The 141207-nt window shown below is 33.0% G+C and overlaps 15 protein-coding genes, 1 long non-coding RNA gene, 1 other non-coding gene and 1 pseudogene across 31 annotated transcripts in view; 12 read left to right on the top strand and 6 right to left on the bottom strand.

Annotated features, from left to right (window-relative positions):
* Positions 1 to 13490: 13490 nt before the first annotated feature.
* LOC129900536 (probable indole-3-pyruvate monooxygenase YUCCA5) lies at positions 13491 to 15764 on the top strand. The gene is made up of 3 exons (XM_055975527.1): positions 13491 to 14237; positions 14500 to 14871; positions 15188 to 15764. Exons 1-3 carry the CDS (start codon positions 13584 to 13586, stop codon positions 15410 to 15412), a joined length of 1251 nt encoding a protein of 416 aa, XP_055831502.1. The 5' UTR covers positions 13491 to 13583; the 3' UTR covers positions 15413 to 15764.
* Positions 15765 to 17034: 1270 nt separating this feature from the next.
* Positions 17035 to 17108, bottom strand: TRNAV-AAC (transfer RNA valine (anticodon AAC)). The gene has a single exon. It is a non-coding gene; the product is annotated as a tRNA-Val (tRNA).
* A 9741-nt stretch (positions 17109 to 26849) lies between these two features.
* LOC129898847 (monothiol glutaredoxin-S10) lies at positions 26850 to 31851 on the top strand. The gene is made up of 5 exons (XM_055973549.1): positions 26850 to 27265; positions 27418 to 27491; positions 30470 to 30544; positions 31120 to 31146; positions 31571 to 31851. The coding sequence occupies exons 1-5, from the start codon at positions 26976 to 26978 to the stop codon at positions 31645 to 31647; spliced, it is 543 nt and encodes a 180-aa protein (XP_055829524.1). The 5' UTR covers positions 26850 to 26975; the 3' UTR covers positions 31648 to 31851.
* A 2019-nt stretch (positions 31852 to 33870) lies between these two features.
* Positions 33871 to 35334, bottom strand: LOC129898848 (photosystem I reaction center subunit IV A, chloroplastic). The gene is made up of 3 exons (XM_055973550.1): positions 34975 to 35334; positions 34179 to 34244; positions 33871 to 34085 (listed from the first exon to the last, which is right to left on the bottom strand). Exons 1-3 carry the CDS (start codon positions 35236 to 35238, stop codon positions 33984 to 33986), a joined length of 432 nt encoding a protein of 143 aa, XP_055829525.1. The 5' UTR covers positions 35239 to 35334; the 3' UTR covers positions 33871 to 33983.
* A 1298-nt stretch (positions 35335 to 36632) lies between these two features.
* On the top strand, positions 36633 to 42909 carry LOC129899717 (uncharacterized). Its single transcript, XM_055974750.1, has 8 exons — positions 36633 to 36928; positions 39072 to 39182; positions 39318 to 39449; positions 39587 to 39709; positions 39809 to 39916; positions 40657 to 40759; positions 40833 to 40890; positions 40971 to 42909. Exons 1-8 carry the CDS (start codon positions 36823 to 36825, stop codon positions 42141 to 42143), a joined length of 1914 nt encoding a protein of 637 aa, XP_055830725.1. The 5' UTR covers positions 36633 to 36822; the 3' UTR covers positions 42144 to 42909.
* Positions 42910 to 50614: 7705 nt separating this feature from the next.
* Positions 50615 to 56200, top strand: LOC129898914 (uncharacterized). Of its 5 annotated transcripts, XM_055973628.1 has the most exons (7): positions 50615 to 50961; positions 51950 to 52090; positions 52563 to 52633; positions 52739 to 54050; positions 54252 to 54574; positions 54947 to 55100; positions 55218 to 56200. In XM_055973628.1, the coding sequence occupies exons 2-7, from the start codon at positions 51958 to 51960 to the stop codon at positions 55937 to 55939; spliced, it is 2715 nt and encodes a 904-aa protein (XP_055829603.1). In that variant the 5' UTR covers positions 50615 to 50961; positions 51950 to 51957; the 3' UTR covers positions 55940 to 56200. The 5 variants fall into 5 exon arrangements, with proteins under 5 accessions (XP_055829603.1, XP_055829602.1, XP_055829601.1 ...); XM_055973627.1 differs by having other exon boundaries at positions 52739 to 54541; positions 54950 to 55100; XM_055973626.1 differs by having other exon boundaries at positions 52739 to 54541.
* A 5745-nt stretch (positions 56201 to 61945) lies between these two features.
* LOC129899409 (GDSL esterase/lipase At4g28780-like) lies at positions 61946 to 64558 on the top strand. Its single transcript, XM_055974368.1, has 5 exons — positions 61946 to 62278; positions 62606 to 62733; positions 62814 to 63056; positions 63183 to 63435; positions 64160 to 64558. Exons 1-5 carry the CDS (start codon positions 62032 to 62034, stop codon positions 64387 to 64389), a joined length of 1101 nt encoding a protein of 366 aa, XP_055830343.1. The 5' UTR covers positions 61946 to 62031; the 3' UTR covers positions 64390 to 64558.
* Positions 64559 to 65436: 878 nt separating this feature from the next.
* Positions 65437 to 75401, top strand: LOC129900824 (uncharacterized). Of its 2 annotated transcripts, XM_055975893.1 has the most exons (17): positions 65437 to 65788; positions 65879 to 65984; positions 67497 to 67565; positions 67736 to 67900; positions 67999 to 68072; positions 68521 to 68623; positions 69025 to 69067; positions 69421 to 69483; positions 70061 to 70290; positions 71091 to 71211; positions 71294 to 71394; positions 71570 to 71683; positions 71755 to 71925; positions 72513 to 72656; positions 72732 to 72877; positions 74318 to 74407; positions 74555 to 74668. In XM_055975893.1, the coding sequence occupies exons 1-16, from the start codon at positions 65719 to 65721 to the stop codon at positions 74356 to 74358; spliced, it is 1761 nt and encodes a 586-aa protein (XP_055831868.1). In that variant the 5' UTR covers positions 65437 to 65718; the 3' UTR covers positions 74359 to 74407; positions 74555 to 74668. The 2 variants fall into 2 exon arrangements, with proteins under 2 accessions (XP_055831868.1, XP_055831867.1); XM_055975892.1 differs by lacking the exon at positions 74318 to 74407 and having other exon boundaries at positions 65438 to 65788; positions 74555 to 75401.
* Positions 75402 to 75876: 475 nt separating this feature from the next.
* LOC129900825 (uncharacterized) lies at positions 75877 to 80189 on the top strand. 5 transcript variants are annotated; one of them, XM_055975894.1, is made up of 6 exons: positions 75877 to 76004; positions 76072 to 76164; positions 77007 to 77176; positions 78748 to 78846; positions 78948 to 79099; positions 79635 to 80189. In XM_055975894.1, exons 3-6 carry the CDS (start codon positions 77009 to 77011, stop codon positions 80020 to 80022), a joined length of 807 nt encoding a protein of 268 aa, XP_055831869.1. In that variant the 5' UTR covers positions 75877 to 76004; positions 76072 to 76164; positions 77007 to 77008; the 3' UTR covers positions 80023 to 80189. The 5 variants fall into 5 exon arrangements, with proteins under 5 accessions (XP_055831869.1, XP_055831873.1, XP_055831872.1 ...); XM_055975898.1 differs by having other exon boundaries at positions 76991 to 77176; XM_055975897.1 differs by having other exon boundaries at positions 75897 to 76004; positions 76093 to 76164.
* A 1046-nt stretch (positions 80190 to 81235) lies between these two features.
* LOC129899647 (26S proteasome regulatory subunit 4 homolog A-like) lies at positions 81236 to 85243 on the top strand. Its single transcript, XM_055974659.1, has 6 exons — positions 81236 to 81799; positions 82977 to 83222; positions 83667 to 83836; positions 83906 to 84122; positions 84207 to 84347; positions 85036 to 85243. The coding sequence occupies exons 1-6, from the start codon at positions 81323 to 81325 to the stop codon at positions 85117 to 85119; spliced, it is 1335 nt and encodes a 444-aa protein (XP_055830634.1). The 5' UTR covers positions 81236 to 81322; the 3' UTR covers positions 85120 to 85243.
* A 1692-nt stretch (positions 85244 to 86935) lies between these two features.
* On the top strand, positions 86936 to 89636 carry LOC129900219 (uncharacterized). Its single transcript, XM_055975144.1, has 4 exons — positions 86936 to 87110; positions 88305 to 88363; positions 88565 to 88714; positions 89430 to 89636. Exons 1-4 carry the CDS (start codon positions 86936 to 86938, stop codon positions 89634 to 89636), a joined length of 591 nt encoding a protein of 196 aa, XP_055831119.1.
* An 8915-nt stretch (positions 89637 to 98551) lies between these two features.
* LOC129900609 (B3 domain-containing transcription factor ABI3-like) lies at positions 98552 to 102005 on the bottom strand. Its single transcript, XM_055975620.1, has 7 exons — positions 101923 to 102005; positions 100354 to 101791; positions 99591 to 99683; positions 99395 to 99495; positions 99215 to 99261; positions 99036 to 99112; positions 98552 to 98935 (listed from the first exon to the last, which is right to left on the bottom strand). Exons 2-7 carry the CDS (start codon positions 101761 to 101763, stop codon positions 98804 to 98806), a joined length of 1860 nt encoding a protein of 619 aa, XP_055831595.1. The 5' UTR covers positions 101764 to 101791; positions 101923 to 102005; the 3' UTR covers positions 98552 to 98803.
* A 3923-nt stretch (positions 102006 to 105928) lies between these two features.
* LOC129901085 (B3 domain-containing transcription factor ABI3-like) lies at positions 105929 to 110254 on the top strand (annotated as a pseudogene).
* A 1608-nt stretch (positions 110255 to 111862) lies between these two features.
* On the bottom strand, positions 111863 to 118332 carry LOC129901086 (probable pectate lyase 8). Of its 2 annotated transcripts, none has more exons than XM_055976203.1 (8): positions 118065 to 118332; positions 117529 to 117582; positions 117283 to 117357; positions 114078 to 114245; positions 113498 to 113969; positions 113288 to 113391; positions 112472 to 112610; positions 111863 to 112326 (listed from the first exon to the last, which is right to left on the bottom strand). In XM_055976203.1, exons 1-8 carry the CDS (start codon positions 118151 to 118153, stop codon positions 112126 to 112128), a joined length of 1302 nt encoding a protein of 433 aa, XP_055832178.1. In that variant the 5' UTR covers positions 118154 to 118332; the 3' UTR covers positions 111863 to 112125. The 2 variants fall into 2 exon arrangements, with proteins under 2 accessions (XP_055832178.1, XP_055832177.1); XM_055976202.1 differs by having other exon boundaries at positions 114078 to 114248; positions 118065 to 118330.
* A 4768-nt stretch (positions 118333 to 123100) lies between these two features.
* Positions 123101 to 129539, bottom strand: LOC129901324 (uncharacterized). Of its 5 annotated transcripts, none has more exons than XM_055976470.1 (5): positions 129322 to 129539; positions 128450 to 128607; positions 127501 to 127567; positions 125541 to 125642; positions 123101 to 123255 (listed from the first exon to the last, which is right to left on the bottom strand). In XM_055976470.1, the coding sequence occupies exons 1-4, from the start codon at positions 129451 to 129453 to the stop codon at positions 125544 to 125546; spliced, it is 456 nt and encodes a 151-aa protein (XP_055832445.1). In that variant the 5' UTR covers positions 129454 to 129539; the 3' UTR covers positions 123101 to 123255; positions 125541 to 125543. The 5 variants fall into 5 exon arrangements, with proteins under 5 accessions (XP_055832445.1, XP_055832447.1, XP_055832444.1 ...); XM_055976472.1 differs by lacking the exon at positions 123101 to 123255 and adding an exon at positions 123677 to 124328; XM_055976469.1 differs by lacking the exon at positions 123101 to 123255 and adding an exon at positions 124343 to 125128.
* Positions 129540 to 131823: 2284 nt separating this feature from the next.
* LOC129900451 (uncharacterized) lies at positions 131824 to 136508 on the top strand. The gene is made up of 5 exons (XM_055975423.1): positions 131824 to 132114; positions 132215 to 132290; positions 132727 to 133178; positions 134314 to 134563; positions 136329 to 136508. The coding sequence occupies exons 1-5, from the start codon at positions 132109 to 132111 to the stop codon at positions 136358 to 136360; spliced, it is 816 nt and encodes a 271-aa protein (XP_055831398.1). The 5' UTR covers positions 131824 to 132108; the 3' UTR covers positions 136361 to 136508.
* Positions 136509 to 138201: 1693 nt separating this feature from the next.
* LOC129901507 (F-box/kelch-repeat protein At3g24760) lies at positions 138202 to 140044 on the top strand. Its single transcript, XM_055976707.1, has one exon. It carries the CDS (start codon positions 138324 to 138326, stop codon positions 139494 to 139496), a length of 1173 nt encoding a protein of 390 aa, XP_055832682.1. The 5' UTR covers positions 138202 to 138323; the 3' UTR covers positions 139497 to 140044.
* A 169-nt stretch (positions 140045 to 140213) lies between these two features.
* Positions 140214 to 141207, bottom strand: part of LOC129900766 (uncharacterized) — a 3362-nt gene continuing 2368 nt past the window's right edge. The window contains exon 3 of the long non-coding RNA XR_008769688.1: positions 140214 to 140475. This is a non-coding gene — a long non-coding RNA (uncharacterized LOC129900766). The remainder of the gene's footprint in view (positions 140476 to 141207) is intronic.

Raw genomic sequence — 141207 nt, 5'->3', positions numbered from 1 at the left:
ATTTACCAAATAACTGTGTTCTTCAAAAATGCCATCATTATCATTTCTCAGTACACGAAAATACATTGATATATCACCCCCAAAAAACAGAACTTAGCTATAAAATTTATTGCTGAATAATCCATAATTAACATAATTATTGGATAATTCATCAATAATTTATCGTTAATTAAAATTAGCAGTGATTTTTTTTCTTTTTAGAGATAGAAGTAGTCCTCAATTGCTTATTCCTATTTTTTAGTGATATTAAATAATATTATTATTATTTTCAGAAGAAAAAAAATCCACCAAGTATTTTTCAAAAAACGAAAATCTGCCTAAATATTTTGATTAATTATTGATAATCCGCCTAAAAATATCTGATTAATTGTTGTTATTGAGATACTTGTTTATCGAATTCACAAGTCATATTCTCAAAAATCCAAACACATGCAAGTAAATATTCCATCATATAAATTTAATAAAATCATTGATGAAGGATTTAGTGAGTCACACTAGATCATGCCAAATTAAACGTTTCAATAAATGTGGATTCTCTGAATCTTTCAAACTTATAATATGCGCATCTAGATTTTCGTCATATTTGCTTTTAAAAAAAAATAGATTTAAAGTTTTTCATTCAATTATTATTTTATTATTATAATCTGATTAAATTTGAATTTACTTTTAAAAAAATTCAAGAGTAAAGTACTCCTAACAAAATCATCTATGTACTCAATTAAATTCGAAATTAAAATCTTCAATTAAAAATGAAAACATACTTTATCACCTCCATCACAACTTTATTAAAAAAATTTGTTTATCATCAATGGGATTTTTATTAAATTTTTCCTTATTCTTCAAAAGGTTCTCAATTATCATGGTGCCATGTGATCCACCTTTTCCCTTAGTGAAGTGAATCTTAATATTCCTTCATCACTCCCTCTGCTGACTATTCCATTTTCCATTACCCAATTTTAATTGACCAAATAACAAAAGGTATAAAGAATATGTCTATTATATTTACCTATTCGATATTTCTATAGTTGGAATTCTTCAAACAATATTTCATATTAGAATATATACACAAAAAAAATTGTTATTCATCTTGATATTAAGTTTGAGTCATGAATATATATATATATATATATATATATATATATATATAACAAAAAATATGGATTTTTGTGACGACTTGCCACAAAATTGCTCCATCAGCTCAAAACCCCATCCAACATGACTTTAGAGAAGAAAATCAAGTGACAAATGCATTAGTTAAGGACTGTTGTTTATTTTTTTTTGTATAATGAATAAAATAAAATTATTTTCAATTATGAAAAGATTACATTTATTTTTGGACGGATTAGAAAAAGGGAAAATTACACAGATTGACAAACATTACTATTATATTATGTGATAAGGGTATAGTTTCAATTAATTACGTGAATTGGCTACAGTTTAATGTAATTTGCTATTATACAAATTTGGGTTTATATCCAAATCTGGAAGCGAATATACAAATCTATAAAGCAAATCTAGAAGCGTATATATACATTCTTTTTGAAAGTCAAATTTGTATAATGCAGCGAGATATGTATAAACGAAAAAATCCAATTGGTATAATGTAGCGAAATATACAAACGGAATTTGGCATAGCAACTGAAACTATAACTATAAAATGTAATTAAACAGACTGTAACTAAGGAGCCTAATTATGGTTCAAATTTTTGCTATTTTTGAAAGTTTTCCTTAAAAAAATATGTTTCTCAACAATTAGAAGAAAGTAATCTTATACTAAGACGGAAGTATTTAAGACGATAATTAAATCATCTTAAAAGAAATATAGGACATTCTAATCATAGAATAAGGTACTATAAAAGAAGAATTTAGACAATTCCTTTAGGATGAAATGGATGCCCCTTGAATTTGTTAGAAGAATACGATTAAAATATAGCTGGCTTTATTACGAGTGAAAATATAAAAGAGAGTTAAGAAGTATAGAAAAAACTCGAATATATTTAATATCGGTAGAAAAAGAAATAAATAAAGCAACAATCTATACATCGTTACTTGAACAACAAAAAACTGATTTATGTTGGGAATTATTTAATATTGAACAAGATATAAAATATTGTAACGAGAGAATAGAGGATAATAAGAGACGCTGTAAAATAACAGTTTCGTTAGGATAAATAAATAAAAATAAATTCTTTAAAACATTTAGAATATTTAGATTTAAGAAATTACCCTGAAAAGAAATATAAAACATTAAAATAAAATACAATTATAAAGTGTAATTTCAGTAAAGGAGAACATATATTAAACTTAGAAGACAGTCAATATAATACTTTAATAGATTTAGTAATAAATTTTAGTGATAAGGTCCAAGAACAAGATAAAAATATAATAAAATTTTTAGAAGTGATAGAAGTCACCTTAAATAAGCAGGAAAAGAAATACTAGATAAATTAGAACAAAATTTTGATTTTCTAAAATCACAAGAACTAGAAATAGATAGAAAACTTCAATATTTAAATACAAAATTCAATTTAAAAAAAATTCCTACAAAAATTGAAATAGAAAAAAATAATTAAGATATTAACAGAAAAACCTAAAGAGTTAGAAATTAGAACTACTCAATTAGTGACAAAAAGAACAGGATAAGTAGAAGCAATAACTACTGATATAAGTGGATTAAAGAGAATAATTCAAGGATTAGAAGAAATTTCACTTTCATGAGTGACGAAGATGTAAATTACAAAAAAATATTAGATTATACAACTAAATTTCACACTGAGCCAGAAGGATTTTCAAAACATAATCCGTCAAGTCAAACAGATAAAGTCATATTAAAATAAAATAATATAATAATAACATTACTGGTAGAATTAAATATAAAAATAGGCAGATTAATTAAAGAAAAGCAAACTGAAAAGCAAGTACCAAAAAATATTGAAATACACGAGTTAATTACTCAACTAAAAAGAGTTGAAATAACTCCGCAAATACGTAGATGATATTTTAGTATTTAGTAAAGACATGTAAGAACACTTAGGATATTTACAAATTGTTTTTAGACTATTTGTAAAATATGAAATAATAATTAGTACAAGGAAAATGAAATTACGCAAAACACATATTAACTTCTTAGGAATGACCTTAGGTGATGAAAAAATAAAATTACAACCACATATAGCTAAAAATGTATTAGACATGCTTGATAGACTAGACAATACAAAAGAATTACAAAAATCTTAGGATTAGTTAATTATGCTAGAAACTATATCCAAGATTTAGGAAAAATAGCAAGACCATGTACTCTAAAATAGGAAGTAAAGGTCAGAAACATTTTAATATTGAAGACAAAAAATTGGTACAACAAATTAAGAAAGAGGTTAAGAATATTCCAGACTTAAAAATATCATTAGAATCTGTTCATTTTGTTGTAGAAACAAATGAAAGTTTTTTGGGATGGGGAGCCGTCTTAAAAGTCAGACCAAACAAATATAGTAATTGTTATGTCGGAAAAAGACAGTTTAAAATTAATTTCAACTTTATAGAGAAAAAATTAATTTTAGAAAAGAGGAGTCGACACTTAATTTTTTAAAGAAATTAAGAAAACTTAATTTAAAAGACCCTAACAGGTTTAAGTCTTAAAAATTCAGAGAAAAAGGTACGAGGTTCTTATTTTTACTTTAAGAAGGTGTTAAGCATTCAAAGTGGCCGCTAACGCGCTGTTATCCGACGATTTAAAAATTATTTGACTAACTTTTACAAATATTAATTTAAAAAGAAACGAAGACTTTAATTATTTTTTTAAAAAAAGATCAAACTTAAACATTGAAAATAATATACATGTATAAAAAAAAATTAAAAAAAGAAGAAGTAAAGTTACCAAATGCCTAAGTAAAGGTAGAAAATCATCTAAAGAATAAATTAACATGAATTGGTTTATCTTTAGGGGAATCTAATCAAGTTAAAACAAATTAAAATTAATATCTAAGCAAGCATAAATAACATAAGTGAATAAATTATTACAACCCGAATTAATATAAATAAACAATAAATAACACATGAAAATATTGTCCGACACTTAGTTCTTGTACGCCTGGATTAAGCTGTTGGGTCATCCACATTTTTGGGTCTTAAGCACAATTTCACTGTATATCGCAGTTGTATATATATTGTATATCAGTGTATACAGCCACCAATTTTCTTGTATATCAGATATACATGAACTGTATATTAGTCTATTTGTGCTACAACACCAAAATAAAATTTGTTTGGCTAGAAAAAAAGAGGATTTTGATGGTTTGGTGGTTGATTTTAATGGAGAAATGTGAAGGAGGGGGATAAAAATAGTGAAGAAGAGTTAAAATTAGTGTTATTTATAGTGAGGGTGAGGGAGAGAGTAGAGAAGAAGAATAAATATTATGAGAATTTTTTTTAGGAAGAATTATAGATGAGAGAGAGAGTTTGAAAATAGTTGTATAGGTGTAGAAAATTGTAGTGTATAGGTGTTGGATTTTTGTTGTAGTTGTTGATGGGTGTGGTTTTTTAGGAAGAATAAGAGAGGAGAGAGAGAGAGAGAATTTGAAAATGATTATATAGGTGTAGAAAATTATAGTGTATAGGTGTTGAACTTTTGTGGTAGTTGTTGATGGGTGTGTTTTTTTAGGAAGAATAAGAGAGGAGAGAGAGAGAGAGAGAGTTTAAAAATGATTATATATGTGTAGAAAATTGTGTGTGATTAGTGGGGTAGGTAAAATTGTGGAACATTTTGTGTGATTAGTGAAGTAGGTAAAATTGTGAAAAAAATTGTGTGATTAGTGAAGTAGGTAAAATTGTGGAAAAATTTGTGTGATTAGTGGAGTAGGTAAAATTGTGAAAAAATTTGTGTGATTAGTCGGGTAGGTAAAATTGTGTGATTAGTGGGGTAGGTATAATTATGTGGATAATTTGTGTGATTAGTGGGGTAGGTATAATTGTGGAAAAAATTGTGGAATTAGTGGGATAGGTATAATTGTGGGAAAAATTTAATATTAATCTGTATTTTAATGTATTCCTAGACTGTGCTAAAAATACTAAAATAAATATAAACAAATATAACAAATGACATGTAAAAATGCAAATTAACGAACTATGATACAAAATAGCTATAACTAAAAAAAAATTAAAAAATTGATAAAATCCTCATCTAAGGATAATTATCGCTAAAATTGATTTAAAATTATAAAAATGCACTTTTGAACTATTTAACAAAATAAAAATTAAAAGTATTAATTTTACAAAAGTCAGACCAAAATTGGGTGTCAACAGTAATAAGAATGAAAAAGAAATACGTGTCTATCATAGCAGAAAATATAAAGAAAAAGGAAATATGAGTAGTATAGAGGCACAAATATTGGCCATTATATATGGATTAAATTATTTTAAATTATATATCTTAAATAAAATAGAAATAGTGGTAAGAAAAGATTGTGAGGCCAAATTTCATCAAAAAAATAAATGATAAAGCAAGAGCAAAAAATGGTGGCTTAATTTTATGGAAACAATATCTATATATAATAATATTGTATTTGAATATGTAAAAGGTAAAGAAAATAATTTAGCAAATCAATTAAGTACGTTAAAAATAAAAAGTAAAACTAACTAGTCTCTATTTCAGCATGAGACCTACATGCATGAGACTACCCAGTCCAACACCAGTAGACAAAGGCAAAGGAATAGCCTCTGCACTACACTCATATGCTCAGACATTATTAGGTAATATAAATTTTAGACCCCAGACATTAATAGATATGATGGAACATATTATTTTGATAAACATAATCTAATTTTTTGTCCACAATATAATTAAATTTTTATAGTACTTCCAGAATGTAGTGTAGATAGATCCCAAAAATGTTTAGTAAACAATATATGGATGACATATAACAAAAAAGACACTAAATATTTTATGGCAGCATGCAATGCATTATGTCAATATTTCACAGATAAAAATAGAGATAATAAGTTTAAATATTACGTAGTTATATATGGAAGAACTAATGGTGTTTTTCAGACATGAATTGAAGTAGTATACTTCATAAATGGTGTCAAAAAACTCCTTTTAAAAGGTTTTAATGATTTTAATGAGACTCTAGATTACGCAAGAGTGCTATGTCCAAATTACTATATCTCTCATGCACCCAGACAAGACCCCTCAATATAACACCCAAAAAAACACAAATAAAATAATTTTCTTTGACCATTGTTCTTCAATGACCAAAGCTTTCAAGAGACTTTAATGCTAAAAATGAAACCCTACTCCAAGAAAAACACCAACCTAATGGAGCAGGTGAAAATACTCAAAGGTAAGGTCACCCCTCAAAAGGTTAATGTTAGTACACAAACAACAGAATCGAGTTTTCTATCTCAAGAAAAAATGGATGAGAATGATGTACACTCCCCTATGAATGCAAAGAAATTCACTGTATCGAATGTTGATACAATTTTATAATTGACATTAGTAAATATAATGAGTTTTCGGCGCTGAATTATTCTGGAAATATTGTCTTGCAATGATGAGTATGATTTGCAAAATAATGAAATTAGGGTGTAGTAAGGAGAGAGAGATTAATTAATAATATAATTATGCCATAGAGATTAAGAAGAATAAATCATCGGGTTTAGTTACTTCAATACATCATTGATGTAAAAGATATTTAGATAATCAACTTATTCATTTATGAAGTAATTACAAATAATTTTTTTATGATATATAATTGACAAGCATTAATTAATAAATACTAGTTACATATAAAAATATAGTATATCGTGTATAGAATGGGATGAAGATCAATAGAATTGATTGGAGAAAATCCTATCAACCTAAATCAATATTTCCTAACGTAAAAAGTTGCTAGTTTAGAAAAAAATCGATTCGAAAGGATTAATAAAAAAAATTAGGAGCCCGTTTGGTTTGGCTTTAAGTTGATCAAAATCAACTTAAAGTCCCTTTTTAGCTTTTGGACGTGTTTGTCTAATGCTGACTTTAAGCCATAAAGTTCTTAAAGTCAGTCAGAAATGAAAAGTTAGGATTTCTAACTTTTTTTTCCAAAGTGCTTAAAGTCATTTTCTTTGACCATGGAAATTACTTTTATATCCTTTATATTTTAACTAAATTCTTAAACTACCTTTTTTTATTCTTTTAACCCTAAAATTCACATCATAAGCACTTTTATCCAAACACTCAACTGCTTATTTATAAAAATAACTTTCAGCACTTCAAAGTTCTAAAAGCACTTTATACATAAAAGTTATTTTTTTTAAGCCTATCCAAGGGCTCTAGTTGTGATGTTCGTTCTTTTTCAAAAAATGGAGTGTGATGACCTTGAAAGTTAAATTCTCAAATAATTTGTGTGCACTAGATGTTTTTTTAAACTTCTCCCTAAAATGTATCACTGGTGACAACAAAAATACATTAGTTGTTAATTATATCTTTCTAAAAGTATAATTAAACACACAGAGAATCCAGGTGTGCAAATTAAAGTGCCATTAATTAATTAATCTAAATAAGTACTTTAGCTGCATTCTTATCTACATACCGAGGTGTAGCTTTTACGTGGAACCTTCAAATACAAGAGGATATAATATGATTAATATATCTACTTAGGGAGGGTCCAAAATTCAAAATCACTGCCTTTTATTTTAAATTATTTAATTATAAAAGTACAATACTTTAATTAGTACTATGATCAAGTGGCATATTGCAAAACTCTACCATTCTTAGCTATAGGAATATGTTAGTACTTAATTTATTCAACTTTCTGCCGAAAATGATCACTTTGGCAATATATATTTATTTTTCGAAATAGTCTTCACTTTATTTGAAAATTAGTGTTTAGTCATGAAAATTTTAAAAAGAATTATAATAAACTTTCATGGTAAGATTTTTCATCTTTAATTAGAGATTTAGAGGTCTCGTATTTGGTTCCTAAATCATCTTTATTAAAGAACGCTTTATTCAGTATTGTAAGAATTTTTTTTTGTGCGAAACTCAATTTTAACTGAGCTCAATACAAATATCAGTCAGGAAAAAAAATTTAAAGTTACAGGAATTATATTGTATTATATTATACTAGTAGAAAAATCACTAATACGGCCCTTGGTACTTTGCCAGTGATATGCTAATCTTGAGTTTTGCTATCTTTCTCCAACTTTAAGCATGATTTAAAATTACTAATTATAGATTTAATCAAAAGCAAACTTTTGCATTATATAATAATATCTAGTCCTTTTTCATTGTTAATTTTTTAATTTGATAATTACCCCATACCACTAAAAATCAACTAAACGTTTTCCCCCCATTTATTAGCAAAATCAAAAGTAATATTCCAAAAAAGTAGTAAACTGGCCTCCAGATCATCAGCTCACAGGCTGGCCAAAGCTGGTGGGGAAATTCTGAATTATTAATATATGTCATATCACTATAATTTCATCTCTACATCTTCTTTTCAATCTTTTATAATTCCTAAATATATATATTGGTCTTTGTTTTTATTACTTACTACTGACAGTCGAACAATAGTTGTTCATTAACTTACACATATTTTAAGAAACGATAAATAATAAAAGTAATATTTCTATATTATTTTTTGAATATATTAAATTTAATGCTTTAGAAAACATATTAGATATTGAATAGTATTCAATAGTAAGGGTAAAATGGATATAAATGGTTAAATAATTCATTAATTTTTTAAACTGAATAAATATTGTTGGATATATATCTATTTTTAATATAGTAAACAAATAAAGACGGATGAATGGAGTATCATTTTGGCTTTTGGGGATTTGGGCACTGGCCACGGCTGAGTTGGAAGAATGATAATGCTACTGCTCATTCCAAAGCCATTTTATTTTTCCTTTCTGCAACATGGAGTATTATATACTTACGGTATAAAATTTATGATATAATGTTTTCAACCTAAGTTTTACATACATTACTTTTTAAAAAAATAAATTGACACAACAATCTCAAATGACATGCATCTCTTGATTCTGCGAGTCTTAATTTGTCCTTGTTTAAAATAATGTAAAATTAGGATGTCAAATGAGCGGATTGTATTGAATTTAGATTGATCAAATTAGGGTGTCATGTGGTTGATCGGAAATTATTAGTTAATTTCTCACTTTATGCAAAATACAAGCTACTTATCGTCCGTCGTCTGAATTGAGATGAGTTAATAAATAAATAAGTTAATTAAAACCGACTCAAACTTAAAAAAATTGAACGAATCATATTTCATGTGCTAATTTTATCATTTCCGCCCAAAACTATTAAGTAACATAACTAACAAATTAAAAGCATGCAAGTAAGAGACTCAACGTACGTATGGTTTAATAAACTTCCATTATATAGCTAGCTAGGTACTAGTTCTAATTAATATTAGTAATCATGCTTCTTAGCTGAGAGCATTATTGTAGGGTTTTGACAGTAATTATTTCATTTAAATACATTGCATATGCTGAACATGATTAATAGAGCTAATTTCTTGAGATGAACAAAAAAAAATCCGTTTGTTGAGAGTGATTTGTTTGATTAAAAAAAATCTGGAATATCGAGCCATATAATTTTGATTCTCTCTAGACTCTTATTCTTGGGATAAACTTAATTAATTACAAAGAATGGCAACGTCTTTTCATGTTTGGTCTAGATCTAGGGTGACGAAGTAGATTTTGATTTTTGGTTTTCTACCTGTGTGTACGATATTTAGATTGGGATCCAATTAAATTTAAACTCATGTATATACATTGTAGAGTCCATTTTTTTTTGGGGGGGTGGAGGGAAGGGAGGGTTTATTTTCATTTCTAGAAACTCGAAACTCAAGAATTCAAATTAAAAATAAAATAATATTTAATTATTTCATCATAACTCATGTCGATGATGTAGTAGATTTGATGATAATACCTATATACATTCCAACTTGTTTGATATTTTTGGGAATCAAAAATCTTTTATCATGATTGGATGATTTGGTTATGGGGTAATAACAAGCAGAATATGCATAAAATCCGTATTATTTTAATTGTTTCGATTGTTGTATTATGTGTCATTACTACTGTATTTATTTTGTTTTATGTTCAACATAACTTCTTCACTAGTTCACTAATATATTTTCTTTTCATTGATATGTTTTCACTTAAGTTGAGGGTGTATTCAAAAAAAACTCTATTGCACAAGGTAAGGGATACGATTGACGACTACGTACACATCACCCTCTTCAGACTCCGCTTATAAAATTATAGTAAATGTGTTGTTGTTGTTGTGTTTGGTTAGCATTTCGCTACCTGTAAAAAATATTTATGCAATTTATATTGTATTTCTGATATTATTGATATTGAATCCAATAATACAGTATTATGAGTTCTATTTTATAACTTATATGGATATTTATGGAAATACAACACTTACTTTAACTTTGATTTCACGTAGAATATTAGTAGTTCAATTGATTGATTATCTGAATTTTCACTTTAATGATGAAAATTTAATTTCCACCTTATAAATTATAATCCCCTCCCCCATTTTTTCTTCCCCTGCTCCCCCCACCCCCCAGAAAAAGAAAAACCTTGATTTCATATTTCTACTTTTAATTTATTAAAAAATTCACGTAAAATTTTATTAACTTTTATAATATACTTTTTTTTCTTTTTAACACAAAATACATATACTCAGCAACAGAGCTGTAATATAATCAATAATTATTAATCCTTATATTTCAATAATTTCTATATTATAATATCCCTGCATATTTTTATTTGGGAATTATTTTGGGACGAAGCTATAATATTAGGTATAGTTCGAACGAATCTAATAATTATTGTTTAGATCATGTATTTATATAAGCAAATCAAACAAATAAATATGCATAAATATGTTGATTGTGAACATAATAACTAAAACAATCTATGATTCAATGGCGAATTTTCACAAATACAACACATTTAGAATTGACTCATCCTTGGCCAACTAGAAAAAGACATCTTCCTTACTCATTAACTTCACGCAATCTATAAACTTTTAATTTTGACTTCGCCTAAAAAATTACTCGACTTAAAATAAAAGAGGGGATCAATATATGGCACCAGCGTGGCATGTAGCAACCAAGTGTTTTTCAGCTGGCAAGGTATGGGCTCGGGTCCAAATAGTTACAATCCCAGATGGGCCTATGGAGTCTACTTCTGTTGGGACCAGAGGGTCCATTAGAGATAGATATTTGGGTGAAGATGATAAAATCAAGAGATTCAACACCCTATCCACGTGGGCATTAAATTAGTTTATTCTAGTCAGCATTTTAATTGCCACGTAAGCTTTTAAAGATTTTTCTGTGATCTTCAGTAGGGACAGTTCAATCATTTATTCTCTTAAATTTGTAGTTGGAAGAAGCATGTTTAGTTATTTTCAGTACGACAAAAATTATGCAATTCTCCTTAATAGGAAGCAAGGAAGCTAGCTGTTTAAATTTGTACTATACATTAACCATCATTGAAATTAATTTGTACTCTCACATAATTAATTACTACTATCATGAAGTTTTTTCACCTAATTACAATCACATGACACATTGTACTCCTTCATTTTCATATTACTTGATCCATATTGACCTGACGTACACTCTTTTAATTAGTAGTGTATTTTAGTAAACTAAACTTGCTTTGGTTAACTCTAAGCTTAACTATTACTATTTCATGTAGTTATTAAATACTCCCTCTGTTTCAATTTATTTGTCATATTTTGATTTGACACATAATTTTTTTTTAAAAAAACTTTTGAATCTTTGGATATTAAATAAAGATGTGTCAAAAGTATCAAAAATGTTCTTTAATCATGTAGTCTTAATCATGTCATGTCATGTGGAAAATTGAAATTAAAAAATTGCCAAAAAAGGAAAGTGACATTATTTTTTCAAACAGACTAAAAAGAAAGGTAGAACAAATAAATTAAAACAAAGAGATTAATTTAATGATGGTTAGTGAGAAAAAAAAAATAGAAAGTTCTCTTGATCAATTTGTTGAAAAAAATAAGTAAAATAAAATATTATTTATTTTTGATATAAGAATCAATTAAAATAAAACGGAGGGAGTAACTAATAATAGTATATGTAATTAAAAAGAATGTGGAAAAAGTTAAGCTCTCCTATATGAATATTTTACATGCATTATATTTTATTTCTGGTTGTCAGAAATGATAAAGATAGAATTTTTTCAAAATTCAATATCTGTTATATATACATACAAAATAGCTGATTTATATATTGAGAATAATTTTTAGTACGACAAAAGGTCAAAAGCTATGCATTTCCCCTTGATAGGAAGTAAGGGAGCTGCTTCTTACTGTCTGTACTACACTAACCATCATTAGTTTTGTACACTCCACCTAATTACAACTACTATCAGTAACTTTCTGTCACCGAATTACCATCATATAAAACAATAATGTAACTACTTACGGGGTGTAATTAAATTAAGAAAGTGGAAAAAATTAAGCTCACTTATTTGAACATTTTGTATGCATTCGATTCTATCCCATTAGAATTTTCAAGAACACGATATCTACTTTACAAACATACAATTAACTTTTACCACATATATATAAAATATTTACAAACATACAATTAACTTTATCTTATATATGAAAAATAAATTTTTTCGATGAAGAAAATTCGAATAAGTCCTGTACTGTAGCTCTGCCAGCAGGGACGGAGCCACCTGACATCTGAATCCACTTTGACGGAAAATTATATTATTTATATATAATAAAAATAATTCTTATTCATGTGTCTATTTCTTCAAATTTTGAACCCCTAAATCAAAATCATGGTTCTGTCCCATGGTTGTGGCATTAATTTGGGATGAAGAACTTGTATTTCCTAATATAATAGAATAAAGGGTATCTACCGATCCCGCTCTAATCTCGCCCATGCACATAGAAGAAAAAGTTATCTTAGTATCGGTCTTTCACTCCGACCGTGTCTAATTTTTTGTTTCCTTTCAGAATTACTTGGCGTGTCTCAACAATCATATGAATTCTTTAACAATATCATAAGTTGGGAAAAAATCGATGGAAGATCTTTTGTTCGATCTAACTTGCATTGGACAATTAAAAAATGTGTAGTTAACAAAAAACTTTATATATCAAGGGAGTACTATTCTATGTAGACTTAAATAAAAACCAAACTAACTCTCAAAGCTAGCTAAACAGCAGGAAGAAAAGAATAAAAAAAAAGGAGGTCATAAACAAAAGGAATAAAAACTAGAAGGTAAAACACAGTATAAAAAATGGAATTAATATTTTAGTAACATTAATTAAGTAAAATATGAAATAAAACAATAGCTTATGATTTGAGCATTATCTTTCCATCTTATGCCACATGCTCCTTTCATATGCCACATAACAAAATAAACATTTAAAATCTTCTATATAAGGCCCTTCTATACCACCTCTCTCTTCAACAAACAAATTCCATCAAGTCTTCTGTTCTCTCTTTACAACAAAGTTTTCCGATTCGTTTTAAACAAATAAGAAAATCATTATTTTTCACTAGAAAAAACTAAAAATGTTTACCTTCTCATTAGAACAAGATTCCGTTTCTCGTAGATGTGTTTGGGTAAATGGCCCTGTAATTGTTGGTGCAGGTCCATCAGGACTAGCTGTAGGAGCTTGCTTGAGAGAACAAGGAGTTCCATTTGTCGTTATAGAAAGATCCGACTGTATTGCATCTTTATGGCAAAAACGAACTTACGATCGTTTAAAACTCCATCTCCCCAAAAAATTCTGCCAATTACCCAAATTCCCATTCCCAAATCACTACCCTGAGTACCCAACAAAGAGACAATTCATAGAATACCTGGAACTATATGCCAAACACTTTGACATAAACCCGCAATTCAACGAGTGTGTTCAATCAGCTAAGTACGACGAAACTTGCAGAGTGTGGAGGGTGAAAACTAGTTCACCCAACGGCTTTGAAGTTGAGTACATTTGCCAGTGGCTTGTTGTAGCCACGGGCGAAAATGCTGAGAAACTTGTGCCTGATATTGAAGGATTGAAAGATTTTGGAGGCGAAGTGATTCATGCTTGTGATTATAAGTCAGGGGAAAAATATCAGGGGAAGAATGTTGTTGTTATTGGATGTGGGAATTCTGGCATGGAAGTCTCTCTTGATCTTTCAAATCATGGTGCTCAACCATCAATTGTGTGTCGTAGCTCGGTAAGCTCTATAGACTATAGACATGAATTCAGAATTTAAATTTAATGATTAGGATTTCGATTTAACATTTTTAGAAATTTTTAATGATTTTTTTTACATATATATTGGGACTTTACTTAAGACGTAGTAGGGTCCACCAGAGCCTACTGTGTCTACCTTGGACTTTATTACATGTGTGTGAAAAGATAACGCATTTTAAAAAGCAGAAACTTTAAATCTTGAATTTTACTAATGTAGTTTTGCTCTGTTTTTATTTCTTCAGGTTCATGTTTTACCAAGAGAAATTTTTGGAAAATCAACATTTGAGCTAGCCATGTTTATGATGAAATGGTTGCCTCTTTGGCTAGTTGACAATATTCTACTTATTCTTGCATGGTTTATATTGGGAAACATTGAGAACTATGGACTAAAAAGACCATCAATTGGACCATTGGAACTCAAGAACAAACATGGGAAAACACCAGTTTTAGATATTGGTGCCTTGGAAAAAATTAGATCTGGAAAAGTTAAAGTTGTCTCAGGAATCAAGAAGTTTTCATGTGGCACAGTTGAACTTGTCAATGGCGAAAGACTAGAAATTGATTCCGTTGTTCTTGCTACTGGTTACTGCAGCAATGTTCCTTACTGGCTACAGGTGAGACAATGTCACAATCCTTCTAGAACTTTTTTAATAAACTTGACAGTTTTGGAAGTTTCTAATGATTTTCAAACGAGTTTAAGTTATATATACTAACAAAATAAAAGAAGTTTTACTTTGTTGGTCCAAAAACATAAACTCTTTAGCTATATTATTAGAACTTTCCAAAAATGTTGTTGCACACATTTTTTAGTAATCTGAATTAACCGACATGCACCTGTGGATATTTTTTTTTACGAGTCTTAGCAACATAGGTCGGACTATTCAAATGTTCTTGAAAAGTGTCCTAATGTTATTTTGTTGTGTTATACAGGAAAGTGAATTTTTCTCCAAGAATGGCTTTCCAAAAGCACAATTCCCAAATAATTGGAAAGGAAACTCTGGACTATATGCAATTGGATTTACGAGGAAAGGGCTAGCTGGTGCTTCTGCTGATGCTATAAATATTGCACAAGATATTGGCAAAGTTTACAAAGAAGATCTCAAACAAAAAAAGCAAAAAGTTTCCACACATAGAAGATGCATCTCGACCTTTTAATCCAACTGAAACATATAAAAAGTGGGAAAAAAAATTAACACAAAATTCCCTTCATTTTTTATAACAGGGGGATTAAAGAAGAGAGATGTATAAAATAATTGTGTAAAATATGCTATGTATACAAAAGGAAAACAGCAGAAGATAGTTTATACAGAGAGATCAGCCCTCTCCAAGAAAATAAAATTAAAAAAGCTCAAGTTTTGCTACAGTTTGGGCTTTTTACCAGGGGATGAAGAGGCGTTTCTCTTTTTTCTTCCATAAATTTGTTTTTGTTTGTATTGACTTTTCATTATACAAATTTGTACAATTATTATTGATTATTTATTACAATGACAAAGATTGTTCTAAGTTTCCTGTTGATCTTTCATGAAAAATTAAGTACTGATGTTGACTACAAAAAGTGATAAAATTAATAGATTTATCAAAGCAAAACAATTGTTAAGCTATAATACGTCTGACTTAATATTTTTGACTTAAAAACACTTAAAAGTTATTTAGAATTTTGCCTAACACTCCAAACAGCTTAAAAGCAATTTGTAAATTGTAAGTCCATCTAAACAGGAGACATTAGCACAATCAGAGATTCTACCAGAAGATTTTTTTTTCTTAAAAATGCATAAAACATTGCTCTTGACATTTTTTTATTTTTATTTTACCCTTCTCTTGGAGCTTCACCCTTTTGCTCTTTTATGACTCGAACTCACAAATTTTGAGATGGAATTGGATATAGAGGGTGTTTATCCTTTGTGCAGCCTCTTTTGTCCACACTGACATTTGCACATTATAATTTTCAGAGAAAAAAAATCCTTTTCTAGAAATACTGGTTTCCTAGTTAAAGAAAATGAAAATTTTGAATGAGAAAATGACTCTTCAATTTACATTATTTGTGTACGTTAAAAAGACACTGATAGAACTGCAGAGTGCAGAAGGAATATTGTGCTATTTCATATTCAATACAGTCATATGAGAGTTCTGATAGCAATCAGCCATCATTTCAACACCCTAGCAATACACATTATTGGTTAATAAAAGGAAAAAAAAAGAAGATGATGACACTTGATCTGATCATGAATGCAAAATAATTATGTACGTAAATGGGTCCCTAGCTTTATTCTTATTTTCATCATGATAACATGTATTAAAAACACCAAAATATATTGTGAGAATGATTGAAATCACTTGACTAGACTCGGATTCAAGACTTGAAAATTGAGAATATTTTAGTAAATATTTACGATCTTTCAATAATAGCCAATACTGTATGTTGTCCTCTTTAATAATCTTGGTAATAATAATAAGTGTGATAGAAATATTTCATACTATCTCACTCATTATCATTATTGTTATTCCTTTCCATTTGATTCTTGAATAGAAAGATCATACAATTTGCTTTTATTTCTCATGATTATGATCTGATTATATTAAAGTTTGACCCTCAACTCTAATCATAATATGCATAAAAAATGACATCAACTCCTTGTTGTCTAGCTAGCACATGGACCCTTATGAAAATTCAACACCGTTTACTTGAACCGAAGATCGATCCGAAATAACTCTCATTTCCTCCGATATAACTAACAGCGTCGGAATAGTCTAGGAGAAAAAACAGATAAAAAACAATGTGGCGTCGCCCGGACTCGAACCGGAGACCTTCAGTGTGTTAGACTGACGTGATAACCAACTACACCACGACACCAAGTTGTTGGAATTTCTATGTTTTAACTTAATTAACCATTATTATAGGAAAAAACTTGCTTTTACTGAATCCATGAATGTAAAGCATGTGTCTTACATATAAAATTTTATCGACTAATCATGGTTAAATGATTATATTATATTTTATTGCTTTAATATATATCTTGGTCGTGTTCTCGTGATATCGAGATTCAACTTTTTTCGTCTTATGAACGAGGCTTATTCATTACTATCTCACTTGTCAATAAGATTATATCTAGTATTCAAAATTTACTAGCGCTGAAGTTACTAGAGATGATGATGATCGATCTTTGGTTGTGCCAACATTTGTAGAAAATCAAATCACATAGTTGGTATATGAATGAAGTATAAATGTCTTTCTCAAAATTGAAATGAACTTATTAGATATAGGAGATCGACCACTTTAGCTTGTCCCTTCCAAAGGACTGATCTCTGGAAGGTCCCTTTGAAAATGCTTCTCATCCACAGAAGAAACTAGCCTATGTAAGAATGTCAACAACACCAGAAATGTTGTTATCATTTATCAATGAAGAGTGGTCCAATTTTTTACACCTAGAGCTAGAAGTTTCTATAACATTTTACTACTTTTAGTTAGAAATTCGTTCGTAATATATGGCTTAATTTCAGTTATTTTGACTTTATTTCAATTATATATATGATTGAAGTTCAAGCAAAAATGCCTATAGTATAAACTTTAGTCACAACAAAAACTATTAAAATTCAATTATTTTTGCTTGAACTTCTAACATAAATACATGAAGTTCATTCATTTTTATTCCAAATTCAAATTCACGTACATATGATTGAAGTTCAAGCAAAAATTGTCTGAAGTATAAACTTTAGTCACAACAAAACTATTGAAATTCAATTATTTTTGCTTGAACTTCTAACAGAAATGCATGAACTTTAATGATATGTAACTTTAGACGTTTGGTTTCAATACAAGTTATAATGAAATTGATTATGATGAAATAAGTTATATTGGGATTAGTTATGATATGATAAATTATGTTGAGATTAGTTATGATGGATAAGTTATACTGAGATTATTTTTATTGTGTGTTTGTTTTGTTGTATTCAAAATAATGTGCATTGTATATATTTTAAGAATAGACTGTTTGTTTACAAAAATACCATTTACTTTATTTAGTTTTTTATATTTTCTTATCAAGTTTTAATTATTCATTCTAAAGCTAAAATTTCCATCTTATTTAATTTAAATATTTTTATTTATGCATTTCCATGACTGTGCCATGTGTTTCTAAAATTAAACTTTCATCTTATTTAACTTAAAAATAAAACTTTCATCTTGTTTAGCTTTAAAAAAATTCATCTTATTTAACTTAAAAATAAAACTTTCATCTTATTTAACTTAAAAATAAAACTTTCATCTTATTTAGCTTAAAAATAAAACTTTCATCTTATTTAGCTTAAAAATAAAAAATTTATTTTAAGTTTATTAAAGTAAAAAAAAATATTATTAAAATTATGTACATTTTAATTGATATATAAAATATAATTTTTAAGTTAGTAATAAACTATTTAATTAAAAATATGTAATTTAGTAGTGGAGTGAACATTTTAAGAGAAAAACAAATATAAATAAACATAAGAATTGGAAAAATAAAACATAATATATTCATAAATAGAAATTGTATTTATAAAATATAATTTTTTAATAGAAAAATATATTATCATAAAACAACGATTAATTAAAGTTATGAATGTTATTATAAGTTGTTAAAAATTGTGTTAATGTACATGAATGTAAAAGTGGTGTATAAAAGAGAGTTTACGAAGGTATTCTTGTGATTTTACTTCTTTATCCCAGGACCACCTCAGGGAGGGATAACTTATTCCAATACTAATTGTTAATTCTGAAATAAGTTATCCCATCCTTTACAACCAAACAAAAGAATAAAGACCACTAAAAAATTATCCCAAAATTAACTCCCCCTATCCATCACACGACCCCTTATAATCTTATTCAACAACAGTTGGATTGCTTGAGGCCCATACAGTTGTGGTGTAACCCACTCAATTCTGATATTTGGGCCGAAAAGCGAGCTCATTAAGTTTAGAAAAGATAATGGACAAATATGGCTGAAGTTCAAGACATATATCACTCAAGTTATTTCATTTTTGGTTAAACTTCTATCACATATATCTAATGTTCAGCTATTTCATATAAAAATATTTGAACTTTAGTTATACGTAACTTCAAACATATTCATTTGAAACTATGCTAGGCAACGCTAATTCCAACCACTAGAATACATAATAAAGTGTTTTAATCAAATATTTTTAGTTTAAAACTTAGAATTTGTTTTGTTTGTGTTATCAAATGTCACTATGAATTAAACATAATAATTGTAAAATTATTATAAAATAAACTAACTTAGCAAAATAAGAAGAAGAGAGTAAGAAAAAGAGAGAAAGACTATGAGAGAAAATTTCAGTGCGTGTGTATGCTTCTTTATTGTCAAAAAAACTAGCAATTTATAGCCAGAAGGAAGAGAAAACTAGTGGGCAACTTGCCCACTTTCAATGGGCCCACGTAAAGAAAAAGGATCATCAACTATTATAAAGTGGACAACCACTTGATTGATAACACCCCCCTTGGATGTCCACGTGAAATGTGTCTCATTAAAATTTTTACAAGAAACAATACACATAGTTATTCTGAACACCGATTGATGTTATACCTTGTTAAAAACTTACTATGAAAAAACCAGTGGAAAAAAAGCCTAGTGAAGAAAAAAGAGTACAAACATCTGGTAATACGTCTTGAGTGTTGCCTCATTAAAAACCTTACCGGAAAAATCCAGTGGGACAAAACCTTGGTTAAGGGAAAAAGAGTGCAGCGCGTATTTTACTCTCCTTGATGAAAACTTCATTTGATATCTCGAAGACGTCGCATTCCTATTTTGTATCTCATTTTTTCAAAGGTTGAAGTCGGCAATGCATTGGTAAACATATTTGCTAAATTGTCACTTGAACGAACTTGTTGGACATCTATTTCACCTTTCTTTTGAAGATCATGAGTAAAAAAGAATTTTGGTGAAAGATGTTTTGTTCTGTCTCATTTGATGTATCCTCCATTCAGTTGAGCAATACATGCAGCATTGTCTTCATACAATATTGTTGGAACGTCTCTTTTCAAAGAAAGGTCATATGTTTCTTGATTGTGTTGAGTTATTGATCTTAATCAAACACATTCTCAACTTGATTCATGAATGACTATTATCTCTGCATGATTTGAGTAAGTGGCAACTATAGTTTGCTTTGTTAAACGTTATCGTTGTACCACCACATGTAAATAAATAGCATGTCTGCGATCAACCTTTGTGGGGACAAGACAAATATCCCGCATTTGCATAATCAATCAATTGTAACGTAAATTTATTTGACTAAAACAATCTCATATCAACGGTCCCTCAAAGGTATCTGAATATATGCTTAATTTTATTCCAATGTCTTCGTGTTGGAGAAGAACTAAATCTTGATAACAAGCTTACGGAGAAAGCTATATCTGGTCTAAAATTATTGAAAAAATACATTAATGCACCAATTGCACTAAGATATGATATTTCAAGACCAATAAGTTCTTCATCATTTTCATGAGGTCGAAACGGATTTGTATTAATATCAAGAGATCTCACAATCATTGGGGTACTCAATGGATGTGCTTTATCCATATATAAAACCTCTTTAAAATATTTCCAGTATATGTTGATTGTTGTACAAATATCTCATTTGTAAAATGTTCAATTTGTAGACCAAGACAAAATTTTGTCTTTCCTAGGTCTTTCATTTCAAATTCTTTTTTCAGACATTTTACTTCCTTTGAAAGTTTTTCGGAGTTTCAATAATATTCAAATCATCAACATATATTGCTATTATAACAAATTCATATTTAGACCTTTTCACAAAAATACAAGGGAAAATTAGATCATTTTTATATTTTTCTTTTAGCAAATATTCGCTAAAATGATTGTACCACATGCGCCCTGATTGTTTCAACCCGTATAAGGATTTCTGAAGCTTTATTGAATAAGTTTCTCGAGAATCCTTGTATGCTTTGGGCACTTTGAACCCTTTGGAATTTTTTATAAAAATGTCGTGATCCAATGAGCCATATAATTAGGCAGTGACCATGTCCATTAGGTGCATTTCAAGCTTTTCATGAACTGCTAAATTCATTAGATACCTGAAGATAATTGCATCTACCACAGGAGAATATGTTTCCATATAGTCAATGTCAAGCCTTTGCGAAAAATCTTGGGCTACAAGTCGTGCTGTATATCTTACAACTCCACCTTTTTCATTTCGTTTACGCACAAAAATTCATTTGTACCCTACTGGCTTGATACCTTTAGGTATTTGGATTATTGATCCAAAAACTTCACGTTTTTCAAGTGAAGCTAACTCTGCTTGAATTGCATCATTCTATTTTGGCCAATTATTTCTCTATCTACATTCATCGACAAATTTTGGTTCAAGATCCTTATCTTGTTGCATTATTTCAATGACAATATTATAAACAAAACTTTTATCGATCACAATATCATTTCAGTTTCACCATTTTTCTGTTGAGAAATAACTTATTGAGATTTATTCATTCTTATTATTTTCATGTACTTGAACCTCCTCGGTGGTATCATCATTTGTTGTGTCACTGGGCTCTTCTTGAGCAATTGTCCCCAAATTATGATTAACTTGATCATTTATTGCTTTTCTTTTTTGAGAATTTTTATCTTTGGAACCAATTGGACTTTCACGTTTTAAGCATGGCCTAGACTCATTTGCCTGAACAAATTGTTCTACCGGGACATCAACTCGAACTTGAGCATTAGTAGCTGGGATAAGCGATTTAGTAACCCGTGGAAGGTTAGTAAATGCATTCCGTAGTTGATTTGCAATATTCTGCAAATAAAACATCTTTTGAACTTCTTGCTTACATTAATTTGTTCGAAGATCTAAATGAGATAGTGATAATAAATTCCAATCTATCTCATTTTTTAATTATTTATGTTCTCCCCCTAATGTTGGGTATACTAATTCATCAAAATGACAATCAACAAGTCTTGCCGTAAATAATCTCTAGTCATAGGTTCCAAATATTTTATAATAGAGGGAGATTCATACCCAACATATATTCCCAATCTTCTTTGGGGACCCATCTTTGTGTAGTGCGGTGGAGCAATTAGGACATATACTGTACACCCAAATATTCTAATATAGGATATATTTGGCTCCCTTCCAAAAGCCAATTGTAATAGAAAAAATTCATAAAAAAATGTTGGCCTTATGCGCACAAGTACTGCTGCATGCAAAATAGCGTGCCTCCATACCGAAAGAGGAAGTTTTGTCCTCATTAGCAATGGTCTAGCTATCAATTAAAGGCGTTTAATCAATGATTCTGCTAGACCATTTTGAGTATATGAACATGAGCGATCGGATGCTCAAGTTTTAATTCAACCAACATGCAATAATCATTAAAGGATTGAGATGTAAATTCACTAGCATAATCAAGATGAATTCTCTTTGTTGCATAATTTGGAAATTATGCTTTTAATCTTATAATTTGGGCTAATAATCTTGAAAATCCATTTTGTGAGTTGATAATAAGCACACACGTGATCATCTTGTAGATACATCTATCAAAACTATATAATATTTAAATGGTCCACATAAAGGGTGAATTGACTCACATATATCACCCTATATACGTTTCAGAAATGCAGGGATTCAATCCCAACCTTAGCTGGTGACGGTTTAATAATCAGTTTTCCTTGAAAACAAGCAACACAATAGAATTTCTTAGATTGAAGAATTTTCTGATTCTTTAAAGTGTGTCCATGTGAATTCTCAATAATTCTACGCATCATATTATAATCGGGATGGCCCAACCGGTCATGTCAAATGATAAAATCATTAGAATCAGTAAATCTTTTGTTTACTATGGCATGTGATTCAACAGAACCAATATTTATATGGTACAATTCAGAAGAAAGTGCAGGTATTTTTTCGTGCACAATTTTCTTCTCCGTATTTATTATAGTAATATAAAGGTATTCAACATTTCTTTCATTCGCAGTCTCAATATGATAGCCATTTTGGCGAGTAACCTTGAAACTTAACAAGTTTCTTTGAGACTTACCATAATACAATGCATTATCAATTATCAATATCGTTCCTACAGGTAGTAATAATAAGGCTTCTCTTCTAGAGCCTTCAATCAATTTTGTACTACCGGATATTATATTGACATAGGCCTTTTTCATAATCAAATGATAGAAATATTTATTTTATTTTAATATCATATGAGTTGTGGCACTATCCAAAAGACACGTATCTCCACTACTCATCTTGGATCCAATTAAAGACTGAAAATTTTATTTATCTTCATAAAATAAAAATACATTATAAGATATAAAATAAGTAACAATATTGCTAGAAAAACATAAGTCTTTTTTTTTCTTTTCTTTTAAATAGATAAACGTAAAAATATGATAATCAAAAGTACATAAAAAATGACAACATATTGTAAATCATATAATGAAATTAAGTATCAATTATAATCTTTAAAGAAGTCTTCAACCTCCAAATGAGTAATATTATTGAGGTCATTAAAATCGTCATCCTTCAAAGTCAGATTTATTTCAATATTATCATTATGCGAAGATCTTGCCTCAATATTATTTTCAAACGTCAAGTGCGACCCTATCCGAGAATTAGAAGAAGAGGCACCACCTCTATTTGCCTTTCTTTTGAAGGAATTTTGATAAAACCTTACAAAATACTCAGGCATCCGACATTCATTTTTTCAGTGGTCTTTCATGCCACAATGATGACAGTTACTTCTTGAAGGGCCACTTTGAGAACTTATATTGTTCTCCCTTTTATGTTGACAACCACCACGACGATTATTATATCATCTTCTATCATTGCCACGTCCACGCACATTATTGTGGCCTTGATTTTTATTTTGTCTTCTTTCAGACTGTCCATGTGTTTCTACCATATTTGCTTTCGATAACAAAGCAGTTTCAGTGGAACGGGCTTTATGATTTTTCATTAAAAGAGCATTGTGTTGCTCAGCAATCAAAAGGCATGAGATCAATTTAGAGTATTTTTAAAAATCTTTTTCACGGTATTACTGCTATAATATCACATTAGAGGCATGTAAAGTAGTAAGTATTTTTTTCAACATGTCCTCATCATTTATAGTTTCCCAACATAATTTTAATTGAGAAGTTATTTTAAATACAACAGAATTATACTCAATTACAGTTTTAAAATGTTGAAACCGTAAGTACATCCACTCATAATAAGCCCTTGACAATACCGGCCCTGAGGTGGTCATACCTCTCTTTTAAATCTTTTCACAATTCAAGTGGATCTTTCACTGTCAAGTATTCAATCTTCAAGCTTTCATCTAGATGATGACGAAGGATCTTTCGCTTTATCCTGACTTAATACTTTATTTCTTTCGATTATAGCATCACCAAGACCCTTAGCGGTAAGGTGAATTTTAGTATCAAGTACCCATGACAAATAATTTTTGCCAGAAATATCAAGTGCCACAAGCTCCAATTTTGACATAATAAAAATTAATTTAAAAACAACAAAGACAACTAAAATTAAATTTCTTCAGTAGATATACCCGATATAGAAGTTAATTTTCTGAAAAAAATTTAGAGCTTCGTCCTGATAACGTATTATAAAATAAATTAATTTAGCAAAATAAGAAGGAGAGAGTAAGAAAAAGAGAGAAAGACTATGAAAGAAAATTTCAGTGCGTATGTTTGCTTCTTTATTGCTAAAAAAACTGGCAATTTATAGTCAGAAGAAAGGGAAAATTAGTGGGCAACTTGCCCACTTTCAATGGGCTCACGTAAAGAAAAAAGATCATCCACTATTGTAAAGTGGACAACCACTTGATTGATAACAACAACAACAACAACAACAATCCAGTGAAATTCCACGTGGGGATTGAGGAGGGTAAAATGTACGCAAACTTGACTCAAGGTAGGATGACTGTTTCTCAAAGACCCTCGGCTCAATAAAAGCGTAAAAGCATAAAAGAGATTAGATAAGGCATATATGAGAAAACAAATAACGAGAATGACAGGGATAAAATAGAGTAATCAAAGTATAGAAAGTAATTGATAATAACAGAAATCAGAGCACAAGAAATTATAGTGCGCTAATGCGTCTACTAATAAGGAGGAATAACGAGACTATGTACTAGCCTTCTACCCTAATATGAGTCCTTCACACCCTCCTATCTAGGGTTATGTCCTCGGTAAGTTGTAATCGCGTCATGTCCTGTCTAATCACCTCTCCCCAATATTTCTTTGGCCTACCCCTACCTTTCCTGAAACCATCCATGGCCAACCTCTCATACCTCTGCACTGGAGCATCTGTGTCTCTCCTCTTCACATGCCCAAACCATCTCAGTCGCATTTTTTGCATCTTGTCTTCCACCGAGGCCACTCCTACCTTGTCCCGAATAGCCTCGTTTCTAATCCTGTCGCTCCTAGTATGCTCACACATCCATCTCAACATTCTCATCTCGACAACTTTCATCTTTTAAACGTGAGAGACCTTAACCGACTAACACTCCACTCATATAACATAGCCGGTCTAACCACCACTTTGTAGAACTTGCCTTTAAGTTGTGGTGGCACCTTCTTGTCACATAGCACACTGAAAGCGAGCCTCCATTTTATACACCCTGCCCCAATACGGTGTGTGACATCATCGTCAATCTCTCCGCTGCCTTGCATGATAGACCCAAGGTACTTGAAACTATTTTTCTTTTGGATGGCCTGGTCACCAACCTAACTTCTGCGTCAACCTCCTGAGGTGTCTCACTGAATTTGCACTCTAATTACTCTGTCTTAGTTCTACTCAGCTTAAACCCTTTAGACTCCAAGGTATGTCTCCAATCCTCCAGCTTAGCGTTAACTCCACTACGAGTCTCATCGATCAGGACTATGTCGTCCGCGAAAAGCATACACCATGGCACCTCACCTTGAATTTGTCGCGTCAATCCATCCATCACCAAGGCAAATAAAAACGGACTGAGAGATGATCCTTGATGCAACCCCATCCCGATAGGGAAGTGCTCTGAGTCCCATCCTACTGTCCTTACCCTGATTTTGGCACCCTCATACATGTCCTTGATCACTTTAATGTACGCCATATGTACACCTTTAGCCTCTAGACATCTCCATGGTATCTCTCGTGAGACTTTATCCTAAGTCTTTTCCAGGTCGATGAATACCATATGCAAGTCACTCTTCCTCTCCCTATACTGCTCCATCAGTCTCCTCATAAGATGGACTTGATTGATAACAAAAATCTCATATTTGTCCCAATTGAGAATGAATTATATAATTAAACGAGATCAACATATTTTATGTAGTTATCTTATTTACGTAACATATACTTGAGAGCAACAATTTATTTTCAAAATTTGAACTGAAAGAGGGTAATAAAATAAAAATTTGAACTGAAAGAGGGTAATAAAATAAAAATTTGAACTGAAAGAGGGTAATAAAATAGTTTATCATATGTTCGGATATTCAATTAGAACAAATCGTAATTAAAGTGTTTAAATGAATTTTATGTATAAAACCTTTTTATTAAAAAACAAAAAAACAAAAACACGTAATCCAGTAAAAAGTTTACCATCAGATTGGATCCATAGCTTATAGAGATTAAATTAAATCTTTTGCTCAATTTAGCAGAAAAGGCAATTAAAAAGTGAAGTCATGTGAATTTACCAACTATAGAAGGAAGAAAAAATCCAACAAAGGAACTGAACTGAACAAAAATGGCTGCCAATTCGAATTTCACAAAAAACTTCAGCACTTTCTCTATCCCTCATTCCTTTCACCCTGGAACTGGAACTCAAATTATGGTGCATTTACAGCGCATTCCCAATTCCAATTGCAGTGTTCCAAGTATCAGATTTGGGTCCAGAATCGAAAACAATGGACCTCGGAAAATGGGTCGGGTCCAGATTCGAGCGATGTCGGGTTCATTCGGGTCCCGATTGGAGGAAAGTGTGAAGAAGACTATTACGGAAAACCCAGTTGTTGTCTACTCCAAAAGTTGGTGTTCGTAAGTTGTAGAATTAGTATCTCGCGTAATATTTTAGTTAAAAATGGAATTCCGTGCCTAATTGTCCACTTTCTGTGATGAATATTGAATTGGGGTTGTTTAATTTTTTGGATTTTGAAGTGGGTTTTTTTATTTTTTATTTTGTTGTTAAGGTATTCAACTGAGGTGAAAGTTTTGTTCAAGAGACTTGGTGTAGATCCTCTTGTTATTGAATTGGACGAAATGGGTAAGTTTCTCCAAAGTCAAGAACTTTTACTTTATTTTGGTACATCTTCTTTTCGAGCCTCATGCTTTCATGAATTGGGGAAAAAATATTTACTTTGTGTTGGAATCATATTTTTGCTTAATGTGAATGGAGAATGTGATCGTTATAATTTTTTATGTAGGAAAATTTAGGATGAATGTTGTGAATATGAAGTTAAGGCTTATATGCAGATATTACTTTGAATCTAAGGTGATTAATGAGTTAAATACACACAAATGAAAATCCGTATAGATAGTCCACTAGCATGGTTTATTTTGGTTATATCTAATACAGCTGAGTACTTGAGTTCAAGTTCCTGATGAATAAGTGAATCAGTTGATATTAGGTAGGTAGATTGCTATTCTTCTGCAAAACTCATGTTGTTAAACAAGCGGAATGTTTGTGATGCAAAATTATGGATTCTGGTTGCTTGTCTCCACCACATCTACCTAATTCCTCAAATGTGGGACAAGAAATTCCATTACGCGACAAGGTTTTGGCCAAAATGCTTGTTGGTCGAGTTAGTGGTATTTCTGGGCATTTGAAACAATTATTTGAGATCTTGAGTTAGATGACAACTCTTTTTATGGAATTAGATGCTTAGTGTATTAAGGCTAGCTCATATTGTTGTTTTGACTTCATGTACGAAAAATGTTGGTGGATAATGGTCTGTATGTAGATGGGAGCTGTGCTTGGATTCACATTTTCTAAATTATTTGCTGTTTAACTATTCCTGAACCTTAGGACATCTGCCAAGACTGGTGCCTACTTTGGAGAGAGAAGTACAAGGGACTATTTTTTTTGATGAAGTAAGTAGGATATCATGAAGGTAACTTTACCAGCTTCACAAAAAAAAAAAGAGAGTAGGATATCACAAAGGCATCAAGCTGATGCAAAGAAATTACAAAAGGAAGAGTTTATCAGCTCAATTACAGTTGGAGTTCTATAAAACAAGAGGGCTGATCAAGTCCAAAAGTAAGTCAGTGTTATTTAAAGGGGAAAGTTTAGCCCACAAAAAAGATTAACCAAATATCTAACCTTCGGGGAGCAGCTTGAAGTTGCTAACCCATCCAACATATATGGTTTCTTTCAGTCCAAAATTCCAAATGCACCAGAAAATGCTTGCAGATACCATTTTCCAGTTTTTGCTGATGTTTTGTCACCTTCTTTGAGTTCCAGCTCACATAGGCATCTCTGACAGTGAAGCCATAGTCCAAAAATACTGAGTCAAACCCAAAACACTGAGGAACATGTTCCAGAAATCTATAACCTTTGGACAGTGAAAGAATAGGTGATTGATGGATTCTGAGTCAGCTTAGCATATATCACAACTGTTTGCTAGCTGAAAATTGCTTCTGAGTAGATAGTCTGGCTGAGGCAAGCACCCTTTATGACCAACCGTGTGAAGCAACTCATGTTAGTTGGTAATTTTTTCTACCATACTAGCTTCCAAGGCCATAGATCGATCATCATACTGTTGGAGCTCATCGATGCATAACCATCCTTGAGTGTGTATGTTCCATCCGTAGAGCTGACCCATTTTAATTTCTCTCTCAACTGGGTTTTGATGGTGCATTTCCTCAGCACTTCCAGCATGTGTGTGAGTTCATCAACTTCCCAGTCCTGCAGATTCATCCTAAGTCAGGTTCCATTAGTTGTTCTCTATATTTTGAGCAATGAAGTTCTGGACTTCCTGCTAGGAGGAGGATATTTGGAAAAGCCTCCTTCAGTGTTGTGTCCTCTATCCATTTATCTGTCCAAAGTTTTGTGTTAACCCCATCTCCCATCTGGAAATATGTGTTGCTGGAATAATCATCCCATAGCCTGTTTATGTTCTTCCATAGCCCTGTACCATGAGGTGCTCTGACAGGTTTGGTGCACCAGTGGTTAGGCCTCCCATATTTTGCTGTAATGATTTCTTTCTGTAAGACAGCATTCTCTTGACTGTACCTCCAGCAGTCCAGTGCCATTTCATCAGCATGCTCTTGTTATGTAGTGATAGTTCCTTGATTTCATGTCCACCTAGTTCTTTGGAAAGTATGACTTCAGACCATTTCACCAAGTGGATCTTGTTGTTAAGATTGCTGCTTTCCCATAAGAATTTACATCTTATAGTGTCTAGCTGCTGGGGCCTTTGTTGAGAGGGGTAAAACGGACTTCACCTTGGAAGTTGAATCTTAATCACAGTATATAGGAAAAAATTGGTATCTTGTGCTTAGAAGTTAGAACCTCACGAATATATCAATCATATTTTTTTGTGGAGTCCGTCTAGTTGGCTGGATGATGATCAATTATGAAAGCTTGAAGTTCATCAGCTTTCCTTCAGTTTTGATTGTGATGTGTGCAACTTCTTTAGAAAACCAAATGCATGTAAGCACCTTCCCATCTTGCATGGAGTAGTTTCATCCACATCAGTAGGCTACAACTCTGTTTGGGAATTTGAAAAAGTTCAGTTGGAAGTGGTTGTACGTAACTTACATGAATGTCTGTCTTTTAATGCATGGCTCCTTTTACCATGTCTTAAAATATCAGCAGATGGTGACCCTAAATTCTAGTGTTATTGATGGTACAAAATTACAATCCACGGCTGAGGGTAGCAACATGCAACCTTGTGTTGCAAGTAGAACTGTCATCAAACAAAGAGGAAATGTTCCGAAATTGTGTTGTTTCTCATAATATTAATCAACCATAAGTGCATGTCGGCCTTTGTATATTCTTCTACTACCTACAGACTTCTCCCAAAAAAAGGGAAATAAATGTAAAAGGAAACCTAATAGACTTGGGCAAAGTGCGTGCACAGTTCCCAAGAAGTCTTATTAGTTCATTTTGATTATCTGCATTCTAATTTTTTTTCCATTAACAAAGATTATCTAAGTTGCAACTATGGCATTTCATGCTCTAGTTATAAACAAATGTATACTTTTTACCAATTAGTTGATGTTATCACTAACTTGTTTCAGGTCCCCAAGGGCCACAACTGCAGAAAGTGCTGGAAAGGCTTACTGGACAGCATACGGTCCCCAATGTATTCATTGGTAAGAAATCTGGTATTGTAGAGTTGTTGATCTCTACAAATGTTTGGAATATGACAACAAATTGTTGGATCTTATCTATTTTTATGGGAGCGTCCTGAATTTATATAATTCTATACAAAATAAGCAGATAAGTTTCTTTTGATGACCGGGAAATCCATATAGAGCCATCCTTCATAAAAAAATCCATCTAGAGCCAATCCTTTGGGTCAATTGCAATTTTTGAAACTCGGGGATGATCTTGCCCCTCTACGTAATAATGAACAAAAAATTATTTATATGTGAAACTTTCAGAAGTAATAGACGTCTTTGTGAAGAGCACCATAAGTATTTGTAGATATTTCATCTTTTAGAGACAATATGTTTGAACCCCTACATACAGCATAAAAAACTAAATATAAAACAACTGCTTGACCTATCAAAAAAGAAAAAGAAGAAGCTGTTTGCATAGTTTGACAGTAAGTATACTGCCTCTGAATGAAGAGAGTTGCCTGTTTTCAAATTTTGTTGGCATTTGCTGCTGATATTTATTTTTGTGAAGGACTTCTAATAAATGACTCTTTTTTTATTATGACCAGGAGCCAAACACATTGGTGGTTGTACAGGTATATTCTCTGATTGGTTTTATGCTTTCACCATAGATTTGCAGAGACAGTATTGCTATTCTGCGTTTATTCCTTGAAAATAATTATTTGATTTGCTTCCCAACCTTATAACCTATTTGTACGACATTGTGGTCCTTGTTTAAGAACAATAGTTATTGAGTACCTTCCCCAGACTGTTTTAGCCACAGGCTCTTGTGGATTACTTTAAAAATGAGTGGTTGGCATTTTATGTCCTTCCAACAAAAATTGTGAATTAATGAAAATAAGTCATTATAGTAGATGGAAGCTACTTTTTCGGTGCACGTTTGTAGACATTCCTTGCAATCTGTGCATTACTAGTGTTGAAAGATTGAATAGCATATCATAATTATTGGAATATGAAAAACTTGTCGAATGAGTTGGATTTTTTTTTGTTTTGGTGCAGATACTATTAAGCTGTATCGGAAAGGAGAACTTGAATCTTTGCTATCGGAAGCTAAAGCTGGAAAAATAGAGAGCTAGGCCCTCTTGAGCTACCATGCCAAAACGATGTATCACATGCTCTCCTTGTACGCATTATTCTTCCAGACCTCTTTGACATATTCATTATGTTGTTCCCTTACAAATATATCTTGCTTCTGATTGTAAACTCATTGTTGAAGCAGGAATCTATGTTGATATAACTTCATTCATGAGTTTTTAACTGAACCTTCTTCCTTCCTCAAAGACTGGTTTTGTACTTTGCAATTTTGACCAGCACTTGCACTTCTCATATTTATGAGAAACTATATCAATTGAAAACTAAACAAGAATTTGGTGTTTGTGTCGAATAAACTTATCCGAAACTTCAAATATTCAGCTTGCTTAATATTGCCGGCTTTCATTTTCTTATGGGTAGTCAAACCCCCACCCACCCACCCACCCAGCTTTTCCATGAGACAAATCTTGTAAAGATCCATCATGCGTACTGAAGTTGATTGATTGAATTTTGTTCACAGTAAAATTACTTATTAGACATTGGACCTGAGCAGAGATGTGTACAAATGTATCATGCATGCTGAAGTTGATTGATTGAATTTGTTTGCGGTGAACTGACTTATTAAACATTGGACCAGACCCAAGATGCATATAAATTCTGTCATTGGCCTTTTCCAGTAAGAGGGATCATATCAATTCAATAATTACAGTTTGAATAAAAGAGAAGATTGCAAAAGCTACTAAACTTATTAAGAAGACTCAATCCGAAGCTGGCATGGTTTTACTTTTGTGTTGCATAAGACATTCCTTGGGACATCCTGAAGATTCTAGCCTTCTTTTGTCGACTACTTGATCTTGGGACTGGGAGGACTGACTTCTTTGTTTGCTGCTGGTGGAATTGCTGTACCACTGATGCTATTTTCCTTATGTTCCTTGCTGCAATCACAATGAAGATACGGAAACTGAAGCATATCCAGAGAGGTGTGGATGGCTTTTTGTTTCATTCCAAACGAACAACGTTAGTTTTTGTTGTGTCCCGAATGGAATCAAGCTGCTACCAGAACAGGTTCAAGTTGAACTTATCTTGGTTCGCCTGAAAAGATCAGGTGTAGATTACCATGCACGTACCTGTACAGAGGTTGAATGTCCTTCTGTTTTAAAGCTCGCTAAGAAAACAGTGCTTTAAATGTGAATTACAGACCCCATCCCTCTCAAGAAGAGTACCAAAAAAAAGAAGATTCTTTCAGCAAAGGGATTTGAAGGAATCAAATACCTTCTATCTTCAAGTTTGTAGTGTCCGTAAAACAAAATTGGAAGAGTTTAAGCACTTATTTTTGGGTATGGACCCCGTAAACAAGGAAGTCCACGAGCCTCAACGCTATGAGTATGGTCATTCCTCTTCGTCAGGGTGTATTGCTTTGTCGATAGGTGTATCTATTGTGAATGTTATTCCTTGTCGTATTCACCTAACCTTGTGTATCTATGCCTGATTTGTCGTTGTTTCAATTAATCTCCCTCCTTTCTCGTGCAACAACCCTATGTTGCAAGCAGGTATGGTGTATCTGTTTTTAATTAGTCAGCCTTAGCGATTACCTCTAGCTGGAGGTCGAGCCTTGCAAGCATTCATTTCTCCTTTCTGTAATGAATTGATAGTCAAGATCGACAATGTGACTGTTTTGAATTCAGTTAGAACTTTCTCTTCTGGAGTCTAGCAGTCCGATCATGATAGCTCGTTCTCGAGCCTTGATCCCTTGTTATAGTGATGTTCAATAACAAATAAATCTGCTAAGCAAGGATTTATATAGTTTCTGGTATTTCCTGCTTCAAGTTTGAAAAAGAGCAAGATAATGGATAGAAGCACTCTAATGTGAATGTGGTCAGCAATAGCTTCAAATTGACTAGCTATTCATTTGTGGACAATTCAGGGTATGCTGTCTATATTATATACTCTCTTGGGGTGTAGCATTTTCTTGGACCCTGCCTAAACGTGGGATGCTTCATTCACCGAGCTGCCCTCTTTTATATCTTCATGGAAGAGTTTGAATATTGAGTTAGTTTGAAGCCATAATGTCAACTCGAATTCTACCCTCCCCAAATTTCACTTAGAGGATTTCACTGAGTATGTTGTTGTTAATTTTTGTTTCGATCATTCATAGCTCTTTTCATTATGAAATGTTCGATTATCTTAGCAATGTGGATCACTTACAAATTTTGGATTCGTCACCTCATGATATTAGAAAGAATAGAGTTTGAGCAATGCCACAAAACTATAATAAGACACTCATTCACATTCAAAGCCAGTATATAACTAGAGAATAAACATGAAAACCAAAAGGGCCTTGCATTCTACAAATAATATAACTAATTCCAATTTGACTGTTTCACACTTCTTCAATTTCATCCAATGCATAGTTGTTGGTCGAAATATTAGCATAATTCACTTTGTTAAATCGTACCACAACTGGATAACGAGTTTTTGGATCCTGAAACATTAACAACAAAATGGAAATCATTAAAAGTTAAACATCATTAATAAATTCTAATTAGACATACATTATGTATAATTATTTTTTTACCTGATCAACAGCTACAACTGAACCAGTGCCCTTGTACCAGTAAGATTCCTTCCTAAGAACTCTCACCTGTCAAATATTATATCAGTGATATATTTAAATGTTTTTCATGAAAAATATATTTTTCTTCGTATCAAACATGATTTCAAACGAGTCAATCGATGCAAAATATAATGATATTCACCCCATATGACGTCTATAGAATAACAATTTACGTTTTGAAAGTTATATGACTATTGACTACTCTATGTAATAGAATCTCTTTCTATCTGATGTCGCTCCATTTAAATTCATCTCAAATTAATGTTATTTTTTTTTAAAAAAATAACAGTAAAAAATCTCTATATTTTTCCTTCTATATAACTATTAAGTATTAACATGACTAAAAGACTTGTAGGATAAGATCTAAAATAAACGCACTAACATGACAAACAATTTCTCTCTATTTATAATTCAATACAAAATTCAATAGGATCTCTTTAGCTATATAATGATGTGTATTTATCTGCATAATAAGGTATATATTGAGCAATTATATTAAACGCAGTTAAAGTCCCAAAACTAATATTTATATTCACTATATGACTTATTTTCCTTTTTAATTAGTCTAAAAAAATGACACATTCTATATTTAATAATGATTTAACTTTAAAATGTCAATTTCATCCTTAATGAAATAATTTATTGACACATAAATATCTATAATTTCTTTTAAAACACAAATTTCAAAAGTTTTTCTTTCTTTAGTAAATTAAAAAAAACAAACAAATAACTCAACTGTCTAAATAAATGGACTTACCTTGGATCCCCTCTTGGGTCCAATTGGAGGTGGCTTAGCAGCTTTGGTTTCAACAGCTGGTTCAGCAGTAGCGGCGGATGCGGATGCGGCTGGTGGGGCATCCTCTTCCGCGGTCGCCATTACGACGAGTCTAGGGGTGGTGGTGGTGATCTTGTTAGAAGAAAAAAACAACATATTGCTACGAGAAGTTGTGATGTTGGAGGCAACATTAGGAGTTGCCACCAAAAAACTTGATGCAGCAGAAGCCATGTTAATACTTGCCATATGCTTTAATTTTCTTTACTTTTTTTCTAAGAATTTTGGGGGTGTTTGATGATTTGATGAAGAAAAAGGCAAAAATACAACAGAGTAGAAAACAGAGTTAAGGGGGGATATCTTTTTCATGGACGACGAGTGAAGTTGTGGCGTGCAGCTTTGCTCCAACCATTAGGAAGATGCCACGTAGTTACCATATCTCCTTCTTTTGGATAGTGTCATCACTTCTCTTTTGTCTTTTAGTATTACTTTTTGTTCTCCATATATTTTTGTACTTTTTTGGGGGGAATATTTTACAAGTTAATGTCCTAATAATTTTGGGTGATTCTTAATGATAATAATGTATTTAATGTAGTTCAATAAGTAGAGTTTAAAGAAGATGAAATATACATGAATTTTATGGATAGAAAAGGCATTTTCGTTAAATTTTGACTCAAGAAAAAGGTTTTAGAAAACATGTGTTGAGAAAAAAAAAAGTAAACAAGTTAAAGATGAAAATATAAATATTGGTAGAAATCAATATAAAAGAAATAACACTAACAAATAAGATAATGGTAGAAATAATATTAATAGTACTGGTGGGAATGAGTAAGAGCAGGTAAAATGTTCTAAACTAGAACCATGCCCTAACAGAAAGAAAATGTCGACTTCTACTAATTTTCTATTCCAATTCTCGATCTTCATACTTTCGTATTTAAATGTTTTGGGTAATTGTCAATTGGTCTATTAATGTTAAAAACTAATTTCCAAATTTACTAATGCATTATCATTAATGGAAATATTCTCCTATAATTTATAGTAGGTTAGCAAAATACCCATATAAGTTTGTTTTGACCTACAAGCAATAAATTAGGGAAGGTCGTTTGCATAAAGTATTCAACCAGTGTGTGACCTTTGTGGAAAAAATTAATGTCGTTAAAAGAATATCTTCAAATCTACAAGTTTTTCATATTATTATATATTATGCATACTTCGAAAAATTGAACAAGACATTAACTTTTAGGGTTTATAACACATTTGATCCATCGGTTATTGATTTTCTTTTTTTAATCTTAGCACAGGTAATTTATAATTAAACACATTTAACCGTCAATTAATTGAAATATGCACTTTAATCCATTTACTAGTGAGTATTAATGTGTTATGATAAGTAATTATTTTCCGTTTCACTGCTTAATTATTCATATGTTATGAATATATTACACGGATCTAAATCAAATTTAGCCAATAATTAAGGAACCAAAAAGTGGCACTGTCTCTAACTTTTAAACTATGTATTGAAACACATATTCAAAATCAATAATTCATTATTGATAAATTCATAACTGTTTTCAGTTCAATTTATCGATTTCAATTCAATTTTAAACCGTGATTCCACTTTCTTTTCATTTTGGAAAGCAATAATTGGGCCTGAATAAATATGCTCAAAGTCCAATCCACAAGCACAACCGCGCAAATTGAAACGCTTTGGCGCCAAAATTCTTTCTCGTCGTCTTCATAAATCAAAGGAGTTCAAATTCGAAAAGCTTCGTTCGATCACTGCACTCAGGTTACCCGAAATTCTACTTTCAGAAGGTCATTCACCACAACGTAATGAGACGAAGATTCAAATCCGCTGTTAATCAACCACCACAAGCCCTAAATTCTTTTGCTGAAGGCGTCACTCAACATCAACGCCTCAATGAGGATGCCCGATTTGGTACAGACAATTACTTTGGAACGTAATCTCTTTCATTTACGGCTGATCGATCTGCCAGTTTTTATTTTGAATCTCATAGATTATGTTTCTCGTTTTGGTTCTTCTAGACTTCTACAATATTTTCAGCTACAGGTTTATAATATGTTGATCCAAATTATAAATATTGGCATGATTGATTGAAAAATCGTATGCGTATGGTTTCCTAATGCAGTAGAAATTTGGGCGAATGAACCTGTTGCCTTAAATCAACACAATATATATAATTTAGAACTTCTCCAAACTATATTTATACTAAATTCCGAAGTAATTGCCACAAAAAAAAAACTGTGACAAGTCTTCTGGTGTTCTGTATTCACCGACTTGAAATTACTTTCAAACTTAATTTTTCATTTCTGGCTGATCGATCTGCCAGTTTTTTTTTGAATCTCATAGACTATGTTTTTCGTTTTGGTTCATCAACCATTTATTTTCCAGCTATCGGTTTGTAATATGTTGATCCACGTTATACATATTGGCGTGATTGATTGTGAAACGGTATGCTTATGGTCTGCTATTGCAGCAGAAATTTGGGCTAATGAACCTGTTGCCTTAAATCGAACACGATAAATATAATTTAGAACTTCTCCAAACTATATATTTATACTAAATCGGAGCTTAACTTTTTCATTTCTGGCCAATCTGTCTGCCAGTTTTTTGAATCTCATAGACTATGTTTTTCGTTTTAGTTCTTCTTACGATTTGTTTCCCAGCTATCAGTTCATAATATGGCGATCCACCTTATAAATATTGGCGTGATTGATTGTGAAATGGTATGCGTATGTTCTGGTACTGCAGAAATGTGGGTGAATGAACCTGTTGCCTTTGAATCGAACAATATAAATATAATTTAGAACTTCTCCAAACTATATATATATATATATATATATATATTCTACGTAGGAACTTTTTGTCGCAAAAAATAGTGAGAAGTCTTCTGGTGTTCTGCATTGAATTGCAATAGTAATGACTTACAAGAGGCGGGTTATTTTGGATTTAGTTACTTCTTGGGTATTTCCAATCATAAAATAGCTTATACATATTGAACAAATGACTTTGGATGAGTCATACTGAAAATTTTCAATATCACCTGTTTAACTCAAGGCTACTTCAGACGATCATAGTCCAACCACGTATGAAGGTCTTAGATTCTACCTTTTCCTTATTTGTGCTGTATTTTGCTTGCATTTTCATAATTGATAGGCTTCTTATCAGCTGCAAAATGTTAAGCGGAACCTATCGACATGCTAAGAATGTAAATGATTTGAGATCCTTGGCTCATTTCAGCACCATTATCCCCTTTTCAGGATTGTGTGTCTTTATTTTGGATGAATTGGTCATAGTTGTTGCTCAACAATGGCATGATATGTATATGTCAGATTGTATGTATAGCTTCACTATTTGTTGGATTTTATTTGTTTCATTTTTTCTGTCATTTGCTTGAGTATGATATCTTATTAAATGCAACAATAATAACAACTATGCCTCAATTTCAAGCAAGTTGGAGTCCGTGTAGCTCCATTTAAGCTTTCGTATCTTACTCTTTATAGCAGTAAAAATGAGTCTTGAAGCTCATTTCATTCACAAGCATTCTAAGAACAAGTAGTTTATGCCAAACCAGATGAATAGTGAATAAAATTGATTTGTAGGTGATTAAAATAAAATTTCTCTGATTAACCTCAAATGATTAGAGTCTGATGTGAGCAAAGGACGTGTTATAAAACCTTTTCCATATTCATGAAGTCTCTTGTTTGCCATTTTTTACGTTGATGTGTTTCGTGTCGATGGCATTTTACTAGCAGTAAAGATGGTATGAACCTGAATCATTTGAGATCCTGGCAAGTATCTGTACTCAGCAACCACATGAATTTTGCTTTTGTACTAAATGGAGAGAGCTAGATCTGCCACGGATATATCATTAATTCATATCTTTATATAAGATATTGTATGGCTTTGTCCGTTTCTTGCATCTTGATTTGATTTGTTTGGCCTTTTTTCCTATGTCTCATTTATTATCGTGTTAACAATTTTGTGCTTCATATTTGACCTGTATCCATCCTTTGTCCCCCCTGCTATAGATAACATTTGTATTCTTTTTTACTGTTAGATGTGATCAAGGCGAAAAAGGTCACATCCCCAGATAGCGAAGCAGATCCTCTTCCAAATGCTGGAAGAGTTGCATTATCCAAAAAATATCGGACAGCTCACAACCCCAATTGTACGATTGGTATTTCCTTGAGTACTCCCTTTTTTTATTACCTATGTCCTAATCAGTTTATTATTACAGAAGATGTTAACTACTTCATCTATATACCTCTAAATTCTATAAGAAATAATAGTATTGTTAGTACAGCTGATACGCCCAAAACTTCAGAGTATGCTTTCTTCAAGAAGTTGAAAAAGAACATTGGCCATAGCAATTCAGATCTTCTCCATAGAGGGAGTAATCTATCAAAGATCACTCCACCTAGTAATTGTATCTCAGGTGGGTTGCATTTTGATTTCTAACTAGTAAACTTTCTGGTGGTTCAGCAAAAGCGTTAAGCAAATTTCAACTTGCTTTATTTTATTTAGAAACCACCTTTTATTTGAAGGATTTAACTAATTATGCCTAATATGCAGACATAACGAGCACATACAACGTGCTGAAGTGCCCAAATAAGGACGTTAAAATCCCAATTCAAGTAGAAAAGGACCATCACACCAATGAATGTCAGTCCTTTTTACCTGTTGATGGTGTTATTGGTAGGAAGCATATTATACCGTGTACAAGCAATGTAAGCATCTTGACTCTGTTTGGTCAATTATTAATTTTGATGATCTTCGTGGTACACCAAAATGCAGGCATATCCAAGGAGGCAAAACTTAAGTCGTTTTCACTCCCAACTGCAGGGACTCCTGTATATTCAAATTTGCGGCTGTCATCCCTTGCAGGTCCATCAAATAATTCAGGTTATATTCAATTCTCTCTGAAACAATGATTCTTCCTTTAAGATACTGAATGCATAATTGGGCTATCATTCCTCACCTCTTCCTTTCCATGGATATATATTGCCTTGTGAGATGGATATGGGAAGAACTAGAATGTCTGCTTCATTAGTGAGCATTTATATTTATCCAAGAAAAGAAGGAAAACAAAGCACTAGGGAACTATGTTGCTCCTCTCCAAAAATGATGTCGCACACGTGTCGGATCCTCCAAAAATACTACTTTTGGAGGATCCAACACACACCTTGTGACATTTTTTAAGAGTCCTGGCAACATAGCTAGGGAATGATATTACTGGATCCTTCACACTAAGACAGAAGCTTGCTGTTATTCTTTCTCAACGTAATCTTTAAGTTGTTTGAGCTATATTAAGGTCAATCTCCCACGTGTTTCCTTATTTTAGCACTCTTATGGCCATAGTTTTTGTCACACTAGCAATATCTCCAGAGGAGGCTTTTTAACCATGATGAAACAAGAATGAGAACCTTGTTTGTTTGAATATGTGCTCCATTGTGTAAGATGGGGAATCATATCTGTATCTTGTTTTGTCTGTGTTCTGTTGTTATGTTAGCTGACTGGTTTTATTAAACTCAGTCAACTGGTTATGGTGCTTGCTTTTTAGCAGTCACAGGGCATATGATTAGATTTAGATGTAAACACAAACATTTGTTCAGTGACATTTACGTCTTCCTTATCATTCATAGGGAGCCAGTACTCTGGTAATGGGATTTTTGCAGCAAAGAGGCAGAAACTTTGTCAGCGGACAAATAAACTGTTTCTTGATGTTGAAAAACTCAATTCTGAAAGGTCATCTAGATTAACGTTTTCAGTTGCTTTTGTATATTGATAAGTTCCATCTTAAGTTGACTTAGGTTTCCAGGTTTGATTTGGTTTCTGCACTTCTCAGGCGGCTGTTTCCTGGAAGGAAGGAGGATGAAGTATGATCTCTTAGCTTTTTCAGCAACTATATAAGTTAAGTTCTTTTCTTTTTCTTGACTTCTGTTACTTGAAATTTCAGGATTTCTGGGATTCACAGGTCAGAAAAAGGGAAATTGCAAGTACAAGCTCACTTGCATATGCTAAGACAGATCATGCAAAGACACAACCTCTTTTAAGGCACATAGAAGATGTTACAGCACCAGAATATAGGACGAGTCAGAGTGATTGCTGTCCCAGTAATTTCTTTGGTAGGCCAAAAGAGAGAGTTCCCCCAGAGTTGCACTATGAATATGCAGATAAAAGTCAAATTGCAAGTAACAAAATAACTATAAGTTTGTGGGATCAGAGTGATTCATTGCCTTCATTATGCTTTGATTGTCATGGTCTTGCTGATCAATTGCTACCTGATAGACTTTATACTGCAAATATGCCTGTAAGTAGAGGAGCGCAAGACTTATTCTTAGATTGGGATTTCAATGAGGAGAAAAATGATCCTGTATTAGCCATCACTACAATCAGAGGGAATAAATTGTGTTCACCAATAGCCACCTCACGGCACATTGATTACCAGCAGAGTACAGAAAAGAAGCTTGATGCGCTGGCATTGTGTTCATCATCTTTATTCACAAACTCTGGATATTCTGATGTGCTGCCATATTTTTGTTCAACAAGCTGTCAGCAGAAACTCTTTCCAACTGACGTCTGCTCCAAGGATTTTGGAACGATTCTTGAACATGAGGAATATGCAGTTGCAAGAGTGGACCGGATTGATCTACCCTTGCTATGTAACTCAGAGGAGCAAGATCTTCTGGGAGATCGTAATCCTGAGAATCCATTTGAAAGCGGCAATTCTATCGTCCCGTATCTAAGTCATCATGAGAAGAATCATTGTGATTCTGATGGCCTCTTGCCAATGGCCTTGGATACTTTTGGCTGGAAGTTCTTGTCAGCAACCAGTTCCCCGTTGCAGATAGGTTTATCTACTTATCATGCTTTAAGACTGCCTCATATAGAATATTCAATTGGTCCAACACAAGAGGAGATCAAAAACAGCTTGTATGGTGTAAACCCAAGAGAAATTGCTCCTCAATCAGTTGATCATGCTCTCAACTCTGACATCTGGTTCTCTTGCAACTCTGAAGTATTTTGTGACAAAGCAAGTGGCAGATCACTATTACTTGATAATGCAAGCTGGATTACATCTGTTGAAGAAATTTCCCCTGATCATTCTGATGAATGGACATGGAGCTGAAGATTCTCATATATTTCAGCGCGTCCTGTAATCATATTAAATAATCATATGACGGAATAGCAGGATTGCCCCCTATCCCACTAAAGGTATGTTCTTTCTCCATGATTATTCTTCGTGTGGACCTGTTGGACTTTTGTTGTGCTTGAGATTCAGGACCATGTAAATACATATAGTTCAAAACCAAATATACTTTCTTCTTTTTTCCAACAGAATGGAATTCCACCTTGGAAAACATTGTTAATTTCGGGATGTTTCTTGCACTAGCACGACATTAGTCTACTCTGTGCAAGTTACCATTTTCTGGAAACATTCAGTGCCAGATACACAGTGCTTAACGGTAACAAATGACTTGCCTGGCTTGGAACGTAATTCCCCAAATTAAGGTCTGTTGCTGGGCCTGTGGTAGTAAATTGTTTTTTTGAGGTTGCAAATAGGAAAACTTAGTAGTTCTGGTATTTTGCTTCCTATGTTTCATTCACTAAGTAAACAAATGTAGGTATCATCTATACATTCAGCCCCAGGATTTCGGTCTAGAGATAAAAATGCAATGCATGATGTGTATCAAGAAGCACATCACGGGTTTCAAACCCGCCACAGACAAAAGCTGGTATTTTAGTGGAGATGGATAGAGGGGCAGGTCCATTATCCATCAAGTCTTTTATCCTGCAATACTAGACCTCGGGGATTTCTCCATTACTTAAAAAAGGTATCTAATATATATATATAGTATTTACGATGGCACTTTCTGAACAACATTGCTCCAAGACCCCACAGTTTTCTTTTACCATAGAATGTGACACTGCATACCCTGTTTAACTAGGAAAAGGCAAGGACAGCGAAAGCTACAAGTAATTATATCCAAATTTAGAGAGTTGGCAATTTTTCATAACAGTACATCTTGTTTGTATGAGGAAACTGTTAGGAGCCTTCGAATTAGGTTCTATACCATTTCATACAATTAGTTGTACTCTTTCAGTTCTCAAAACCATTTTTGTCTTTGCTTGAACTCTTATTCCTGATACCCGTAGTGGGATACTTGTATCTAGCAATAGAATAGTCAAGTATTTTGAATTCTCATGCCAGGGTGTTGAAAGTTATGAATAGTATTATCCAATTTGGAGGTTTCTAATGATAAACGTATATAGGGAGATGATTAGAAGCCTTCCAATTTTGTTTGGGTTTCCCACCCAGCATCAGGTACCTGCTTTGTAGCCTAACATATCCGGATTTGTGCCATAAAGTTCCATTTTGAGGGTAGGGTGCTCCCTATCAAACACGACTTCATGCCCCGAGTTTGAACTCGAGACCTCTCGTTAAACCTTCCAATTTGATTATACAACACTTCATGAATTAGTGCAACCTTTCAGTTTTCAGAACACCTTTTGTCTTTGCTTGAAATTCTTGTTGCCGACTCCTTATGGGGTACTAGCTTGTATATAGCAAAAGAATAGTTAAGTGTGTGATATTATCTTCTAGTGTGCTTTCTGTGTGACCTAGTGGTCAGTAAAGTGTGTTGGGAACTCTAAGGTCTTCTCTTTGGCCGGACGGCTTGTTGCAACCTTTGCATTTCCTGCTTAGATCCCAAGTCTCCAAGTGGGCCCTCTTGGCCACCCACAACCTTGGCTTTCTAGAGAATTCCGCTCTTGTGTCATAGGATAGCCAACTCTATTATCAAAGAAATAAGGAAAGGGGCGACAATTTGTCACTAGATATCCGGAGGTGTGGAAAGAGCAGCTGTGAGATAAGTTCAAATTTTAACGAGGCAAAAATACTAGGTAATTTCTTTCCATTTGTGATTTTTGTCGATCGAAACCTTGGTGAATAGAGTGACTCGGTACCTATGCTGGTGGGAGGTAACAAATATTTCATAGAATTAATCGATATGCATACAAACTGACTTGAGCATCATGATTATAAAAAATGGTTAGAAGCCTTCCAATTTGATTATACACCTTTCAGTTCTCAAAATCCTTTGTCTTTGCTCCAAATTCTTGTTCCTGACTCCTAGTGGGGGGTTACTAATATAGAGCAATAGAGTAGTCAAGTGTGTGAATATTGTCTTGCAGTGTGCTTTTTGTTCATTTTCCTTCTCAAAAGCTGGAGATCTATAGTGAAATGTCAATTACTACAAGGAATATAGAATAAGCATAGAAAAAAAAAGATGTGTAGAGACAAAAAAGATGTGTAAGAACATCTGTCGAATCTTACAGTGGTCCCCTTTTACCATATCTGTCAATCTCATTTGTCGAACTTATCAGCTCTTATTAATTTTGGTTCGTGGCATCTAAAGAATCTTTCTCAAAATGTCTCTTATCACTGTTCCTAAACATTTCTTTAGTCAGTATTAATCCTAATCCTATTGGCTCGTTTAAAGCATACCTTTTTACGTACTATTCTTAACAATTTTTATTCAGTTTCTAGCAGTGCATCAAAAGGTGTTTTTAGCTTTGCCATTTTTTGAGCTTAAAATAATGCTTTTTAAAAAATTTAGGCATGTCCTTTGTGTGTATTTCATCCTTCGAGAAAGAAAGCCATGCTGAACTTCAATGTAAGTATTCTTTTAATTACATGACTTTCTTTCACTGGAGGTTAGTAAAAAGCAACTCATGAGAACTGTTAAAAATAGCACATTGAAATCTTTTCAGGGAGATCATTTTCTCCATATAAGTTCATCAATCATCTATCATACTATCGTGTTTCAACTAAAGTTGCAATTTTTGAACAAGGTGCAATCAAATTGGCTTTGGTCAATTACTTTTGCAATTCAAATAAGATTCAGCCCATTGCTTTTTTTCTTAAAAAAAGTTTCCTCTACGTCAGCTTGCCTTTTGTCTCGTGGCTTCACTGTGTTAGGGGTTTGTGAAGGAAAGATGCTACTGTGGAATTGATCTCACGTATATTAATGAAAGCCCATTTCGGGTTGATTCGATTCCCCCGCTTGCTCAGAAAATGAGTTGCGTAGCGGTTACCTTGTGTGGAAGACTCTCACTAATTCTTGATTTTTTAAATTTAATTTAGCACGTCCTTTTATCAGGTGATCAATTACTTTCATAATCGTATGATACTCCCGTGAGTGTTTTATTTGGTCATTATACTCACCTCTAATATTCTTCCCACTTGGATATATATAGCATCAAGATCCTTGTGCCCGTTGGCTCCTTTTGCTGTTTGATTATCTATGTTAATTAGTTCTTCAATAAGAAGGTGTACTAACTCTTGCCAATCTTGACCAAAAGGCTATAAAATGGACCAAAAAGCTCATTCTTTTTGGGAAAATTTCATATATGACAAACCTTTTAAGTATAATTACTCCATATGAGTATAATTTCTCTAATTACTTATAATGACAAACATATGTTTGCCATTAGATAAACGTTGTAGCGAATTATACAAATGTTATACCCAATAATTATTTATATACTGAAATATACAAACACTGCAAATTATACAAATGTTGTACACGAATTGTATAGCAAAATATACAAACGTTATACAAAAATTGCGAATTGTATAGCGAATTATACAAACGATATTGTATAGCAAATTATACAAATGTAGTATACGAATTGTATAACGAAATATACAAATGAATTATAGTAAATCTCAACAAAATATGCCCATGAATGGTAATAAAATGAAATTATACAAATGAATTATAGCAAATCTCGTGTAATTTTTCCTTATTTTTTAATAGGAAATCAGGAAGGTGACATTTGCTGCATCAGCTAATAGCATTCTATTTAGGAGTATCTAACGCCATTTGTTGTATGCAGATTAATAGGAAATACTACTAATTGTTAATTTTCATTTGGAAAAAGTCACGGCAAATCCGTGAGAAAGGGACAGTTTCTTTATTAGATAGACGTACATCTTCTATGGCCTTAATTTTCCACAAAATATGAGAAAATTTTAATATAGAATTAGAAGACTAATGCTGAAAATATAGGCAAACTATTACTTAATAGCTTGTACAACTTAGCTAGAAAAGGCATTAATGCAATCGTTTTCTCTTGCACGTGTGTTCAATAGTAGGCACTCAACTACCTAAGGTAAAATAAAGTCATAATATGACTATATATATAGGAGTCGCACCTTTTAATAAAAAAATTAACTTTATCATTATATACATAAATTAATTTGCACAACCGAATTATGAGTAAACACTGCCCTTAGAAGATAAAAAACAGTTGATTTGAATCAATTAGTCGAACAAACAAAAACTATAATTTGCATCAAGCTAGTGTAGATAAATTTTCTCGACCTAAAAATATTTATAGGTTTAAATCACTTAAAGAGGAATAGCTATATCTAATCGGAATTGATTGGTAACTTAGTTAAATGATAAGTATTAATATGTTATAATTTATTAAGGGGTAAATTATATTAACGGAATAAAATTATTTATATTGCCAATTTATAAAACTTGAATGGAAAAAAAATAAAAAATTAAATAATATATTATTATATCTCATTGGCAACACTCCACACCTTATCATAGACAAAACATGCGCGATGGTGGTACGAATTAAAAAAAAATGAAAGGCAAAAGTCAGCTAAGTGGAGCTAAGAAATCAATCTTCATTATTATAGTATATGATAACGCACTAATTATACTTCAATAGGATTTATATTATATGATTATATCCGTACCGGGTTGAACATATAACTGATAGCCTAAACAAGGAGCCAATTTAGCTCATTAGGCATATATTTGTAGTATTATACTTCAATAGGATTTATAATTAGTGCGTTATGATTTGGCATGTTGGATAAACATAAATAGTTATAGGATAAAGATTAGTATTGTCTTATTTTGTATTTAACTATTAATTCTGATATAAATTATATTAGTATTACTAATTAATAGGACTAATTATTCCTATCAAAGGGTGGAATATAATGATAGTATCGAAATTAGTTATTTCGAGATAACACAATGAAAATGACAAAAATATTTATAAGTCTGCCTCTCGAATCTCTTTTTCTATTAAATTGAGTTGAATGTACTTTCATAAACAAACAACTTTTTTAAAAAATAATTATGCAATACATGTTATTTTTAATATAACAAATCAAACAATTAATAAAAATAATATCAAAATAATTAATCCAACATAACTTATCTTAATATTATCAATTTCAACATAAAAAACTTTCATATAACTAACATCCATCCAGTATAACTTATCTTTAAACCAAACAACTCCAAAAAAGTTTAAGACATTCCATGTGTGATAGTCAAAGCAATAATTATGTGTAGACTCAGACATTATTTTACATGGATTAATGGTGCAATGGCCAATGGGTGAATTTTTTTCTTTTTACATTATTGATAATCCAGTCAAGTCATACGTGTACCTTAAATTTTCGTCATGATCAAACGTCAAGATATGAACTTTTAGAGTTACTTGATGAGTTAATGATAACAAAAGTTGAGAGATATTTATATTTAAATTTAAAAGTACATAAACAAACAAAAATAATTCCTAATTTTCTCGTTTAATTAGTGTTACTTATCGACTCATTGAATAATAATATTGGGATATAATAAATTATAATAATATATTTTTTTAATACTACACAATAGCCTATCGAAGCTTATAACCAAAGATAATTCTAAATTTTATTTTATATAAATTTTAGCTAGTTTGAATGCCATGTAATGTTCTTTTAATTATTTGTTATGTCTTTTTTATTCATGCATATCAATTTTTCCCCCTTATTCTTCATATGTGATAATTAAATCGATAATATTTCAAAAATAATTTATTATCTTTACGAGGTAAAAGTAAGATTTGCATACACTCATTCTCCTCAAATTCATATTAGAGAGTTTTACTGAATGTATTTTTGTTGTTATTATATATATTCTTGTTAGAAATCAATATATAATTAATATGTATAATATACACAAACAATAATTATAAATTATTATGATTAGACGAATGAAATTTTTATAACCGACAGACTAAAAATATTAAGATATGTTATTATGGAGAGTGACTTGGTAATATCTTGGTAAGGAAGTGTCAATGGTTGGAGAAGGGACCCTTTTGTTATATGTGGTCATAAGTCCCTCTTTGATATTTATAGCCAATTATATGGTCTTGATTTATCTGGACCAACAAGTAAAGCTACCATCATTTGGAAATTAGCCTAAAATCCACTTTATTTGGTTGATTTTTTTTTGGGAAAAAAGTGTCTTTTTCTCTTTAATTGGTAGAATAATAATGCTTGAAAAAAGCTGTCATGAATTGTTAATATTAGATTTTGCAATCGAGTTGTCAAAGTCAAAGGACGAATGAGCCAAAAGCTTCATTATGGAGCTAATCATAAGAAAACTACTTTATTATATGCATTCCAGTATTTTATAGGGCTAGTATTCGGTTCGATATTTTTAAAATTCGAATTCGATAATTCGGTAATCAGTAATTCAAAATATATATATCAAATATCAAACTTTCAAACTTCGATTCGATAAATCGGTAATCGGTAAATCAAACTTCGGTTCGATACGGTATTCGGTAATACCATATTTTTTTAATGGTTAATGTACAATAAAAATTTATCCGCATTTAATATTTACATTAACCTAAAGAATACATATCTTAACTTACATTTTTATTACTACACCATAATTAAGTAATATATGCATTTTAATTTAGCGAATATTGAAACCAAAATTGCTCTAAAGCCATATTTTACGGAGGAGAAATGATACATCGTAAACAAAGAGAAAATAATTTATGAATAAATACAAAATAAAAAAATATTACCATGTAATAAAAATAATGAAAAAGAGTGAAAACAAAAATCTCTAATATATAACACATAATTTTTATACATATGTTTTTCTTTGTATTATCCAAAAACTCTACATCACTGCACTAATTATTAATTAGTTCCTTCAAAGATATGAAAGAATTGGAATCTTTCGTTTTCAATGTAACTATCAAATAGTTTATGTAGATAACTGACGTGGTGAATCATGCAAAGTGAAATTAGAATTCTTAACCAATTGCATAAATTTGAAATTAGAATTCTTAATTTTTGCATGTACATGAATTTAACTTTTAGCAGTTATCCATAATGTACTTGTTTGAAAATGTGCATATAATATGCTGTAAACGTGGAAAAGTTGAAATGAAAATGGTAAAAAAAAAATGAAAAAATGGGATAGTTTCCTCTTACTAAACTCTTATCTTTTTGGTAATTTTTTTTCTTTTTTTTTTCTAAATTTTTTGTATTAATAAAAAAAAGGTTGATATTCAGTATTTCCCTTCCCCGGATCCTGCGCATAGCGGGAGCTTTAGTGCACCGGGCTGCCCTTTATTCAGTATTTCCTGAATACCGAAATTAAAATATCAAATTTTATATTTCAGTATCGAATACTGAACCAAATTATCGAATACCGAAATAGCCGATTCGGTTCAATAATTCAATTTTTGATATTTTATTTCCAGCCCTGATATATTTTACTATTTTATAATTGTACTACAACTATTGATCCCTCACCTTTGCATCGGAGATCTTTTTGTTCTTTTGTGTTAAAGATTCTCTTTGATTGCGAGCCGGATAAGATATATATTATTTATATATTAATTTTCATATAATTTATATAATATTTGATAAATAGATAAGAAATTAAGTTATTTATGTATAAAATTAATAAAATATAAAATTGATAATTTAGAACCCCGCATAACTCATATATGTATAAATTATAAAAAAATATATATATTATTTTATAAAGAATAGAAAATAAAATAACTAATAGTTTAATACATGTATAACTAATACATAAATAACTAATACCTGCATAAAATAATAATACATAGATTCATTCATATATAATTTATGTATACTAATTTAATATATGCATAATTTATAGTCGCTCACCCAATAAATTATTAGCCTGTAAATATTTTTTGGCTGTGCAACTTCTCCCAGAAAAAAAAAACAGTATACAAAGAAGAAAAAAAAATAAATCTTCAATAATTTTATGAGTTTTCATTTTTAGAAAGTTTTAATTGTCATATTAGTAGTATAAAATTAGACTTTAATTTAAAGCTTCTAAAATGAGAAAATAAATGTGGAAGTTATCTCATAATCATGCATACTCCTAATTATTTCAATGCATTTAATTGATGGATTCACTTGCCTGAAATCTAAATGTTGATGTTAGTAGCAAATTGGTCATAACATTAAATTCATAAAATGATCAACTTGATAATGCAATTAAGTTTAAATTAGAAATTCAACAACCCTTCGACGGTGCACCTGTTAATACTTGCTATGATTAGAAGCATTATGGCTGGCTCTATACAAGCCGCGTTTTATGTGGGGCAATTTTGATGAAATAATTAAGAAGTGGGGTCGAAATACAATTATCCCAAACCATAAGGATCTTTTCTTGTCAGGTCAATTTATTGTATTTACTAAAGAGGTATACCTTTTTTCATTTTGTGTTCTTATTAATCCACAAACTTTTCACTTCACTTCCTCTCTCTCTACTCCTTCTATCAACGTGATCGGTGTGAACACATGAAGGCTCTCCGGCGAGTTTCCCACCGGAATGTTAATTTTCAGTTTCCGACGACTTCTTTCTGTGAAATGACCGGTAGCTTACACACCAGACGTTTATCTATGTCCACATTTTGAGATTTTCTAAGTTATTTTTCACTTACTGTGTGAACCTTGCGGCGGTGGCATTGTCAAGTGGTCCTGCATTTTGTTGATTGAAGTTTTTTAGCAGAAGTGGCAGTGTTTTAATTTCAGTTGCCATTTTTATACTCTCTTCCGATCTTGCTTTTCTAAGGTAATTCGAATCAGATCTCTTTGTTTTTTCTCTTTCTCGTAATTTTGTTTCTCTTTATATTTTTCTTCCGTATTTTAGCTTTTCAAGGTTTTGTTGTTTATACCTGCCATTTTCTGTCCGTATCTTTTCTTTAGGGTTCACTGCTTGTAATTACTCTGATTGATTTGTTAGTTATTTTCGTCAAAAAAAAAATCCTTTTTTTACTGAATTTGTTCTGGTTTTTGCTTGACTGGTTGATCTGAAGTTTCATATGGATTTTTGTGTATTTTCTAGCTGTATAATCTAGGTATAAACAGTGTAATGTATGCAACAAATTGTTGAATAGGCTAATCTTTTGTGTCATTGGTTTATCTTGGTCAATTCATTGAATTCCATCTATTAAAAGGAAAAATTATATATTTCATAATCGATAGAAATACAGCAATAAGGCCATTGCAGTATCATAAAGGAGTAGTTCCCCACCCGGGAGCTATTTTTCCATATTCCTATTTAATGGTTTTAATTATTCTACCTCCTCAGTTTGCTATGAAGCTGTTGTTTGAGAAAATGCATCTTTTGTAGCTTCACATATCGGGATCCTTGGCATGAATATCTGAAATATGAAGATCTATGTCTCCTTTTAGAGGTTGCAGAATGAGGAGGCGAATTGTCTGATATTGATTTTCTCTATGATTTTACAGTTATAGTTTGTAGATAACATCTTTATTAAATCTTATTACTTATCTCTTTTGGGTTTTCTGCATGACACCTGTAAGCTTGTTCTTTAATTTGATTCTCTCCTAATTTGTTCTGAGTACCTGTTACGCATGGGTTCAATGTTGTATGGTTGTATTATGTTTGCCGACTTGAACACCTGCTTATTTATTTGGCATATGGAAAATTAAAAGTATTTCGGATTTGATTCTCTACTCTTTGGATATTAATGTTTCATGAGACAAGGATTGATGCAGCACACTGTGGATTTACATGGTTAATTTGTGTCTCTCAGGTGGTGAGATGAATGGGTTTCAGAATGGCAAAAATTGCAATCTTGATAAACCTTTTCCAGGATGCTTGGGACGAATGGTGAACCTTTTCGATTTAAATTCTGGGGTGGCAGGAAACAAGCTTCTTACAGATAAACCACATGGTGATAATGAACTTCTTTGCTTCTTTTTTTCTTCTAGTGTTTGTTTCATCTTTGAATTTTGAATATTTTATGGAGAACCACATAAACAAAACACTCTGGGTTAATGAAAGTTTTGTAGGTAAAAAACATCCCCATTGTCCTTTGTCTTCTTTTTTCTTTTTGTGATAAGGAGTGGCTGTTACAACATTTTTGTGGAGTTGATTCTTCAAACTTGGGAACGATGCATAAATAGTATTGTTTGCTGAAGACTAGTCGCCTACCAAGTTCAAAAAAGATATTTTGGATGTATGGGTTAGCTGTGTATGAAATATGGAGCTTTGTTCATTTTGCATAAACCAAAGAGCTACTTCAAGAACCGTTGGATCTAGTTTGGATTCATATGGATGATGTTTGAGTATTTGGTTCTATTGTTTTTTGACTCCTCTAACCGTGAAATTGAATCTTTGTGTTGACTTGGTCCATCTTACTGCAGGCTCTCTTTCGAGGAGCCAATCGGATGTTGTCAGGATGTTTCCTTCTGGGGATCAAATAGAGCAAAAAATGGTATATCTTTAGACTATCTCTAGATGATATTAATAAAGGAAGCAAGATGAGCTGGTTTTTGCAGAATTTGGCTTCAATACTAATACTCAGATATGGTGCGTGCAGATTGTTTCAGATTTGAAGAGAAACAGTTCAAACGGGAAATCAAATGGAACACCAATGAAGATGCTTATAGCCCAAGAAATGTCCAAGGAAATAGACTCTAGTCAGAATCCACCTAGTGTTGTTGCCAAGTTGATGGGCCTTGATGCTTTTCCAACTCGGAGATCTGTTTCAGCTACACAGAGTCATTTTGGTGGTCATTCTCGATGTCATACTGATTCCTCTTTCAGTTATTGCAAGCATGAAAACGGATCCTTGATGGAAGAAATGCATCAGGAATTTCATCAGTGTCCAGAACAGAATGAATATAAAGATGTATATGAAGTTTGGCAACAACCCACGAAGATAAACTGTGTGAGAAGCAAATCTCCCCAAAAGGCAAGACACGACGAAACGAGTATTGACAAGAAGGTAGCTTTTGTTCGTCAGAAGTTCATTGAAGCTAAATGCTTATCTATAGATGGAAATCTTCGCCAGTCTAAGGAATTCCAAGAAGCATTGGACGTTTTAAGTTCCAACACAGATCTATTTCTCAAGTTTCTGCAAGAACCCAATCCAATGTTTTCGCAGCAGTTACAAAAGTTGAAATCCGTACCTCCTCCTCCTGAGACAAAACGAATAACTGTTCTTAGACCAGCAAAGATGGTGGATAATAGTAGATTTGGTGAATCAGGAAACAAAAATGAAAAAGAGATAAAGAGAGCCACCCAGGTGGATCAGGGAAACAGGGTAGATGAAGTCCATTGTACGACTTCCCCTCCTGCACCAGGGTGGAATATTGATGAAAATCTCGCTCAGCCGACAAGGATAGTGGTGTTGAAACCAAGCCTTAGCAAGACGCACAACTGCAGGGCTGCAAGTTCTCCACCTTCATCATCACCAAGAGTATCAGAAGCTGAAATGAAGTATGTAAACATAGAGGATAATGAAGCTCAGGATTCAGGAGAAGTGGCCATATCACAGAAGATGCGTGAAAACCTTGGTGGACACAGAAGGGATGAAACCTTGTTTTCTTCTATGTCTTCCAATGGCTACATTGGTGATGAAAGTTCATTTAACAAGTCTGAAAATGAGTATGTTGCAGGAAATCTCAGTGATTCAGAAGTCATATCACCAGTTTCTAGGCACTCCTGGGATTACATTAATGGATTTGTTGAGCCTTATTCCTGCTCCTCCTTGAGCCGTGCATTTTATTCCCCGGAATCTTCAGTTTCTAGAGAAGCCAAGAAGCGACTCTCGGAGAGATGGGCAATGGTGGCATCTAATGGAAGTTTTCCAGAACAAAGACATCTGCGAAGAAGGTCCAGTACATTAGGTGAGATGCTTGCTCTTTCTGACACAAAGAATGCTGGGGGAATGGAGCATGAGATTAGCAAAGAAGAGCCCGGAACTTCAAATTTCAACTTGATGTGTAATTCCAGTTGTGATGAAGGCATTGATGAGTCACCAAGGAACCTCTTGAGGTCTAAATCTGTTCCTGTATCTTCGACTGAATTCGGTACGCTGTTGAATGCAGATGTTCAAGGTCCTGAGACAGGAAAACCCAACCTTCCTGAAGAGTCAACAAAGCCAAGAAGCACAAAATTGTCACTGAAAAATCTGCTGTTCTCAAGGAACAAAAAACCAAGCAAAGACGGCGGAAGCCATCTGCAATCCAACAATGAAGTGCAGTCTGGCGTTAAGTCTTCACATTGTCCTGCAAAAGTTGATCCGGGGCGTGAGTTCTCATCAGCCGATCTTCACAAATCACCAGGCAAACTAGTTTCCCAGAATTTGTTTGGGGAGCAAGGCATAATTTCTCCTGAGGTATACTTACCTCTTTCAAGAAACTCTTTCCAGGTGATTCCTTAGTGTGTTTTTATGGGACAAATTAGGAGAAATCAGATTGGTTCCATTTTCTTGTTCATTTAATTTGATGGTTACCGAAACAAAAATCAGTTCATTTCCACTTTTTGGTTCTTCTGTTTGATGGTTAATCATCTGTGTTCTCCGGAAAGAAGGCAATAGGAGTTCTCTTAACTTTTTATTCATCTCCTTGTAATCACTTGCATGCATACCTTCTTCTTTTTCTCTTTTGTGATTTCTGTTAAAGAGGTGGTGTAAATATAAGGGACTATCTATCGCACCAACTGTAATAGGATTTATGTATGACTATTTCACAAATTGACTGCTTACAAAGAAATTCAAAGCTCATTTATGTTGTACTTTTAGCAGGTTGGCCTATTTATATCAAAACCTCTGCCGTTGGAAAACCAGTGTGAGAGCCTGGACAAACCAAGTCCAATATCTGTTTTGGATACAACATTTGAAGAGGATGATCATCCAGCATGTATATCCTCTGGCAGGACGAAGCCAGATTTTCATGGTAAATCATGTAACTAGTAACACCTAAATCTCTATTTTTCACTATTGTTTTTGATATATTTGTTATCTGTGTAACTTCTAGTTTGACCTTTTCTTTTGTTTGGATCAAATTTAACAGGTGGTGAGTTGTCTCTTGACCATATAAGGTGCAATCTGATTGACAAATCACCTCCAATCGGATCAATTGCTCGTACTCTGTCATGGAACGATTCCTGCGTAGATACGGCCAGTTCAGTTCCTTTAAGACCATCCTTATCCACTTGGCGGACAGAGGAAGAAGAAAAATGGTTCTCTTTTGTTCAAACATTATTAACGGTGGCTGGCCTTGATGAAGTGCAATCTGATGCATTCTTATTGATGTGGCATTCACCTGAAAGCCCTTTGGATCCATCTCTAAGAGAAAAATATGTTGATCTGTACGAGAAGAATACACTACACGAGGCCAGGCGAAGACAAAGGAGATCAACCCGAAAACTTGTGTTTGATTGTGTAAATGCAGCACTGATGGAAATAGCAGGATATGGGCCAGACACTTGCCAAAGAGCCATACCTCATAGTGGGGTCAGTAATAATCTCCCAGAAGGAGCTAAATTGATATTGGTGGACCAGGTGTGGACCCGAATGAAGGAATGGTTTTCTAGTGAGGTGAAATGTCTCTCTGGTGATGATGAGGACGGAAACAGCCTGGTGGTGGATGGAATGGTGTGGAAGGAGGTTGTGGGGAAGGGTTGGCTTCAATATTTGAGATTAGAGTTAGACAATGTAGGAACGGAAATTGAAAGGGAGTTGCTGGCAGAGCTTGTGCATGAATCCGTCATTGAATTGACAGGTAGAGTGTAATAAGGCTTTTTTTCCACTTAATTTTTGTATCCCCTTTGGTATTCTTGTCTCAAATTATATTATCTCCTGAATTATTGTGTTTGCCGACAATGCTGCAAACATTGTTTATATTGCAAATCTGTAATGTTTTACATCTGGAATTCTTTTGCATTGTATGCTTAGGCTCTGGTCTAGTTGTCATTTGTACAGTCCAACTATGTAAGCTGAGTGCCGACACAAATGCAGTTTCTAACACTTGACAATTCACCTTAGCTTTTGTTATGGATTAGTCTCCCTTTTTTGCTTTACAGCCATCGACAATATAAACTCCACAACCACAAGTCACGATGCATTTTAGAAACAAGGAGTTGTTTGGATGGTAAACACTAAACACTCTTCACTTAAGATTGTGAGTTCGAGTCATCAAGAAGGTAAAAAGATGGGAGCTCTTGGGGGGAGGGGTACAAAAAAACAAAAACAAAAAAAAGATGCATTTTCAGAGTGTGGCTTAATAGTCAATGATAGGAATGAAAACTTAGAAATATCAGAGTTCAAATCTCATCAAAGACTAAATAGTCGAGGTGTCAGGTGTGTCTAAGCCCCCGTAAGATATGTTCTCTTCTTCTCCTCTCCCCCACCCCTATAACAGTACACCTAGTGTAAACTTACCCCTACTTTGAGAGTTAAGAGAAGTTGTTTTCAATAGATGATGCGAAGAAGCCATGGGGAAAAGAGCTTACGAGAGTACATGCTACTACTATTGGTATGAAAGGAGAAACTAGGCAACACACTACCGTCTACAAATCTTCTACCTAATCCCCTCCCCTAATTTTGAGTAGCCAATGTGATCACAAGCACGTGTGATCATCCCCAACTATGTGACTTATTTAAGATCTCATTTGTCCTGTCTATCCAAAAGATGAAATTAGAGGAGGAGAAATCTCGTGACTAGTAGTAGGGCAACTCTTTGAATATCCCATGCATCTATTTATTCTTCTTCGAGCTCCCTAACCTACTGAAATTTGAGAGAAAGCCAAATTTTTTTTACAATGACGACAAGATAATATCTACACATTGATTTTCATGGCATGTACAGCTAATAAAATAAAAATGTCACTGTGCAAGCAAAGCCAAAAGATTCAAATGCCGACTGTACGCGGGGAAAAAAGTTATCAGTAGTAAATAAAGATTGATGATTTGAAATTTATAAGTTCTGAATAAATATATATTAAATGAATTTTATCATACAAATACAGGGTTAAGATCAAAGATTTTGGGTTTTGTCGCACCTTCTACCCTATGTCTTCTCTTCCTGTACGACGTCCGCGTCAAATTGCATATAATTTTTTATCACTTAACTATGGTAAAATGATACTTACATATTACTTACTTTGTGAAATTAAAGTTTACTTCACTAGTTGATTTGACGTAAATACAAGGTACAAGTAAAAATATTTCTCAATATACTAGGGATCCTAAAGGTAAAGAAAAGCCCCCCGCTGAAAGTGCTGCAACAACAGGTTAATTTGTCCTTGAAACAGTCATATTCATCAGAATTTAATTGACCCATGTATATTTATGACGAGGAAAAAGACTTATTCAGACTCGATGTATGCGCAAAATCATATTAATGTTGAACGATAAATTGAAATAAGAAAATGCATTACTTAGGTAATATAATCTTATGAAAGAAAAAAAAATATTTGTCATGCATTTATCGATTTGATGAATGCACCAAGTTTGCAGGGAGGAGCTAGAGAGGTGGAACCGAACCCCCTTTTCTTGGAAAATCACACTGTATATATAAGGTCAGTTTTTATTTATTTTTTATATATATAGTAGATAATAAACTCGTTTGATTAACTGAATTTGGTGTAAACCTCGAATGACAAACATTTTTTAATCCCTTACAAAATATGGAGAAACCTAATTTATTTATTACTAAGTTGAAACCAAAAACAAGGCAAAGGGCAAAAACTTGATTGTTGGACCACCCACTTCTTTTGCTAAGACAAGAGTAGGACCAGAAGGGCATTAATTGCACATGTTTTTATGGGTATATTGTTCAATGGCTTGTTCAATCATATACCTAATTACTGACCCTGTTGGTACAATACAGCACAAAGTTTGCCACACTACCTAATTCAATTAAATTATCAAGATCCAAATATGTATGTACAAAACATTTAACCTCTTAAATAGGTGCAACAAATGCTATAGCACAAGCATATCTTGGATCATAGAAACTACACGATCTCTCATAAAAAAATTATGAAACATACAAAAAAAAAGGAAAAATTATGTGAATTGACAAACATTATTAATGTATTATTTAATATAGCTATAATTTCACATAATTATGAATCGCGATTACAGTATAATGAAATTTGCTATTATACAAATCTGGGGGCTCATATACAAACGTGAAAGCAAATTAAGGGGCTCATATACAAATCTTTCAAGCAAATTTGTATTTTCTTTTGTATTTGTACATTTTGGGGTTTAAAGATTTGTATTTGTATACAAAACGAATTTAGGGGCTCATATACAAATCTCTAAAGCAAATTTGTATTTATATATACAATCTCTTTAAAAGCCCAAATTTGTATAATGCGGCGAGATATACAAACGAAAAAAATCTAATTTGTATAATGCAATGAGATATACAAACAAAAATTGACATAGCAACTGGAACTATAGCTATGAAACATAGTTAAACAAACTATAGCTAAAGAGTCTATTTATATTTCAAGTCTTTGTTATTTTTGAAAGTTTTGCTAAAAAGAAATTACACTATAGATACAATTTCATTAGTTATAGTAGTATATTGTCTTTTTTTAATAATAGAGTTATTTGTCGTTATAAGCCAACTTAAAGATTGTGGAAAAGAAATGCTTTGTACATAGAATATACATGTTCTAATGAAGGATAACATATACTAAGTGGATTAGTTTAAGAGAAATTTTCGTATACAGTTATAGTTTAGCCTCTAATTATGAAACATAGCTATAATTTTCGTATTTATGAAATGTAGTAATTTGTGTATTTATAAAACATAGCAATAATTTGGATATTATGGAACGTAGCAATAATTTGTATCCATGCACAAGCAAAATACATTGTGTCGGTGCAGATAACAATAGTGAAATACATTGTATTCGTGCATGATAAGTGTATTTGTGTATATAAAATATCTCTATAGTGGAATACAGTGTATTCGTGTGCGTCAATTGTGAAATACATTGTATATGTGCGTATAATAAGTGTATTCGTATGTATAGAGCGTAACAATAGTCAAATACATGATATCGGTGAGTTTAATAAGTGTATTTGCACGTATATAATATCTCTGCCTAACTGTATTTGCACGTATCTATTATAAAACTCCCAAATTATCACTATATTATGTATTTTGTAAAGCAACTGTTATTTTAGATAAATTCAGAGCATTAGTTTGTTGTGTCACGTAGTTTTCCCTAAATTTAAGTGCGTACAAATTGAATGGAACACTAATTAAGAAGTAAAAGAGAAGAATATACAATTAAAAGAAGGGAAATTTAGATAGATATACTATATTAAGAAAATATTTATCATTTATAACAATAACATTTTTTTTCAATGGACATTTATAAAAATATTTATAATATAATTTTAATACATATTAGCGAAATAATTTATAAAGCACATATAATACAAATTTATACACTTATAATAAATTGTGTCAATTTCTTACCAAACATGTATAATATATTTTAAAACACTTATAATACATTTATATTATATGCATAATTCAATTTAAATACATATCATATTTATCATAGTATTGCTATGTATTGCTATAGATGATAATAAATAAAAAGTATTGCTAAATCAGTAAATATTAATTAAAAAGTCTTCATCCAAGTAATTTTTCTTTAAAATAAAATATGGGCCTCTACCTGTTATGAAACCAGCCCAGCCCAACAGGGTGTTTTGGTGTGAAGAAAAGGTGGGCCTAATTTGTGCCGTCGAATGATATAATTTGGGTCTGCTGATTGTTGGACCTTGTCCTAGTGGTAACTATTGGTCCATTATTAGCCCAAAGATGTTTTTCTTTCTTTTTCAACCAAAATTAATGAAAGATATTTTTGTGCACAGAGTTGTAAAGGGAAATCAAAACATCTTTGCATTAATTATGGCGTTGTGACACAAAAAAGTTATAGAAAAATCAATAGAGATACTAAAAATAATGAGATGCACATGATATGATTGTGATATTTTATCCCCTTAATTATAATTGTGATGTTTTATCCCCTTACTTGTAATATTATTGTATGAGTAAGAGAATATATAATCGCAATATCTTATTCCATTTTACATTGCCGTTGTCTGAGAAAAACGATATAATTGTGCGTTTTACTCCCTTAAAACTATTATTATTGCCTTGGTTGCGTATGAAAATTCAGAACAATATTATAAGGGAATAAATAAATAACTATATAAGATGTTACAATACTATAGTCGGTACCTTAGTGATTACAAATTTAAATACTTGTGTATTCAAACAAGAATTTGTAAAGTACTGAGTGTTTTTTTTTGTTTTTCACCGGGTGTCCGGAGCCGTGAAGCTACAACTAAATTCGGATCATGCATTGCAGGGCCTAGAGGTAACACTTCAAATAGGATTTTTTCCATATTCAGAGCTCGAATTTAAAACCTTTGATTAAGAGTGAAGCAGTCCCACCACTCCATCACACTTGGTAAGTAATGAGTGTTGTGTTCGAGGAGGACAAAAAATAATCAAAGAGTGGAGTGGGGGAGGGGGGATTGGATTAAATGGCCGCAAAAGCAAACGATCAATAAATGAATTTAAAATGCAGATCAACTAACCTTTTACTTTGTGGGACTTCAGTACTTGCAGTCGCAGGCAATGCTTGTACATTTGCCAAACACCTATCTTTGGCGTGGCTAAGAGTCCGTTTGAATTGACTTATTACTTATTTTTTGATTATTTTTTATTATTTTGATTTAAAAATAAGTAGTTAAAAAGTTTTAAATAAGTCAATCCAAACAAGTTTTAAGTTCATATTTCATGTTTATGACATGTATTATTTGTTTTGATCTGATTTACTTCATAGATATGTCTTTTTATCGAGCATAAAAGTGCACATATCATGTAAATATTCGTCAAATTGTGTTCAAAGATGTAAATCAGAAAACTAGAAGAAACAAAATAATATTTCGAGCTCACGATTTTTTGTGTGTCGTTAAAGTATTTAACTTTATCATTATTGCCAAGGTATGGGTTAATCTATTCTGGAGCAGAATAAAAAACGTTTCTATAATAAAGGTAATACAAATAACAGAATCTTGTCGAACTCAATTTGACGGAGAAAGTCACACACTAGATACTTGCGTTTACTTTTGAACAAATGATGCACAAATGCAATGAAAGTGTTTCAATTTTTTGATGTATCGATGTATAAAATCTGAGGCAAGATTGCTGAATTTATAGATATTTAAAGAGTGAGATGAAGAACTGAAATCCAATAGGTATCTTTTTAGTACAATCCATAGGTTCAAAATCTAGATGCTGACTTTTTTAACCCCTTTTATATATATATATATATATATATATAAATTCATAATCCTATCAAATACTTTAAGGGTCGAGAAGGAATATCAAAATCTAATTCACTCGCGTCCTTTTGCATCTATGGCTGAATGGTAAAGCGCCCAACTCATAATTGACGAATTCGTAGGTTCAATTCCTACTGAATGCACACCAATGAAAGCAATGAACTCGCTCTAAATTCGCCTCCGTAAGTAACCAATGGATGAATGGCTTAACTTGAAGCACGTATAATGAACAGCAAACTAATTGTTACAAAAATCTAGTTCTGTTGCTAAGTTGGCCCCTATTTTTACTCACTTTTGATGCTTTTTGAAAGCCGCCTATTTAATACATTCCAACTAACCAAGAACAGTAATCCATAGTCGTCCTCCCCTTTTTTTTTCCTATATAAATAAATGTCTCATTACTTTATACAAAAGCAACAACAATAAAAAAAGAGTAGTTCGTTAGTACCCTTTCTAGCCAGCTAAGCTACTATAATATTACTACTAGTTTAAAGATGGCTAGTCCATTTTTGGCTGCTACCACAATTTTCCTAGTAGTGTTATTTATTGGAACATTTGTAAGTTGTATTGAGGGTGCTCCTCGTGCTTTCTTTGTGTTTGGTGACTCTCTTGTTGACAATGGCAACAATAATTATCTACTAACTTCAGCAAGGGCTGATTCTCCACCTTATGGAATTGATTATCCAACTCATCGTCCAACTGGCCGTTTTTCTAATGGCTTTAATATACCTGATCTTATAAGTAAGATTACTAACCCTTTTTTCCATCCATCCATCTCTCTTTTTGAATATGAGAGACGGAGATGGAGCTAGTTCATTATTGAATTCATCTCTAACGCCTCAATTAACTAGTGATATTGTCCGCTCTAGATTTATACCTGTCCAACTTTAAAATGCGACACTAATTTGTAGAGCATGCTTATTTATATACCCAACATACTGTCCCAAAAAGTGTGTAAATCTCCAAACGTCATTTTTGACTTTGGAAAAAAAAAGTATTTATTTCTATTTTCACGATGAAACATAGTCAAACGTCTAATATCCTATTACTAAAAATGTGTATGGACAGGCCAAGAGCTTGGTGCTGAGGCAACATTGCCTTATTTGGACCCTGAGCTTACTGGAGATAAATTGCTCGTTGGAGCAAATTTTGCTTCTGCTGGAATTGGAATTCTTAACGATACTGGAATTCAGTTTGTAAGTCCAATTATTATTTAGTTTATTGTTGATATATATTTTGCTTTTGTTTAATTAATTTTATTTATTTTTGGTTGTAGGCAAACATAATAAGAATATCGAGGCAACTACAATTCTTCGAACAGTACCAGGCTCGAGTGAATGCTCTTATAGGAGAAGAACAAACAGAGCGGCTAGTTAATGGAGCACTTGTTCTTATTACTTTGGGAGGCAATGACTATGTTAACAACTATTTTTTCTTACCAGTTACTCCAAGACGACTTCAATACAATCTTCAAGATTTCTCTGCTTATCTCATCTCTGAGTATCGAAAGATCTTAATGGTAATTGATGAACATACTCGCTCTTTTTCATTTTATACGTACCGTCTAACTTGTTAGTATAATTTTTTTCTCTAAACTTGTAATTGTTAAGTAACAAGAAGAAAACATCACATTGTTTGCATGCAGAGGCTATATGAATTGGGAGCTAGAAGAGTTTTAGTGACAGGATCAGGTCCATTAGGTTGTGTCCCATCTAGTCTGGCTTCAAGCAGTGTCAATGGGGAATGTGCTGAGGAGCCTCAACGAGCCTCAGCAATTTTCAACCCTCTACTTGTCCAAATGATTCAAGGACTCAATCAACAACTTGGCTCTGATATCTTTGTTGCTGCAAATGCTGTAGCAATGCAGAATAACTTCATCAAAAATCCACAAGCTTTTGGTATCACTTTTTAAAAAAAATTTGTTTTTCTAGTATCTTATAGTAATAGTCTTATAGGTATTGCTTCTCACCTGATTCGATATTTGATTTGCAGTTCAATTAATTTGAATTTTCTCCGAAAAATCCTGGTTTGTGGGGTAAAATAATGTCTACTAAAAAACTCATTTTTCTAGGATGTGAACACGAAATTTCTAATTTAAAAATGAAGGAATAGTACGTACTTATCACCCCTCCATAGTTTTTGACGGTAGTATAGTTTGTAAATGTTATAACAAACATAATAATATGATACCATCAAAAAATAAATTAAACAAAGTACTATAACATATTAAATTCCATTATATATATATAGACACATAACTGTGTGACATAACTTTACATCATCAACATATTTTAATATGCTTTAGTAGATTTATAGTTTTATGTTTCAAGTTACTAGTCTCACGTGTTATAGACGATTACCTAAAAGTTATAATTTTGGTGACCTAATAGTTTAATTATTTTTTATGATTATTAGAATGAAGATATTATTGAACTATCATGTTATAGACAATTACCTAAAATTATTTTCATATGACCTAATAGTTTAAAATTTTCTTATATTATTCGTTAATAGTAAGTTACGAAGATAGGTTAAATTACACAATAATATAGAGTATATCGTTTAATAATATTGATATATAGGAATTAATTATTATTTTTTTAACCTTCAAATAATGAACAGGTTTTGTGACATCAAAGATAGCATGTTGTGGACAAGGGCCATATAATGGAGTTGGTGTTTGCACAGCTGCTTCAAATATATGTCCCAACAGAGATATATATGCATTCTGGGATCCTTTTCATCCTACTGAACGTGCCAATAAAATAATTGTTCAAACAATTTTTACTGGTTCTGACAAGTACATGACACCAATGAATTTGAGCACCATTATGGCTATTGACTCTCTCTAGATCCAATTATTATATATATACTATGTATCTTCTTGAAATTTTATGTTTTAAAGTTGCTACCTAAGTCAATGCAACTTTATTATATATATTTATTAATGTAATTTTGATATATATGATGAGTGAAAATGAAAATGAAATGTTGTTTTTCTATAATATATATAATTATTTAGTTGTTAAGGTATATAATAAATTAAATTTCTTCTCTTATGTATCATTCTTTTGTTCACAAACTTGAAAAACTCATTTGAAAGAAGCAATTTATTATCTGAGCCATTTTATATTTTATTAAAAATAAGAAAAATATCTCACATATTCGAAGAAGTAAATAAAAAGCAAAAATATAACATCAATAATATTAACATATTTAAAAATATCTCACTAACTGAAATTTAAAGAAGATAAAATATATCCGACCTCACTCCTACATCAATATACTTTGGAGTGGACCAATGCATAAATTATTGACAATTTTTTTTTTAATCACTTTTACATATCTCTGTGGGACACCTACATGATTTGTTTTTTTCCAATTGCCCCAACATACTTTTTATCTATGTTTGTTTGTGGTATGATCAAAGTTGCATTTTAATTTAATATATATTTTTTGAAAATCTCGATATGTCATTCTTTACTCTCAACAACTAGTTTTTAGGGTTAGATTCTTTTTGGGTTGCATCACATACTAAATAATTTTTATTTTTCTACATTGCCTAGATTTTAATCTTTCTTTATAAAATTGATCGAGCTCAAGTTTTAATAAAATCGACTGAGCTCATATTTTTCCATTAAAATTGAAAAAACTAAAAAATCATCGAGCTTAGTTATTTAAATATTATGCATTATATAAATATATATATATTTTTTTTAGAATAAATCGACTGACCTCAGACAACTAAAAAATTAAATTCAATCCGTTTTATTCTTCAAAAAGTTTCCCTCGAATACATTTCTCACTCTTTGATATACATTCCTTTCTCTATGTATGTATCTGGATTCTGTTCATGTATCTAAATGTTGAATGATATATTCAAAATTCATTATGCGATTTTTGTAATTTAGAACACGGTAATTAGGGAAATAAGGTAAGTTACACTAATTTTTAAATTAGATAGTGAAGTGTCAATCAAACCTAGAAGAGACGACGCCCGACGTCATCTCGTGTTGAAAAAAAAATCCCATCTTATTCTTCTCCTTGTTAATCATAACTCCTATTTCATTTTGCTGTTATATTTTTTTTGAATTATTTTCGCATTTTGTATATGATTTTTTGCAACTCCATTTGTAAAAAATCGCAGCTTTATGTAGTATTAATCTTAGGGTTGTGATAACATGGGGAAAGTTGAAGTTCCATCATTAATTACCTTATGCATATACTCAATCAGAGATGAACTCATTCAAGGTGATTGTTTTCTTGTTTGTTTATGTGAATTATAATTTTTGGTGTTATAATATTCATCTATTGCTTAGCATTTTTTGTTTTTGTTTTCAGTTGATGATCCTAATCTTTCATCAGTATTGTATCAACTTCCTATGGAGTTGTTCGATCAGTTGCTGTTGCACCTGCCTCCATTGGCGTTGCAGAAATTACAACAAGGGTTTTTATCTCAACACTCTATTATAGATTATATATGTTTCTTTAGTAGGATTCCACTGGCTATGTTGTTGTTGTATATGTTTCTTTAGTAAACTTTTTTTTTTATACTTGGGCACTAATTCCATGAGGTACTTGCTGCCTTTCACCAGCACAGGTATCGGTAAATTTGTCCACCAAGACTTGAATAGATGAGAATGAGAGTGAGACATTGTATTGTGTCTATGTAGCGATTGGACAGAAACGCTCAACTGTGGCACAATTAGTTCAAATTCTTTCAGAAATCACCTTGTGTTTCTTGCCTCTTGCCTGGGATTTGAACCTGAGACATAATAGTTTTTCAACCTATTTCATTGAACTATAGGAACTTTGACAATCCCTATATTTGGAGAATCCCTTGTTTTTTTTTAATGAGAAATAATTGAGTATTGGATTGGAACTGGCTCCAATGGAGCTGAATGGATATTGACAATTCATACTGTTGACCGACTAGTTTGGGTTTGACCACATTAAAAAAGCTTTATTTAAAACAGCTGTGACTTAATTATCCACGTTGTACGTTCAAAAGCATGAATATAATTACTTATCTCCACTTTGATATGCTTTTCATTGAGTTGAGGGTTTTTAGAAACAACCTCTCTACCTCCCAAGGTAGGGGTAACGTTTGCACATACTCTATACTCTATCCTCCTCAGACACCTATGGGATTACACTGTGTATGTTGTTGTTGTTGTCAGGGAATACTACCTGCTAATAAATACTACTAGTAATTTGTCACAATTAGAATACAAGCATCAATCTTGTTAAATAGTATCTTTCACTCAAAATATGGCCACATTTTATCTGGAACTAGATACCAACAGCTATTTGGTGGTGCACTTGGAAAGAAATACAAGAATTTCGTAGAGCAAAGGAAAATGTGTAATACAGATGTATCTCTTTCTTTTTTTGGTGTAACAAGGCTTCATTTAATGATTTAAAATCCATGATAGACTTTTTGAGCTCTTTACACAATATGTAACAGCTTTCCTGTATATACTGCCCAGTAATACAACTATCCTTTACTGTTGAAGTAAATAAATAAAAATCTGGCCATATTTATTTCGAAGGCTAGAACCATTTTCAACATCTTGATTAAGTTGCAGAATGAAAAGATTATATCTTCTTATCAGCCGTATGTGTCATTTGCATCTTGGTTCCACTTCTGTTCTCAAAAAATTATTCTCTCTTTTAATCTGCTGAAAGCTCATTTGTAATTACTGCTAAACCGAAAGGACATGAATAAAGGTGTATAGTTTGAAACTTTTGGTACATCTGACTGTTTGAGAAAGTGGTTTGGTATTAAGAGTAATGAAGCTAGTTAACCGTGAATTGATCATCATTTTAGGTAGGTCATATGTATAACTGATATAGGTGGTTGACATTATTTAGGTTTTTTCGCATGGACCTTTATGTAGTGGCAGGGGTGCATAATAGTGCCTGAACTTTCACCAGAAAATCTTGTGTTGTGTTGTAGGAAATCTGATATCTTGGATGATTACGAGCTTTTGACTGATGGTGTTGATAATCAGAGAAAGCGTAAAAGGTCTGCATCTGTAGAAAATATAGGAAATTGAGTGAGTTTTCTTCAGCTTCCTTGTCATAAAGAAAGAGCATGTTACATCACGGGTAATAGTTGTAGAGGAGAGGTTACCCGGATATACATGATCTGCAAATGATTTTATTTTGAATGGAACTTCAAATATGTTTCTGCAGATATCTGAATTTTGAGGAAGAGTGGAAAAATCTCTATGAAGCTCGGTGGCCTGCTTTTGGTCGGAGGAGTAAGAATTTCGATAGTAAGTCATTTGCCAGATCAGCAAAAGTAAAAGAAGTAGAGTGTGACTGGCAACAGATGTATTGGGAAGCACATTTGCAGAAGTACGAACATCAAATGATCTACTTATTGGTGGTTACCACTATTTTATATGGCTTCAGTTCACCTGTCATTTTAAAATTCTACATTTTTTGGGGAACAGTTGCCTGGATACAACAGCAGAGTTTGCTTTATTCCCATCTTTTCATGGTCGGATTAGTGAAATAGAAGTTCCAGGTAAGAGATTCATGTTGATTGACGTCTCTTATTATCCATTGCACCACTTTCTGGCAAATCAATTTATGGCAGCCATGCCCGGATCCTTATTTATGCATCCTCTTTTAGATGCTGTCTTGGGTTAAAATCAAATTTTCTATTAAACACTCAAATCCTCTTGTGGGGCTAACTTTTCTTTCTTCCTTTTACTCTAGTCTATTTGGGCAAGGAATATTTTATTCACACACTATGTGAAAGCTATGTTTTGGACAGAGTTTAAAGAGGATTTTGAAGGAGGTTGAATCTTTTCAGATGCCTTTATTTTGTCTGGAGTTTTGTATCACAAGTAGTATTTGTATGCAGAAGTCTTTTCCTGTTCTGGAAAAATTATAGCTCAAGAAAGTCCTAAAAAAAGCTCTAAACTAGCCAGGTAAGATTTAGTTGATACAAGTTTCTTTTGTTTGTGCAGAATCAATCCTAAACTATATTGATCATAGGGGACACATCAGTAGATTCACCTGTGACTATTCCAAGTTTGCTTATCACTGCCAACAATTTGGATCATATGCCAGGTGTATTTTTACAATTTTTTAAAATCTGCAGGTGTTATCTATTCAGAGGACATTGAGCCTCATGGCAGAAATATCTTTAAATGCCATATGCAAATTAATGTTCCTATTATTACGAGTCATTGTCTTGAACACAACATTCGTGAAGTATCATCGAAGGTTGAAACTGGGGTTCTCTCTGCAGTTCTCTACTTTATTTTCCTTTTTTTCCTCTTTGAAACAGGGGGTGTGCTGAATAAGTTTTTGTTTTGAACATTAAAAGTACAAATTTGGAGCCTTTTTGTGCATGTAGATCCTTCATTACTGCAAATGATTTGTGTTTCATGCTACATATTGTGTTTCAACTACTGTTCTTGATGTTCTCAAACACAGTTCATTTTGAATTACATTTGTTTTGATTGCAGACACCTGAGATTGCCAAATGTTCTGTGTGTGGAAGAAACTTGTGTAAGTTGTAGTGTTGTACATACTGTGCACTATATGTTCTCTATTTCCAATTGAAAGTCCAATTTGACTTTCTAATATCAAACAGGACAGTTTAAATTGAAATCACATATAGATGTTTAACTACTTGATGCAGATAAAAGGAAGCTTCCAATTGATAATACTTGTGTGAAATTTCAATTTCTAATTTTATTGTCAAATAGAAAAAGAACAACATAAAAAGTAAGTTAGAAAATGCTTGTTTAAATAATATTTAGGCGTTACATTAAATATGCAAAGAAGAGATTGATTGATTTGATGGCATATACAGCTTCCTTTAGTTTTTCTATATTATTACCTTATATTCTTTGTTGCAGCTTTTACTTAGAAATGCAAGGTTGGAGAGTTTGGAATTACAATGGATCAAGTCTGATGAGCATGTAAGTTTAGTTCTTTTATATATGTGCTGTACATCTTAGTTTTCAGGAAAAAGCAAAATTTACAAGTAACAACGAAGAGACATGGCCTCCATCAAAGAGCAAATCCAGCTGCTGAAATATGGTAGTCCTGAGTCCTGACCCACGGATAACACATAGCTCTCCCCAATGGTCTACCTTATTTCCCACGTATTCCCAGCCATACTCCCCACCAAGACAAGCTGATCCTGTTTCTACTTTCTTCTCTGGTGCATCTGAGTCTATACAGCCAAAAGAAGAAAAGTTTGACATAGCAAAATTCGTGTGGGAAAGAAAAGATGCCATGGCCCCTAAGAGACTGTTTGAGATAAGATTCCAGACATGCCACTGGCATCAGATCCTATAATCTACTCTGACATACATTTATTTCTGGAATTCAAGTCAGAACTAAATGTGTGGAACATACTTGTTGTCTCAAGTGCTTGTGCATTTTCTGTTTGGCATCTGTAGTAAAAAGGGAATTTGCAGACATATCTTTGTTTTAAATTCTTATATCTTCTTAACTGTTGCACTGCTTTTCCTGTGGCTTTCAACCTTACAGGTCGAGGGGTTATGCCAACTCATCAGCCAGAACTATCGATCCCTAAAGTCAATTAAATTCATGCATTGCAAGTTTACGGTTGCTTCTCTTGATGCAATTTGTGACTTGCTATGCTTGCACAGTCCTCAAGCACTTGGAATGCAACATTTCTCAATCAAGACATCGAGCTTCCTAGAGAACAACTTTCATTCCTTGCCTGCTGGACTAATATCTTTTCTATCATCAGGGAGGTATAGTGGATTTCACTGCAGCCTCCATCAGCTCGTTTATTTAACTGTTCTATGCTTTATACTCATAATCAGCAGTTAACAATCAAGTTGTTTAATGTGATGTGTATCTTCATATTCATGATATCATGAAACCAAGGATGTCATGTGAGTTATTTTTTTTTTAAAAAAAGAATTTTTTTTCCCTCTTGGCAATATTGCTGCTTTTGTATCTGTCTGCTTATAAAGTTTAAACTATAATGGTACTAGTGACAGCAATCACACAGATAGTTGTATTCTGGGAGTTTCCTGGTTGAAGAAATTGAAATTTTGTTAAAATGCTCTTATCTTATGAGTGCAATCAATGACTGTGTTTTAGTGGACTGACGATCCATCTATATAATCTTTCCTTAAATTATATTTCATACTTTTTTGTTTTTTCAATATGTTTTTCTAGGTGACTTTGGGAAATTTGGTTGTTTTAAATCTATATATCTGCGATAATCTCATTTCTTTCAAGCAGAATTTGGTAACAATGTGGGATTTAGTAACAGTTCAGAGAGTTCAAACTTGGCTCATAGTTTCTCTTCGGTTGGAGACTAATTTCATTGCCCGTCAATTTAGTTCCTAAATGGGAGGAAATTATATTTAAGCCCGTAATTGATGCTAATCTTAGAGATACGGAGACTGTCATGTGATAGTTATGATTTGAGTACTTATGTATTGCAGTTCCTTGTTCATTCTGTGCATCATGGTACATACCATCTACTGTGACCCACTAAATGATTCCATAGACTTACATTTGTGCATCGTGTTTCTGCTAGGTCCTTGTCTTCTCTATGCTTATCAGACAACCATCTTCCTCGACATTTTGCGAGGATAGTTTTTGATACCCTCGTTGATGCTTCATCTAGTATTACCGTTCTGGACCTTTCAGAAAACAATGTGAGTAACGATATTTGCTCTGCTTTTGTTCTATTATACTGATGTAATCATCAACCAACCTATAGAAGATTTCACACTACAGATTGCGGGATGGCTTTCTCATTTCAAATGGAAATACAGAAGTAGCACAGAGCCACCTGGGACATATAAATCACTGAAGTCATTAAAGGAGCTTAATTTAAGGTATGTTTTGACTTTTCTATTCGTGCCTCAAAGAAGTCTCTTCTCATACTGAACTGCCTTAGCATAAGCAGTTCCTCAGTAAATTTAATCACAACTGACTTAATGAATCATGAAAGGTGTATTTGTATTGTCATCTTCACTGCAATAAAAAGTTTATTTGGTTCTCCAACTTCAGGAACTGCAATCTACAGAGGGACGATGTGGATTGTCTCAGATATGCTCTAGTCCACATACCTAATCTGGAGCAACTTGATCTCAGTGACAATCCTATTGAGACTTCTGGAATCAGGTTTGTTGAATTTTTCCGTCTGTGTACAGTGGCCAACTTGCTAAGGTCTCACAAGTGCGTTTTTCTTTCAGGTGTCTAATCCCCTACTTCAAAGAGACGCCCCATAGATATTTCCCCCTTGTCGATTTGAAGTTGGAAAGTTGTGAGCTTACATGCTTTGGAGTTTGTGAACTTCTAGAAGCTCTTTCATCTTTGAGAAAACCACTGAATTTTCTCTCGATTGGAGGCAATTCTCTTGGAAGGTTGGTAAAATAGATACAATTACAAAATTATATTCAACTTTCGTAATTCTTCTCCTAAATAGATGATATTTTCCGAGGGAAAACCACATATGACCTGGAGAGTTAGTTTATCAGTTGGCCTTCACATGCTTTCTTTGTAATCTAAGTTTGTAAGAGTTTACTATTCCACTTTATCAGCTAAAGTTGGGAGACATTTTAAGCCTTGTTCTGGGTTATATTGATCTCAAGTGAACGTTGTCATGGAAAATTTGCTGCAAATCTAATCTTTTCCTTTTGTCCTGGGAGTTGTATATCAGGTTATTTCATTATTTGGTGCTTTGATAGTTTTCCCTTTGCTGTAAAGTTAATATGACCACCAAATCAAACCTATTGTATTTGATTTCTCGCTGACTTTAAGACATTAGATCTCCTTTTAATCTTTGCTAAATATCTCATTTGACACTATTCATACTGCAGATGCTCGTCTGTCCGATATTACCCTTTCTTATTCTCATTTGACACTTCCAACCTTTCTTTCAAGATTGACACTTCCAACCTCTTCCATGGGAACAGTTTTTTGATATTCTCATTGCTCAACTTTTTTGTAGTGAGATAGGAACACCACTAGGGAAGTTTCTATGTGGAGGTATTCAAGCTCTTGATATTGAAGACATTGGACTAGGTTCTTCTGGCTTCATGAGAGCAGGCAAAGAGTTAGTAAAGGAAACAAAGCTCCACTCCATCAACATAAGGTTAAAGGGAATTTTCATTGAACTTTAGCTCATGGATTTGGAACTGAGAGTAACATGTTCATTAAATTTATGCAGCAAGAATCGAGGTGGAATTGAAACTGCAAGATTTTTGTCAAAGCTTTTCTCTCATGCTCCAGATCTTTCAACAGTAAACGCAAAATATAACTTTATGCCCAAAGAATCTTTGTCAATCCTTTGCTCTGCTGTAAAAGCTGCAAAAGGTACAACCTTATAATACTCTGTTTCTTCTCTCGTTTTGGTTTCTCTCTGTTGCCAAAATTTAAATTGTCAAATTAGTATCGACAACATGTGACCAATATAAATTGACAATTTAAGCATTCGGATCACATCAATCTTATATCTTCCTTTTGTCAGTTGCTAATAATGGATGGATAAGTTGTGAAAATAAAGTCACAACCTTCTATTTAGCATGTGGCATATCTCTTTTGCTGATTTGTTTGGTTAGGTGAATGTACAATTCTATCAGAAAATAGCACTTAAGATGGCACCCAAGGGTGTGGCCTAGCGGTCAATGAAGTGGTTGAGAACCCTGAGGTCTCAGATTCAAAACTCAGCGGAGACAAAAGAACAGTAGGTGATTCTTCGCATCTGTCCTAACTTTGGTGGACAGAGTTTTCAGGTAGTTGTTGCTGGTGGGAGGTGACAGGGATTCCGTGGAATTAGTCGAGGTGCCAGAAAAAAATAGCATTAAAGATGAGTGCAACCCATCTACAAGAACCTGACAATGACAATGAATACATTAAGTGTCAAGCTTGTGAAATTGAAGAATAAAATCTACTATTATTTAAAAATATCAAGATCTATCATTCTCCCAACAAAAGATAAGCTACTCCATAATGGAGCTAGTATTGCTAAGAAAATAATTTAGGCCTTTAAATTAAAAAAATAGACAGAAATACTCAAGAAGAATTTTTTTTCCTATTTAATACGCAACACATGAAGTGTGGATACACACATTCCCTCACGGTTTGTGTGGACAAAAGGTTGGTGTTTAGGTTTGGAGGAGGATAAAGGAGCAGGCCCATACTTCCCGGAGTTCGGAACCTGCTGTTCCCTTAAGAAGTGGGTGCGGGCTAACAATGTTGGGCCACAGGCATTCTCCCATATTAAAAAATTCCCGATTTAGAGGTTCTTTTAGTATTCACTATAATACACAAATATGCATCGCTAAGCTGGACTTAGTGATAAAAGAAGTTCAAATATTAGTTAACTATATAATACACAAATATGCATCGCCAAGCTGGACTTAGTGATAAAAGAAGTTCAAATATTAGTTATGGTAATTTCAATTGTTAGCTTTATATAAATTGGCATGAAAGGCAAAATTTCAATTTATGAGTTTGAGTTCAAATGTTAGTTAGAATTAGTTAGTTGGCTGAAATTGTGGAGGGAATTTAGATGTATAAGAGCCTTATTTTAAGTTCTTCACACTAGTTGGTGGAAATCCAACCACTTTTGCTCTCAAGTCTCAACTTAAGCTTGCTTAGTTAACTTTTTCCTTTTTTTCTTTTAGCTCTCTACTATACTTTCCAGTTTTCTGTTTGAGTTTTAGCATAACATTAGGTTTTAGTGGCCTCATGTTTCTACAAAAAAAAATTCCCCCTTTTCATACTTGATTTTATTATTTTGCTTGCGTCAAGGGTCCAAAACCAACCTCTCTACCTTCACAAGGTATGAGTAAGACTGTGTACACACCATCCTCTCCTGATTCCACTTGTGGGATTACACCGGTACGTTGTATGTTTCTATAATTTTTTGAGAAACTAGAAGGGAAATGTGAGTTGACATGGACATTTAAATGCATGTCAAAAGCTTTCTGTGCCTTCAGTTTCACTTATTTGTGGAATTCATTGACCTTTTTCTTTGCTATTTGTTAGGTAAACTGGAGCATTTGGATTTGAGGGGAAATATCTTGTGTGGACAACAAGTTGATTTATCTGAGTTGGCTGAGTTTCAAACCAATGGAGTTTCTATTTTGGAACTCTCTTCTTCACCAGCTTTAAATGAACCTTATGATGATGATCCTTAGTTGCTTCATGAGTTTCTGATCCTGTTATGAATCATGTTTGGTATTTAAGTGGAGAAAGGCAGATGGAAGCGGTATCATCGGGCTCCGCTTCTCTTGCGCTTGCTTGTGTGAAGGTTTAGAGCATGTGATTAGCCTCTCCCAAGTTCAAATTTTTTCCCTTGAAACAGTTGAGCTGGTTGTACTTTGAGCTCCAATTTTCTAACACCAACAAATCAAATTATGTTTGGGAAAAAGGTTCTCTTACAAGTATGGCAGATGTGTAAATTTTTCAGATTTTGGTGTGTTAATTTTTTGATGGAGGTGCTCGATCAAATTAGGTGTATTTCACAAGTTTGAATCCTACTATGATTCAAGTCTGATTCTGGTAAGTGGAGAAGGATGGAGGGATGAGCCTGTTTGTCCATCAAAGTTTGAAGTTGGTATAAAAGAAAATATTCCATGTCAATTTATGTAGACATTATTTTTTTTAGTCCGTCCAAAAAGGACCCTTTTATACATATTTAGTAATAGTTAATTTTGTTTATTCTTAATAAGATAATTTATAGTGAGACAAGTATTTGTATTTTATTTTAGATCACAAGTATTAAATCTTGAATTTTTTAAATTTTATGTTTAATCGGTTGCACCCTTTCGGGCGGCCAGGGTCATGCCACACAAGAGCCGTTGATGAATGCAACCTTTATTTTTACGAGTTAGTGGTAAGATCTGTGTATATTTTACCCTCTTTATATTTTACTTGGGGAATTTTACTGAGTATATTATTATTGTTGTCTAATCAAACAACTTTGGACTGAAGGAGTAATCATTTTTCGTGAGCTTGAGTAAGAAGATTAAAGAAATATGTGTATGAAAATATATTTTGTTCTCTTTCATTCGTGATGTCATAAATATTTAAGACGATGTCTCTCAAGTTAAAAGGGGAAATGAGTTTATAAGTTGTTTGATTTCCCTTACTTGTGGAAGACAATATTTAACGAATAAGCTATTAATTTTTGACGTTAAATTATGTTGTGAGTTCAATTCTTACCGATAAATAAAACTTTATATTTGGAACTGTATCCATTTGGCTCTCTAGAATTTTGAGGTTAGTAAAAAAAAAGGAAAAAAAGAGAGAAGTAGAAGTCTAGTGGGTCGGATTGTAATATACGGGTCGGTATCTGATTTGAATTTAAGACCCGACCCGACCCTTCTTTTAGAACTCTGAAATCTGGAGTTAATAGAGTTAACTGTAAACTCAGGCCTCTTAAAATTCTTCTGCAAACTTGCTTCCATCTGTTCTTCAGTCAGAGTTTCAATCTGTAAGTCTTCGTTTTTTGTCCTTTCAGTTTCATTTTTTTCCTCATTCTGAGAAATTTTTGTTTACAGATCTCCATTATTTGTTCTTAGTTTTTTGCTCCCTTCGTCAACAGTCAACACCAGAGGATCTATATTTCGTCGCACTTTTTTTGCATTTTCCTGGTAATCTAAACTATTGATTTTAATCTTCGATTTGTCACTTGATTTTTATCTCTCTATTGCATCGATAGTTGCTCGGTATGTAAATCGTAGTGATTTGTGAATTGGAATTATTGATTGATGGATATTTCCAGCAGAAAAGCCGTCTATGTTGTGCCTAGGGCGCATGATCTTTTTTCATGATGAACAGCAATTTTTTAATCCGAAAATCCTTTTTTTTTTGGGAAAGAGTTGCAAAAGGTATGTGTAAAAAGTCATGAATTATCTCTTATCCTGCAGAAAAATTAGTTAATGGAAGTAATTGTAAGAAGATAAATTTGTATGTAAATCTGGGTTCAGTCGAAACTAGATATGATAAAAAGATATTTCTAAGTGTGATCTGATTTAAACATAGTGATGGAGTCGTTTTCTGGATCTACAGACTTTTTGGACTACTGAATCTTTGCCTATCCATTCTCCGAATATCTTTGTATTGAGGTGATGCACTTATTGGGGTGTCCTGGGGGTAGCATTTACTGATAAAATCGGCTAAAACAATCTTGGGTGGGAAAAGTGAAGCTTCTGAATTGAGCTTGACAATTATCTTTGGTATGTGATAGCTTATAGCAAGAAAGAACTATGAGATACCCGGAATAGTAGGGCTTCCTGTTGACATTGTTCTTGATGTTAGAAGATCGGGTTGGCTCTGTTTGGTAGTTTGTATCATAGAATCCTATTTCTTTTCCCTTTGGATACCTAGGCACTTACTGTCTTATAATCAGACTCAATCAAGCAGTGAGAAAAATGAATTATGCTTATGTTGAGTTACTAATAGTCGTCTTGATTAAAGAAAAATCCTCCTGCAGAAATGTATGATAACCTGGGAGCACAGTCTGGTGTGCCAAGACCTGTTAATACACAGGCAAATCCTTTTGGAAATGCCTTCTCTGGTGGTAGCTCAGGGTTCATCAGAAGTGGACTAGGGGCTTATGGAGAAAAAATTCTTGGTTCCAGTTCTGAATATGTTCAAAGCAATGTAAGTTACTTCATCTAGTCATATTTCTACATTTTGCCACTTACCGAAAGAAGTATTTTACTGTGATCATTCCTGAAGTTTTTGTTCGTGAAAGTGCATTATGACATATAATCAGCAAGCAAATAGTATCTATTTTTTTTTTTGCATTGTTGCTTTCTAGGTAGGTTAGTTCTACTACTTTTTTAAAAATCTACTATTTTTGATTTTGTCTTCACTTTGATGACATCATCAAACTGGCATTGAAACATAATAGCAAAGTGATCTATAAGTGATTAGTCACTTAATAGCAATTGAAGCTAGGTGAAGTTATTTCCATTCTCCAATTGTTTATCATGTTCTTTAGTTTTTCAATTTACTAATTTGTTCTCATTATGTCCTTTTTCTTACTCCTTGCTGCAATGATAGTACCCCATGCCCTTATTTGGTGATCTCTCCACTGTGCAGTAAACTCAAAAGATTAACTTTAACATGAGCAGGAAAAAGATTCTTTTTTGATAGAGAGGAGACAAAATATCTATTATTTAGGTAGATAAATGTTCATATTTAGTGGTAATTGTAGAGGATTCTGTTCGAAGATTGAGTCAGATGGACAGAATACTCTGAAGAAGCATGGGATGGCTAATGACAATCTCGTCTACTCCAATAAGAGAGGGAAAGGAAGGTTGAATGTAGAAGAAAGAAAAATGTGTTTATAGAGCAGGAATTTTTTCCTAATGTCCTCTGATTCTGCTCTATTACCATGAGTTTAACCTATTTCCACAAGTGAGTTTAGCTGCAATTTATGCAGAAAGTAACTGTTAAGTTGAAATAGGAACTCTTATGTTGGCTGTGTTTGGAAGGAGATGGTGGGTAGATGGCGCATGGGGTGGCACAGTGTGATGCTCAGTAGGAGCAAGACTCAGGAGAAAGCTAATTCAATTGGAGTGGGAATGATCAACCTCCAATCATAACTATTGGAGGTTGTTGGTTCATTAGCAGTTTTGAGGGGATCACTAGTATCGCTGGTAGTGAATGTGTGGTGAGTGGTGACTAGACAAAAGATTATCCTCTTTTAGTTTATCTTTGGTTCCTTGTTCTATGATGAATCTGATGTGCAAGTTATATTGTTTTTGAAAGCAAAAGCCTTACCCTTATGTGTCAATTGTGTTGAAAACCTTCCACGGAAAAAGAGGAAGAAGTTGAAATTAGCCATTGTTATTTAAATTTTAAAAGATAAATTTGCCATTCATAATGAGGCATGGAATTACTGGATACATACTTAACAAAAAAATTATGGTTACGGAAGATCTCTGTGGCTATACAAAGGATTATGCCATAGTTAGCCAGAAAAATCCCCCTTAAAACAAAACTAAGCCATATTGCCTTCTCCCTCCTCTTTGATATGATGTAGCTTTTACCTCTTAATTTGAGTTTCCTAAATGTTGCTCTGAAGCTGTAGATGATTTTACATTATTGTCTAAATCATTTTTCCATTCTGTATATGAATAGTTTATTGCTGCATGATATTGATAAAGTGGTCTAGCATTTCTGATGGAAATAAAATTTTAGTTGACAACTTTTCAATTGAACAGATAAGTAGGTATTTTTCCGATCCCCAGTACTACTTCCAAGTGAATGACCAGTACGTGAGAAACAAATTGAAAGTTGTGCTTTTTCCATTCCTACACAGAGTAAGATCATGAAACCCTTTATGTCTCTCATTGTTGCGTTATGACATTGATATTTAATTTTTTTGATTGTTACGATTTGTTACCTTTTCATTTGTCTGTAGGGTCATTGGACAAGAATCACAGAGCCGGTAGGTGGCAGACTATCCTATAAGCCCCCTATCTTTGATATAAATGCTCCAGATTTGTACATTCCATTCATGGCATTTGGTACCTACGTTGTTCTTGCTGGTTTATCATTGGGTCTCCAGGGAAGGTAAGCAGTGTTTTCTGTAAGCTTTCTTAACTCTGGTTTCTTGGTGCTCAACAATGAGAAGTTCTTTCATTTTCTACTGTCAAATTTCCGTGTGGAATTTGTAGTGGTTGCTTACCTCATTTTTGTTTGAAGCGCCTATAAATGTGCACATTCTCATACAGAAGACAAAACTTCTGCTTAAACTGAACTTATTAGAATTGTTATCATAAGTACTTATTTCATGTTGCTGTCTGCTAAATGAGAATCCCACCCCCTCCCATTTTTTCTTCCTCTTAAATTTAGATGTCCTAGTTTGGCTATGCATGGCTGTTGATAATTTTAGTAGTGGTGGGATACAGTTGGTAAAATACCTAGACGTCTAGGCAAGCCTGTATTCATTTACCTCCCACCCCCCAAGAAAGCACTTTTCTCATTCCTTTTTCGCATGTTATCACATTGTGCAACTTGCACTACTGTTTGAGTATGGAATAATATCCTCCATTTCCTCCTCTTCCGTTGGTTTGTGTAGATTGTGAAATTTCTTGTCTGTTGCCAGGTTTACCCCAGAAGCTCTAAATTGGCTGTTCATCAAGGGGTTCGTTGGTTGGTTTTTAGAGGTTTCTTTGCTGAAGATGACATTGTTCTCACTGGGTAGTGGAGAGGCTCCTCTCCTTGACATTGTGTCATACGCGGGATATGCTTTTGCAGGATTGTCCATAGCTCTTCTTGGAACAATTATATGGAGCCATTCTTACTACTTCTTGATGCCATGGACAAGCTTATGCATGGGAATATTCTTAGTGAAGACGATGAAGAGAGTTCTTTTCGCAGAGGTGAGGACTTATGATTCAAGCCGGCATCATTACCTCCTCCTCTTCATCGCCCTAGCTCAGTTCCCACTTCTCTTTTGGCTTGGAAAGATAAGTCTTAATTGGTTTTTTTGAGAAAGAATGACTTCATCTCCAGCACTAAAATGGTTCAGCAGCCGTGAAGTGTAATGTGAACAATTTTGTGTAGGATTTCCATGTACCTGCAATTGAATCATATATTACAGGTGGTGATAAGTGTAATTTATCCTAAATTTTATATTAAAACTTTCTGATTGCGCTTAGTTTTTTCGTTTAGATGTTGGTGCATTTGCATGTCGTTGAAGTTTTAAATGAAAGAAGCTTTCAAGTCAGATGCCGCCTATGAGATTATTTCATCTTAAGTTTTTGTTAATTTTCATGTAATACAAGTGAATACATAACATGTGGACATTTTAAAACTAGCCCTGATGTTGGAATTGAGTACGATTAACTTGTTTTCTTAAAGTCATTTTCAGCACACTGACATTGCAATTCTTCTACATCACATGCGATCCTTTTCCGAACTTCAGTACAATAATGTGTGATGCTATGTGAATCGAGTTCCATTTCAATTGACTCTGAAAGTTTAGGTAACACCCCTTAGACTGTATGGTAAATTGAATACAATCAATATTTTTTTAACTTCTATTTACAAACGCAATATTTAAGTGTTTCAAAGTTAAAGTATTGTTAGAGTTTTTTTTTTTTCTTCAAGAAAAGAAGAAAATTAACGAACAAACGTCTATCATAATTTGTGTGTTTAAACATATACATCTATCACTTAATCAATGATGGACTAATATATACTTCGGTTCATTAATCACTCAGTTTCTCCATCTAACTTGAGCTAATCCCTGCATAAGAATACTAACAAAAAATAAAGTGATCTTTTTTCAATGAAAATAAAAATATAACTAAACTATATCTTTTTTAAATCGAATATTAAATAATAGTCATAAAATATAATAGAATATGATTTGTCTTTCTAATCATGATGTTCAGGCCAATTTGTGTGCTCTTTAATTAATTTCACCGATACATGTTACCTCACACGAAGAACGAGTAGCATATATTATGTCCAATAAGGTTAGACAAATGAGAAAAAATCACATAATATTTTTGTCTTTATTAAAATTTAATATGATTTAATTTATATATACAAATAAATTAAAATATATTTTATATCATAATTGAAATTTAATTTGTTGTATCATGTTGTTTATTTTATTTTTCAAGTAATTAGTCATAATATATAGAGGTTAAACTCCATTCGAAATTACTCACACGCCTGAATATCTTATATATCTTGGAAAGGAAGAAAAGCATAACCCAAAAATCCGAAACCTATTTCCAAACCCCTTTTCCTCCGCTCTCTTCTCAGTCACAGCTAATAGTCATGGGTCAGGGAACGCCCGGCGGACTTAACCGACAATTACCCGGCGACCGTAAAAATGACGGTGACAAGAAGGAGAAGAAGTTCGAACCAGCTGCTCCACCTGCACGCGTCGGTCGGAAACAGCGCAAACAGAAAGGTCCCGAAGCGGCAGCTCGGCTACCAACCGTTACGCCGCTGACAAAGTGCAAGCTTCGTCTTCTAAAGCTTGAGAGAATTAAGGATTATTTGTTAATGGAAGAAGAATTTGTGGCTAATCAGGAACGATTGAAACCTCAGGAAGAGAAGACTGAAGAGGATCGATCTAAAGTTGATGATCTCCGTGGATCTCCGATGAGTGTGGGCAATTTGGAGGAGCTTATTGATGAGAATCATGCTATTGTTTCGTCATCTGTGGGACCGGAGTATTATGTTGGGATCTTATCGTTTGTTGATAAAGATCAACTTGAACCAGGATGTGCTATTTTGATGCATAACAAGGTATTGAACTTTGTTAGTTTGTTGTTTTTTGAAATATTTGATAGCCTCTTAGTTTTTAGGGTTTCAATAACACTTATGTTTTCCCTCATAATTACATTTTGGATCTAATCCTCGGCAACTTTAAGATTGTTTGCATTTGAATTAAAAAATGTATGTGGAATTATGGTTCCATTTTATCAAATTGTGATTTTAACTGTTGAGATTTTAGTAAGTTAGCAATTTGGATTGTGGAAGTAGTATGAAGAAGGAAGTCACTGGATTTGTGTTTGGAATCATATTATTTTAGGTAGCTGCTTATTTATAATGCTAAAAGAAATGATCTATTAATGGGGAACTTTTTAGTGTGATAGATTAAGAGTCTATGCTATGTTTTTAGTTCATTTACTACTGTTCTTTGTAGTTGTTAACAACAATTCCTCAGTTATGTTGAGGCGTCTCAGTGGTTAATAAGCTATTTCTGTTCATTGGTTAGTAAGTACTTCATAGCTGGTCGGTCGTCCCTTTGAGGAATTCCTCACCAATATGGTTTACATGGTATGTTAAGGACATATCTGAAGATTCTTTTCTTCCCTTTGGATTTTGTGTTCTTTACATAGCGGAACTATGGATGGCTGTTAGAATATAGCAGAATCCAAATGGAATGACAGGTCGCATTCTATCATTTTCTTCACCTGAAGTTTTGAAAGCTTCAAAGTGCTAGTGTGATGGTCATTTGAATACTTCAGAAATGAAGTGACATGAACTGTTTAAAACAATAAAATAGCTACAGAAGAAGTAAAAGATATGAGGCACAATCACACTTTGTCTTAGAGCCTTGAAATTGCTTCAATGGATGTTGTGATAACCATTAGGTAAAACACAATTTGATTGATGCGCAACTGTTGAAATTTTTTGGGATTCATGATTTGATTTTGGACGATATTACTGCCATTGATTACACAAGAGAGCTTCTATGTTTTCACCAAGTTTGATTGTTAGAGGTTTTGACTAATTGGAAAATTTTTTAGTGGCTAATTTACGTTTGTATTTCCTTTCCAAACTTTTGCCTTCCATAATATTCTTTTTAACCATTTATTTTGACTTGTTATCTTGTTTGTTTGGTAGTAATTTGTCTTCAAATTACTTTCTTTTATTCCTTAGAGTGGGTCATTTTGACAGTATGATTTCCTCAATTCAGGTTCTATCTGTTGTTGGGCTTCTACAAGACGATGTTGATCCAATGGTATCTGTCATGAAGGTTGAGAAAGCTCCCTTGGAATCATATGCTGACATTGGTGGATTAGATGCCCAGATTCAGGAGATTAAAGAAGCAGTTGAGCTTCCTTTGACCCACCCTGAATTATATGAAGACATTGGTATTAAACCTCCTAAAGGGGTAATTCTGTATGGAGAGCCTGGGACCGGCAAAACCTTACTTGCCAAGGTTTGTGAAATTTCCCTTTGTGTATGCTGAGCTTAAAATAGGCTGATTTACACTTTGACTTCCCTAGTTGGAATCAACAACTCTATAATGCTAGTAAACGAAGTTCTTGAAGTATAGTTTGCAGTCTTTGTGCTACAGCTATAAAATACTTGCCATACCTCTTAAGAGGCTATCAGTCAGGTGGCAATGTGTAGCCAAGTTATATTTTAGTAAGGTGGTTTGGGCATTTCTCATTTTTGACTTGTCAAAATAGTTTCCGATACATATTGTGCTAGAATGTATCTTGACTAAAGTCATCCATGCGATTTGTTTGTCCTTGTGTGTACATGTGCGGACAGTTGTAATCAGCTAGTTATTGAGTGCTTTTCATCTACTTTCAGAACATAGTGTGTCTCTAGCCCAGAATAAGATAATACTCAAAGCTTTATTAAACTTTTTGTTCAGGCAGTTGCAAACTCCACTTCAGCAACGTTCCTGCGTGTTGTGGGAAGTGAACTGATTCAGAAGTATTTGGGAGATGGGCCTAAATTGGTCAGGGAGCTCTTCAGAGTTGCTGATGATCTCTCACCTTCAATTGTCTTTATTGATGAAATTGATGCAGTTGGTACAAAAAGGTAACATCTGGAATCTGTTGTTGAGGTTGGAATTCGTGATGTGTGTTGATTAATATGTTCTTCCATCAGGTATGATGCACACTCGGGTGGTGAACGAGAAATTCAGAGGACTATGTTGGAGCTGCTGAACCAGTTAGATGGTTTTGATTCCAGAGGAGATGTAAAGGTGATTCTTGCAACAAATAAAATTGAGAGTCTGGATCCGGCCCTGCTTCGGCCTGGTAGGATAGACAGGAAAATTGAGTTCCCTCTTCCTGACATTAAAACAAGGAGGCGCATATTCCAGGTTTGTGCATTACATTATGAAATTACTATATGATGTGTTTGGTGTACATCCTGTTTCATGAACCATCTTATATGTGGTGTGCAGATACACACAGCAAGGATGACTTTGGCTGATGATGTCAATTTAGAAGAATTTGTTATGACTAAGGATGAATTTTCGGGTGCTGATATCAAGGCAATATGTACTGAAGCTGGATTGCTCGCTTTAAGAGAGCGGCGTATGAAGGTGAGACTCGAAAATGGGGACGTCATTTTGATTTTGATTTTCATGATGTCTAGGCTTATTCTAAAATATGTTTAAAAAAAGCCACGGGGAGTAGCTATTGCATGATTGATTTGGGATTTGGGGCTTCGGATGACATATTTTTAAGGTTTATTGGACATAAGCACGTAGTTCTTGACTTGCGTGTATGAAATGAAGGGCTCTGATCTTAATAATTATATAATATTTTTGTGGAACGGAGAGATGGAGTTTGATCTTAATTATTATCTATCTTCTAGTGTTCCTCAATAAGTGCATTGGACATATACTCATGTGTTCGGACTTAGCAGGAATATAAAGATGGCCTGAATGGACAATGCAGATGTTAACAACTGGAAATATATTTGAGTTTTTGAAACTTGCCCAATTTGGGCCATTGATTTTCTTTGACATGTATGTCTAATGTCTAGTCTGAAAAAGTAGAAGATCATAAGAAATGTAAGATCAAATATCTATCTATAGTTTACTTCTGCACTGTTCTTTTGCTGGCAAATTATCCTCATAATATACATACTAATAATAATTTCTTGATTTTATTCTTGGCCTGTGGGGTGGTAGCATAAAAGTTCTATTTCTGTTATCTTGACTGTGGAACTTTTAGAGTGATATACTTGGTACTATAGATGTTAACAACATTATACTATATCTACAGGTTATGCATGCAGATTTCAAGAAGGCCAAGGACAAGGTCATGTTCAAGAAGAAAGAGGGAGTGCCAGAAGGGCTTTACATGTAATCATAATGTATCACTTATGTTCATCTTTGTTCTTGACAAACTTCAGTTCTCTTTAATTACGTTGACGTTTTTGGTCTCATGGCAAAAACAATATATTACATTGAGAACTTCCAGTTGGTTGTCAGCTTTTGGTTTTGCGCTTAATCTATTTTCCACATTAACTTGTGATGTTTTGCATCAGCTACTTCATTTGTGTGTTAAAAATCTGTTTTCGACATCTCATTGGTTCCATCTCGTGTAAATGACGATTTATACATGGGAATGGTATCGGGGTATTTCAGTTTGGCTTATGGCAATGGTGCATAGCACCTCAAGTGACTCATTTTTGTGTATGGTTAACTGCTTATCGTCGAAGAGCACTTATTAAGGCAGTGCTCTGACAAGAGATGCATCGATTTGCAACTGTTATTTAACTGTTTCCGACTGTTTTTAGGCCTGTCATTTTTATTTGGTTCTTAAATTTTTTTTGGGGAAAAGATACCTTGCTTTGAAAGTGCTTTGAGGTTTCCTTGATGGGCGCTTATAATATACTTTAAGTTGTGGTACAAGTTAGATCGATATACATGGTTGGATGAACAAAAAGACGAAAATCTTTCGTTTAATAATGTTTAAAGATCCTAATATGATAATGCAACACAATACTAAAACCTAAACATAGTAGCAAATTAGACTTCCAAGTAATTTGTCTAATGATGCACCACCTCTCTACACAAGATTGTTACGTATATACGATGTCTACATTGATAGAGCAAACAATTCATAGAGATATTGATTTTCTAATTTAATATAGACTATAATTAACAAGATAGCGTAAAATTTTGGTTATTATATTTGCCAATTGCCAATAAGAAAACATCTCTTCAAATAAATTGCATCTTAATATCTAATTTTTAGGTGTCTAGCATCAATTGCCCAATTATTTTAGATGTGAACCTAGTTCTAGGACTGGCGTTATTTTTTATTTTTTATTGGTTTAACTAGTTTGAACTTTCTACATAATATTCAAACCTCCAATTTTATTTTATTTTGAAAAATAGCACATCCTCTTTGTAACGTTCTCTATTGGGGAAAAAAATTGCTCAAGTAGATTCAAATTGAATTAGAAAAAAAAATCGACTAATATTCGCTGTTGTAACTTGTAAATATAGCATTTATAATTTACATGACCAGTGCAGAACTTTGGCACATTATTATGTTACCATATCAACCTCGACTGACCAATGAAGATTATATTCAGCTCCTTTATGTTCCCTGTGTTTGAATTTGTTTCTCATACTTTTTATAGTCTATTTAAAAAAAAATATCTTTTCCCTTTTTTTGACAACTCATTAATTTAAATTTTACACATGGCATGTGTAAGACCACAAAGTAAAAAGATATTTCGATACATTGTACATGTCTTTAGTTTAAAATTGCAATATTCAAAAGTTTTTTTTTATTCTTTTTTAAAACTTTGTTTACAGTCAAGCTAAGACAAACAAAATAAAATAAGGAGAGTAGTATCATATGATATAGCAAGTAAATATATAAATTTCCATAAAAGGGCTATTGAATTAATTTTCTAAATATGAACGTAATATATAGTCTAAAATGTATTCCCAAGAAAAGAACCAAATCTTAATATCACAGCAAGTAAATATATTCATTGGACTCAAAATATGAACAAAATCTTCCATATTTTGTATAGAGTTAAAAATCTTCCAAAAATAGATGAATTTTTCTTGTATAAATAGACACTCCAAGACTCGCATTTTTGTGCACACAACAAAACATACATACATACATACATACATACAAAATCATTAGATTTAAGAAAATGGCTATTAACAAATCCATTTTACTAATAGGATTTTTTTGTTTGGCCCTTTTTATGATATCAAGTGAAGCAGCTGATGTTGTCCTTTTAGGACCATGTGATCAATTCCCAGATTGTAATGCAGCTTGTGTTGAGAAGGGATTTCAGAGTGGAACTTGTACTAAAATTAGTGGTGGTATTTTGGGTTGTTATTGTGCATCACCTCAGTGAAACTTTTTTACATTTTTATTGCTAAGTTATTAAGGTCAATTTTTCTTTCTTGAATAATTAAGTTGTAGTCTCCACTGTTTTTGGATGTTCTTAATCTATAAGATTCAGTATGGTTAATTAGCAACAAATCTTTTATCTTCCATAACCACGTCTCTGCTAGGCAGCGTGTGGAATGACCGAGAGCGGACCTTTTTGGATATATAATCCACCGATTTTTTAGTGTTCGGCCATTTCTAGCAAAGTCTAAAGGACATACCGACCGACCTGGGTTTTCACGAGCGTTGGCGGGTTCTGAAAAGCTTCTCGTTTGAAGAAAAATCGTGGTGGAAATGCGGTTGAAAGCTGAAATGAGTCACTAAATCTTTGTTGTTTTTTCACTTCCGTTAGACACGAAAAAAGGTATAATATCTAAACCATTTATGCAACGATAAAGGTATATGTAAGCCAATTTTGTAAAGAGTGATAAATCAACTCTAAATCTCAAAATTGAGTGGTATATAGGGCACTTTTTCCTTTGAAAATTCTGAATTAGGGAAATACAATTTGACAGAATGAACATTATAGTGGATACATCCCAAGATGAGTACTTAATATCCCCTTAGGAGACTGATTTTAATCTTTTATATGGTTTAATAACAACAAAATTTGTTGCCATATCTATTTAGCGATGAATTAGTGATAAATTATCAAAATAAAATTGTTAGTTACGAGCTAGCTACAGATTAGCAACTTTATAAAGGATTTGAATTTTAACTAAGGGTAAATAAATGTTTGTTGTAAAATATAAACGTATTTAATTAGCTAAAATATAAGTGTTTCAAATTCAGATATTCCTTAAATGAAAACAAATGAAACTTTTTTTATGTTTATTTTTATTTATTTATGGTGTTAATCTTCTTTCTTTAATTTCCAATAAAAGATTGGTGGCATTGAAGTAGAGATTGATCCGTGTATTACTCTTTTTAAGTTCTTAATGAGTGATGATTAGCTTAAACTGGAGAAATAGGCAATGAAATTACCTCAAATCAAAGGGAATTTCTTTTAGCCATTAAAACAGAGAAAAAGTTGGCAATTTCTTCCTCTATTTATAACCCTAAAAAGAATAAGCAAATAAATTTCAAGAAACAAAAAATAAAATTAAAAAATCAAATAATACCAGATAGGGCAAGCATGGGATTTGCTAGAGTTTTTGTTAGTGGAGCATTCAGACCCTTCAAGGTGATTATTATTTTACTTCCAACATAACTTACTCTGTTTCAATTTAAATGTCTTACTCGCTCCGTTTAAAAAAAAATCTCAATGTTTTACTTTGTATACACACACATATTGATCTTCTTAAAAAGTACTATGTCATATATATTTATCAAATGTTTACCAAGCTAAATCTGAGAGAAAGTGTCTGGAATAAATTTATTGCAGCAAATAACAAATCGACACCTGGCGACGGCCTTTAAAGATGAGGCTCATAAAACAGTACAAAAGGGTGCAGATGCAATGAAACAGGGAGCTGATGTTGCCAAGAGAGCCAGCCAAGAAGTGAAAAATGAGACTGCCTCTGTTGCTGATCAGGTGACACATTAATGTCTATTGTTTTCTAATAATTATGATGAATATGTAATTCTTTTTAATTAGTTGGGATTGAATCATGTTTTTCTTTTTGATTTAGAAAAAAAACGTAATTTTTCAATGTCATAGGTTACAATTCTATCTTTCAACCCATGATGATTGTAGATGGCCTAAAATATAACGACCTATAAGAAAAAGGCTTTTAATAAATGACATGAAATGTATCGATCTATAAGAAAATAGCTTTTAGTAAATAGTCTGAAATGTATCGGCCTATAAGAAAAGAGCTTTAAGTAAATAGCATGACATATAAGAGAAGATCTTTTAGAAAAGAAATGGCATCGACCCGACAAACAAAGCAAAAATACTATGTCTATTGAAACTATGCATGAGTCTGGAATCTATTGGTAATTGATATCTAGGAAGAAATTTTATAATTTATATAAAATATGTTAACCAAAACAATTAGAGATATTTTCATGTCCTCAGAGCACTAGATAATGGATTGAATCGAAATGACTCTTTCATTGAAGCATTTTGTGTCTGTATTGATTCGTGACATTTATTGTAAATTATCAAATCAATGAGTCATACTCTACAATTTCAACAATCTAATTATATAGTAGTAGTAGCATTTTTCTTACACTATTAGTGTGTGAAACTTCGATTTTAGTTTAATTGACAATATATGTTGCGAACATGATGTATGTTTTGAAAGGCGATGAGCAAGACGAAAGCAGTGGGAGGTATGGTGGCGGACACAGCACAAGACATAGCTGGAAAAGCAAAAAACACAGCACACCAAACATGGGAATCAGTTAAAGAAACAACCCAGAAATTGAAAGATACTGTGAAGGAGAAAGCTGAAGAATCCACAGAGGCTATAAAAAATAATGTCAGTAAGGGCATGAACTCCAAGAACTGAATTTTAGCTTCCTATATTTCAAAAAAAAACAGAGACATTATCTCTTAATTCCTAATTTTTTTCTTTCTTTTTCTGATGTTTGTAAGAATTAAGACATTTTTTTTTTAGTTTTGCTGAAACCGCGGACAGAATTTTGCGAGTTTGATGTATTAGTGTAGTTTGAGATTTGAACTTGAAATCTCAATGTGAATTTTAAATTCATTAAATTACTGAGTCAATTTTTAGTCTTGTATTTGGGGAATTAATTCAAAATTTATATGTAATGTGGCATTTGTTTGTCAAAGATTTGAAAGCCACAAATGTTGTAATTTGACAATCATATTTGTCAAAGATTTGGTATACTTGATAAGGTTCATATTTGGCAACCATATTTGTCAAAGATTTGGTATACTTAATAAGGTTCACATTTGACAATCATAAATGTCAAAGATTTGATAGCTACAATATTTGATATATTCACACTAAAATGTTGAATTTTTGTATCTTTAAATAATATCATCCATGACATCAAGCAACCCATTTTCCCCCTATAAATGGAGAAGTTGGCCATTAGTTGAAATACAACATATGAAAACATTTCATTGCTTTCTTTCTTTGTATTTTCATTAAAAAGTTATTTTGTAAGAGAATTAGTGTTGAGAAACACTTGTGTGAACCCTTTCTTTGGAGTGATCGTATGAGGTTATTCTCTTGGGGTATTTGGGATTACTTAGAGCATCTACTCTAATTTTGTACTCTCTTTTGTACTCTTGTTGATATATTAAAATTATCATCTCCGTCTGTGGACTAAGTCACACCGATCGAACCACGTAAAATTTGTATCTTCTTTATTTGCTTTTACTTTCTTTATTATCAACTTACTATTGTCTTTGCTATTGTCATTATAATATTATTTAACTAAATTTCACATTACCCGAATTCTCGATCCTAACATTATATATGTACATAAAAATATAAAAAAATTACCTTATATATACAGTATAATTTGCTGAGGCTTGTTTCTAGAATTTAAATTTGATGAGTTCATCGACCTTAAGTACCCTGTTACTAAATGTTGAAAATTTTGAGTTCGGTTGAACTCGGAGGACAAAATACTTGCACTGCTAACTAGTCATAGATTGATAGACAAAATACTTGTGGCAAGTTTGATACGATAATTTAAAAAATAAAGACTATTAAACTGCGATAAAAAAGGGTCAAATATTGTTGATAATATAAAAATTCTTTATTCAGTCAATTATATAACATAAATTAGATTATAAATGATGGCTATTACATTGCCTAAACTTAGAAAACAGGACACACAAATACATTCAATTTACAACTTACTTATTTATCTACATTAGTGATTAGACAGTAGCCCTGAATCTAACATCTACAGAGAATTCATTAATTAGTTTCTCTATCAATTATTTAACTGGTTGTGCAACTGGAGAAGAGTTAATAGCAGCTATAGATGACAACTTATGAACTTTTTACTTAAATTACATGAAATTAAATTATTTAACTAAATTTGAAGTGAGCCACTTAAAATGAAACAAAAGGTGTACTAACCAATGCTAGCTTTAAAAGGCAGTGTTGGGACTTGCCTCGAGGCTCGCCCTGAGGCAGGGCTCTAACAAAATGCTCTGAGACTCATGTGTGGAGTTTAGTTCTGTGATACTTACGCCTTAAGCACTATACCCGTTAAACACACTCAATGCCCAACGCACTCATGTGTGGAGCTTAGTTCTGTGAGACTTACGCCCTAAGCACTATACGTGTTAAACACGCTCAATGCCCAATGCTCGGACTTGCCTAACATATTTCCTTAGTCATATTTTTATGAGTTTTCTTAGTCATGTTTTTAATTATTATAAACAATTGATGTATTTTTATAATTTTATGTTATTATATTATTTTACTATATTATATTAAAATTTTAAAAATTCATGAAATTTACACCCAATATCTGAAGGCTTACGCGTTACCTCATGCTAAATAGGAAAAACGTCTTGCCTCACATCCCTGTTTTTTAAAATATTGATTTTTTTTTTTGGTTTCTCACCCTGTGTTAGGAGTCGGTGGAGCTCCGACTAAATTCAAATTGTGTAATGCAGGGCTCATTTGAGGTGGCACTTCCAACAAATTTTTTTTATACTCAGAGCTCGAATTCAAAATCTCTAATTAAGGGTGAAGCAATCCCATCGATATACCACAACCCATATTCATAAAACATTGATATTAACTAATAGCAAGAAGAGATAGAGATAAAAACCAGGAGGGTAAAAACTTGGTGCGGATAGTTACAAAGATGATTCCCGTAATGTACGCATACGTGAAGTCACCTAAATGGTGCAATCCAGCGGTCCATTAATGGGTACATAATTCTCCATGGATGACACAACCACCTCAATTCTTTCTAAAAATAAACATTTGGACCCGCTGGCAAATTGAGAAAAAGAAAAAAAGAAAAACAGGCATTACGCTCCTCACGAGCTAGTTTTTGGGGTGTGAGTTAGGCGCAGATGTTATATCTTTACATAGTAGCAGAGTCGGGTTTATTTTTGTTTGAACTTCCGGTCCACGATCTAGTTAGGACTAACTTTTGAAATGTGAATTAGACCTAAGACCTAATTTAACATTCTCTAGTTTGATCCGCTCTTAGTGAAACATTGGACTTATTCTTTTCTTGACACGTGTCTCCAGCAAGATATTATTACTACCAGATATTTATGTGCTATACATAATCTTGGAGATGCTAATTCAAACTTTCAATTTGGTTAGTCCTAGTTTCTTAGGCGAGTCTACGATTTATTGAAAATAATTATATATATATATATATATATATATATATATATATATATATATATATATATATATATATATATATATTATGTTTATCAAAGTTTGCTTCTATGAGATTCTAATAAACATGTTATTATTAATATTATAATATGATATATATTTATTAATTTGTTTTTAACTGATATTTATATTCTTTAATTTTGAATATACATAACTAAATAAGAGCTTAAATTTGTCGTGAATAACTTAAAGTCCAATAAATAATAAACAATTACACTCTTTGCCAATGACGAATTATATATAATGCTGCTGGAAAATGATAAAATTGCTGAGGGAAATTAAATGAGGTTATGTTGATCACTTCAAAAGAGGAAAAGAAGGTTGGGGAGCTGGTTTTTTGTCGCAGAGAGGAAAATTAAAATAGCTTTGATAATTGGTTACTTTTCATGCTTTTTGCACATACACAATTTCGTCGTTTTCCCAATCTCAGTTTCAATAACACCATTGGCTCAATTCTCCCCCCATTACCACAGAGTAAAAAAGTCATAAACATAAAGTTATAAATAATAAAGTAGGAACAAAATTATACCCATATTATTTTATTAATAAATATTTTTATTTCTTCAAATTTTATTTATAGTGAATTTATTTTTTATTTATTTAAAATTTATTGTAAACAGGTCCAACTTCCCCTTCGAATAGAAAACGTTTGTTATATATATCCGACAATTTTAGTTTGTTCGTGTTCCCTACTGTGTCTTTTTTGTTTTCTGAAATAGAACTTTGTTTGATGCTTTTAAGTGATGTTAAATATTTTATACACCATTTATACATCATGGTGAGGTGAATTGCATTTTTTTATAGGATTAATCGAAAATAATATCTTTATTTTATAAAAATAATAAGGTTTGTTTATATTTTAATTTTTTCATATCTCACATCTAAAATTACATTTACATTGATTGCAGGGTGCATATGCCCTATTTTTACTTTTCAAAGAATCAGATTCTTTAACTATAGAACTTGTAAGTACAATTGCACTAAAACAGTAAAAATAAAGAACACAATGAATTTAGGTGAAAAATCTCCTTCCTTAAGAAGTAAAAGCCGGACCTACAATGTGTAACATATAATTCTGTATCATTTAAGTACTTATTAACAACGAATACTCTGATCAGAAAAAAGTAAAAATATTTTCATACCCCCAAGAATGCTTTCGAGTGAACTTTCCAAGTAAACCACCCTAGACTGCAAAGCTTTGGAGTTATAAAATAAAATTGAGTGACTTTCTAAGTAAACTATCATAAGTTGAGCGACCATATAAGATGTTCTTTCCTAAATTCATTGTAATTCTGAAATGAAGGTTTGGGCTTAAAATTTATTGACATTTTAATGATTTTAAGGAGCCATATGTGAATTTATTGCCTACTAATCTTTTTAGTGGAAAAGAGTGGATGAGAGTAGACACATCGACATATAATAGTAGAAGGGGAGGAAGAAGTTCCCCAAGTTCGAGAAAATGCTTTGCGACATCCAAGCCAAAAAACTGTTAGGGGGAGGAAGCACTACAACTAAAGTTTGATATGATAATAAATAATGAAAATAAATTGAATACGAGAATTTTACGTAGAAACCCCTCAAATAGATAGAGGGGAAAAACCACGGGGTAGAAGGATTTTACTATGATAATACGGGAGAACACTGCTCTCAAATACAAGGAGAAACAACAATAAACACTTCTCTTTTGTAAAAGGAATAACTCACTAAAGAGGACACTAAAGACTACAATATTTATCTTGGTGTATAACTCTCTTTGTGTTCTTACTCTTTTGGATTGTATTTTTGTGGGATGATCTAAATGAGAGCAAGAGGCCCTCTATTTATAGGAAACTGAAAACGCGTAAAATACACGTTTTTGTGTAAAATACGCGTTTTGGTGTAAAATACACGTTTTCTTGTCAAAAGCTGCTAAAGGAGGCAACAACTTTTAAAACGTGTAAAATACGCGTTTTCTTCTTGGACGGTGCATATGCATCTCCCTTTTTGACTTTCTTGCATTCTCCCACTAGAAGATTTAATTGAGAATCAATTAAGTCATCACACTATCCTTTCTACCCAATTACTGTAATGTTACGTTTCTACTAGGCCAATAGAAGATCGACACCATATAAATTTGTTACTATTGATCGGCTTTGTAAACATATCTGCTAGGTTGTCATTAGTATGAATTTTCTGAATATCCACTCTGCCTTCTTCCATCTTCTCACGAACCAAGTGATATTAAACTCGTGTGTGCTTTTTTCTTGAATGAAATATCGGATTCTTTGCAAGATGCAAAGCGCTTTGACTGTCACAAAACAGAGCAACCTTCTCTTGTTTGTGCCTGAGCTCCTCGAGTAACATCTGCATTCATATTGCCTCTTTGCTAGTTTGTGTAGCTGCGACATATTCTGCTTCCGTCGTAGATGTAGCCACGATAGACTGTAGTTTTGAAACCCAGCTTACAGCTCCCCCAGCAAAAGTAAACACATAACCTGTGGTGGACTTGCTTTTATCAAGATTACTTCCATAATCTGAATCAACATAACCTTTAACAGTAAAATCTGATTCTCCATAACACATTGCAACATCTGAGGTACCCTTGATATATCTCAGGATCCTCTTAACAGTATTCCAATGATCTCTATCAGGATTAGCCATGTATCGACTAACCACTCTCACCGCCTGTGCAATATCAGGTCTTGTACATACCATGGCGAACATTAAACTTTCCACTGTTGATGCATATGGTACTCGAGACATCTCCATCCTCTCTTATTCATTGCTAAGACTCATACTTGAGGATAACTTGAAATTAATAGAAAGTGGGGTAGAAATTGACTTATTAGTCTTGCATCTTGAAGCGTTGCAAGATTTTTTCCAAGTAGTTCTCTTGAGAAAGTCAAATCTTCCTATTAATTTTGTCTCGGTAAATTTGCATTCCTAAAATTTTATTTGTTGGTCCCAAGTCGTTCATTTCAAACTCCCTAGCCAACCGTGCCTTTAAATTTGTGAGACGATCTTTGTTGGGACCTACTACCAACATGTCATCAACATACAATAACAAAATAATAAAATCGTCATCACCAAATCTCTTGCAATAAACACAAGGATTTGAACTATGTCTGTTGTATTCAAGACTTATAATGAAAGAATCAAATCTCTTAGACCAATAATTCAGTGCCTATTTGAGTCCGTATAGAGATTTGTTCAACCTGCAAATCAAGTTCTCTTTTCCCTATTCTTTAAAATCTTCTGGTTGGAGCGTGTAAATTTCTTCTTCAAGCTCTTCATGAAGAAATGCAGCTTTGACATCTAACTACTCCAAGTACAAATCAAATGTAGCACACATTTCCAAGACCACTCGAATTGTTATGAGTCGAACCACCAGAGAAAATATCTCATTGAAGTCTATACCTTCTTTCTGAGCGAATCCTTTTACCACCAATCTTGCACAATACTTCTCCATTTGATTATTACCATCGTGTTTGATCATGTAGACCCATTTGTTTCCAATAGCCTTCCTTCCTTATGATAATTGAACAAGATTTCATGTTTTATTTTTATAAAGAACTTCAATTTCTTCTCGCATTGCTGCCATCCACAGAGATGATTCTTGGCCTTTCATAGCCTCATGAAAAGTTGAAGGCTCTTCATCCTCTGTTAATAGATAATATGCAACATTGCCCTCCATAGAATAATCTGAGTGCCAAGATGATTCTCTTCTCTCCCTAGTTGACCGTCAAACTTATGGAGTTTCGATCTCAACTTGCTCTTGTTCTTCGTGTTCTGGTGCTGCTTCAGAAGAAACTAGAACTTCTTCTATTTCATCAATTTCAACTGTAGTAGTCTCTGATTTTTCTTTCGAAGTGCTACCTTATTTTTCTTGTATTTTATTTTCAACAAATACAACATTCTTACTGATTATCACCTTACGGGCAGTGGGATCCCACAAGCCATACCCCTTGACTCCATCAGCATACCCGAAAAAATGCATTTTTTGGATTTCAGATCCAACTTTGATTTTTCTTGGGTGTTGTACATAACATAAGTAGGACTTCCGAATATATGTAAGCAAGAATAATCAGTTGATTTTTCTGTCCACATATCCATTGGCATTTTCAGATCAATTGTGGTTGATGGTGACCGATTGATCACATAACAGACGGGTTTTGACTGCTTTTGCGTAGAATGGTTTTTCCAATCCTATAGTTTCCAACATAACTCTTGTCCATTCCAACAAGGTTTTGTTCATCCTCTGTGCTACTCCATTTTGTTGTGGAGCCACTGTGAGCTGCCTTTTAAAACCTTCTTATTTACAGAAGTTATCAAATTCATCACCAATGTATTCTCCTCCATTATCTGTTCTCAAACACTTGATCTTTTTCTCAGATTCAAGTTCCACCCGCGCTTTGAACTCTTTGAAAATTGAAAAAACATCTGCCTTTCTCTTGATTGGATACACCCAACTTTTCCTGGAGTAATTGTCAATAAATGACACAAAATTTTTTGCTCCTCCTAGGGACTCCACCGGTGCTTGCCAGACATCAGAGTGAACCAGATCTAATATTTTTTTGCTTTTAACAGAGGAACTGCTAAACTTCATTCTATGTTGCTTACTAGTAACACAATGCTCACAAAAGGGTAGTGAAATTTTTTTGAGCCCAGAAGAAGACTCTGCTTAGCAAGAATCTTCAAACTTCATTCTGACATATGACCAAGTTTACGATGCCTTATCATTGTTGATTCTTCAAATGAAGTTGCTGACGCGGTTGATGCTTCTCCTTTTTGGTGTATTTCACCTTTAAGCACATATAGATTTTCAGCAAGTTTTTTTGCTTTCATCACTACAAACGCCCATTTTGATATTTTCATGATTACACCATGAGTCTTATATGAACATCCATTATTATATAATTGTCCAAAAAAATAATAGATTATTCCTCAAGTCTTTTACATATCGTACCTCCTGCATGGTGTGTACCGTGCTATTATACATCTTTATTTTGATGGATCCAATACTAATAACGTCCAAAGCATGATAGTCTCCCATGAACACTGATCCTCCTGCGATAGGTTTATATTGATGGAACCATTCCTCCGAGAAGTCATGTGCCATGTTGCTCCTATTTCCAAGATCCAGACATCAGTGAAACATTTTCTACCTTCATTATTTGATATTGCTTCACTATATAAAATATCACCATCATCCGAGGTACTTGCAACATTCCCTTGAGCATTTGATGACTCAGGGTGTTCACTCTTTTTCTTGAACCAACAATCTTTCTTGATGTGCCTTTCTTGCCACAGTTGTGACACTTGATATTCTTCTTACTTCTTGATTTAGATCTACCATGATTGTGACTCCCACTAGGGCCACATTCGATTGGTCTTCCTCTCACCATCGTCAAAGCTTCGCATAAAACAGACAGAATAACCTAGGGCTCTGATACCACTATTAGGGGAGGAAGCACCACAACTAAAGTTTGATATGATAATAAATAATGAAAATAAATTGAACACGAGAATTTTATGTGAAAACCCGCCAAACAGATCGAGGGGAAAAACCACAGGTAGAAGAATTTTACTATAATAATATGGGAGTACACTGCTCTCAAATACAACGAAAAAACAACTATAAATATTTCTCTCTTGTAAAAGGAATAACTCACTAAAGAGGACACTCAAGACTACAATATTTATCTTGATGTATAACTCTATTTGTGTTCTTACTCTTTTGGATTGTATTTTTGTGTTGGATTGTATTTTTGTGAGATGATCTAAATGAGTGCAAGACGCCCTCTATTTATAAAAAATAAAAAGACGTAAAATATGCGTTTTCTTCTTGAACGATGCATGTGCACCTCCCTTTTTGATTTTCTTGCAAAAACCTCAATCTGCGCAATTGAACGAAAATGGATATAGATATATTTATACGTTGAAGTGAAGATCCAGAACAAAAGTACTCTCATATGATAATCTGGAAAATAAGAGTACTAATTCTTTGCACCGTCGATGTATCTATCTTACGATAAGAATCGGGCATTTTGGCCATAGATAGTATAAATACTCTTTGCACCGTCAATGTATAATGTAACTTAAACTAGATTATAACTGATAGTCATTACATTGTCTAAACTTAGAGAACATACAACACGTTCAGATTACAAAAACAGACAGCCCAATCCACAAAACATCAAACATCCTGCATTTACGCACCGATTACAACTTACATATTTATCAACATTAGTCAGTGGCCCTGACAAAATCCAACGTCTATACATAGAAATCAGTTTACAATATCATACTCTGATATTAATTTGGGAACTTGTTGAGATTAATTATCTAACTGCTTGAGCAGCTGGAGATGAGCTAATAGCACCTGTAGATGGCAACTTACGAGGATTTTTCTTGGTTTGTTTTTTGCCCTCCGACTTTGGCCCATTCTGCCTCACTTTTACTCCTCGTATCAACTGATATAAACAATCGGACAATTTTAACTCAAATGATGTAACAATTACGCGCTAATAGTGATAACAAAACTCAAGCACAGTATTACAAGTATTGACTTACATATTTGCCACACTTCATGTCAGCATAAATTACAATGAAATCGCCTTCTTGAAGTCCATTAGCTTTACCAAAATCCCCTTCACGAATTGGGAAAAAAAAAAGACGCAATAAAAAATTACTTGCTACATCTTAATGAATTACACAAAGCAAAGCAAGAGCGGGGTCGATTGTATCCGAACCTGTGTTTTCAAGAAGGTACATCCTGCTTTTGTTATTTGGCCAAAATCTGAGAAACAGAACGCAAAAATCAACAGTTATAAATGGGAGATGAGTTAAAATTGAACAAAAGGAAAACAATTGAATCGAGCAATGTAATTATAAATAACTTGACAATGGATGATTATTTTGGGCCCATGTACCTATATTTCATGTTCCAAACACGAGAAGTTCCGATGTCTTCCACGGCAATTGAAATTCCATCTCTTGTTTCAAGATGTGGGAGATGACGTTCTGCTTCTTTCTGCTTATAAACAAATTGTTCAATAATCAACTTGGTTACATTTTAATTACCACATGAATATAGATCACCATTTATGACGATGTAAATTGAAGTACCTTTGGCAACACAATTCTTCCAAGATTGTTAACATCGCTTTGTTTCAGCACTTTTTGCAGGAGAAACTTGAGATTCTTCTCTGTTTTAAAAGCCTATTGAAGAACATTCAAGCGAAATTTGAATAACATTCACACAACATATATACACACATAAACGTAACAATATTTAATGTACTATTAAATTTGTCATTAGGAAAAGGATTCAACTCATATTCACAAGGGCGGACCTAGGATTTCTTGAACATGGTGCACCACTTAAAAAGGGGAAAAAAAGCATTAGATGGGGATTGATCCCTTTTCCTCGATGTAAATAACTAAGCTTTCCACCAAGTGCATCATTCAGCCTTATTGGAGCATCGGTGCCAACAACTAATATTAGATTAGTTGAAGAAAATATGTTACGTAAAATACCTAATTTTGCAAAAATATAGACGGTTTCATGTTCCCTATAATGAAGGTTATAAAATCGCCCTGCATATTCGCCATACGAGTGTGAAGGGTAATCTAAGAGCTTCTCACAAGGGATATTTTTTTTCCACATTTATATTCCTCGAGCTCACCTATAAACTTATTTCTCTTCAAGCAGTCGAATTCTCTCTTACTCGATTTCGTAAAGAATTTTACGAGTTAACCTGCCTTATTTTCTAAGTTGTTAATTCCATTATTCAATGGATGGCCTGTAGTTATATCTTAGATGATTAATCATTTACACTGTCAGTGTATAAAAGTTTAAACTCGAAAAGGATTTTGGGCCGAGACAAACCTGTTTTTTGTCTGCCGAACCTTGCTTCTGATGGTTCTGTGATTGCAGAGCCGTTCTCTCTGTTGGAAGTGGTAGTGATTGTGGAACGATGGCCATTGGTGGAGAAGGCCAACATACCCAATTTCCTGGATTGTTAGCTTGAGTCATTACACAATTATTAATCTCTCCACCCATCATTACACTTTGCTCATTAGTAATTTGTCTTTGATTCCGAGTTTGGTGTCGATAAAGATGTGGGCGTAGTCGTCTCTGCCTAGCCATTCTGTTCTTCCTAGCTTCTTTAGTAGCACAAGTGCCCAATCTTGGCAATCTCTCACCATTCCCATCGAAAAGTTGGTACGGATCATATTGAGTACTGAATAAAGTCTGATCAGCGATAGCAACATTATTAGTACCATCATTCTCGGGAAATTGATTGAATTGAGACGCAGTCGCCATTGTAAATTGCGATGGAGACCAGGACTGAGAAGTGTCCATAGGTTGATATTCTGCTGAAGCCGGTGAACTTGCACCTCCACTCATTGTTTGATTATAAGGAGGCGGAAATAAAGATCCGTTCGAATAAGGATCACCAATGTATCCCTGTATTGGCCCGGTCATTACAGGGGTCGAATCGGGGAAAGGGGGATTTGGAATCCACTGAGAGGGATAAAAGCAAGCATTTGGATCGAAGTTATAAGAGACAGAGTTTTGAAGAGTTTGTTGATTAATGGCTTCTGCTTCTCTCATTTGTTTCTTTTGCAATCTGTGTTGTTCAACCCAATCAAGAATGAGTCTCAACAACTGTTTTTTCCCTTCTTTAGTACTTCCCAATCGTCTCGAAGCGCTTTCAATTGTTGAACGTTTGAGCTTAATACTCCTCATGTCTTCAGCAGAAATGTAATCTTTGTTTTGCTTTAGCCATTCGAAAAACATAAGTGCAAGCTCACTATCTCCTTGAAAAATAGAAAGCCCCTGATCGTCTTCTTCTTGTGGTGGTTGTTGTGGTGGTTGTTGTTGTTGCTCTTGTGGATTTTCATTATGGAGAAAAGAAATCATAGGGTCAAGAAACTCATTAACATCGATATATCCAAGATTATCCATGACATTTAGACATTCTTGATCACCAATTGTATCGATTTTCTTGTCGAAATCATGTTCATCAGCATCAGATTTTAAAACAACCCCAGAAGATGGATCAGATTCAGTAGGAGGGGAATAAGAAGTTGATGATGAAGAAGACATGCATGGAAAATCTTGAAGAGAAGTAAAATCAGTAGAGAAATTTTCATTTAGCCAAATATCTGTATCATCCATAGGATCAAAATCAGTAGGATCCTGCTGCTGTGACGTTTGAATATCATCATCCACTGATGCCACCATATTAGTATTCTCATCTTCATTATTAGTACCATGTAACTCTCTTTCCATTTTTTTTGTTTCTACCAAGAACTCACCTCTGAAAAAATAGTAACAATTTTTCAGAAATTACTTAATTTACAGGCCTTTCGTTACTAACGAAGCTAGAACAACAACAAAAAAAAAAAAAAAAACTGAGAATAAATTTAAAGAAAAAGATGGGCAATGTACCTGATTAAGGAGATAAATGGTCTTTCTTATCTCTCTTCAAGTGGATTTTGCAACATAAAACATCTGAAGATTGGGAATTTATATATATCAAAAAAAAAAAAAACGGTAGTACCAAATCTGATGATGGCGACCCTTCTGGAATCTATATATATTTAAAATTAAAATGAAGCAAATTAGAAAGCACAACTTTCTTACAGGAAAGTAGAAGAAAATTTGTAGAAGGCAAAGGAAGTGAAGTGTGGGTAAAGAAGTATAGTTTACCAGACAAAAAAGAGTAGCAAACTTGTCGGATACAGAGAGGTTTTTGAACAGAAAAAACTTTGAAAGAGAGAAAGAGATAATTAACAGCGGTTAGTTTAATTTTTTTTTAAAAGAAAATTAAAAAAGAGATAAAGGAAAAAACCAGGAAGAGGAAAACTTGGTGCGGATAGTACCAAAAAATGGTTGCCGGATTATACGCCATACGTGAAGTCACCTGAATGGTGCAATGGAGCGGTCCATTAATTAAAAAAAAATGTTCCATTGATGAAACAGGCAGCTCAATTCTCTTACTAAACTTAAAGTATAATAAAAGGATTGGACCGACTGCGAATATGTAATGAGAAACGAAAAACATAAGCACCTCATTTCTCTTTGCTCTCCTCATACGACTTTGTCTCCATTAGTGGCTGTTACGGTGCACTTCTTCTGCTCTTTTTTTTTCCCTCTGTATCATACACGACTCACTACATGGATTTAAGAAATACGCGATAATATAATTCTTCATCCTTCGATATAAAAAAATTTAAAATACAAGAATAATAAATATTCGAGCTTACCACCGAAATCTAGACGCCATGGGATGTATCTTATCTTCTATTTTAAGCGCGATAAACGAGTACCCCGATCAAGCTCAAGTGAAAATTCAACGAATCAAAAATAGGACAAAGGGTTTTATAATATTTACTGAAGGTAAGGCTTCACTAGTGATATCCCTAGTTAAAGGGAGCGGTAACAATTCTATCAGGTCATGGGTTCGAGTTTTGAGTGTGAAGAGAAAAAATTTTAAAAACGCTTTTTTTAAAAAAGCTTTTTAATATGCGATTTAAATTTAATCGAGTTTTTAATATGAGCTCCAAGCATCAAATGAAAAACGTCAAAAAAAAAACAAACTACAAAGACCACTATTAATAGAGCTTTGAATTTGAATAATTTAAAGTTAAAATTATTAAAAATTATTTTGTGTGGATAATTTCTGTAAATATTTTACTATTACCATTAATTATTATCATCATCGGCGTTATTTATTAGCCATTATCATCAATCAATTCTATCATCACAATTATTATCGTAATTATTATTAGAAAAAATTACGCGATCTGACAAACCTTACTACTATATTACGCATTTAGGGTATAGTTTAAAAATAATTACAGTTTGCAGTAAACATAACTATCTATTTACGCGGTATGACAAATCTCGCTTACTAGATATATAAACATATATGTATATCTGTTACCATTATACAATTTTTCTGACAAATATACATATACAATTCGACAAATATACATATACAATTCGTCTCTCTCCTCCCTCTTTCGATCTCGCTCTCCTCTCTCCTCCCTCTTTCGATCTCGCTCTCCTCTCTCCTCCCTCTCTCGATCTCGCTCGCCTCTCTCCTCCTCTCTCTCACTCTTGCTTGCCAAATATACAAATACATATGCATACCAGTTACATATATACAATTTTTTTAAAAATATACATATACAATTCGACTCTCGCTCGCCTCTCTCCTACTCTCTCAATCTCGCTTGCTAGATATACAAATACATATATATACTAGTGTTTGTATATTTCGATATACAAATAATTTGTGGATATAGCGCTTGTATAATTCGCTATAGCTTTTATATAATTCACTACAATATTTGTATAATGATACATTTTACTTAAAAAGTTTATCATATCTGAAAACTCCCCTTATTATTATTGTCAATCATTGTGAGGCCTCGCTATATTTATTACTTTCATCGTTATAATTATATTTTAATAATTTTTAGCACTGTTGTCATCGCTATTAACTATTATCATCACTAAAGTATTAAAGAAGGAAGTGTGAGAAATTGCTAATAGTAAATTTTGGAGAGCAGAGGTCCATTGAAGAAGAATGGTAATGAAAATGATTATTTATTGATTAGAGTAAGTGTTTATTTGGCATAACTTATTTTAAGCAGATTATAAGGTGAAAATAATTTATAAGCAGCTTTAGATAAGCTAAGTCAAACAAATTAAATTATTTTTTTGAGCTTATTTTAAATGTAAAATGAATTTAAATTGATCAATCAAACATTAAAAAAATTGAAAACAACTTATAAGCGAATCCAAATGTACTCTAAGCATACTATTGTTTTGTTATCATATGATTCAGATAAATTTTTTCATGTCTAGCATGAATATGTTTTCTAAATATAAATGAATAGGGCTCAACACCTACTAAGATTGGTCAGAAGTGAAGAAACAGGTGTCTGCAAGAGAAGAAATGTGCCGTTTCCGCCCACGAATGCAGACAAAACTCCCTACGAGCGCACCAAAGAAAACAAGTCTTGTTTTACTTCAATTTTCACATTACAAAGTTTTCTCATTCTTTTCATGTTTAGCCATGATTTTATGAAAGAGAATTGAGCTGCTTCTGTTATCAATGGAGAACATAAAACCATTCTCATTTTTTGTCCTGTAAAAATTTATTATTAAATTGCTCCAAACTTACAAAGTATTATAAATAAATAAAATTAATTATGAATTTTATTAATTAATTATAAAAAAAATTCGTGGCTAATTTCAGCTTGTTTATGTTAGGATCAAGCGCTTACTGATAGCAAAGGCACAACTTTATTTCCTAAGTCCACCATGCAAGCGCCATGTTCAATCATGACTCCGATCAGTGCCACCCTAGCCCCTCATAGATCTTGCCATAGGCAGGATGTTGGCACTACCCAACAATCTCCCTCCCAACACCTACCTCATGCAGCATGTTGTTGCTCTTGGAAATCGAACCCATGACCTTGGTTCTGATACCACTTGTTAGGATCAAACGCTTAACATTATGCCAAAAATTATAACTGATAGTAAAGGTGCTTAACTAAGTCCACCATACATGCGTCATATTCGATTATAACTTCGATCCGAGCCACCCTAAGCCTATACCTAGCTCTTTGTGGGCCTTGCATAGATCGAATGTTGACATTACCCAACAGTTTAGCCGTGCAAAGTGAGCACCGCTGGATTGCACCATTCAGGTGAGTACATATGGCCTTCTTTAGTGGTGAAACAAAAAATACTCGCGCCAAGTTTTCCCTTTGGTGGTTTTCCTTTTCCGTTCTCTCTCTCTCTCTCATTTAAAACCTCTATATAATATCTTTACAAAAATCTTCGTATGTGCAAAAGAGTGTTGAAACAACTTCTCAGAAAAAACCATATTTGTTGTTGAAGTTTGGTAGTGTTTTTTGTCTGAATACATACTTTAGTACTTGTTAATATTCTTTAAAGATTCAATATGTGAGTGATATTCCTATTGGAAATCAATTTTTAGAATTTGTTTGATTCGATAGTAATATTATTCTACTTGTTACTATTAGTGAAGCTGGTGAAAAATCGTGATTTTACTGTCTTGAGCAAGTAGTTAAATATTCTGTGTTACTACTGTTTGTTAATTTATTCTTCAGCAAGTAGGTAAATATTCTGTGTTACTACTGTTTGTTAATTTATTTTTGAGTAAGTAGGTTTCACGTAAATATTTTGTGTTACTACTGTTTGTTAATTTGTTCTTTATCTCTGTTATTTGCACCAGAACCAAGTGAGGAACCTGGTTCTCTGATCTGTGGTGATTCATATAGGTCATCAGTTTGATGTATAATTTTATCATGCAAAGACTTAATAGAGAAATAATCAAAAAGACCCTTTTTCTCCTTTTTTAACATTTGTCCATTTTTTTGCTAGCTAGTAACAAGTTGCCAAGTCAAAATCAAGAATGAAAAGGGAGTTAAATGAGGTTTGTTATGGTGGCAATAATGAAGATGTGAATGGATTTGAGAATATTAAAATGGTGTCATCAGTGGGTAATGACATTCAGCCTACTAATTTTGATCCTATGGATGATACAGATATTTGGCTTAATGGAAATTACTCTACTGATTTTACTTTTCTTCAAGATTTTCCATGCATGTCTTCTTCATCATCAACTTCCAGTTCCCTTCCTAATGATCAATCTGATCCATCTTCTAATTGGCCTGTTGTAAAATCTGATGCTGATGAACAAGATTTCGACAAGAAAATCGACACAATTAGCGACCAAGAATGTCTAAATGTGATGGATTTAATCGATGGGGATAATGAATTTCTTGACCCTATGATTTCTTTTTTCCAAAGTGGAGAAAATCAACAAGAAAAAGAAGAAGCAAATGATCAGGAGGTGTCTATTTTTCAAGTAGATGGTGAGCTTGCACTTATGTTCTTGGAATGGCTAAAGCAAAACAGAAACTACATTTCTGCTGAAGACATGAGGAGTATTAAGCTCAAGCGTTCGACAATTGAAAGCGCGTCGAAACGATTGGGAAGTACTAAAGAAGGGAAAAAACAGTTGTTGAGACTCATTCTTGATTGGGTTGAACAACATAGATTGCAAAAACACCAATGAGAGAAGAACAGAGTCTTCAAAACTCTGCCCCTTTTAGCTTAAATCCAAATGGTTGTTTTTGTAATGCCCCTTTCCCCGATTCGACCCCTGTAATGACAGGGGCAATACAGGGGTACATTGGTGATCCGTATTCTAACGGATCTTTATTCGCGCCTCTTTTTAACGAAACAATGAGGAGAAGTGCAAGTTCATCAGCTTCAGCAGAATATCAACCCATGGATACTTCTCAGTCCTGGTCTCCGTCGCAATACAATCAATTTCCTGATAATGATAATATGAATGTTGGTGCTACTGATGTAATTGATCAGCCTCAATGTTTATTCAGTACTCAATATGATCCGTACCAACTTTTCTATGGGAATGGTGAGAGATTGGCAAGGTTTGGCTCTTGTGCTACTAAAGAGTCTAGGAAGAACAGAATGGCTAGGCAGAGACGAGTACCGTTGCGTCATTATCGATATTAGATTCGGAATCAAAGATAAATTACTAATGAGAAAAGTGTAATGATGAGTGGAAAGATTAATAATTGTGCTATGTCTCAAGCTAACAATCCAGGAAATTGGGTATATTGGCCTTCTGCTGCTGCTCTACCAAACGTCAAGGTTCCGCAAGCACTTCCTATGGAGAGGCAAGCCCTGCAATCACAGAAACATGGTTTGGCAGACAAAAGACAGGTTGGTTTCATTTGTTTCAGCCCAAAATCTTTTTCGAGTTTAAACTTATATACACAAACAGTAACTTGGCAGAAAATGAGGAGGGAACAAGGTGAGAGTTTAGGTAATCGGTTTAACCAACTGGGCTATTAAGATCTCCCTTCACGTACTGTGTATATAAATGACAAATCCTTTTCCTACTGTAATCACCCATTATAGTATTTATAAAGATCATTAATATATATGTGTTAACGCTTCAAATTTTGTGTGGATTTTCTTCGATAGGCTTGCAAAACAGAGAGGAATCTCAAATTTCTCCTTCAAAAAGTGCTGAAGCAAAGTGATGTTGGCAATCTAGGAAGAATTGTGTTACCAAAGGTACTTTTGTCGTCATATGAATGATTAGGTGAATTATTGAAAATATCGTTTATAGGTAGAAAGAAGCAGAAAGTCATCTCCCACAACTTGAAACAAGAGATGAATTTTCAATTGCCATGGAAGACATTGGAACTTCTCGTATTTGGAACATGAAATATAGGTACGCTGACTCAAAATAATCATGCATGGTCAAGCTATCTTTTATTACATTTTCTCGATTCAATTGTTTCCCTTTAATTTATTGTCATCTTGCTTTTAAAATTATTAGTTTTTGTTGAGTTTTGGTTAAGGTGTAAAAGGGCAATCGAGGGAAAAGAAATGGAGGGAAATGATTTTTTTTTGGAAAAGGTTCCTTTCTCCAAAGGAAGAGGAAGATTATCGTTGCTCAGCTTCGGATTCGTTTAAATGATTTGATTTATTTCTGCATTATTTTTTCAAAGGATAAATACTTGAAACAGTATTTTCCAAACAGACACTTTCTAAAATAGGCATTTTCGCACCTATTGAGTCTCCAACTCATATAAATTTAAGGGAAAAAACTCAAATATGTCATTGAACTTTGAAAAAAGGCTTATTTATGTCATTCGTTAAAAGTTTGGCTCATCTATGTCATTGACGTTTGAGAAAAGGCTCATCTATGCCATTAATTTTTAACTCCGGTTTTGCAAAACCACTCAAACAACTTTTAACACTTTTCTATTGAAGTTTTGAATCAAATGTACTCTTTTTGCTTCTTCTTCTTCAAGAACACCAAGAATACATGAAGAACACCATGAACTCCACATTTCCAACTTATTCAATTTTTCACGAAATTACCTCAAATTTCAATAGTAGCATCCTTCCGAGCTAGATATCAAAATTCAATATCTTTTAAACTCGAATTCAACCTAACCAAACAAGACACACTTAAAATTTCTTCAAAGTTTTAACCTTTTTTAATGATAGAATTTTTTCCACGACTCGAAATTACTTGAAATTTTGAACATAGACATAATGAACTTTAACATATTATTTTTTAAAGACTTCGTCTCAGTTTTTTTACACCGGAAACTCTCACTGCATAACTGCAAATATCTACATCATTTTTCAGAGGAAAACGCAAGTATCTAGTGTCTGGTTTCCCGATATTCCCCATGGAGTGGATTGCTAAGTGCTGAGCCTGTCCGCTTGCTTGTCTTTTATTATTTTGTCATTCACAAAAGAGACATTTAGTGGCAATAAATTTTTCTTTTTAGCTGCAATATTTATTGCCACAAAAAAATTTAGCAGCATTTGAGTTAATGTCATTTCATCCAGAGTCACTAAAGACTTTAGCGGCATTATATAGAGTGTTAGTTATATAGAGTGTGGGTTATAAATACCCATATTATTATTGTTGCAAAATATTAAATAGCAACAATTATATTATTTCCGTTAAATAATTGCTACAAAATCCTTTATTTGTTGTAGTGATTTTAGTTGGCTGGAGTTTTGTAATTTGCATTAACGCTATTACATAAATATTTTTTCATTTTATCTTGAGAGGAAGTAACCCAAATACCTTGTCAACAGTGAAGGGGTTAAAATTCCTGCAGCGCACACAAGTAAATTGTGGGCTCTGAATAATTGTTTGCTTTTCTACATTTCTGTTTAAATATTTTTCTGCTTTTTAGTCATAAAAATAAAAACTGTTTTACTCAGTTACTACTAATTTGAACAGTACCGTTGATAACAATTTTTGTGTTTTGTTTCCAGATTTTGGCCAAATAACAAAAGCAGGATGTACCTTCTTGAGAACACAGGTGTGGACTCAATCTTGCTTTAAATAATTCATTAAAACCGATTCTTGAAGGTGATTTTGATCTAGCTAATGGACTTCAAGAAGGTGATTTCATTGTAATATACGCCGACATAAAGTGTAGCAAATATGTAAGTCCATATTTATATTAGGCATAATACATAAATATGACATTTAACTTGGCTTCAGCTAGTAACTATGATCTCTAACTTTATTAATGAACAAGTAGGCACTTTAACTATCAAAAACTTGAACAAATAGACACATTCATCCTACGTAGCATCCTACATGGCAATTTTGTGTCCTATGTGGCATCGTACGTGTATTGTGCCACGTAGAACATGTGTGACTATTTGTTCAATTTTATACAAGTTTAACACTAAAACAAAAACAACTTTTAGCTGCAATAAATATGCACATTAATAAAAAGTGCTAAAACTTTTACTAGCATTAGTTAATTGCCATTAAATCCTTTAGTGACATTTACAAAGAGTGTTAATTGTCTCTAAAAAGATATTTTTAGTGGCAATTAAGCTATTGCCGTTAATTAATTGCCGCTAAAGATCATTTTTGGTGTAGTGTAAGTGTCTACTTATGCACACCCAAAATTTGAGGGTATAAATATGAAATGAGGCCAAATTAAATGGCATATTTATTAGTATGTCTTTATATTATAGCGTGTAATTATCTTTGTCATTTGAGTTAAAATTGTTGAAATATACATAACAGCTGATACGAGGAGTAAAAGTATGGCCGAATGGAGCAAAATCAGACGGCATGCATCCAGCGAAGAAAATAGTTCGTAAAACAGCTGATGTTGCATCATCTCCATTTGCACAAGCTGTTAGATAGTCCAGCAAACGAGAAATTAATCTCAAACAAGTGAGTTGCTGTCATCTTTTTTTAAAAAAAAAAAAAACAAATCAGTACTACATTTTGTTAACTAGAATTCTCTGTAGATGACCCTGACTCATGAAAACGGCATGTTTAAGGGGTTCGTAATTGTTAGAAAGGCTACTGTCTAATGTAGATATATATATATATTATATATGTAAGTTGTAATCGGAATGTGTCGTATGCTTTCCATGCTTAGCAATGTAATGACTACCGTCGTTTGTAACTTAGTTTAAGTTGATATGCATTGACCGTGCAAAGAACTTTCATGCTATCAGCAGCGTTTGACCAATTATTGTAGCAACTTAGTACTCTTTTTATATTACAACATCAGGCTTGATAGAGTGAAATCTTTTTTACACTGTCAGTACACGAAATATCAGCTCTTTGTAGTTGAACAGTGTATGTTGACGACTTTTACCAACCATTGTTGGAGTCGTTAGATATTATCTGCAGGAACAAGATTTGATGGAGGGCAATTTATGCCAAAAACATCAATAGCCCATCATACTTGGCTCAAAATTTCATTTTGACATCTTATTTCAGCTTTAGCTAGTACCTATGAATATACGTGTCAAATGAGCGTGTTATTTGGGCTGAAAGGGGGCTAAAAACAGTCAAAATTCAACCCGCCCAATTATTATCAAGTTTTAATTGCTTTATTTGTTGTTTTAGAACTTTTTATGGGTATATATAACACATTAAATTAAAAAAAAAATCCTTTTGAAAATATTTTGACAAGATTTCTCATGGATTAATTTTGGCTCGTTATCAACTCAAATTTTGATGGGCTGAAATGGACTGATTAAAGATCACAAGATTAAAGAACATTTTGGTACATTTTACCTAGAGTCTTCTTTGTTTTTTAAACTCTGTGTTAAGTCAAAACCGGACAAACAAATTTGGTTTTCCTTTACCTTTCATTATATTGGATTGGATTAATGAGGTGCAAATTCTCCTCAACACGGTTAAATTACAAAACCCAGCAACTTAAACAAGGACAGTGAATCGAAAGATTGTAATTACCATCAGAATCAGTAAACATGAAGAAAATAGGAGGGAAGAAGGACTAGACATATGTAAATTTGAAGCAGAATTCATAGTAGGTACATATATATTATTAGGATAACGATTACAACAATATCTTGAAGCTGAATTTCTATTACAGGAAAGCAACCTAAAAATTGACTTGCATATCTTTTGTCCTCCTTTATTTTAACAATCTTTCCGATACCATTCATATCTGAATTGACCATATGGAGAGGAGAGGAAAATGTATGCATTATCTGGATTCCTCTGAGATATAATTTTGGTGAACAAGATTCTTAAACTGATGAAATGGTATGTAGGATATGGACAAGAAAAAGAAGACATCATCTCAGAAACTTCTCCAGAGACACTCGAATTATATCTCTAGTGCAGTCGGGGGAGGTTGAGCACAGGGTATACATTAAGACAAGTGGAATGGATAAACAGGTGCCAAATCAATGTAGTGTTCTAAGAACCTTATGTTCAAGAGCAGAGGCGGATTCAAGATTGTGCGATCTTTGAAATATGAGTTCAGAATTTAATATTTATATGATATTTTAGGATTTCTCACATATATATTAAGGTTTTAAGATGAAAATGGTGGGTTAAATCAAACCCATCCTTAATACTATATGTCCGCCCCTGCTCAAGAGGTGATTAGGGGTGGACACAAACTAAGAGAAGAAAGACAATCAGAGAAAATTGGCTAGATTGTTGAACTCACTGGACAGGTAAAGATGATCTGATGGTGTGGTTTGTGATCACTAGATGTGTCGATGTGCTTGACATCAACATTAGTGTCAAGAAAGTGCACCAGCATTTGAGGTTATCATTCCGACCATGGAAGAGGACTTAGCAGCTAAACTTGAGGCTCTTGCATAGCTGCCTGGAGCAGCAAGTCCGGATGCAGTAAAGTATGCTCCATTCAACATAAGGTCTCCCACCGATCTCCAGTTCCAGTGTCTCCATGATCCTTCCCATGGTTCCACTCTTTTTGTCACCTGTTGCCCCAATTTCATAAAATTTCAATAATTTGTTAAGGTTAGCTTGATCTTCCTTACTTGTACTGTGTTATGCCGTGCCCAAGTGGTTTATTTACAAACAAACAAAAAAAATCAGTCCAAGTATGCTTAGTTTTGAACTAACCTCTTTGGCAAAAGGGTTCACTGGGGCAAGGTATCTGTTGCCCTGGCTGTTAATTGTAGGAGCAGCACTGCCACCAATGGCATACATCTCCCAGTGCGTGTAGTCATTGTTCACTACATGGAAATAACCATGCCTGCATCTGCATATTAATTATGTCGTACAGTTGTTAGTCCAAGACGACATGGCAAAGATCAGTACAACAACAACAATTGTGCCTCAATTCCAAGCAAGGTGAAGTTGGCAATATGAATTATCACCATCTATGTCACTGTATGTAAGCATATCTGTTGAAGAGTCTCCATCAGATGAAAAAGGGATGGTGGTATCCTTATGTGGCATCCTTACGTGGCTTTGAAAAATCCTCCCCTCATGAGCTACTTTTGGGATAAAGTTAGATTAAGATCAATTTATTTACATGAAAAGGGGATGGGTGGTATCTTTATATGATCTTGGACAATGCTCTCATGAGCTAGTTTCGGGGATAAAGTTAGGCCAAAATCAAATTTTTTACATGGTTCATCCCAATTATTGTTTACCAATGTTGGACTCCATATTAAGCTGTCCATGCTCCATATGTTCAATCTTTGTGTGTGAGGTGGGGTATTGAAGAGTCTCACATTGGATGAAAGAGGAATGAATGGTCTTCTAATATGGCCTTGACAATCCTACCCTCATCAGTTAACTTTTGGGGTTGAAGTAGGCTTAAAATCCATTTGGTTAAAATATCTGAGTCTAATGTTATGGCAAAGATCAGTGATTAATTACTAAATTAGATGAACTGGGGAAAAAATCTATTCAATATTTTCACATTGATACCTTGGCATTCTCTGGATGAGGCCCTCACCAAAATGGTTGAAGGCAATAGTCACCTGCATAACCTTATCTCTTACATAGGAGTCGCTGTGCCCCAATAAAATCACCTGCACATAAGTTGTATTAATGAATAATTAGTCTTTTAACTAAAGTGTCACACACTAGAATTGATCAGAAGTGTCACTTATTTAGAAGGCTTAGTTTAAAATTGACCTCATTGTGATGGGTGAAGTAATTGTTTGAAATGGTAATTGCAGTTGAACCCATGATAGCATCAACGAGACCATCAGCACAATTAGAAAGAGAGTTGTGATCGATCCAAATATGACTCGAACCAAAAATGGAAATGGCATCACCATCAGCCATAGTCCTCCAACCATAGTGTGATGGTGAGCTTCTAACCATGGCATTACCAGTTGGTTTACACTCATGAATATGGAGACCGTGAATGATAATATTAGTAACAAATTGGATAGTTATACAAGCCCCATACGCGATATGCACGTTCACACCACGAGCATCGATTGTCTTGAAACTGTTCATGATCAGTTCTTGCTTAAGGGTGATGAGCATATTACGTTTAAACACTATCCACAATGGTTCATCTTGAATTACAGCATGACGAAGTGTTCCAGGTCGGGGATTTACTGGGTCGTCATCACCTGCATCAGTCACAACATAAAACCTGCGGAGGTGGATTCAGAATTTTTTAATTTTATTTTAATTAGTAATAAATATGAATGAAAGTAATAGATTCTTGTTGAACTCGCTCTAAATTAGCCTCTGAATCTACCTGCCATCTCGGCCACCAATGGCATTGCGTCCAAAGCCGATTGAACAGTCAGCTAAGCGTCTGCGATTACGTTGCCAATGGCGATCGCATCGCCAACAATCATCAATAGGATTTCCCGTTGTACATGAGAAGTAACCCAGTTTCCTCCTCTCTGTGCTATTCCTAATGCTGCTGTACAACAATATTATGCAAGACTAATCAACTCAACAGGACAATTTACTGCATTAAATATTGTTCAAATAGTTATTGTTTCAGGATACGGATTTGGGAGACTACCAGAACGCAATAGCTTTGCCCCAAAGCATGTACATATATGTTAAGGAATTAATTAAATTTTGTATGAAAATTAAATTTATAATCTAATTATTAACACTTGAGAAGTATAGAACTTCTCTCCAACTGCTTCATGTCTGATTCAAATTGATTACTTTAATTTCAAGTGTTCAATTTTGTCGATCAATATTTCACCGGCAGTGTAAAAATTGATCAAGTGTAAGATATTTTGATTCATTGAATTTTATTCCAAATTATATGTAATAGAAACAAACAAGATCTCACATGTGACTACTTTGATGTATATAGGATATAATAAGAATTATGGAGCGAGCAAGTTGACCCACTCAAAAAATGTCTAGTTAATTAATGTAATGTGATAAATAAACAGTTGATAAAAGGAATACGGTCAATACGGAAATAGTACTTTTTTTCCTTCATTCCATGTAGTAATAATAAAAATATCTATAATAAATGCACATGCAAAGGTGGGGGAGATAAATGCATGATGTGTCGGTAGAAGAAACTATTTATTGATTAGCCAAAAGTCATTTAATATATGGTGATGGGCTTTGTCAGTATAGCCAGCTGCTGCAACCCTGATTTTGGAGCCCAGATCTCATCTCTTCTTACTGCTCTACTAACTTCTTCGGCCATTTGCCAGGCTGGGACAGGGGATAAAGACAGAGTGATCGAAAATGTTATGTGGCCTACGACAAGTGGGGATATAAATTGGCCAAGTACGTGGCTCCTCTTATGGATATATATGTTTCCAAGAGATTGTATGCTATATACAATATAAAGGACAGTTCAGTATGTGAAGTATTTCGCATTCAAGTAGGACCCTAAAACTCTAGAAAAATGTCATATAAGTGGTTGATACTATGATTCAAATCAATGATCTATAGGTCATATAAAGATAATTGTATCATTGCTTCAAAATAAATCATACTCCCTTTGATATTCTCTAAACTATAACAAACGGTAATTATATTTCAATCTCACATAAATAGAAATCGACTATAGTCAAGACTCTCTGTATTAACAAGAAAAATTGGTTCCAAACTTTTTTGACTATTATAATGAAATATTGTTATAGTTTTTTTTGATTTTTCACCTGGTGTCCAAGAAATATATTGTTATAAATGATAATTGTTATAGGAAGATCTAACTGTATATGGATTCTCATTGACATTATTACTCTGTCTAAATCCGTCTCACACTAACATTATATAATTAAGTTTTAAGCACTAGAAATTCGCTACATAATAGCAAAATATCTCAAAAACCTAAATTCGTTCTATAGAACAAACATTATAATGTGCTCCTACATGTAAAGCCACCTTCAGCCTCTACGACAAACATGAATACACATGAATGAAAAAGACTCGAGATAGTTAATAATGTGCGTGCGCCGTGCGGTGAGCAAATCTCCCAACAGGATCATGTGAAGACCAGTGGATTAGGGGAACGGAATGTAACTTATAAGTTACAACTTATTCTAGCAGGCCTTTCTAATCATAATGATGAACACTAATCCAAAAAGGTACTTGGGATTTTGGACCAATATATTGTTTACAACATTATCATATACCAGATTAGATGTCTGATAAAAGAAATAGACCTTTAAGTCTAATTTAACCACAAAAAATAATTCATGTGATAAAAAATTTCCAAATCATCTCATTCTTTAAAGAGCTGATGTGGGACTCTAAATCCCTTCCCGGATGATATGCATGGGGCTAAACATTGTAAATCAAAAATTGATACGGATTAGAGAAATAAACATTAACTCAACTCCAAACTATACTCACGATATAAAAATTGTCTAAAATTATATTAAAAAATCATCTCAGGAACTCAAAGTACTCAACAATGTCTATACTCGAGTTTACATCACATAATAATAACTCCTCCGACATGAGCCCTAGTCGTCAGGGACAAATTCACAGGATTGGTCATGAGTTTGATTTAAAAATGGTTAATTAATGGCACTTATAAAAGCTGTCATAGCTAGAGAGCCTGTGGCATTGCATGTGCAATATGTCTCATAGGCAGTCTCATGATAATCAGAGTAACTTCGTTTGACTGTCAGCAAGAGATGAATTTGGAAAGGGAATCGCAGAAGAACAGAAGCACAGGGAATTGTATGGGAACGGTTCGGTAGGTGGGATATTAAAGAGAACTGCGGCATTGCTTTTAATTTTGTGGGTGATGTGTAGATCTTGTGAGTGTTTTATCACTTATCAGAAATTTTGGATAAACTTAAAAACGACTTCTTCTTTTTTAACATGGAGTGTTTTCCTCTTTAATAGATTTCACATATCCTGAATTTGATTTATTTGAGTTAATAGATTTCAAATAGTAAATAATTAGACTAAAAAAAAACTCATTTGGTTGATTAAGAGTTGGATTTGTTATCATATCCCAACAATTTAGCTAGAGGGAGTATATATGTGCTAAAAGAATTTTACTTTTATTTACGAAACTCCTTTACTGACATAGCACCGTCACTGAGTGTGGGATACCATTTGTCTCTCTATTCACGCTATATATAGTTGGAATATTTTTTTTTCTAAAATACTTTAAGTTGGTACTTGGTTTTACAAAAGAGTATTACTGGAGTAAATATTCGACCCCCATTAATTTATAAATAACTAAATAAAGCCTCTTAATGGAGTAAATCATTTACTGAAAACACGTGAAAGGTAGTTGTGATATGAGGAATAATTTTATATTAATTAAATACCAAGGACTAGTTTGATTGGAAACAAGTTATTTCAAAGTAGGATTAATTATTCTAAAATTATTACTTCACTTTTAAGGTGGATAAAATTAAATCTCGAAATAAGTTATCACGTAAATTCATTCTAAAATTAATTCGTGAATAGTAACATTTCTATATGTGATAGCGAAACCAGAATTAACTCACATATCCACCATGGAAGCAATGGCTTCTGGATCATCTACAGCATGTTCATGCCTAAGTTCATCGTTTTCACTTAACCTGCAAAACTTAAATCATGTAAAATTAAGAAGAAAAATAAAAATTCGATGGCAATGAAGTAGATATTTCTAGATCCGATCAATGGAAATCTTCTCTGATTCAATTGCAAAGTTAGTACATTACTCAAAGAAGTGATCATAGCGATAATGCGGAAAATACAATGAAGTTAACCTGTTCGCCATAGTCGAGTTACTTAAACTCTGAAATAGCTCTGCCTCTTCAATACTGATCACAACAAAAAAAAAATCCAATGAATAAAACAGAGTAAAAGTAGCTCCATCGTCGAATCGAGAAACAGAAACAGATTCGATATGAATGGAGAATTTACAGAAAAATCTGGAGTTGAACTAACTCCAGCACAGCTCAAATGTCAAAGTTAACCAAGAGGAATAGAACTATTTAAATTCCATAGTCGAAAAAACCAGAATCAGCGATGGTAACAATGGCGTAAATTCCAGAAAATCTGGTGTTGAATTATCCTTATCGAAGCTCAAATGCCAAAATTAACCAAGAGCGAATTCATGAAGTGAGAAATAGAACTTAACATTTAAATCCAATTAATCGGAATGATAAGAATGGTGCAAATCACAGAAAATCCGAAATCATAGTAAACTAGATCCCTGATCAAGCAAGGGACTAATAGAACTAACTTGCTTTCACATTGTAGAAAAATTAGCCACCGGAACAGTGAAGAAGGCCTTAATTACCTGTTATCGGCAGAAGAATTGATGAATAGTATGATCACAATTAGCAATTGAAGAAAACACAAACATGATAATCTCATAGCAGCTGCCATGGCGAAGTATCTCTAGAATTCGCCCGATTTTCTCACTGTTTTGGCAAAACAGAATGTGGCTAATTTTATTACGAAATGAATGAATGTGGAGCCAAATGAGTCAGAGAAAAAGCTTTAATGGAAGAAACGTTTTATAGGGCTGCAAGTGAGAGACAAAGGTACCATTCATTAGTTGTCCAACTTTTGAAATTGTTCATTATTGGAAAGATAGGCTAATTAAACTCAACTTTATAAATATTTACATTTCCATAAATTAGTAGTTAATTTAACTATTTAAGTTAAGTTATATCCATTTGAGTGTGCCGTCGCCCGTCAATAGCATCTGTCTTTTTAAAGGTTTAATCACAAGAATATTTGTTTAAACCTTTTATATCTTCTATAAACGTCTCACCTAATTAACGTTCAAATACAGAAGAAGAACGAAACGAAGTGAGAGGCCGAGGGGCAGGGAAAAGAGTCGATGGAGGCTTCCTACCAGCACTAGAGTGGGATAAGTAAACCTTGCCTTAGGTCAATCCCTTCCCCTACTCGGGCAAGCAACAGACCTTTTTTAACAACCTCTTATGATTGATTCACTTCCTCCAGCATTGGCTTCCTTCTTACCTATGATATCCCCAAGAGCTAATTCGAAAACAGTTGCATCGGAGCTAGCTTGGAAAGAGAGGAGGCATCCTTATCTGAGCCGATCGTTAGCCTATTTCTTCTTCTCGAGTGAAATAGCTTACTCTTGCTCTGTGCGCTAGGGAGTCAGACTATGCGACGTTCTCATTTATGTTCGCACTGAGTGAGTTCTAGCTAGGAAGCAAGCACCGCAAAGGGTTGACAGGGTAGCTCAACTGGTAAAAAAGGAGATGGTACCGAAGCGGGAGGCTCGTAGACGCTACTAGTGCAATGACTAGTCTAATCTCTTTTCTCTTCGTGAACTTTTTCTTATGTAAACCCGATGTGTCATCTCCGATAACGATATCATCGCCGAGGATAGCGTAGCGTGTAAAAGGAACTCCCGGATATACTTGGGCTGCTACGAACCAAATCACCAAATGGTGAGTTAATGCGAAAGCAAGCCAAGCTCCGTAAAAGCTCAACGGGGCTCCTATTACAAAACGAACTCTTCTTTTTAGATATAACAAATTATATATTACGTTAAATATTTTGAGACAAATTCGATTTGCCAACCCACCCGACTATATTTCGGATCGGACTGAATGGGAAATGCTTATACGTCCGGTTTGAATTAATTCCTATTAACGACTTTAATGAGGTTTAGGTTAATTAATTAATTTTTTGCACTAACCATATAATATAATTAAACCCAACAAGTAACCACAGTTCCACATGAAATGGCGGAACTAAGTAGTGTCAAAGGGTTCAATCCGTCGTCGAAAATGTGCAAACAACGGAAAAATGATCCTTTTTTTTAAGTATTGAATTTCCTTGACATGGAGAAGAAAAAATCAAATATAGTGATTTAAAAAGGTTTAAAATTTATTTTAGCTTATATGTTCAAATTACAATTGTGACATTCTAAAAAAAATTAAAGCTTTTTATATAAATTTCTGATTTTGTTATCAACACCAATGACTTGACTAATATTTTAAGATATATTTTTTCATCATATTAATACAAAAAAAATTATAATTTATTGTACTATTCAGATAGATTTTGAATATCTAAATTTTTGTTTTAAAATGTTAAACTAATGCAATGTAACTTAGCTTTACAAGTTAATTAAATTGACTCTACGCAATATGATAATTAAAAATAACGAAGTGGATAATATGATAATGTAAACTACTTTTAGCATATAACTAAGTACCTAAATAACTGCCACAAACTGACTTAAGTCACTCATTAGTCTTTTTTTTTTTTTTTACTAATTTGAGTGCAGTCTTTTCTCACGTGTCAATGCGTCGGTCACTCACGTACCGGACACTGCAAATTAAATTCCACCACATCACCGCATCAGTTAGGGGGGCCACCACGTCTTCCACCTCAGATTTCAATTTATATGAAACCTTACCCACCCACCCCTAACCCCCACCCTAACAAAAAAAAATCTCATTACATAAAGTAATGAGTTTAATGATTGAGGACGGTAAAATATTTATTTGATACGAAGAGTAAAGGATAATTAATTTCAAGATTAATTTTAGGATGAGTATATTTTATGATTGATTGGGATAAAATTATAGAATAATTTATCTCGAAATTATGGTATTATTTTTGTCCCTCAATGAAAGCGAAATAACAATTCTGAGATAACTAATTTGTAAATAAATTATTCCCCAACCAAACGAGCTTACATAATCATGTCACTTAAAAAATAAATTCAAATGAGTTTTTATGATTGATGTCTTTGCTTGTGAATTTTCACAGCAACACTATGTTTAGTGTAATCTCATAGTGAAATTTGAAGAATATAGAATATTTTTTATGATTGATGTCTTTGCTTGTGAATTTTCACAGCAACACTATGTTTAGTGTAATCTCATAGTGAAATCTGAAGATATATATGCATATTATCACCAAGTTACCATAATTATCAACTATTATATTATTTATTCATACCTTATGTTAAATTTGCACCATTATGTTATATTCGAGGGAACATATATAATTCTATATATATCAAACATAGCATATTTTCTACGTGAAATGATAAGTTAAAAGATATATTTTAATAAATTGAGGGCTAAATATAACAACAATACATACTAGTGTAATTTTACATTTGGAAATTGGGGAAAATAAAGCATACGTAGATCTGATTCTTCCCTCGTAGAGTTAGAAAGCTAGTTCGAAAAAATTCTTGGATCAAGTAACACAAATTAAGGGCTAAATATATTGAGTCATATATCACAAATATCAAAAACAAAATTTTATCAATAACTTAAAAGGCAAAAATGTTATTATCCCTAGAGCTTAAATCCTAAATTCTTTACCAATGAATATGCCTTTATAATATTGCAGTCAAAGTTCAAGAATTCCTGCACCACTTGAATTATTATGCATATATGTACAATATTGTTAAATGTTAAAGAATGTACGTGCGATATGATCCATTATTGGGACAAAGGACTTAAAAGTCTTGAACTGTCCATATAATTCGTCCAAATTAAGAAGGTCGTTAGTTTACTTGCTCTGTTTCTTTTTACTTGTTAAATTTTAATTTGACATATATATTAATAAAATAATAATTGATATAATGAGTTTATCATTTTATCTCTATTAATTGATAGAGTTTTAAACATATTTATTCACTACATTTTTCAAAGACATTGACTCAATGTTAATAAATTGAGAATATGATAGAAAGAAAAAAAGTGTCCTTTCTGAATTTGTCAAAATTGACAAATAAAAAGAAAAATCAAATTAAAAAATATTTGACAAGTAAATAATAACGGATGGAGTATTAATTAGGTTCCCACAATGTAATTCTTGTAGCAAATGTTGAACTTAAGAATAAATGTTAAACATATAATTAAATAATAAAAGTATGCTCTCTTTAACAGTTAGGCAGAAGGAATTTTCACACGCTTGACCCCTCTACCTTTGCCCAACATAAATTGCTTCTCTAATATTGGTACAATATTTTTCAAATTGATTAGGAAAACACAAACTATTATTCCCTTATAGCATTTTAAAAATACTTTTGCTCTAGATGTGAAAATCAAAATTTGCTCATGGAGTAATTTACTGTCTTGTCAAATTTTACGAACAAAAAGTCAAATTACTCTTTCAGATAAACTGCAAATATGTTCCAATATCAGACCTAAGTCAACATCATCTCTTTAATGAATTACTATTCTTTATTTGACTTTGCCCTTTTTAATTGTGTCCCACTAGTCAGACATTTGAATTGAGGGCATTATTATTTTTTTTTAAAAATGATCTCCCATGATCCATAAGAAGAAAATAATTCTATAAAAATTTTGTGTGAGAAGAACCCTATAAAGGATCTTAATAATTTTAGCTATTCGGTTTAGAATACTTTTCTAGCTATAACAGTTTGTAGTCGTCGAGGTATACATAATGTATAACAAGTATATAATTCGTGTATAATGTGTACACAAATTATTCATTGATTATAAATTGATAGTGACTAAATTTTGTAAAAATAAATAAATAGAAAGCTACTTTCATTTGATATACATTAAAATAAAATATAAAAAATATCTTTCATTTAATACTTAATTATGGTTAAGTAATATGTCTTCTCATTCTCATTTTGATTTTTTAACTGCTAAAATTGAATTACTTGATTTGATGATGCAGGACAAGAGGGAGTTATTCGGATGATAAACATCCCTCACGTTCAATTCTAAAGTTGTCAATTCGAGTCACCAAGAAAGAAAAAGGTAGGAGCTCCTAAAGAGGGGTGGAAAAAAAAAACTCGACGCAATAAATACTTATTTGAAATTGTACAATATATATATATATATATATATATATATATATATATATATATATATATATATATATATATATATATTATGTTTACTAGGTTTACTATTGCACTGAGGTCTATTCTATCTCGGGTAACCTGATTACGGCTTTTCCGACTAGGCACTGGTCGTGTTGCTATAATGTAACGTGCAATCCCAAGGCAACAGGATGTATGGTGTGTATATATATATGTATATAATAAAACTTCATAGTCATTGAATTTATCACCCCAACTAAATTTAGGAATGCTAACAAGTACATACATAATGGGCTTGTTCAATTGTTCGACTTCACACTATATAATATCCATTTTGTACAGCTTAAGCTGTCTCGCACCAAAAATATATGAATTATTAAAATAAAAATATTAAAGTTCAAATTCAAGGAAAAAGAGATGAAATAATTAAAAAATTAATCATGATGGAAAACTTTAGAAAACTAGACAATGATAATGACGTGTTTCTTGGTATCTATGATTTGTATCATATATTATAGTATGTATAAACTGTCCCATTTAAAACTAATGTAAAGCCGACATGGGGTTCCTTCCTTATAAAAACTACCTGGCATATATAATTGCATGCACAGGAATACAAACCACACATTGAATCCATGTTTCCTTGTTGTCCTTCCTTTCTCCACAGTTATGAATTATTCTGTAAGTAAAAATTTAAAAACAGTAAAGAAAGATTTTTTAAAAAAAAAATAGTTGGGGTACAGAAAGGGGAAATGATCAAAATGGGAGAAAAAATTACAAGATGGAGAATCGAACCCTCACCAACAAGGTGAAAATTCAGATAGTCAACTAACTGAACTAGTCAAATTCCCTATAAAGAAAGATTCAAGTTTTGTGGCACACCCCATTTTTTATGATCCAATTTACACTATTGGTATTCTCTATTATGTTAACTACATATTACAGAGAAAAAGGTGTGCACATAAGAATTTTGTTGGGCTATGACCCATGTTCCAGCCAAAGGCCCATGGCCTAATCCTATTTGTAAAAGAATTATTCAAATCCTTTTACAAATAGGATTAGGCCATGGGCCTTTGGCTGAAACATGGGTCATAGCCCAACAAACTCCCCCTCCAGCCAAGGGGCCAAATGGGCTTCAAGTGAAGGAACTCTTGACAGGCTTCATGCCTGCCGCTGTTCTACAAAACTCCTGTTTTTCTGCGATTACCACTTTAGTAAGCATATTTGAAGGATTTTCATGAGTGTGTATCTTCTCAACCTCACACAATTCACTCGGAATACAAAGAGGTTCACACAAGTAATAACGTATCACTTGTGTCTCACAGTTTCTCCCCCCACACAAAACTCTCAAATTCCCTTAGGACTACATTGTGAATGCTACTAAGTTAGAAGGAATAAGCCTCTATTTATAGAGTCATTAACCTTTTCCTATAAGAAAAAAGACTAGCCAAATATGGAGACATTGTGTTTTCCTTTTAGGAAAAGGAAAACCTAATTATACTAGAAAAGTCAGGGCAAACACCCAACAATTCTCCCCCTTGGCCTGAATTTCTGACAAAATAAATTTGTTCCACCTTCTTCACATAATCTTCAACAAGTTGCATCTCCGTCTTCAAAATCTCCTCTGCAAAATCTATGTCTCAGCACAGAGAACTTCTCTGAAAAATTTCTCCAACAAAAATCTTCATTACTGTCAAAAAGTTGCAGCTAGAACTGAACCCGCCAAGATGAACACCCATTTTTAACCTCGCTCTGATACCACTTGTTATGACGAAAATAATTAGGTGTCATGCGGAAGTTAGCAAAGCAAACCTTGAATGACCATGAGTAAGAAGACAAACGAGAAATATACCAAAAGAGAGCCAAGCATTTAATGTGGTTCGGTCAACCGACCTACATCCACAAGAAGAGATGAGCAATCCACTATAAATATGAGAGTACAAAATATCGAGAGAAATAACCTCACACAATTCACTCGGAATACAAAGAGGTTCACACAAGTAATAACGTATCACTTGTGTCTCACAGTTTCTCCCCCACACAAAACTCTCAAATTCCCTTAGGACTACATTGTGAATGCTACTAAGTTAGAAGGAATAAGCCTCTATTTATAGAGTCATTAACCTTTTCCTATAAGAAAAAGGACTAGCCAAATATGGAGACATTGTGTTTTCCTTTTAGGAAAAGGAAAATCTAATTATACTAGAAAAGTCAGGGCAAACACCCAACAAATTTATGAAAAAACTACCTAATTACACAAACATTTTTTTTTCCAATTTATCACTTGCATTGTTTCACCCCATCATACACTGATGCTTTCTGATCGATACAGGTCTTCTAGCAGCTAAGATATCCAAGAGAAATGTCCTGATTCTGCATTAATTCAACAAGATATCTGTCTCCTACATCAGTCTGCCGCGTTCCTCTTTCTTACATTGATATTAAAGTATCAAAAGAACCCACTCTTCGTGATATGGATTCGTGATGGTCATTATAATCATCCAGAAACAATGGCTTTCAAGATGAGGAGTTTTCTACTGCAGTTCAACCGTCTGAAATAAGCAAACAATTTTAAGGTTGGGGGGGGGGGGGCGCTTGGTTGGTAAGTTGAAAATATTTTCTGGTAAATACTTATTGAAGATTGATGATAATTTCAGTAAATTGGATAGTGTCTTGATGAAATTTATTAGTATAAAGTTAACAATGATCTTAAAGCATTGATTGGAGAAAGTGATATAGTATAAGAGTTAGAGAAGTCAATTTTCCCCTTTTGGTAGAAAATGTTTTCGTGGGAAAGATTTTCCAGTAACAAAATACCAAAAAAAAATGATTATCTCGTGAAAAATATTTTTTGGTCATACTGACAACACATTACAATTTTAACTTTTTAAAATTTAGACTCAAGTTGGGAAACATGTCAAGTTAGGAACTAGTTAACCTAAAATTACTAACATACATACATACCTGCTAAACATCTTTGTATAGCAACTGAAACTTTGGTATTCTCTCTGGAGGAAGGGGACAAGTCACTATGAGCTTGCCTTTCATGGCCCCTCTAAATATTGCCTGCTTCCAAACAGGGACAACCGTGCAGTTAGAAATGACTCCACATTCATGACTTGCAAAAAAAATTAACCATCAGAACAAAGTATCATCTCAGCAGATTCAAAGAAATATACCAAAAACTTTAGTGTACTAGCTCCTGAATAAACAGCCAACTAGAACACAATCGTATGCACATCATAGATGCAAACTCAAGTAACAATCAGGTGTTCTATAAATTGTGAACTAACTGAGAAAAGCCCAACACTAACAAATCTATCTGAACCTAAACTCATTATCTAATTGTTTCAGTTGATACACGAAATAGTTGCTAGACTCACAAGCAACTCTTAGATTCACCAAACTTGCCGAGCTTTATTCAACACCCGATGCCTCAATGTAGGTGAGAATCTATTAAATAAATCCGAGAACCTCAAAATTTGAGAATGACATATATGAAGACTTGTGTCATGGCATATTGTATTTGCTCAATTCAAGTATTAAGAAGAGGTAAAAAATTCTATGCATACAAAATTTGATGCATAACTTTTTGGTTTTTTAGAGGAACATCCTCCTTGAAAGAAATAAGTTGTCCTTACCTTATGGAAAAGGGATCTCAAACTATCAATTTTATTTGATAACCGAGAAACTCCCGAGGCCCAATGGTGCACAGTTCGAAACTAAGGAGATAATGGGCCCACCTCTCTACCGTTCTCCACCTAAATACCAGGCTGTTGTTTGAGGCAGTGTTCGAACATGTGATATGTGTCTAACCACACATCATGTGTTGCGCTCTTACAACTAGACAAAAGCCCTGGAGTCATCTGAAAGTATGGATTTTAACATGTATTTTCACTTATATTAATGCTGTAGAATATGCATCTCAGTGTACCCTTGACTATTTGACAGATGTGGTTGTAGTGCTTTATAATAATCTTAAGAACCGATTCCTGGTAAAACTTAGTGTCAGAAATTTATGGCAGAAATAGTGTCTTATGGGTATGGTTATTTCTTACGGAAGAATTTGAGAACCCTCCAAGTCAGTTAACTTATGTAAAACAACTACTATATTTATATCTGCCCATGTCATGCTTGCACAGCATTCAAAGATGAACCAAACGAAGTTCTTAAACGCATATAGAGGACGTTCTGAAGAGCCATGCAATTGAAGTTTACGTTAATGCCCTAGGCAGGAAGACATAATCCACCAGATAATGAACAAGGACTCTTAGACACCAGATTTAGTAAATTCAAACTTAAGTATTAACTGATAATCAGCATCTTCCTACTTCTACAATCAAAGTTTCCTGCTGCTTAAACTTCATGTCTGGGGACATGCAGAAACAAATCTACTAGCTTAAAAGCTAATTTTGGACAGCCCTTCATACATATACCAGAAGTTTGAGTCAAGAAATTAGAAGCTTCTGATATCTTGGTCATTCTCCAAAAGCCAAAGTACATCACTTCAATTTAAAGCCACAACCTTGAGATTACAATCACATATATTAACTACTGTTATGCCAAATTACTTGTCTTTCTAGCTTTTATATCCCATCAAAGAAAAATCATGATGTTAATGGATCAACTTCATGCAAGTATTTGTGCCATATTAGTCACTCAATATTGCTGGTTTACGGTACCGTCATATTTCACTCTTTAATCAAACACCTTCCGAGGCTTTGGCACCACTAGAACCCATGGAGACTTAAACAGTCCTGTTTAGAAAGTGCTACCCGAAGTTTATTTACAGTTGAATAAGGAAGTCACAATTATTGAAAAACTGCACTAAGCAGCAAACAGCAAATAATTTTACACTTAATGTTTATCCGGATCATAGGGAAAATACTAAGGTCAAGAAATAAAGTTGTGAGTTATCCCATACCTCTACAACATCAATGAAGTCTTGTTTTCTCTGAAATGCTCCAACCCACTTGGTGTGATCTGCACTCCTGGAGAACATCCATCTCAGAGAAGTAAGAGTTTCAATCATGATATGACAGAGTTCCATAAGATACAATAATATTACGGGAATGGAATTACGACATCAAGCTGTCCTTGACATATGCATAACTGAGTTTACATGTAATTACTTAATAATTGTTGCAATGTTGTCATCAAATTTACCACATAGATAATTCTTGCAGAATTCTATGTAGTTAACAGACTGAGAGATAAACCTTTTTTTGAATTTTGAAATATTAGATTGAGAGATAAAATTTTAACATTAAGGTAGCATACTGAGTGGTAGAGGGAGAAATAGAGAAGCAAATTATTTGCAAACTTTCTTGAGCATGTTCCAATATAACATACCCTCCACTGAGGGAGGAGGCAAGTACGAAGATGTGGTGACAAGAAGATTATCTGCAAATACGTAGACAATAGACTACACATTCCTTTTCTCTCTTCTTTTCTTTTAAATAGCATCTCCTTCCTATTTCTTACTAAAAAATGTTACGCCTTCACAATTCTCTCTTCACCTCTCTACCCGACGAAAAACAAAACAGAGATACGGCTCTTGCAAGTAGCTGTTTGAACCGGGTCGATGTCACTTCAACTTCCCTTGATTGAAGGACCAAACAACTTGTTATCCAAATTGTTGTGGAGAACTTCCTGCATCCTGAATTAATTTAATTTGACAAAAAAAATGCGTCTAATATATGGTCAAGATTATTGATTAGAGTCATAGAAGGACTAAAATATGCTGTGCTCCTGACGCACAACAGAGGGGCAAGGATAGCTCTTTCTTCAACTAATAATTGAATCACAACAACAACATAAAGAGCATGTCCATAGCAGAAAACTTTGAAAATTCGAACAAAGAGAAGGCATACCCAGAATCCATCTTCATATGATGAGCATTGAAGAAGAAAATGGTCGATGGTATTAAGGTTATATCAAAATATTTGACATAAACTTGAACGTCCTCTGAATCAATATCCACTAAAGCCACAGTCGCAAACTTGGACACCTCTCTCACAGATTTATACAGCTGCAGCAAACAAGAAGCAATAAAGTAAACGAACCACTCCAAAAAAGATAAAACTTATGCAATAACAAATTAACAGTGAAAAAACACAACTTCCACACAAATCGAGTGTCTAATGCATAAGGGGTGAATCGTCCTTTTTCACATCTATCTACAACTTCCAACTAGAACTTCACAAATTGTAGTTGTAATTTGTCAAATATATACTCCCACTGTCTCAATTTGTGCAGAACTATTATTATATGCAGAGACAAACAACTTGTAGTCTTCCTCCCAAGAAAAAAAAACATTGTTGGTGGAGGTGGCAAGTAAGCCAGGGAATTAGTCGAGATGCGAGAAAAATTGTCATACTATTAGACATTTGATGAGTTGATCATCGAGCATATCTACTAGAGCTTTAAGTTCTATGCACTCACATCGTAAACCATATTACATAATTAGGTCATTTATAAGGTAATTAGAGGCAAATCTCTACCATAACCTGATAAAATTGGTCACTAAATTGCTACTACTGGTGTAAATAATCTCTATACTTCCAGTGTACATAACTTAAATCCATATATAATCTCACTAGCTTAGCTTAAAATCCTTGATTCGCCTAAATATTAAGTTAGGTAATGCTTTTTACAATAGAAATTCAAGGAATTGGAAGAAAATAGATGAATCTATCAGTTTTTCACAGAAAAACAAGGGAAAACAGAAAAAATGGAGGCGTACGATGTCGTCGAGCTGGAGGCAAAGAGGATCAGAGGATCGGCCGAGACGGAGGACAAGAACTTTGTCAATTGTGTCCCTTATTATGGAATCTACTTCTTCCTTCGTCGTCAGAGCCCTCAATACGTATTCCATCTTCTTTTCTTCAAAAATACGGCCAAACGCTACCGGAAAACTTTATATTTGCATGCGACGAGGGCTTCGCCGGGGGAGTGGGATAATATACGGTAAATACATCGGGGGAAATACATTTTTTACCAGAGTAATTGCACTATTGGTCCCTTAATTATTGATCTATTTTGATTTTTTACTTTTAATTAACTAAATATGTGTTTTTAGTCCTTTGAGATAGAAAATTATGCTCAGTCAAAGGGATGCAAACTGCACACGTAAATTAATTGAAGGTTAAAATAATTCAAAAGTTATAAAGTTCAAAATCAAAATTTATTGATATTTAAGAGATTAAAGGTGTTAATTTTATTTTTCATGCATGAGAGTTTAGACGATTTTTTTTAAAATTCTCCACCTCTAACTATGAACCTGAATGTTTGGGTATAGGTTTGATTTGATAATATAATGGATCATTGTGATTTAATTTGTCGAGTCAAATGAAATAAATGGATCATTATTCAGCTCGTTCAATTTTAAATTATTGGATGGATTACTAAAAATAAGTTGATTTTGCAATTTGTAGGTACCAACCATCTATTGAATGTGCTAACGTTATTAAATCCATAAGAGGGAACTTGGCTAAGTGTGTTAAGCAAGTAAAATTTATCGAGTGGTCATTCAAGTTTGACTCTGTCATATTAAAAAAAAAATTGCAACATATAAGTCATCCAAATTTAAAGATTATCATACAAAAAATTAATTTTCTATTTTATCACATAAAAGTCACTTTTTTGTCACATCAAAAAATCCGAATAAAAATACGTCTTTATTTCGCCATTGATTCATTCGTTAGTGCACATTTCTGCCTATGAATTCCTAGAGTTGTCTCACAAAGATATTTTATCCGAATCTTCAATTCCACTTTTCCTAAAAGGATGAACCACGCCTTTGCTATCGCAGGATTATAATCATATTACACCATATTCTCGAAGGGAGCATGGTGCAAAAGCTTTTAGATGGACTAAATTGTGCAAGTCAAAATGGGACGAATCAATAAATAAGAAAATGAGGTGATCATAGTTTCATGGCTAATTATTTTTGACACTCTCTTAAGTGGAAATGTGTAATGCCTTAGTGATTATCCTTAATAAGGAGTCACTATTAGGTCAGAAACAACATTGAATGGGAAAGGGACAAGCAATAAAACCTGCATCTCAATATTCTTTTTACTGGATTATGACTTAATGAAACACTGAGAACCAGTTACTTAACTGAGTATGAAAGGTTGGAGAAGCAGAGACTCACAAAAACAAAAGTATAGTATTTAATCACCCCAACTCCCAAACATTTTTGTGAGGTGATTCTTTGAAGAATATATCTTCTTAGCCATATGTTTTTGTAGGTACCCATTCCAGTCCTTGTTTTTTCACAACTGTTTGTGCCCACTACCTAGTAAATGTCTCATTAAACAAAAGAATAATATCTTATCCACCCAAAATTCATATTCCTTTAGTTTTATTTGTAGGTTAATTATTCGGTATCTGTTAAAACGGGTTAGAGTCTCACATTGATTGAAAAATGGATTGATAATTTGTTTAAATAGACTTGGACAATCCTCTCTTCATAATTTAACTTTTGAAATTAAGTTAGTTCCAAATATAATATCTTTACATAATATTAGAGTCGGATACACCTCTATTAGACTCCTAGTCCACAATCTAATTGAGTTTGGGTATGAGGGGGTCTCATACTAAATTTCTTTAGTAACTGGACTTTTTCTGATATTGATCCCACTATATTCCTTAAAGCTTGCAGTTTGAGCACAATGTTATAAACAAGATATACTCATGATTCAAAGGTCTTTTTTTTAATCAGTTAAATATTGTCATATAACTTGGAGAATAGTTTCTATTCGTATATTTTCTTGGCCTAGCTAATATAATACTTCCAAATGAAATCCTTTAATAGGAATAATACCTTCTTCTGAGAGTGCTAGATTCGAAATGAAAATATTTCTAATATGCAAATAAACTCACGGCTATCGCAAAGTGAAGGTCTACAAGATAACTGTTGCAAAGTCTGGTCATTCGTTTCATAGTTAGATCAATCTATCACTCAATCATAAGAAACAATTATGTATCTACTTATAGTATTTTTACCCTGCTTGGAGGAGACTTTCAAAGCAACTCAATTTCTGTCTTGGGAGTTGGGACCTTAAGACTGATCTTTCTGTTAAATCTTATTGGAACACAAAAAATACTCCAGACACCACCAAAGGCCCAACATTTTGTATGGTGAACAGAGTTTCCACCATGGATGAAATTCATTTAGTATTACATTATATTCTCTTTATAAGTGTCACTTTTTCTCCCTTAGATTCAAGATATATATGCTTAGTACCCACCACATGATTAATTAGTCTTACTATATATTTGTATAAATAAAATCCTTATTGCCACAAGAATCACAAAGCACAACAAGATTCCTCTCTCAAATAATATATCTACTACTTATTACCACATTAGTGTCTTCATCTTTCTCCAAAGGCCAAAGACAAGAAAATTTTGGCTTATTACAGACAGCACATATAGTTCCTTCTATATGTTGTCTATTTGACCAAAAAAATGTCTCACTTGTACAGTCTTAAAGAATCTCTCTTTTAAATATATTTCCACTAACATGCAGGTAAGCTAGCTTTCTACTTTTTATTTTTTTTCTTCATTATAAAATTATCTATTGTCATGTTCACATCTAACTTTGAATATTTACCTATACATATATACAGATCCTTCAGTGGCTTTTCAAGAATGCAAATGAGACCAATTTTAAAACCAATTCTAGCAAGAAGGAAGTTGTTACCGGTGAGTTAAAAAAAAAAAAAAAAAACTTTGTTCACTATCTTGTTAGTAGTACATTTTGTATTTACGTTTTGTGTTCAAAGAATTTTACATTATTAGTGTAGTTTAACTGATAGTCTATTTTTCAGATTACCATATCATACTTGACATGAAGATAGTCTGATATGAAGAGTTACCTATTTTAAAGAATTTTTTACTATTCATGCAATTGAACTACTTGCAACATGTTATCGCTCTATTTTTCATATTACCATATGAGACTTGACACAGAAGATAGTCTGATATGAAAAGTTACCTAGCTATTTTGTATGTCAATTTTTCCTTATGACATGAAAAAAAATTATACATTGTCACTGCATAGAACTTACACGCTTAAATTTTCTTTATGTTTTTGAGATCGGACATCTTTAAAAGTTAGCCAATTCCTCTGTTATTTCAGGTGAGGAAGTGAAATCGCAAGAGATAGTGATGTTTGAGATTTCTCGGAAAAAGAGAAATCGAACTGAAAAATCAGCAAAATCAAGCTGCAAGATCCTCAATTTGTTCAACAAATTACGCAGAAAGGACATCTCGACAAATTATTTCTACAGCACGATTCATCTAAAGAGATTGGGAAGTAAACAGGGATTTGTACATTGCATGAAGATGAAAAAACAGTGTCTTACTCGTGGATTAAGCTTTCGTCGAAAAGCAGATTCTGCCACAGCCAAAGTTTTGCCAGTTAGTGATGCAGTAGGAACACCAGCATCAAAAAATGGTCATAATTTCAGTGCAGATAAGAAGGAAAAAGCTATTGGAGACAAAATCAAGACAGTTTCAAAGATGAAGGAACTAATAAGATGGACGGCTGCTGCTAAGTCACAAAAGGGACGAAAATACTTTGGTCGAAAGGTAAGATTTTTTAGTATAATTTATCTTATATACATCGACAGTAATCTAGTGTAACGTGCAGAGATCCATCTCATGCCACAAATAATTTTTACTTTGTTGCAAGGTTTGAAATTAGATAGTAAAAAAATATGAATTTGGTAGTTGACAAATTTCAACAACTAAAATATCATCATTTTTGTCGAACCAAATTTCACCAATAAACCTATCAAAGTTTGAAATATTTGTTTCTTCATGATGTCATCGATGACATCAAAGGGATAATGTTTTTCCATAAATAGAGCACTCTTGCTCATTTGTAAGCACACACCAAGATAGAGACGAAAAATATTAGAGAGCAAAGTGAGGTATATCATAGACTATAAGAAAATAGTCTGTGAAAAAAAATAGAGTGTGATTATATTTTAGTAAGGTGGAAATCATAAGAGTGTTTTTTTTTTGAGTGTGTTGTGGTCACTTTGAGTGTTGTACTCGTGACTATCCAGTGTAAAAATTCTTACTATAATGATATCAGTTGCTCCTCTTAACCCTCTATATATATTTTTGTGTTAGTCCGCGTCTTCCCAACATAACGTTATTTGTTTTAGCAAGTTGCTCGTAATTTCAAGGTTACTAACCGTTTAACTTATTTTGATAGTTACTTGTAATCTTCATTTAGGTAATCAATTCTTTTATATTATGAGTATACAAAAGATAAAATCTAATAGATAGCGCTCGTAACAAACAATCACTCATCAATATTTGTTAAAATCATCTCTTATTGTTCGGAACCCACAAACCATTCTAATCTGGAGGGAAGGGGTTAGAATTTCTTCGAATATGTTCTTGAATTCATTCGAATCTTCTGACAAACATGTTGTCACGACCACATTCGAGTACTATGCAAATGAATTATATTTCATCATTTTCCAGCTTTTATTCTTCCCAACTGCTATATATAGATTTTTTATGTTGTCACTACTAAAAATATGTCTGGACCAAAAAGTGTGGCCACACTTTCAATAGTTTTTTAAAAAAATAAAAGGCTTATAGTATAATTATTTCGCAGAAAGATAAACGTATATATGCTAACAATATAAAGTTAAGTTTTATGGACCGTTATTTGTATTTGTTTTTTAACTGTCTCGATAATGTGTAGGTTCTGCACTTACACGATAGGTCGTACTTAAAGACAGTACCAGATGATGATCATGATCAGCTTAGCTATGACTCTCCCAAGATCAGCTACAGATGGGATGCTGATCAAAGTTACTCTACAATTTCAGCCAGTTCCTTGACAAAAAATGACCAATCTATCAACACTTCCCCTTTAAACTCAACTGTGGTCTATATAGATCAGTGTCCTGCAGAAACTAGAAAAGGGAATTGGATCACCACGGATTCTGAATGTAAGTTTCTTTAGTCCTTTTATTCAATATTTAGTCTAATTTCACGGGTGAAATCTGAGCAGGTAGAATATACCATATTTTATCCCTCTTTAATTTGTAAGGTAGATGTTCGCTCAAAAAGGAAGTATTCAATGCAGGATTGTAAATCGAACTAAGGTCTATTGCAGTAAAGTCATAAAACTAAAATGTTATAATCAAAATTAGAGGCGGACCCATGTAGATATACCTTGAGATAAAAGGGGGTCAAAATGAGCCCAAATATATGTAATCCGTCCAATTCGTTCAAACTTTTATGAGTTAGGTTCAAGATAATTTGTATTGAGTTCAATCTCAACTCATTCAAACCTTAACCCATTTTTAAAAGGAAAAATTATTGATTGAGTGCTTTTTAAAAATTAATTACTTGATTGAGCGATATTTTTTATTTATTATCATTTATAGCAATATATAGCAATATTATGATAAATCTACACTTGTATTAAAAATGAATTATGCATACAATATAAATGTATTATAAGTGTTTTAAAATATATATTATGTTTGTGTAGTAAGAAACTAACATAATGTATTATAAGTCTATTAAAATATGTGATAAATGTATTATCCATCTATAAAACTTGTATTATATATGTTTTATAAATAGTTTCCTGCAATATGTAGGAAAACTGTATTATAAATGTATTATAATTGTTCAGTGAAATTATTTTTTTATTGTTATAAATGGTAAATATTTTCTTAATATTGTATATCTATGTAAGTTTCCCTTTAAAAAAAATCTTCAATTGAGCCCAACTTAATCTTCAATTTCAACCCGTTTTAAAGCTCTTTATTTACATTGATGTAACGTATATTCTCATATTAAAGGTGTGAATTACTATCTATTTTACATCTTTTAGGATAAATCTATCAATTTGTGGATTTTATTTTTATTTTCTTGAGTTGAAATTCAAATTATGGTTATAAAAGGTAAATAATAAGATGTTAAAATTGTTAAGATTAAGCGGGTTAAATTGGACGGATCATGACCCAATCTAAATTTTAGCTCAATTGAGTCCAACCCATTTGAGCCCAAAGTAAATTTGAGCGGGTCATGACCCAACTTGATTTTTATTTTAACTCATTTTAATATTCTCAATTTCACCCAACCCGCCCAATTAACACCCCTACCTTGAGATATGACATATATCTTATTAGCACTCTAAAACACAATAATTAATTGGGTGCACTGATTTAAACTCTTGAAAATATTGGATGAAGGGTTGGCTAGTTTCGAACCTCTCCACATAGAAAACTTTATCTAATTTAGCCATTTAATTCATATTTATAAGTTAGTATATTAGTTTAATATTGTTTAATAAGATTATCGCACGAATCAATATTGGGTAACATGCTTTAACTAACATGCATTAGCCGTTGATGGTGTATCCTTCGTCTCCAAATCCTGGCTTTTCGCCTCTGATCAAAATGCATCAATCATTCGTATATTTGGTATATAATATGAAAAACACTATTGATTCATTAAGTTGGTGCCAAAGATTACGACCCTGGGTAAATATAAAGAAATACTTATCCATGCATCATAATTCTTGATTAATAAATTTTAGATTATTTTCATTTTATACAAAGTATAAGGATAGTCGTATTTCTTTAGTTACAAAATGTACTTTTATAATTCTTAATTCAATTATACGTGAAATTAACCCCCTCCCCCCCCCCCCCCCCTATATTTTTCTTTCAATCTGATTATGTCATTTTTTTATGACAGTTGTGGTACTAGAGCTAGAGCTAGAGCTATGAAGAAGATTGGTGGTCTCTTATGCCACGTAGTAATTGCTTATCAACGTTGCTACTTTGATGTAACGGTCTATGTTTAACGCACATGACACTCACCTTATACGTCAATTTTATATTCTAACCAACAGTCAACGACGATGACATTAAATTTTATACGTGGAGTCTGTAAAGGGGAATATGCACGTAATTTTATTCCTATGAAAAAATTATTTTTAATATACGTCGATTCAAGTAAAATATATCATAACAAATATAAAAAAAATATAGTAAAAGAATAACGGAGAAAAGAATAGTAACCAAAAGTCCATAATAGATAATATGATAACCAAACTATTCTAACCAACTTTCAAACTCATAAATGTTTCATGGGACCAATTCCAAATTAACATCCTTTCCAAATTCCAGCCATTGTATTTAATTTGATTTTAATTACTCTAAAGACTTTTAATCCTCTTGCCTATTAAAAAGAAGAAACTTTTGAATGAAGTTATTTTGATACGCAAACAAAAAAGAAGCAATCTATTAATTTTTATTAGGACTGGGCGTTCGATATTCGATTCGGTATTTTCAAAGTTCGGGTTTGGTAATTCGAAAATCGATAATTCAAAGTATATATCAAATACCGAACTTTCAAATTTCGGTTCGACAATTCGATAATCGGTAAATCAAACTTCGGTTCAATACGGTATTCGGTAATACCATATTTTTTTAATAGTTTCCCCTCTTACTGAACTCTTCTCTTTTTGGTAATTTTTTTTCTTCTTTTTTTCCAGTTTTTTATATTAATGATAAAAAAAATGGACATTCGGTATTTACCAATACCGAAATACCGAATACTGAAACCGAAATATCGAATTTTATATTTCAATATCGAATACCGAATCGAATTACCGAATTATTTAATATCGAAATAGACGATTCGATTCGATAATTCCATTTTCAGTATTTTATGTTCTGCCCTAGTTTTTATTTAGTAATTTGTGATGAAAGACCTGGATGACACTATCATTTATAACCTTGTAAAGGTAGTGAATTATGATTCTTTACCAACATTTCCTCACAAACTCTTTGGGTATTTTAAAGCTTAAAAACCAAGTAGTACTATAGATGGTACTTAAAATTTTCATCACAAAACTTCAATAATTTTCAAGTGAAATACAATATCAAAAACCAATTATAACTTCTAAATACTCCAGTGATTTAATTTGTTTGTCTGATTTTAATTTGACAAGAATTCTAAGAAAGTAAAGAAAATTTAAACCTTATAATGTTAAATTAAAGATACGTACAATGTACCAAGATATTTTTTAATTTTGTGGATTTTAAACATATCATGTGAAAAATTAGAATTAAAGAATTGCCATAAAAAAACTTTCTTTTTTAAAGACTAAAAAGGAAAGTAAAAAAAACAAATTGAAAATGAGGGAAATATCATTTTTCAATTTAATTTTAATTATTTTTAAAGTGTTATTTATCAACATATTAAACTCTTTTTTTCCACCAACCCCCAGAAGATCAATAGTATTCTCACTTATCCTCCGGACTTAAACACTCAAACCTTAACCTACCAATCGATAATAGAGGTGGTTAACTACTCGAGCAAACATCACTTGCCGCTGCAACCTCTGTCCTTGGGGTGAAATCCATTACTATGGAGGTAAATCACGTTAGACTTGTCCTATGCGATGTGCTCAACTCAGAGGATATTGAGGAGGAGTCAATCTCGAGTTATTCGTGTGGATGACCACTCTTCAAATCAATTGAGTTATCCGAAAGACAATGAAGTCAAGTTAAAAAGCAATATATATATATATATATATATATATTACGTCACTATGTAGCAAAATAGGACAACCAACGACTCCTCACACATTCTCCATTTCTTTCTATAAAATAATCTAAAATCCCACACACTTCATCAACAAAAAAAGAATAATCTTTTACAAAACCCCTCAATCAAAAAAAGATGGAAGAATCCATTTGTATTCAAAAACCCAATTCTCAAAATGACCAAAAATTCAAGAATTGGAATATTTTTTCTTCAGATCTTACAGAGAAAATCCTCTCTTACCTCCCAATTCGTTCTATAATTATTGCTTCCTCTGTATGCAAAATCTGGAATTCTATAATCACTTCTTCTTCTTTCACTACCAAAATCTCTGCTACAAAAAAGCCATGGCTTTTTCTCTGTGGCCAAAACAGCATTTTTTACAACAATAACCAACCATTTGCTTATGACCCAGATGCCAATGAATGGATTTCACTTCCCACTTCAACCCTTTTGTCCCAAGATTTCTTTATTGGTTCAAATGGTTTTTTCTTTGCTACAACTTCTGAAAATTTCAGTTTTAGGCCAATTTTCAATGGAATTTGGGTCCAAACAAGCCCTTCGAGGTTCTCCAGGTGTAATCCTCTTGTGGGTGTTTACAATATTGATGATGGGGGGCTAAACCCAAGATTCATTGTTGTTGGTGGTGTTAGATTTGTTGGTGGATTAGTTGATGTTGAGGACCGTTTGGCTGTTGAGATTTATAATCCAAATCTTGATTCTTGGGAACTGTGCCCACCTTTGCCAACAGATTTTAGGTCAGGGAATTCATCACAGTGGTTATGTTCAGCTTTATTGAGAGAAAAATTCTTCTATGTTTTTGGGATATATTCTTGTTTTATTACATGTTTCAATCTGGATGAACATTTGTGGAGTGAGGTACAAACACTTAGACCACCTGGGATATTGTTTTCATTCTTGGTTTCTTGTCAAGATTGTTTAGTCTTAGGTGGATTATGCAATTCACCAAATGGACCAAATTTTGTTCTTTGGAAGGTTGATGAGAAAACAATGGAGTTTAGTGAACTTGCTATAATGCCTAATGAATTGATGTATTGTTTGTTTGATAGTGATGAGGATGACAAATTTGCTAGTTTAAAATGTGTTGGATTGGAGAATCTTGTTTATGTGTACAATGAAGAGCATCATAAGAATTACCCTGCTTGTGTTTGTGAATTTAGTAACGATTTTGGTAAGTGTAGTTGGAGGAAGTTGCCTAATTTGCCACCACATGCTAGTAAGTTTCATAGAGTGATTAGTTTTTGTTCAAATGTTTCCCTTGATAACATTCTTGTTGGTGCAAGAAATTGAAGTTAAGCAGTGTGGTGGGATGGATGAGATTCTTCATTTTTAATCAGAGTTCTCGGACTTAAGCTTTGAAGACGAAGAAATTCATGATAAAGTATCAAGAGCATCAATTAATGTGTCCTATGGTGTGAGTCCAGATTTGTTTGATTTAGAATACTTGAAACTTCACTAGCAAACAGTGTGGTGGAAATAGATGAGATTTTTTCTCCTTAATTAGAGATATCAATTTCGATTTTGAGATGAAGAAATTCATGGTAGGTGGGAAGTGCGTCACCGTTAAGTGGACTCCTATGCAATGCGAATCTAGATTTTTGGATGAATTTCTGTTGGTTGGTTATCGAAAGTTTCGCCTTTATTGATGAGAGTTCGATTTCCACCTATTTTGTAATCCATTTCCTCTTTACCTGCCCCAATATTTCAAAAGAACAGAAAAAAAAATAGAAACAAGATTTAAGTACTAGATACTTGTTCTTGTTTCCAGAATTATATGCAAATTATTATAGTACTTTTTTCAAGTTGTGCTCGTTGATGAAATTTTCTCAGTTAAAGACTTCAAATATTGTTGGCTGAAGTTTCATCAGATTAGAGTTAAATCATTTTTGTTTAAATTTCAGATAAATATGGTTGAAGTTACTATTTTTCTTAAAAGTTCCCATATGTAACTTTGCTCACTTTTTTTTTTGGTTATAAAGATTAGATTATATAATATTAATCGGAGTTTAATACAAAAGCGGAGGGATTAATCCCACCTTCCTGGTCTGTTATACGACCATTACAACAACAAACTTTCCTAGTAAATAATGTTTCAAAATTATCCAAGGCTAAGGAGTCCACCGTGGAGGATGGTGGGGTTTCAAACATAATTACATCAAAATTCATGTAGTTCTCTTCAGCTAGTTCCTTCACTAGCTTGTCTGCAACTTTGTTTTCCTCTCTGTAAATGTGTTCAATTGCTGGTTTCCCCAGGACCTGCATAAGATATCTACACTCTAGGATGATGTTAGTGAAGAGCATGTGATTATTTAAGATCATTGAAATGACTTCCTTAGAGTCAGTATTTATTATGAGAGGTTTAAGGTTTTTGTTTACCGCAATTCTCAGCCCGTAAAGGATAGCTAATAATTCAGTCTGTCCGGGGGTGGTGTGGTCACAGTTCTTTAAGAACCCCATGATTCAGTTCCCTCTATGGTCTCTGGAGATTAATCCTATAGTACCCCTCCCAAGGCTTTTCCCAGCAGCACCATCAGTGTTAAGTTTATAGAATCCTTCAGATGGGGGTTTCCACTTAAGGGTATTGAGGGTATCCTTAAGTTTACTAGGTGTCTGTCTCGAAGCAACAAAGTGGTTCTCTAAGGCCCAAAATTCGACCAACTCAGGGAGGGGACAGTTCCTATTGTGGTTGAAGGTGTTATCATTCCTGCTGAGCTAGATCCCCCAAAGGCAACATGGTAGAATATCTCCCCATATAATCCATTTGTAATAGGGTTTGTCCTTGAGGCTGTCCCAAATCTATCTCATATTGGTGGTATTGATGACAGTGGAGTCCAATATAAGAGAGGGAGTGCTGCGGTTGGCCAAATGGTTCCAAAAAGTAGAAGCTTTGGGACTGTTAAAGAGTATGTGATTGATATCTTCAAGGGCATAATCACAGAATTTGTAGTTAGGCTCGATGTTTAGGCCTATATGATTAATGACGGAGTTGGTGGGGAGTCTC

This window comes from Solanum dulcamara, chromosome 8 (assembly GCF_947179165.1).
Source record: "Solanum dulcamara chromosome 8, daSolDulc1.2, whole genome shotgun sequence".
Classification (NCBI taxonomy): domain Eukaryota; kingdom Viridiplantae; phylum Streptophyta; class Magnoliopsida; order Solanales; family Solanaceae; genus Solanum; species Solanum dulcamara.
The sequence above is the reverse complement of the archived record's forward strand: the minus strand, read 5'-3'. Positions and strand labels throughout refer to the sequence as shown.

What these genes read in the sequence shown, in the direction of transcription:
- LOC129901086 (XM_055976202.1), bottom strand. Translation starts at nt 118,153, where the DNA reads ATGGCAGCTGCTATGAGATTATCATGTTTGTGTTTTCTTCAATTGCTA. An exon ending in ACTTCACCCATCACAATGAG is followed by an intron (nt 113,392 to 113,497) that starts GTCAATTTTAAA and finishes ACTTATGTGCAG; the next exon opens with GTGATTTTATTGGGGCACAG. An exon ending in CTCATCCAGAGAATGCCAAG is followed by an intron (nt 112,611 to 113,287) that starts GTATCAATGTGA and finishes ATTAATATGCAG; the next exon opens with ATGCAGGCATGGTTATTTCC.
- LOC129899409 (XM_055974368.1), top strand. Translation starts at nt 62,032, where the DNA reads ATGGCTAGTCCATTTTTGGCTGCTACCACAATTTTCCTAGTAGTGTTA. An exon ending in ACGATACTGGAATTCAGTTT is followed by an intron (nt 62,734 to 62,813) that starts GTAAGTCCAATT and finishes TTTTGGTTGTAG; the next exon opens with GCAAACATAATAAGAATATC. An exon ending in CAAAAATCCACAAGCTTTTG is followed by an intron (nt 63,436 to 64,159) that starts GTATCACTTTTT and finishes AATAATGAACAG; the next exon opens with GTTTTGTGACATCAAAGATA.
- LOC129898848 (XM_055973550.1), bottom strand. Translation starts at nt 35,238, where the DNA reads ATGGCAAGTATTAACATGGCTTCTGCTGCATCAAGTTTTTTGGTGGCA. An exon ending in GACCCAAGAGGGGATCCAAG is followed by an intron (nt 34,245 to 34,974) that starts GTAAGTCCATTT and finishes AATATTTGACAG; the next exon opens with GTGAGAGTTCTTAGGAAGGA. An exon ending in CAGTTGTAGCTGTTGATCAG is followed by an intron (nt 34,086 to 34,178) that starts GTAAAAAAATAA and finishes TTAATGTTTCAG; the next exon opens with GATCCAAAAACTCGTTATCC.
- LOC129900824 (XM_055975892.1), top strand. Translation starts at nt 65,719, where the DNA reads ATGGGGAAAGTTGAAGTTCCATCATTAATTACCTTATGCATATACTCA. An exon ending in AATCAGAGAAAGCGTAAAAG is followed by an intron (nt 67,566 to 67,735) that starts GTCTGCATCTGT and finishes ATGTTTCTGCAG; the next exon opens with ATATCTGAATTTTGAGGAAG. An exon ending in TAGTGAAATAGAAGTTCCAG is followed by an intron (nt 68,073 to 68,520) that starts GTAAGAGATTCA and finishes TTGTTTGTGCAG; the next exon opens with AATCAATCCTAAACTATATT.
- LOC129901507 (XM_055976707.1), top strand. Translation starts at nt 138,324, where the DNA reads ATGGAAGAATCCATTTGTATTCAAAAACCCAATTCTCAAAATGACCAA.
- LOC129898847 (XM_055973549.1), top strand. Translation starts at nt 26,976, where the DNA reads ATGGCTGCCAATTCGAATTTCACAAAAAACTTCAGCACTTTCTCTATC. An exon ending in TACTCCAAAAGTTGGTGTTC is followed by an intron (nt 27,266 to 27,417) that starts GTAAGTTGTAGA and finishes TTTGTTGTTAAG; the next exon opens with GTATTCAACTGAGGTGAAAG. An exon ending in ACACATTGGTGGTTGTACAG is followed by an intron (nt 31,147 to 31,570) that starts GTATATTCTCTG and finishes GTTTTGGTGCAG; the next exon opens with ATACTATTAAGCTGTATCGG.
- LOC129898914 (XM_055973623.1), top strand. Translation starts at nt 51,958, where the DNA reads ATGAATGGGTTTCAGAATGGCAAAAATTGCAATCTTGATAAACCTTTT. An exon ending in TCTTACAGATAAACCACATG is followed by an intron (nt 52,091 to 52,562) that starts GTGATAATGAAC and finishes ATCTTACTGCAG; the next exon opens with GCTCTCTTTCGAGGAGCCAA. An exon ending in ATCAAATAGAGCAAAAAATG is followed by an intron (nt 52,634 to 52,738) that starts GTATATCTTTAG and finishes TGGTGCGTGCAG; the next exon opens with ATTGTTTCAGATTTGAAGAG.
- LOC129900219 (XM_055975144.1), top strand. Translation starts at nt 86,936, where the DNA reads ATGGCTATTAACAAATCCATTTTACTAATAGGATTTTTTTGTTTGGCC. An exon ending in TTGTACTAAAATTAGTGGTG is followed by an intron (nt 87,111 to 88,304) that starts GTATTTTGGGTT and finishes AAATAATACCAG; the next exon opens with ATAGGGCAAGCATGGGATTT. An exon ending in CTGCCTCTGTTGCTGATCAG is followed by an intron (nt 88,715 to 89,429) that starts GTGACACATTAA and finishes ATGTTTTGAAAG; the next exon opens with GCGATGAGCAAGACGAAAGC.
- LOC129899647 (XM_055974659.1), top strand. Translation starts at nt 81,323, where the DNA reads ATGGGTCAGGGAACGCCCGGCGGACTTAACCGACAATTACCCGGCGAC. An exon ending in CTATTTTGATGCATAACAAG is followed by an intron (nt 81,800 to 82,976) that starts GTATTGAACTTT and finishes TCCTCAATTCAG; the next exon opens with GTTCTATCTGTTGTTGGGCT. An exon ending in TAAGAGAGCGGCGTATGAAG is followed by an intron (nt 84,348 to 85,035) that starts GTGAGACTCGAA and finishes CTATATCTACAG; the next exon opens with GTTATGCATGCAGATTTCAA.
- LOC129899717 (XM_055974750.1), top strand. Translation starts at nt 36,823, where the DNA reads ATGAGACGAAGATTCAAATCCGCTGTTAATCAACCACCACAAGCCCTA. An exon ending in GACAGCTCACAACCCCAATT is followed by an intron (nt 39,183 to 39,317) that starts GTACGATTGGTA and finishes TTGTTAGTACAG; the next exon opens with CTGATACGCCCAAAACTTCA. An exon ending in CTGGAAGGAAGGAGGATGAA is followed by an intron (nt 40,891 to 40,970) that starts GTATGATCTCTT and finishes TTGAAATTTCAG; the next exon opens with GATTTCTGGGATTCACAGGT.
- LOC129900451 (XM_055975423.1), top strand. An exon ending in GAAAATACTTTGGTCGAAAG is followed by an intron (nt 133,179 to 134,313) that starts GTAAGATTTTTT and finishes GATAATGTGTAG; the next exon opens with GTTCTGCACTTACACGATAG. An exon ending in GATCACCACGGATTCTGAAT is followed by an intron (nt 134,564 to 136,328) that starts GTAAGTTTCTTT and finishes TTTTTATGACAG; the next exon opens with TTGTGGTACTAGAGCTAGAG.
- LOC129900825 (XM_055975894.1), top strand. Translation starts at nt 77,009, where the DNA reads ATGTATGATAACCTGGGAGCACAGTCTGGTGTGCCAAGACCTGTTAAT. An exon ending in CTGAATATGTTCAAAGCAAT is followed by an intron (nt 77,177 to 78,747) that starts GTAAGTTACTTC and finishes TCAATTGAACAG; the next exon opens with ATAAGTAGGTATTTTTCCGA. An exon ending in TCATTGGGTCTCCAGGGAAG is followed by an intron (nt 79,100 to 79,634) that starts GTAAGCAGTGTT and finishes GTCTGTTGCCAG; the next exon opens with GTTTACCCCAGAAGCTCTAA.
- LOC129901324 (XM_055976470.1), bottom strand. Translation starts at nt 129,453, where the DNA reads ATGGAATACGTATTGAGGGCTCTGACGACGAAGGAAGAAGTAGATTCC. An exon ending in GCCTCCAGCTCGACGACATC is followed by an intron (nt 128,608 to 129,321) that starts GTACGCCTCCAT and finishes TGTTTGCTGCAG; the next exon opens with CTGTATAAATCTGTGAGAGA. An exon ending in ACTTCATTGATGTTGTAGAG is followed by an intron (nt 125,643 to 127,500) that starts GTATGGGATAAC and finishes GTTTGGAAGCAG; the next exon opens with GCAATATTTAGAGGGGCCAT.
- LOC129900609 (XM_055975620.1), bottom strand. Translation starts at nt 101,763, where the DNA reads ATGGAAAGAGAGTTACATGGTACTAATAATGAAGATGAGAATACTAAT. An exon ending in GTTTGGAACATGAAATATAG is followed by an intron (nt 99,262 to 99,394) that starts GTACATGGGCCC and finishes TCTGTTTCTCAG; the next exon opens with ATTTTGGCCAAATAACAAAA. An exon ending in GTACCTTCTTGAAAACACAG is followed by an intron (nt 99,113 to 99,214) that starts GTTCGGATACAA and finishes CAATTCGTGAAG; the next exon opens with GGGATTTTGGTAAAGCTAAT.
- LOC129900536 (XM_055975527.1), top strand. Translation starts at nt 13,584, where the DNA reads ATGTTTACCTTCTCATTAGAACAAGATTCCGTTTCTCGTAGATGTGTT. An exon ending in CAATTGTGTGTCGTAGCTCG is followed by an intron (nt 14,238 to 14,499) that starts GTAAGCTCTATA and finishes TTATTTCTTCAG; the next exon opens with GTTCATGTTTTACCAAGAGA. An exon ending in ATGTTCCTTACTGGCTACAG is followed by an intron (nt 14,872 to 15,187) that starts GTGAGACAATGT and finishes TGTGTTATACAG; the next exon opens with GAAAGTGAATTTTTCTCCAA.